This window comes from Nomascus leucogenys, chromosome 25 (assembly GCF_006542625.1).
Source record: "Nomascus leucogenys isolate Asia chromosome 25, Asia_NLE_v1, whole genome shotgun sequence".
Lineage (NCBI taxonomy): Eukaryota > Metazoa > Chordata > Mammalia > Primates > Hylobatidae > Nomascus > Nomascus leucogenys.
In genome coordinates, this window is record NC_044405.1 from 14758956 (window position 1) to 14903134 (window position 144179).

At 40.8% G+C, this 144179-nt stretch overlaps 1 protein-coding gene and 1 pseudogene across 3 annotated transcripts; one reads left to right on the top strand and one right to left on the bottom strand.

The window, feature by feature from the left end:
• The first annotated feature begins 7279 nt into the window (after positions 1-7279).
• Positions 7280-70778, top strand: BACH1 (BTB domain and CNC homolog 1). Of its 3 annotated transcripts, XR_004028573.1 has the most exons (8): positions 13669-13782; positions 29960-30253; positions 34767-36101; positions 39106-39312; positions 60447-60625; positions 61387-61471; positions 69917-70129; positions 70437-70778. XR_004028573.1 is itself a non-coding variant. In XM_003263825.3 (5 exons), exons 2-5 carry the CDS (start codon positions 30020-30022, stop codon positions 51683-51685), a joined length of 2211 nt encoding a protein of 736 aa, XP_003263873.1. In that variant the 5' UTR covers positions 7280-7441; positions 29960-30019; the 3' UTR covers positions 51686-55001. The 3 variants fall into 3 exon arrangements, 2 of the variants coding, with proteins under 2 accessions (XP_003263873.1, XP_030661893.1); XM_003263825.3 differs by lacking the exons at positions 13669-13782; positions 60447-60625; positions 61387-61471; positions 69917-70129; positions 70437-70778 and adding exons at positions 7280-7441; positions 51251-55001; XM_030806033.1 differs by lacking the exons at positions 13669-13782; positions 60447-60625; positions 61387-61471; positions 69917-70129; positions 70437-70778 and adding an exon at positions 51251-55001 and having other exon boundaries at positions 29905-30253.
• Positions 70779-98239: 27461 nt separating this feature from the next.
• Positions 98240-98325, bottom strand: LOC115833200 (annotated as a pseudogene).
• Between the last annotated feature and the right edge of the window lie 45854 nt (positions 98326-144179).

Sequence of the window (144179 nt, forward strand, 5' to 3'; positions counted from 1 at the left end):
AGTGATGTTGCTTTGGCTTTAGCTGTAGGTGAGGGTGGCCTGGCAGGAGCTGGGGACTTTGGTAGAGAAATATAGCCATAGCCAACCCATGGCCTGGCAGGTAGACGCTGAGTTCCTGTAGACATCTGCCATTGTCCGTATCAACCAGAAGTGAGGGAGTGTGGGGAATCCATGAATACCATCCTAAGAGGCCTGCCTCCTAGGGTACAGGGAAGTGTGGAGGAGGCTGGAGAGGGAATCTGGAACAATCAAGGCTGAAAACCCAGCACCCCTAATCAATTGACTGTTCTATCTCTTCATGCTAATATCCATCTCTCTCCTCTGACCCAGTAGTTCTTATTCAAAGATCAATCATTTTCCTCCCTTTCCAAAGTGCTCCCTATGTATGGCACCTCAGTCCAGGGAATAGGCTGTTGTGATGACAACCTGTGTCTACGGTCTCTCTTCTAGGAGTTCAGTACTTCTAACGGTGGCCACTCAGCCCTCAGTTAGCTCATGATTGAATTATCTGGTTTATCTTTTTACTTGGATGCCAGGAAGCTACAGATAAATCTGTAGCTCATCTTTATCAAAGATATTTTATCAAAGATGTTTTGCAATATGTATGTTTTAGCTTCTTTCCTGGTTCCATTTTTTTCTTTCCACTTTGTTCCTTTACTCCTTTACACTTTCTTTTAATGTATACACACATTTCTCATATTGGGGCATGAATATCTTTAGGTCAGGGTTTCTCAGCCTTGGCTCTGTGGAAACTTGGGCCAAATAATTATTTGTTCTGAATGGCAAATAACGTATCCTCATTCACAAAGTATTTTATCCATGGGTACTGTCCTGTGCATTGTAGAATGTTTGGTAGCATCTCTGGCCTCTACCTCCTAGAGGCTAGTACCACCCACCCGGTAACAGTATCTCCTGCTGCAGGGGGTGGGGGTGCAAAATTGACCTCTATTGAGAACCTGATTGAGGATACTGAATGAAGTGGTATATGAAGAGGTGAAGTAAAAACATGAGTCAAAATATGGCACCTCTCTTGGTTGTGCCAGTTTTGCATTAAAAAAAATTGAGAATACATTTATTAAAACAGGTATGTTACAAAGTAGCCTTTACTACTTCCATAACGTTTCAGAATAAAAGATCAAGAGCTGCAGGCTACAATCCTTGGTGTAAACACCAACAAATACATAGAAGAAAGCTATCAGGCTGGATTATTCTGTCCTTTGCAGACATGTGACTATGGCTGAAGGTGCTGTCTCTGATTCAGTACCAAGCATAAGCATCACTGACTCTGCAGGAAGGCACTGGCACCAAACATTTAGTAACTTTTCTGCAGGCTTGAAGGATTCGTTACATGAAGCTTTGGGCAGTCTTCTGTCACCTTTCTGGCTGGAACTCTACTTTCTTCTCCCCTCACTCCTCCTCAGTTGGGTGCAGAGCAATCAGGCTACATCCAAGATTCTGAGGGTCTCACTTTCTATCCCCAAACATTTATATGTATGTATATGTGTGTGTATACATATATTTGTGTGTGTGTATAGATGGTGATAAATGTATAAATATAAATATTATATAAAACACTTAAACATTTAAATATTATAAACTATTATGTTAATATCAAAAATATATGTATGTATATATACATATATATAAGAACACCTTGCAGCATTAGCTTATGAGAGAATAATTTCTCTACTTCCTTATATGTAACAGAATGGGAGAAAATTTGTAGCACAATGAATTCTAATGGAGGACAATTTCAAGTGTCATTTTAGGTCTAGGAGCTTGACACAGGTTTAAAATGAAACGGGCTTTTTCAATATTTTCTGTTTTATTTACTGAACTTTCCTCTAAGTCATGATCATTGGGATTGTGGTTCTTCTTACAAATTTAACTCCATTTTCATGCTCCATTTTAATCATCTGATATTTTATTTAATCTTGATTTTGGCTATCTATTGCTATATGAAAAAAAACACTGCAAAATTTCATGACTTTCAACAATAATCATTTTATTATTTCATAATTCTATGTGTTGGCTGGGCTCAGCTGGAAAGTTCTTTTGTAAAGACTTGACCAAAGAACATCCTAGATGGTTCATTCACATGACTGGCACTTGATGCTCAGTACTGGCTGGTTGCTTTGCTGGGGCTCCTGAGTGAAGAGGCCACACATGCTCCATGCATGGTGGTTTGGTTCTGAGAGAGGGTGTCCCAAGGGAGCTCATTTGAAGAAAGAGGAAGTAGAGGCTGATAGTCTTCTAAAAGACTAGAACCAGAACTGGCAGAGAATCACTTCTGCAGTGTCTTCTTGGTGATGCAGTCACAGGGCCAGATTCAAGATGATGAAAAATAAACTTCCATTCTTGACGGGGAAAATGATAAAAATTTTGTGGCCATCTTTAGTTCACTGCAACCTCCTACTGGTTTTCAGAAGTGCAATTCTTTTTGGATATTTGGGCCACTTTGGTTGTCATTAAATCTGGTATCTGAGCAGCACCTCTTTCACTGATTTGGCCCCTGTCCCACTGAGTTCTTCTGCTTCAAAATTGGCTATTTCCTTTTCATTTTTCTGCCTTTATCTTGATCTTAGACTTTGTAACATTTCAAACCAGAGGCTACACCTCATCTTTGATTTCAGTTATCAGGTAAACACAAGGGTGTGTTTACTCATCTGCTCCAGGAAGTTCTCATTGTCTTCTAATAAAATACGTTCATTTTCCAAAAAACCTTCCAACCTGGGGGCAGGGGTACTATGACTTTAATCCATAGTCACATCTTAGGGTACAGGTGTCAAAGAGCAGTTTTTCAAGTGGGGAGACTTGTGTTTATCTGGGTAATCCCCCACAGTTTAAAGCCTAGTTTTTTTTTTGCCCCGCCCCCCCTCCAATATTTTCTTGACTTAGTGAATTCTTAAAGACAAAAGGAGCTAAGGCAATGAAGATGGAGGGAATGAAGTTCTGGGAAGGCTGGAGGGGTATGCAGATTTGTAGGGGTTATAGACACCATGTTGCATCTGTGGAAATTAGGATTCAAAACCAAAGGTGGGTAGGGAATAAATGTGGATGTGTGGATCTTTCCTGAGGTTAGGGAGGAGGACAGGGGACAAGGGTTACACTGACTACACATCAAAGTTTTTTCAGCATATGTATTATGTCTTATTGTCCAAATATTATGCTATGGTGTTCCTTATAGCCATGAACATGTCACCTATCTGTATGATTTAGCTCCCTCATTTTTGAGTCAGGCAAGGCAACTTGCTATTAGAGGAGAAAATGATGGTGTATACAACTAGGTTTTATTAAAAATCATTCCCTAACTGTGGCTTACAGTTATTTAAATTGTTTTCGAGTTAATTTAATGGTAAGATTTTATTTTGGTAATAAAATCAGTACGATGGCCAGAAAGAAGATATGTATGTTTGTAAAAAGTGGAAATATCATTTTTGAAAGAAATGTGACAATGCACGTATATAACATCTTGCGAACAGTATTGTATATCAACAAACCTGCTCACAGCAGAAAAACTAACCATCATTTCTCACAGTCAATGAGAAGTATAAATCAAGGCCATAGCAGTAAGCTGTGATACCCAAGCTTCATGGATAAATTCTCCTGAAAAATAATACACTAAAAACAAAACTACATGACAAAAAAAAGCACTAATTGCAAATCACTGTGAAACAGTAGCACAAAATCTTTATGTTGTGCTACTAGTGACAGCAACAGAAGACAGTCAAATGCCTAGGCAGATAGAGGCAGGTCCCCGGTGAAACCCCACCTCCAGGCTGAAGATAGTTTAAAGCCTGAAAGCCAAGCTACAAGTTAAATTCTCAGACCAGATTGAGAACTTATCTTCCTGTTTGGCATGCTTTCCTCTGATCCCCACCCTTCACCTATTTTACGTATACCTACCCTTTCTAATTGGTTTTCTACACTGTTGTGCCTGCCTTTGAGTGGTGTCTTTGCTTTAACCTTTTTTCGCAAACTCATAAACCAATCAGTATGCACTCCCCATTCTGAATGCATAAAAACCCCAGGCTCAGCCACATGGGAGGGGATTTTCCCACTTTCAGGTAGGGGAGCTGCTCCCGGCATTCCCTCTTTGCTGAGAGCTTTCCTTTCGCTTAATCAGTTCCACTCCACTCACTCTCCGGTGTCTGTGTGCCTAGTTTTTCCTGGTTGTGAGACAAGAACTTGGACCTAGCTGAGCTGAGGAGCAGAAAGACCGCAAGACTAGGCTTCTTGTCCCAGTTTCAAACTATTACCAATACCAACTGAAAGCAATCAGCTGGGAGCGGTGGCTCATGCCTGTAGTTCCAGCACTCTGGGAGGCCAAGGCAGGTGGATCATTTGAGGTCGGGAGTTTGAGATCAGCCTGGCCAACATGGTGAAACCCTGTCTCTACTAAAAATACAAAAATTAGCTGGGCCTGGTGGTGGGTGCCTGAAATTCCAGCTACTCAGGAGGCTGGGGCAGGAGAATCGCTTGAACCCGGGAGGCAGAGGTTGCACTGCACTCCAGCCTGCATGACAGAGAGAGACACCATCTCAAAAAAAAAAAAGCAATCAATTTTTTTCTTGGTCCCCAAATCTTAACTTTTTTTTTCCAATAGAAATTGGGTCGAAGCACCATGTCTCATTTTAACCTCAAGATAATTTTTAAAAATCTGTTTTAGTAATAGATTTTAATAAATGTATGAGTTAGTGTAAAAGATCTTGAGGCTGATGTTCTTCAAAGTTGACCAATGATGTAGCGACTTTTCTTGATTCTGAGTATAGTAGGATTACTCAAGGTTTTGTTGGCCTGGCAGCTAATAATGTTAATGCTAACTCTGGAAGTCCAGAAGACATAGGTCAGAACATACAGTTGTTTTTGAATATTTACACTGATATTCAGGTTTTAAAAGAAATACATTCTAAGTGGTTTTGGTTCAAAGCAAGAGAAGACTGAAAATAAAAAGTGCCACATCTTTTACTGAACATTTTACTGCATCATCATTCATTCATTCCTTCATTCAACCTACCATCTGTTTCCACTCCCATTCCTTCTCAATACTAGAATTAGCTTTTAAAAACAATCACATGACTTAAAAACCTCTACTCACTTATTGCAGACCACGGGATAAAGTCCAAACTCCCGGTGCTGTGCATGAGGCCCTTCTCATACTGACTTGGTTTCATTTCATTCTCCAGTTTCATTTTTCGTCCTGTCCCTACTACATGCCATAAGCTTGAAGACCACATGCTTCAGTATTAAAAATGCAGGCCCTTAGGTCCTACTCAGATCTATAAAATTAGAATCTTTTGGGGGTGGGACCCAGGAATCTGCATTTTCTTTTTTTTTTTTTTTTTTGAGACGGAGTGTTGCTCTGTCGCCAGGCTGGAGTGCAGTGGCGCGATCTCAGCTCATTGCAACCTCCACAGCCCAGGTTCAAGCGATTCCCCTGTGTCAGCCTCCCCAGCGGCTGGGAGTACAGGCGCGCACCATCATGCCCGGCTATTTTTTGTATTTTAATAGAAACGGGGTTTCACCATGTTGGGGTTTAGTAGAAATGGAGTTTCACCATGTCGATCTCCTGACCTCGTGATCCGCCCGCCTTGGCCTCCGAAAATGCTGGGATGATAGGCATGAGCCACTGCTCCCGGCCGGAATCCGCATTTTAACAAGCAAACCAGATATTCTTACCCATAATGAAGCTTGAGGGTCACTCACTTGCCTTGATACTCTCAGCACATCTGTATACCTTTGTGAGAACTTCTCAAATAATTAAGCATATCAGGGCATACATCATAATTTTCAGGCTAGAAAATGTCACTGCTATTATCTAAAGAAGCAAGAGTTCCTCCCAAAGAGGAGGGTCTGATCTTCCCCTAGAAAAAACTGCATAGGTGTAGAAAAAACTGCATAGGTGTAGAAAAAAGAGACTGCAATTCCACTGGCTCAAGGTGGAAGGAGAATAAAGCCTCGGATACTTCCATGTGTCTGTAAGAACTTCAATCCTTCTTTCATGGGGTATTTCCAAGTGTCCTTGCCTCCTGTTTCACTAAATATCTGCACTCTCACCACGAACTGAGGCAGCCTGGGATGCGAGGTACCTCCTACCTCTGGACCCTATCTAGACTGCTGGGTTCCACTCTTCCCAATTAAGACCCAATGCAAATATCACCTGCTCCAGGAAGCCTCCCTTAATTCTAGGTCATAATGTATCACTTCACCCCTCGCACTCCCATCCAACTTCACTTATGTGATTTTCTCATGTATTTTGGATGTAACTCAAAGGTCCCCAAGTCCCATAGCCTGTGGGTGCAAATGCAGTCATGTTAGTCATAATATCTGAATTATTATCTTGGTATCCTTTTTGCCCCGGAAACTCCAGGGCTGTCTTCTTGTTGCTGGTTCCAAAGCTAACAATAAAATCCCTTCACACAAATCGTCCTTTGGCTTCAGACCTCGAGGTCCGTGCCATCTCCGCAGGAACCCTCGTGGGGTTGGCGTGCACAGTCCCCTCCGCTGCGCCTGCATCCCTCTCCGCTGACAGCTAGTGCTTTGAACTCCAGAGGTGTTAAATGGCTTGGGAACATAATTTCAAAACGGACAGTTGGATAAACACCAGAATAAGCACCAGAAGATGACAGCGGAACCAAGGCTCGAGATGGGTCGGCTGACACCACTGGGCGCTGAACCTGGCTGGAAGCTTCCTGGCAGCGACAGCGAAAAGGGAACACCTGTCGTGGGCGCCCTTGTTTCATTGTCAGTAAGAAGTAGAGCAACTGCTAGACGCGCTCCACAAAACCCTGGACGCACTTGATACACACCCCACCCCAGCAAGCTCAAGTACCCTGTGAACCTGGACGCCCGCCACCCCCAGGGCTGGCAGCGAGGAGCTCTTCAGGGGGCAAAGCGACTCCGGTGGGGCCAGCGCCCGTCCTCTCTCCTGCTGTCCGGACACCCGGGCACGCGGCGACTCGGCTGAATTAGGGCGTCCTGCAGCTCCCGAGGCGAGGAGGCGCTCGGCCTTTCCGTTCTGCCCTCCGAAGGCAGAGAAGAGGTGGTCCTCGAGTGGGAGTCAGTTCAGGCTGCGGGCTGTGCCACGCGCGGAGGTCCGGGGACCCCATCGCCGCCTCCCCGAGGCCCGCCCCGCCCCTTACGACCCGTCCCTGCAACCCCCCCGCGTGGGCTTCCGGCCGCGGCGACCCCTGCCCGCGCTATTGCGCTCGCTCGTTCGCTGACAGAGGCTTCGAGGGCGGCAGGGCGGGGCTTCGGCGCCGGGGGCGGGGCCTCCAGCGGGCGGGCGGGGTTTTGGCGCCGCGAGGTGGCGGCAGCAGAGCGGCGCAGAAGGGAGGGGGCGGCTGGCCGCGCGGAAGGAGTGAGTCACCTGACCGCTGCCCTCGCCGCCCGGCGGGCGCTCTCGCTGCAGTCAGTCGGGCCGCGCCGCGCCTCAGCTCTGGTGAGTAGCTCGGCCGTCCCACCGGCCCTTCTCCGGGAGGGTTGGCGCGGTCAGGGCCGCGGGCCTGTAAGGGGAGGCCCGCGGACAGGTCCGGGGAAGGCGCGGGCGGGCCGGGGGCGGCTCTTTCTGGGCTGGGCTGGGCGGGGCGCGGGGGGCACGTAGCGGGGCCCGCGGGGGGCGCCGGCGGCCGGGATCCTGGTAGTGGCCGCGACGCCGGAAGGGGCGTCCCGTCGGCGGCCGAACCCCCTGCACTCCCGGAGCTGTTGTTTACCCGCGAGCGCCGTACTTTACCCGGGGCGGGCGGGGGCTGGGGGCCGCGGGGTCCCTGCCCCACCCCCTCTCCCCGCCCTCGGGCGCCAGCCCGGCCCCTCGCCCGCGGCCCGCCCGGGCTGTGACACATCAGCACCGCCCTCGCGGCTGGGGCCCCGTATTGTCCTCCGCCGCCTCTCACCGCATGCCCAGCCTCGCGTCTACTCAGCCCGGTGCGTGTCGCGCGTGGAATCGCGTAAGAAAAGCCGAGTTTGTGGCTGGGGAGAGAAGGCCACCGTGCTGAGCTGGATTTAGCGAAGGCTGGTTTTGGGGACTGGAGATCCCAGGACTCCCTTTGTTGGAGTTTTGCCCACGCGTTGTAATTAAGCCTCGCACAATATGGTGAGAGTGGGCGTTGATTCTGGAGACACCAGCTTTGTGCTCGTGTAATGTAACACGCGTGCCGTTGCTTTCTCATTCTTACACGACAGTTTCATGTCATTGAGTAGAATTGTGCGGAATGCTTTTATGGAGTGAGGCTTCTGCGTTAAACTTGTGCTGATTCCAGGTAAAGTGTAGTAGTAATTGTGAGAGAACGTGTATGGGGAAAACGAGCTACAATGTCATGCTTGGAGGAACAAAGAATGTTTTGTAGGATGCTTTGCTTTTTGGAGAATTGTGTAGGGTTAGGGACTGTTACCCATGGAGGATGCTGTGGGAATTTGGTCATATATTTGAACACCCTTTACATCAGAGGGTTTGCATTGAATGCAGTTCAGAAGGATAAAGGGTGGAAATCCCAGATGTGTTAGTGGCAGAGCGCTTGAGCGCTTCACATAGTCAAGCCGAGAAATGGGAAGAGGTCGGCTTGCTTCTTCCTGGTCTTTGGGTAGTGGTGCAAGGGCTGGGCTGGGCTTGAAGGCACTTGCCACTTCTGCCTTTGGACATCTTAAGCCTAGGGAAGAAAGGCTCCCGGTGAGTCAGCTTGGAGTATGGTGACTTTGGTGTAGTGATTCTTGTATTGTTGTTTAACCTATGGTTCTGTCAAGTGGTTTACTATTGTTCAGTATGTTGGTTGGTTAACAAGGTAGGATGACTCTTTAAAAAGTTGGGTTGCTGAGTCATTCGCTCCAGCTTGAGAGGTAATTAGAAACAGCTGGTGCAGATACTCTCATCACATGCCTCCACTATAAAAGGCCAAAGAGCGCTCTAGAGGGGTTGCTTCAGAAGGCTGAAGAGGACCCAGCTGGGGTTGTTTTGATACAGGTTATCAGTGGGTGAAGTGGGAGAGCACTCTTAGGCAGTGGCCAATAGCACTGAGGCAGGTTTGAAGACAGAGCCTCGTGACCTGCTGTCTGAGAATAAATTTGCGCTGGAGAGAGCTAAAACTGGGGAAGAAATTTGCAGCTAGGGGTAACCCAATAAAAAATATTGTAACAAAAATACTACTTTTACTGGACTTAGTTTCCTTTTTGTGGTTTTTGTTATGTGGTCTATTAAGTTTCAAGCAGTGAGCTTAATTTGTGCGTCATAAAAATTTGGTTATGAGTACACGGAGGGGACTTGCTCTGTTTCTCATGGCTCTTGGCTTTTCATGCATACACAAGAAGTTTCAAGAGTCAGAGGGGAGGGTAAGCACAATATGGGTGGAATTAATAGGTCTCACTGGGTCAAGTCTCGAAAGAGCTGTTTAATGAATGGCCAACCATAAATACCTGTCTCATTGTCTTGATTATATAACACTACTGCCTTTACACCTGGTGTCATTGCTTCTTGCTTTACAAAGGAGCATACAACCCAAATATTTATGAGTCCTCATTGCAAACAAAGTTGAGGAGTGGGAAATGTAGAGCTGGGAATTTGGCCCTTTGGTGAAAAAAATGATGATTCCTATTAATGGTAGTTCATTTAAAATATTTTGTATTAGGAAAAACGATTTATTTTGTTCCTTTAAGTCTGGGACAACAGGAGATTAGAAATCATGAATTTTGTAAGTATTAGGGCCTCCAAGGTGGGGTACAAGGAGGTTCTTTTGGAAATAATATATTAAAACTTTTAAAAACTTTAATATAAGAAAGACATTAAGCTTAAAGGTGCAGACTAACAATAGTGCATTCATATTATATAATGCGCATGCATGTCCTCCACCCCTTTGTTGCTGGGGGAACATAGCCTGTTAACCACTGTCAATAACGTTCTTTCAACAACTGGAATGCTTTTTCTTTTAACTTATGGTTTCCTCCTAAGAGTTCTTTCAGACTGTTAATATTCCATGTGAGTTTTATTTTATAGGTAGTTCTATTGTCTGTATATTTTACTTCAGAAGCTTGAGTGTAAATTTCTTGTTACATTGTTGATATTGGGGATGGAAATACAAAAAATACAGAATTTCATTTGATAACCTGTATTTTGAATTTGGAGACAAGCCCATTCGTTGGTTTGTTTAATGTATGTGATCTGAAGTGCAGTGATGTGTAAAAGGGTGCAGTGGAAATACTTGAAGATAATCTACACATTGGAGTTTAATATGTATATCATATTTAAAAATTACTTTGTACTGTTACTCCTTGAAGTCTGTTTTTGTTTGTTTTTTTGCCAAGCTTACATTCTCTTAATGAAGATTAATAATAAGACTATTCAGTGAATCCCTTGGGAAGTGGCATTTATTCAGAATATTAACCTCCTACTAGTGCTGGGGGCATGTGGTGGCGGTGAGGGTGGTTAGTATTTACCATTCAGTTAAATCTCATGTGCCATGTGCCTTCTACACACCTGTACTGTGAGAGATGATGCTCAGAATAACAGTTGCAAAGCCTGTTAAAATTACCACTTGTCAGATTTTCTCTTCATAGCGCTCATCTCTCCATGACTTATGTTTTAGGAATCACCACCTCTCTTCTAATTTTCTGACTAATGTTCTGTTAATGAGAGAATTGTCTTAACCCTAAAACCTGCATTCCCTGAGCATTCTAAACAGAGGGTTTATTTTATGTGGTGAAATGATGATTTTCGAGATTGTTTTGTCATATGTCAAATGAGGTAATGTACCAATGGCAAAGGTATGGGTAATTTGAGTGCAATTCCCCAGAATCCGTGCCCCTTGGAGGGAGTAAACATTTCGGGCCTGCAGATAAAACACTGACTTACACTAGCCTGAAGCCCAGGCACCTGGCTTACACAGTGCACTAACATAACTGAAGTCTGGGTTTGATCACTGTACAGTTGACAAAGAAGCAGTAAGGTTAAAAGTAGATCTGGAGCTAGACTGCTTAAGGTCAGGTTCTGAATGTGTCACCCACTTTAAAGCCTTGGGCAAGCTCTTCTACCTGGTAACTAGTGCCTCATTGTTTCCTCTGTAAAACAGGGGTAGTGATAGTAGAATCTATATCAGAGAGGTTGTTGTGAGGATTATATGCGTTAATACAGGGTAAGTGGTTAGCACAGTGCCAGCTTTATAAGAAACATCAGTAAGTGTTAGGTGTTATTATCTGTTGTTCAGAATCAGGGAAGTACTTAGTTACACAGTGTTTTGTAGCTGTTGAGAGCTGAATCGCCGCCATTGATCACAAGTGAGACTGGAAAAACAACCTGGGGAACACTCTTACGTTAAGTCAGTAGCACTGTCTCAAACATACATCCAACTTCTGAGGGCAAGGAACACAGAACATAGCTTTTTACTTAAAAGAATCTTAGTCTCAGCGGAGTGCTTGAGGTAGTCACTAACCAGTTAATTGAAACTGGCTTTTACGAAATAAAAACACTTGCCATTCTTTGGCTAGTCTTCTCCACTTTGTAGTTGACGTTGTGGCCTGGCAGCTTTAGTAACCTGTCCACCCCTCCCTTCTTGTTAATACCAGAACAGAACTAGTTTCTCAGTACATATTCCTGGGCCCTATCCAGTTTGTTGGAAACATTTAGAATGTAAATTTGTATGCTAATTAGTTTCTTCTAAGTATTATGTTTTCTTTAGGTGATATGCCTATACTAATACAGAAAAATTATCCATGAAATGGGATATGAATACAATGGACGTATTTACCGTATAGCTTTTTGTACCTGTTAGTAATTCAGAAAGGTTGTTATTTTGACCATTCCTTCAGCCAGAGTCTAAGTTTCCTGATGGTGAGAATCTGTGTCTTTCTGTTTTATCTCCTGTGGCACTCTGAATGTGCCTTGGCTGTGTTTCTTTAATAAACTGTTGGTTGCTGAACTGGGTGGTATGATATGCGTTCATTCTAGTTCTGTGGTTTTGAAACTTGGGAATGTTTAACAGATTGAAGGAGAGAACATCGTGTGTGGTACCTTGTAAGTGTGCACTGAGTTGAAATTCTTTTGATTATTTAGCTTTCTACTTTCTGTTTTTATCATTGGTGCGATTATTGAGAAGGCAGCTGGAATTAAGTCTAGTTCATCTCCTAAGATAGACATAAAACTTGTGACTTATTTTTAGCCATGATTGGCTTAGAATTGAATTGAGCAAAATATAATTTGGTTATCTAGATGTTAAATGTCTTATATGTCTAATACTTTGAATATCACTCCTCTAGAACAGATTCTTTGTTTTATTTAGGATCAGGGACAGGTTAGAAAATATTCATAGGATAATAAAAAACTGCCCTGAAGCAAACACGAGGAAGAAGAAATAGTGGTAGCCAGAATCTTGGTTGTTAATGACCAGTGTAGGAGCACAGTAGGCATGCAGTGAAATTGGCTGGCAGCTGGTTCCTTTCTCAGTACTGGCACAATTTAGAAAATGTTACATTAATGCATCTGAAATTTTATGCAGATCATGTTATTTGAAAAATGAATGTAAACGCTTTTTGCAATGCCTTAGGAAAGTCATTGTTCAAACTAATATTTTCGTAATAAACTAATTATTCCCAGTTTTTTTTTTTTTTTTTTTTTTTTTGAGATGGAGTATCACTCTGTTGCCCAGGCTGGAGTGCAGTGGCACAATCTCGGCTCACTGCAACCTCTGCCTCTTGGGTTCAAGCAATTCTTCTGCCTCAGCCTCCGTAGTAGCTGGAATTACGGGGCACCCCCCACCATGCCCAGCTAATTTTTGTGTTTTAGTAGAGATGGGTTTCACCATGTTGGCCAGGCTGGTCTCGAACTCCTGACCTCAAGCAATCCACCCGCCTTGGCCTCCCAAAATGCTGAGATTACAGGCCTGAGCCACTGTGCCTGGCCCCATTTATTCCCAGTTTCTTTCAGGTAAAGTTATTTTCACTTTTTAAATTTATCATTTTTTAGATCAGATCAGTCATAGTGGACAGTTGCAGTCTACTTCCCCATCCCTCATTAAAGTGGAATTACACTAAAAAAGGTTTTCAATTCCTTTGTAGCCTGGACATTCGTAATAGCCTACCTCCAAGGCTATAGAGTAAATAGTATAGTAAGGGAAATATCCCTTCCTCCCCCTACACACCTTTTTTCCTGTTATCTCTTCTTTTTATTGATTTGTCTGCCTCCAGGACCTTAGGGAGGTGTCTTTGTCCTAAGGAGGTGAACTCCTCAGGGTCTTATTGAAGAAATAGGGTGACCTATCCACCCAACTTCCTCTTTACTGATATCTTCATATGCTTAATGCCTTATTCATTTTCTAAAGTGTGCCAGCATCTTTTGGAAGTCAGCTAAATTAGTGCAGTTGCTCATCCATCAGACAGTTTGTTATAAAATATGTGGCTATAAAAGATTGAATAAATTTATTAGGTTGTAATTTCATTAATGCGTATTTTATATAAATATTTTTTAAAATGTACAGTGGTTATCTGATCTTGGCCCAGGCCTCTTCAATTTCCAGTGTACCTGATGTCTCTTTATCGACTGTTTTTCTGAGGTGTATTCTCAGCCTGGCTCTGGATACTCCCCTAGGTAAGAGTCATAATTCGGGTTAAAAGAGGTAAGAAAAAAAAAAAAGCTTTTGGCTCTTGTAATCTTGTTTTTTTTTTTTTTTTTTTTCTTTCACATTAGCAAAAGACTGTTGAAGTAGAAAGCATTTTGCCCAGCTCAGTCGGGTCCTTTGCTGGCATGCCTTCAGTTTCAGTTGTCATCCAGAGAAGTCAAAGGAAATGCTACTTGGGGATGAGCATGTAATTACGATTAACTTTCTCTACTTCGTTGTCTTTTTGTGGTAAAAGACTGTCACAAGTGCTGTTCAAACTATAGGTATTGTTTTTTAGATTTCTAAAAAGTGTATTTTGTCTCTGAGGGCCTCCTGTCTTTGGACTGGTTTGTCCTTTTCCAGACCCTAGAAAGCCTGGGCCACCTTTTCTTCTCTGAGCAGGTTGGCAACAGCGGTCACAAATAGCAGAGGAGCTGAGATTCTAGAGAGCTGTCCTACCACTGCTTCTCAGATGCCAGTGTGGAAACAGCCTCCTTTTTGTTGAATTAGCTTGGAACAGCTCTCTAATCTCTGAAGAGTGAGGAAAAACTGTGTTTTTAAGTTTCAAGGCTAAGGCACTTTGTTCTCTTTTCTCCCTGTTGCTGCTGTTGTTCTCCCCCAACTCACACAAACACATACTTAACTTTCAGTGTATGTGGACAGTAGGGTTGCTAAATTCATTTCAGTATTTTTGGCGTTCCTACATGTTAGGCATTTGGTTTACATTTAACTTATGAAACAAATATTTAGGCTTTTATAAGCCAAGAGCTTTTCCAGATTTTGGCAATAGTGAACTTTTCAGAAGTTACAGTCTAATAGACAGGCAAACCATTCCCATAGCGTGCTATAGTAGCAACAAGTAAAATGTGCTGTGGAACCATAGACTATTAGAAGCCTAAGTTTTGGGAAATCAAGAAAGCCTTAGGGATGTTTAATGATGAATGCATAGGTTAGTGGAGGAAACAACTTGTATCAACTCAATTTGAGAAGCTTAGCTGTGAATAAGAGTAGAGAGAAATAGATTTTAGTAGGGAGAAGTTGGGTCAGGAAGAATGTGTGTGTGTGTGTGTGTGTGTGTGTGTGTGTGTGTGTGTATTTAAAAATCCAGTCAATGGAAAAAGGTTGAAGATGCAGGCAACGTCCTTGTTTTGTCCTTGGCAAGTTCCTCTTATGGTTGCAAGATGGCTGCCACAAGTTCAAGTGTCACAAGAAAATATGACTTAAGTTTCATGGAAGAAGACACACTTTTTTTTTTTTTTTCTAGGTTGTTTCTATCAGTGAGAAAAATTTTTCCCTAAAGCCTCATAGTAGATGCTACCTTGTCCCTCTCTCCTCTCCTTCATAGGTCAGCATTGCACACAAGCCAGTGCCTAAATGAGTCAAGGGCAAGGGGAATAGCACCGCTGTGATTGGCATAAATGGATCATGATTCATCTTAGGTTGTGGCTGGGGTCTACTTCCTTGGGAGTTGATGGCCCCGGGTTGAGGGTAGATATGTGAGCACAATCAGGGTTTGGTTAGAAAGTGAGGGGGTGAATGGTGTTGTGCAGTTAACAGTGACATCCTTGTCTACTAGTTCTGCCACCACTACACTTAGATACAAACTTCAGAGGAGAAAAAGAAAATGTGCTTGTCTTTGGATTTGGAATTTTAGGTGACTTTTTTTCCTTTTATATGCCATTTCCTTCTATGATCAAGTAGCACTTTTACAATCAAATCAATGGTTTATTTAAAAATTATTTAAAAATTGAAAATGCCAATTTTGCCAATAAATATATATAGAAGAAATAAATTTTTTTTTCAATACGTTAAACATTTCAGAAGTTCCCTGCCATTGTCTTATTCCTTTCAGGGAGAGGAGAACATATAATTATATCTTGTAGTTTCTGATTATGTGTATACTAAGAGGACTACTCTGTCCCTCAGTCCATAGTGCACACCCACCTGTGGTCTCTATGGCTTGCACTGAGTGCTGAGGCCAGCCTGGCTCAGATAGAATTGTTAGTTCATTGGCTAGATGGGTCAGGATTCTTTAGAATGCAAATTCTTGAATCAGGAGTAAAAACAGGAACGTCTTCCCTTTTCTACACACTCATTCCCCTCCTCGAAGGGAAAGCTGTCCCGTGGTTAGCTTATTCGTCATTCTTTTCAGACTTTAAAGTTAATGCCACCTTAAGTTTATACAGTATTCTTGTAGTACTCCTAACTTTTCTGTTTTGCTGTATGTGTACATTGTAGAAAGATTAAATCAAGCTAATTAGCATGTCCATTACCTCACTTACCTTTGTGTGTGTGTGTGTGTGTGTGTGTGTGTGTGTGTGGTGAGAACCTTTAAATCTACTCTCTTAGCAATTTTGAAATACATTAGGCTCCCCACCCACTGTTTAACTTTCAGCACTTTGTTACCTGTGGTCAAATGAAGTCCAAAAGTATTAAATACAATAGATATTTTGAAAAAGAGACAAACATCACATTCACATAACTTTTATTACAGTATATGGTTATAATTGTTGTATTTTATTATTGTTAATCTCTTACTGTGCTTGATGAAAAAGCATAGTATATATATAGGGTTTGTTACTATCTGCAGTTTCAGGTATCCACTGGGGTTCTTGGAATGTATCCCCTGTAGATAAGGGGGACACCTGTGTATGTTGTTACAAGTGTGGTCACTGTGTAAAAAGCACGTTTATATTTCATTCTTGTTCCTTCTCAATCCCAGGTTTGGGTGCTTCCTGTGCTGTGAAAGGCAGACAAATAATGTAAATCCTAAACACTTGAGTGTTGTAAATTTACAAAATGAAAAGTAATTGCTAAACGGTTGTTTCTTTTTGAGAGTAACAAATAGACTGTGATAAATGGCCAGAGTAGGCTTCTGAACTGGTATTATTTTTTTGGATAGAATTTAGAAAGACTTGTACTACCAATATAATTTTTGTTTCAGATAAATGCAGTAGTATTTACCTACTCAGTAGTTCCTCAAATGCTATTTAAACTGAGATATATTTCAGCTTTATTTATAGGCTGCAAATTGTTCCTTATTTGGCTGAATCTTGTGCTTATGATGTAATGAAAAGTAGTTACTGAGATCACTGGTGCAAAATCTGTAGCTTGGAAATCCTCGTTTTAGAAATGATTATTTTGACTCCCAAGTTAAATAGTAAAAAATAGACTTATGTTTTTAGTTTTAGCTATGTATATTGAGAAACTGTGGCCCTACGGTGGCTGTTAGGGATTAGTGGATTAGGTTGTTTTTAAATAAGGCATTTCAGTTTAGTATCTCTACTTGAATAAAACAGTTTCAAATTTGTAATTCATATGATATACCGATTGCCGTACGGTAACTTCTGCTTTGTTTAATTAAAATTGTTAACATTCTTTTTATACTCTTAAGCACCTCTCCCCACCCTCACCCCCCTTTTTGACTCAATTTTATTGTGAGTTGGTGTATAGTTAGGAATTTGAAGAGCACTTTTTTTGTTTATTTTATCTTTTCAGTTACTATGCATACTATGTGTGTCAACTCTTAAACCTACAGGGGGTCATTTTGGCCATCAGCTAGTTTTAGGGCTTTCGCCTCCTAAAGAATACGAATTATGGTTATAATTTTTACAGTTTATAAACAAGATGGCATATGAAGAATCTTTATTTCATTATGAACATAGAACATGGATGCTTAATCCTCTATATTGAAAGTAACTTGTAGTGAAATACTTTCTGCCGTTCTTTTCTTCTAGTTTTCCATATGTAGTATGTATAACTATAGACCTTGATGATATAAGTTGAGCACAGTTTAGTGTCAGGTTCCTTTCAGTGATGCATGAGATTGGTTATATAATCTAGTGAGTGTTATTTAGAAATTAATTCACCAGACCCGGGTGTGGTGGCTCATGCCTGTAATCCTAGCACTTTGGGAGGGCGAGGCAGGCAGATCACCTGAGGTCAGGAGTTCGAGACCAGCCTGGCCAACATGGTGAAACCCTGTCTCTACTAAAAATATGAAAATTATCTGGGCATGGTGGTGCTCGCCTGCAATCCCAGCTACTTGGGAGGCTGAGGCATGAGAATCGCTTGAACCTGGGAGGCAGGTGTTACAGTGAGCCAAGATTGTGCCACTGCACTCCAGCCTGGGTGACAGAGTGAGACTCTGTCTCAAAAAAAAAAAAAAAAAAAAAGGAAAAGAAATTCACCAAATATTGATTAATAAGGGGAAATTTGTTGTTCCACAAATGCCCATTTAATCTGTTTGTCTAATAGTGTTCATTCTCATCACACACAGGATACTTGGGGTATTTCTTGTACTCCTTGTTCTTCCATCCTTCGTCAGTTTTACCTTTTCTTCCCCCACATACCACTTGAGTCATGTAACATGAATTGAAATGTAATATTTGGACCTGGGAGCAGAGACTTTTTCAGTCTTTAAATTATTGCCCTTCTCAAGCCTTTAGTTTCCTTATCTGTAACAGAAGCGGGTCATCATCCTGGATGAATGTGCTTTTTAAATTGGAAATTCTTTAGGTCTGTGAAATTAGCCGTTATTTTGGGCAGACTTGTGCAATTTTAATATTTTCATTTTATCTTGAGATCCTTATTAAGCTTAACTGAATTTTTATTATAGGAAGTGTTAAGCCAGGTAATTTACGGACGATCACACAGTTGATGATATCAGTAGAGCGTTAATCTGATTATCCAGGGCTGCTGGTAGCCTTAAAATAACCTAAAACTTGATTTCCTGTTGTCCTTAATAATTCTGTGTGTTTGTTTAACACTTCATATTTTTCAGAGGGCTTTGTGAGACAGATAGGGTGGGAGCTAACTACTTAGGCTATCTGTTGAGTTTCACACATGCACATTTGCCCTTGTTCACATGGCTAGACTTGACTTGATGGGTCTTTCCTCCTCATTTTCTTATAGCAGGGTTCTCTCATTTTTTTTTTAAACACCAAGTCTTCTTTTTATTTTAGGTTTCTATAAAATTTAATTTATTCTTTAGTAATTGATTGTAAAGAATCTGCTAAGTTTTAGAGCCCATCAACTTACCATGTAGTGACAAACCAATTATCTGCTGATGACTGTAGGAAATATCTATTCTAAAGGGGGAAAATGTAATTGGCAATCTTTGGGAGATTTCACGACAATCAAAAATAAATGTGAACTATCTTTTTAACCAAGGCACATTTTTTGTTTGTTTATAGTTATTTATTCCAACATTTTTCTGATTATAAAGTAGTATGTATTTATGGTTAAGAATTTGAATGCAGAAACAAAAATTACCTAGATCTTACCATGGTAATATTTTAATATATAGCCTAACAAGGCATGGTGATGGTGATGAGGGTGGCAACCAAGATTTCTGGACATACTGAATTGGTGATGCCTGTTAGACATACAGGTAGTAATTTGAGTATGCAGTTGGCTATATGAGTATGAAATTCAAGAGAGAAGTCAAGATTGGACCAAATACGAATATGAGAGTGTTCAGCAAGTCAGTGAAGTGATTGTGTCTCCACTCTGGGTCCAGATGTGTTCACCTAGGGAGTGTGTGCAAAGAAGAAACCAGAGGATTGTGGTATCCTGGAAGCCAAGTGAAGATAAGGTTTCAGGAAAGGAATGATCAACTTGTTAAATATTGCTGAGATGCTGTGTAAGAAGACTGAACATTTGCCATTTGGTGATGTGGAAGCTGTTGAGCTTCACTAAATGGTTGCCACGGAGTGGAGGGGAAAAGGCTTGTTTGAGTGGGCTCAAATGAAATTGGGAAGAGAGGGAAGAGACAGTGTGAGTATAAATGGTTCCTTTTGGAAATTCAGTACAGGAGAGCAAAGAATTATAGAGCGAGGGGTATAAGGAGGGTCAATAAATTTTAAGAGAGGATCCATTCATCAGTTCCATTAAAGGCAAATGCAAAATTTTATTATGTGCGTGGTTTTCTGGTGGAAGTTCAATAGATTTCATCAGATTCTGTAAGGCAGAGAACCAGTGCTCTAGTGATCTGGCAGTTCAACAGCCCATTTTTCTGGAGGATACCCTTACATTTTTAACTGATTTAAATTAATATTCACCAGTATTAAATAGTATGTGTAACATCGTACCCAAACAAGATGTCTTTCTGTATTTTTTCTTTCCATCTCTTAGTTTTGTTAAAATCTTTTTAGTTCAAAATTTTCTTTATCAAATGCCTTTTCTATTTGAAGACTCTCCTAAAAAGTTATATTAATACTTGCAACCAAGTTATCAACAATTTACATTTAACTAAGTTTTGCTACTTTTGTTTACTATCTATTTAAACATTTTAAGTTTGTGTTTTTAGTAAAAGTAATACTCGTCGGTTTTTTTTTTTTTTTTTTTTTTAGACGGAGTCTCGCTCTGTCGCCCAGGCTGGAGTGCAGTGGCGCAATCTCGGCTCACTGCAAGCTCCGCCTCCCGGGTTCACGCCATTCTCCTGCCTCGGCCTCTCCGCGTAGCTGGGACTACAGGCGCCCGCCACCATGCCCGGCTAATTTTTTTTTTTTGTATTTTTAGTAGAGACGGGGTTTCACCGTGGTCTTGATCTCCTGACCTTGTGATCTGCCCACCTCGACCTCCCAAAGTGCTGGGATTACAAGCGTGAGCCCCCGCGCCCGACCTTGTTGGTTTTTTTTGTTTGTTTTTTTAAGTACAGAGAACAACTTTATCTGCTGCACCTCACCCCCTAATTCTGCTTCAGAGTTATGTGCAATGTTTACTGATTTCTGCTATTTAATTTTTTTGGTGGATACCTCTGTCTAAAATGTTTATACCTCAGTTTATTTATCAACCTAAGACGTTATCTGTTGACTTGCTATTACTGTGGATGATGATTTCGTTTACTATCCCCCGACATGTATTTATAATCTTATTCCACTTCTACTCTTGATCACCTCTGCAACTCCAGCTCTAAACATTTTTTTTCTATTTCTTTTTCTTGTCTCATTAATCAAAGGCAGTGCCTTTTGACTCTGCAAATTGTAAGTTGTATGGAAATACCATTCCCATTCTCCCTGATTCTATCTCCCAGCCTGCTTTATTTTGTCAAGGTTAATAATATTTACATTCTATGCTATAGTTATAATTGAGAGTCTCATTATTTGTCTATTCTAAAAGTTGAAAAAAGTCACAGAGATGTAAAGTGACATGCTCAACTGACAGTGGAGTCCTCAAGTTATAAAGTGCTATTAATCTTTTGTGCTGTCCACCCATAGGTATCCCTAGAGCAGCTAGCTGCTGTTTAGCAGTTTCTGGAAAAGTCTTTATGTCCTTACTTGTGCTCCTTGATAACAACTCTGTCCTCATCTTCAGCCCCTGGTTGTGGGATTTTAGGGGTATCTGAGGTGTAAGTATTTAGAAAGTGGTGTAAACAAACCGTGGAGGAGGCTGAGTTGGGAAATTTTACGTGTTGGGGGAATTTTCATTCTTTGCTTTTTTTCCCCTCCCCTCTTTCTTGTGGGAGCCTTAACTGGGATAGTAACAGTTGCACCCACCTCTCTGCCCATTAGTTGCTCATCTTAGAAAATCTACAGTTAAATCATATTTAGTGGCAAAATACTTAACACTTTCCTTATATGGGAATGAGATGAGGATACCCACTGTCACCACTCTCACTATTCAGTCATTGCAATAAGGGAAGAAAAAGAAATAAGCATAAAGATGGGAAAGAAGTAAAATTGTCTCTGTTTGCAGATGACATGATTGTGTGCATAGAAAATCCTATGGAATCCACAAAGCAGCTATCCAAACTAGTAAGCAAATTAAGTAAGGTTGCAGAATTCACTGTTGATATTTAAAACGATAATTTTGTTTTTACACAATAGCAACAAAACAAAACAAAAGAGAAAATGAAGTTTAAAAAAACCAACTCTATATGCAGTAACTATAAACATTAAATGCTGAGGAATAAATTTAGCAAAAAAGCTTCACAAGCCCTTTTTACTAAAAAGATCATAGTAATGCTGAGATAAAGAATGCCTAAGTAAATGAAGAGAGATGCCATATTCATATACTGGAGGACTCAGTTTTTTAGATGTTGGTTCTCCCCAAATTGATCTGTATTTTCATTGCAGTCCTTATCAGAATTCAACTAGCTCTTACAGTAGAATTTAATAAGAATTAAAAAGCCCAGAAGAATTAGACATTTCACAAAAGAAGATATACAAATGGCTAATAAGCACATGTAAAGAGGCTCAACATCCATTACTTATCAAGAAATGCAAAGTAAAACCACAGTGAGATACCACCATACATATCAGGATAGGCAGGATTAAAAAGATGACAGTACTAAGGGTTAATGAGAATGTAGAGCATGGCTGTCCAACCTTTTGGCTTCCTTGGGCTGCATTGGAAGAATTGTCTTGGGCCACAAATAAAATATACTAACACTAACGATAGCTGACAAGCTAGAAAAAAAAAAGTTCCATGCATGATTTTCATGCTATCTACCACCACAGATGAAGCAGAACAGTCCTAACATTCAAGGGGATGGACACGTCTTATGTAGAGCATTCTCATTAATTGCCATTCATTGGAATTGTCATACACTGCTGGTAGCAAGATAAAATGATACAGTCACTTTGGAAAACTATTCAGCGATTTCTAAAATGTTAGGCATGTGCCTATAATATGACTCAGCTCTTCTATTCCTAGGTGTTTACCCAAGAAAAACACGAAATATATGTCCATGCAAATGTTCATCAAAGCTTTATTACAATAATCCCAAATTGAGAACAATGCAAGGGTACATCTTTATTATAGTAGTCCATCAGAGTCAAATGGATGAACAAATTGTGGCATATCCATGTAATGGAGTGTTATTCTGTAATACAAAGGAACATCTGATGTATGCAACAACATGAATGAACCTCAGAAACATTAAGTGAAAGAAACCCGAAGAGTACATAATATGTGACTCTGTTTGTATAAAAAGAAAATGCACATTAATCCATAGTGACATAAAGCAAATTATTGGTTACCTGGAATCAGGCACAGGGAAGGGTACATGTCAATGCCCTTGGAGGAAGGGGCGTGTGAAATTTTGAGGACTGATGGAAATTTTTTCTTGGTTGGGGTGGTGGTGGTGGTTTTATGCACATATACTATTGTTAAAGGTATTGTATTGTATGCTTTAAATAGATACGGTTTATTCTATATAAATCATACCTCGAAGTTGTTTAACAAATAGTGACTGACAAATGCATGACAGAAAATATGTATTCAGTAAATAAGCTTTATTGATGTGGACCAATTCTAGTTACTAGTTCACATTTTCATAACAGATAACAATCCTATTCAGAATCAAGTAGCAGCCAAATATGTTAAGCAAATAAAAGACTTCATTGTTTCTTAAACTCTTTGTAGTAAGAAGGTATAACAGTGGAATCTGTTAGTCTTGTTTTGGTTCTGGAGCTTGGATTTCCTGTGTTCCTTCTCATCTTTGTTCCTGTATTTACTTCCAAGCTCTTCTAAGCTTATGATCTGGAATTATCAAAGTTGGATTTGTTCATTTGGGAAGTAAAACACCATTTATTTTTGACCTCTGAGGAGTCTATAACTTTATCAAACTTCTCTAACTGTTCAGACTCTTCTCCTCTAAGCTTAACCTTAGTTTCATAATTTCAAATATGGCTTTAGATCCAGCAACTATAACAAAAGGTCCATGATTTAACCATATAGTTTTTAATATTAGGAAAAGTAAATGAAAAGTCTTGCCTGTATGGGACCTCACATGATGTTGTAATAATCATGAGCTGCAAAAATTGTAGTGATTCCCTCCCACCCCATTTTAAAAAAAGTGGTGGCATCTTTAGTTATATAACAGTTCTAATGTAAATTACTAGATTATTTACCCCTCTAACAATGTCATCATTTTTGGTGTTGCTGTAAGCTCCTCTGCTACTTACCTTAGTTCAAACTTTTTTTTTGTTTCCCATTTTCATTCAGCCTTTTCAAAATATATTTGTCGGTGTACCTTATCCAGTAATAATTAAGGCTTTTCTTAAGGCTGAGAGAAATAACTTTAGAAAATGTGATTATCAAATACAGATGTTTGAACAGTTATGATATTTAAGCCTGTAAACGGTTAAAGAAAATAACAACTTGGTCATGGAGTTACTCTTCCAGGCTCTCCTGGCAGGTGAGTCGGGTCTTAGGACCTTGGGAAGAATGTTGTCTTAAATTACTGTCCTGAATTAAGTTTCCACAGACTTTTTGATGTTAAGTTTTTTTCAGAATTACAGAATGATGAAAAGCCATGTCTTCAGAATTTTTCTTATGGGAATCTCCACCTTAAATTTAAAATCATTTTTAAAATAAAGACCCTTAAAGGAGAGTTAAGGGTGTAGACACAGGATACTGTTGGATCTTTGCCATCCACTTGAAAAATTGAATATAAGGTTCACCTAATTTCAGAAGAACACTCAAACTTTGGGCATCTTAGGTGTATTATAACAGGAACTGACTGGCTTAGGGGATTTTGAAGCTTGGGCTTAGGGAGCTTAGCTTTCTTAGCTTAGGGAGCTAAGAAAGATGTCATAGTAAGAGGAATTTGCCTGTCTTCTGAGCCATTGAAGACCCTTCCCTGAAATTGAGTGAGGTGAAAGTAATTGACAGGTTGATGAAGGTGATGTTAGGCAGAATCAGTGAGGAGGCAAAGGTGGAAATTCCAAATAGCCACTAGAAATGTGAGAAGGCAGGTTTTGAGGAATGGACTGGGCTGCAGATCAGGGCACTGCTTTTATAAAAAGGCTGGCACTTGCCCATATGCACCGTTCCTGATGTCCACTGGCCACCACTTGTGGCCAACCACACACACACACACACATACCCTTGACTAACAGAACTATTTGTGAAATAATTGTTCTCATTAATTGAATATTATGGTTAAATGAAAATTGATCAGGGAAGTAGTTTTTGTTTGAAGACTTACTTCAAATAAATACCTTTCCAGATGTCCACATTCCTGGGTAAATTGATTATAATGATCATTATTATCTTTTTTATCTTGAGGCATCATTCTCATTTTGAACATATCTAAGTTATGTTCTTGAAGGGACAGTCTTTGTGTTTTCATGGCACTTAGTGCATTGTGTGGCACAGCTAACACTTGTAGGAAGAACATTTGTCATTGTTCAGTGAAGATAAAAAATGTATGGTAGCCTTTTTTAAAAAAATAAATTTGAGGTGTTATTTATTGTACCTTTCTACGTTGAGAATTAAAACACAACATAATCCATTGAGACTTGAGATAGATAAAATTCTAGCTCTTTTGCACACAAGGAACTTTATACAAAGTTATCTTCTGACTTTCTGTTACATGAAATATTGTAGACCTGGTTCCGTGATCACATGTTCACCTTAGGTTTTTAAAAGTTTTTTTTTCCTTTAAATAAATTATCTTTAAAATTATATAATTTGATAAAGCCACAGCATCTTGTTTTCTGTATGATTTTGATAGCAAAAATGTCAAGTAGTAACTATATCAAAATTTCAATTATGTGCATTCAGCAGAGAGCAGAAGTTATTTCCAAATTGAGGTGTAGGAAGCTTTAAAATGCTTATTCATCCTTTATCAGCACTAGTGAATGAATTGGCAGTTTCCTAAGGTCAGCAAACTTTTATTTTGAATGATAACAATAGTATTATTTCTAAGAATATAGAAAAATGCAGGCATAACACAGGAGTCTAAATTTAGTATTAAGTTAATAGAATTTTAGATTCTGGAAGGCTGGAGTGTTTTTAGGTTTGAGAAATGTTAGAAGGTGCATGATGGATGTTAGAGGACATGAAGGTGCCGTTCTTGTCTGATGTAGTTGTTACATAGTTATTGGGTAAAAGTGGATTGCTGACCACTTAGATGGTTTCCAGGATTAGGAGAAATGATTTTCAGAACACTTCTGTAGTTAATGAAAGCAAAGGGCAAGGTGTTTTCATTACTGTAGGTCATCTGTATCGGCCATGTTTATAGTTGCCAATCCTTGCTCTTTTTTGGCCTGTTGTTGCAGGTATGTCTTTGACTTCTAGAGGGATGAGCTGGCCTCTTTTTTGTCCCTCAAGTCGCTGGAAAAGCTATCCAAGAAATTTTCTCTGAATGCCTGGCTCAGTGGCATTGTTCCACATATGTTGGAATAGGTGACTGGGCTGTGTTTGGAAGAAGATCTAGATTGGGGTCCCTAACCTCTGGGTTGCACAGCAGGAGGTGAGTGGCTGCCCAGTGAGCATTACTGTTTGAGCTTCACCTCCTGTCAGATCAGCAGTAGCATTAGATTCTCATAGGAGTGTGAACCTTATGGTGAACTGTGCATGCGAGGGATATAGGTTGCGCGGTCCTTATGAGACTCTTAATGCCTGATGGTCTGAAACAGTTTCATCCTAAAACCATTGCGCCTGCCCATCTGGGGAAAATTTGTCTTCCATGAAACCCATCCCTGGTGCCAAAAAGTTGGAGACTGCTGATCTAGATGATCTCTGTTTTGTTTCTGTATTAAAAATAAGAAATTACTCATTCAGCAGCATGTACCTGTGTTGGACCAGGTCCAACAGGTATGCTTGGGTTATGGCAGGGAACAAATCAAACAAAGTTGTGACGTTTAAACAGAGAACTAAAAGGTGAGGCATCAGCAGGCTGAAGAGTAGAAGTCCAGATAGTGGCCACAGTGTATGTGGAGGCCCTGAAATCAGTAGGAGCTTGGGGCCTATGGAGCAGGAAGGAAGAGACAGTGAGGCTAGAGAATAGCAAGAGAGGGGGGCAACGGCTTGAGATAAGTCTGGATTAATGGATGGAAAACCCAACTACATAGGACTTGAAGACATGTTAAGGATTTTGAAGTGATCATAAGCCATTTATTTGGAAGATGATGTAGGGTTTTTGTTATGAAGAGAATACATTGGAGGGGGTCAAGAGGGGCTTTAGGGGTATAAGGCTTTCGTTAATATTAACACCACTAATAACAGCTAATATTATTTGTTGCTGTAGACCAAGCACTGTGCTGTGAACCCTTTTCCCTCATCATCTCATATAAACTTCAGAACATCTCAGTGAGGTGGTGTTTTCTCTACTTTATAGATGAGGGAACCGAGACAGTGAGGTTAAGCAACTTGGCCAAGGTCATATAGCTAGTAGTGGCAGAGCTGGGATTTGAACCCAGACAGTGTAAGATTGTAAATTCTGAGACCCTAAATCCTGTGGTGTTTGCCACTGGGCCTGTATTTTTCATTGCGTAGGTGATGGGCCATTAGTGGGTCTTGAAATTGAGTGGATTACAACTGGGATTTAAAAAAAAATTGAATGGAGTAGAAAGTATCAGACTACTTGCATGTAATAAGCATAAATATTGATATGTGAAACTTTATTTTTATTTTATATAACTAAACTTGTACATTTGTGAGCTTGTGAGTGTTATAGAAGGTTAAACAGCATTTTTCCAGGCAGGAGCTGATGATGGCTTGGATTAGAATTGTGCTGATGCAGATGGAGAGAGGTGGACCCCAGTGTTAAGAGGCAGAGGCAGCAGGACTCAGTAAGAGATTGGATAGAGGTGCCCAGCTGAGGAAAGAATGAGGAGTGAGTCCCAGATTTCTCGTGTGAACAGCATCAGTCACGGTGCATGCTGTGCTCAATCCAGTTTAAGGGAGACTGATCCTTCTTAGAGGGGTCCTCCTGGATGGCTGTTTTACTACCTGAATCTCTAGTTTCTCTCAGCTGCAGCTGACAGGACTTGGGGTTGGCATCTCGTCCAGGGGCAGCAAATCTGTAAGCTGGCTCTCAACCCACGAGATGATGTGTTGCTGAAAACTGCCTAAACAGATGTTGAGCCAATAATTAATTCTCTGGAATTTGAGGCGAATAGTCAGCCAGCTGGTGGCAGGATGAGAAGTGGTGGGCCACAGATGTAGTTGGGCTATTAGCAGCTCTAGGGTGAAGATGTAGGAATTATTTGTGTGGAGTCACCTTGAGATCCAAAGAACCTTTAGATTTCAGTTTCTAAGGCCCAGAGTCATTCTCTTTCTGAAGCTCAGGTCCAGTTTTTTTTCTTGCTCTCTCTGCGGTCCATTTCTGTATTCTCAAGCATAACCTTTTAGTAATATCCAGCTCCCCACATTGCTGCAGTGAATCTCCATACTGTGCGTTCAGCTAGTACTAACTGAAGACAGAATGATGGAGTAGTTAAAAAAATGTCTGATGGCAATTCCCCATCTTTGTCTTATTGGTCTTTTGATGTTGGCCAAGATACTTCTTCCTGAGCCTTGGTTTCCACATCTGTAAAATTGGGATGATAGAGGAGCATCACAGGGCTCTTTTGAGGCATAAATGAGAGAAACTCTATCTAGCACTTAGCTCAGTGCCTGGTGAAGAATTAGAGCTTAATAATCTTGCCATTGATAGTTAACATCTTTAGGATAGTCTCTGGAGAGACTTAAACGTGTTCATTAACAAACACTATGGGAAGGAGCCAGCATAGAGGGAGAGGTTGGATATATATGAGACAGGGTGTTAAGAGAAGGTATTGGATCCCAGAGAAGCAGGGATGGCATGGGATTAAGAGAATACATTACAGATTGTTTTCAACAGAAGAGGGAATGTGGTGGAGGTGGTAGGAGGACTGTTTTTTCTGAGGTTGGGTCCCAGTCATGGTGATTTGCCAGGAGAGATGCTGATATCAGGAGGAGAAAAGTGGCAAGGTAGAAAGCTATTATAGAGAACAGGAGACAGAGACATACCAGAAAACTGGTGAACAGTACCAAGAGCCTGCGACTGCGCATTGTGAATTTATGACACCAGTGCTGTGTTCAAAAGAATGATGAGCTATAAAAGTAAGATTAGTATAGTTTTGAAGGGTGTGCATCCTAGATACCAGGAAAGAATAAGGAGGCTGGGAGCGTGGGTACAGGGACATAGTAGGGCAGGTGGTCAGCCATGGAGTCCGGCTTGGTTGGGAGGGCAGTGTGCTCTGGGCAGGGTATAGTCTTGAAGAAAGAAGAGGGCAGTGGTCTGTGTGTGGTGCCACCCACAAAAGATATATAACTTCTTTGATTGATGGTTTTCCCTATTATTCTTAACACTGATTTCTTGTGTTGATAACTGAAGTATTAAGACTAATTGCTAAAAATAAATTTATATTCTTGTATGGGCCCAAACTGGAGTTAGTTCTAGTGTTTAATTTTGAAGTTACCGGTGATTTTGTGTGGTATGCTGAATCAGTAAATAAGCTGTGATCCTTAACCTTGGGACTGAACTTCAGTAGTCCTTATTTCTCCTTTCATTTTTGTTTGGAGTATGTAGCAAATCTGAAAGCAGTACCATTTACTCATTCACTGACCATTTGAAGGCTTCCCTTGTGTCAGGAGAACAGAAGTGAATGACGCAGGGATGTTACCGTGAGGCATCACACGGATAAAGGCCAATAAGCTCCTCACAGTATCATCCCTTCTGGCCATAGGGTGCTGGAAGAAAATATTAGAACTTCTCTTTTAACCTGTTACTTTGAATTTCTGTGTTTCTCAGAACATATATATCAGAATAGTAGCACATGTCTGAAAAATATAGATAAGCATAGACGTATTGGGGGTACTCTTGTTTTTGCCAGTAGTGTGTATGTGATCAAAAAATATTTGGAGGCTATTATATGTTAGTGTGTATTTTAAAAAATATAAAATTATAACTTTTTGTTAGCATTTTGAGAAAACCTAGTTTCTGCATGTTATTAATGAGGTAGTTTTACTTGCCTGTATTTGTAGTGTGAAATAAATCTTACTGTATAAAAAGACTTACTACCAAGATCTGGCTTGACACATTTCAGTCATTTTCTTCTTTGTGTTGGAGGAACTTTATCTTTTGTAGAACAGTGTCCCTTCTTATAAGACGCTAAATTCACTCGCCATCTATCAGATGTTGAGGAATGGTGCGTGGAGAATGTGGAACAGCACATGCCTGTTTTACTATCAGTCTCATCCCAAGGTGTGACCTCTGGGGACCTTCCTTCTTACCTCTCTGGCTGTCTCTCCTGCCTTCTCTCTCTCTCAACTGTCTCAAAACAATAGGATTGGGATGCCACCAGAAATTCCCTGCTCCCATCTGTTTGCTCAGAGTAGGTGGTTTCTCAGTGTGTAATGTCTCACTTTCAGAGAGCCATGAAATCCTTGGTTCAAAAAGTTCATCCTTCCCTCACTCCAAGAATCTTTTCCGTAAAATTAGTTAGAAAAACTGCATCAAGAACCTATTTTAAATGAAGTATATTGAATAAATGCCTCTAGGTTGTTCCTCTGGAGATTTTTTATTTTCATTTTTGTTTTAATGAGTATGTATCTTAGCCTATATTTGACACTGTCATTTTTTAACAAGATGTTATTTAAGTGAAATCTTGCATGTGTGTTTGCAGGTTGATGATAATTAGAAGCATGCTTTCCACTGAACTTCCCGACAACATTTGTTATGCAGAATGTCTCTGAGTGAGAACTCGGTTTTTGCCTATGAGTCTTCTGTGCATAGCACCAATGTTTTACTCAGCCTTAATGACCAGCGGAAGAAGGATGTGCTGTGCGATGTCACCGTCTTTGTGGAGGGTCAGCGGTTCCGTGCTCACCGGTCCGTGCTGGCGGCATGCAGCAGTTACTTCCACTCGAGAATCGTAGGCCAGGCTGATGGAGAGCTGAACATTACTCTTCCAGAAGAGGTGAGAGATACATGTTTTTTGGCAATTTTAATTTACTTTTACTTAAGTTTTTTATGGTTCATAATGTTAAAAATAAAGCACAGTCTCCTTGTCAGGTGGCTATGGAGCATTTCCCAGGTTCTGCAGCAACCCTTTTTTTTTTTTTTATAGTTTTTTTAATGTAAAATCATTAATTTTGAATGTTGGTTAACAATATTGAGCAGTGGGATATAACATAACACCCACTTTATGTTATTTTTCATGAAATGACCAAATCAGGACATGCCCAGTGGATTATAGGCAATTGGAAAAGTCATGGTTTTGAGAGTCCATGGTGTGTGACATTCTCTTCTAGGGGCCCTTTCCGGTGATCAGCAATTGTAGCCAGGTGTGTTAGTCTGTCCTCATGGTGCTAATAAAGACATGCCTGAAACTGGGTAATTTTTAAAGGAAAGAAGTTTAATTGGCTCACAGTTGCACATGACTGGGGAGACCTCACAATTGTGGTGGAAGATGAAGGAAAAGCAAAGGACTTACGTGGTGATGGGCAAGAGAGAACTTGTGCTGCGAAGCTCCCCCTTATAAAACCATCACATCTCATGAGATTTATTCACTATCATGAGAATAGCACTGGAAAGACCTGCCCCTGTGATTCAGTGACCTCCCATTGGGTCCCTCCCATGACGTGGCAGTTGTGGGAGCTACAATTCCAGATAAGATTTGGGTGGGGATGCAGCCAAACCATATCATTAGGTTTAGGGTTCTATAAAACGTCCGTTCTCCCAAGACATCTCCTATGATAAGGAGGCACTCCATAAGTATTCTGTCTCCCCTTCTTTCTTGACTTTGTCTTTATGTATTGATTAGAAAAAATAAAGTGTTGTGTCATTTTTATAGAGCCTTATTTTTACATACATCTTTTTCTCTGGTCTGTTGTGCAGCTCAGGCCAACAAATATTTGAGTCCTTGTTAATGTCCTGCCTTTCAGAGGAACTCTCTTTTGGGTGGGGATGTGCTGGCTATGCTGACTCTTAGCAGCATCCCTTGCTTTAGTTAGTAACTGCTACTAGCAGAGTATCAAGGCTGTGGCGTTGGGACACAAATAGAAGTCAGGAGGAATATGGAGAAAGAATGTAGAAATCCTTTGTGTATGACAGGTCTGTGTGGGATATTCCCAGTTGGATAAACTGTAAACTAAGTCTGCAGTTTAGCTTGTTGCTGTCCGTGCCTACTTCTGTGAAATTGCAGCTACATTTTTGGGAACAGGTTGTCTGTTAGTTTTGTGGCAGAGGTCAGAGTCAATGGTGCAATATCAAGAAAATGGTAAAAAAAGGCCAACCTATGAACTAGCCATTGTTTTAAAAAAAGAACAACACATTTTATAATGGAGATGTATTAACTATGGTTCATGTTTTCAAATTATTGAATGAGACTTTCCAAGTAAAGCAAAGTTTGATTCATGGATTTAGGAGGAAAGGTATGTGCATACATGCATGTGTGTATGCATTCGTTCATTCTTTCTAATTTAATGTGTAAATCATAAGTTTTCAAATATTTGAAGTGTTTCATTATAGTGACAGTGTCTAAATACCTTATAACTCACTGTCCTAAAGACCTTTTTATTTTAACTTAGTTAAAAATTTTAATTGAAATTTTTATCAAGTGTATTAGGGTTCTCCAGAGGGACAGAACTAATAGGATATATGTATGTATGAAGGGGCGTTTGTTAAGGAGAATTGGCTCACGTGTTCACAAGGTGAAGTCCCATGATAGGCCACCTGTAAGCTGAGGAGGAAGGAAGCTAGTAGTGGCCCAGTCCGAGTCCAAAGGCCTCAAAAGTAGGGAAGCCAACACTGTAGAGCCTTCAGTCTGTGGCCAAAGGCCCAAGAGCCCTCGGCAAACCACCGGTGTAAGTCTGAGAGTCCAAAGGCCAAAGAACCTGGCGTCTGATGTCAAGGGCAGGAGGCATCCAGCAGAAGAGAAAGATGAAAGCTGGAAGACTCAGCAAGTCACCTATCCCACCTTCTTTCTCCTGTTTTGTTCCAGCCTCGCTGGCAGCTGAGTGAATGGTGCCCACCCATATTGAGGGTGGGTCTTCCTCTCCCAGTCCACTGACTCAAATGTTAATCTTCTCTAGCAGCGTCCTCACTGACACACCCAGAAACAAGACTTTACAACCTTCAATCCAATCAAGTTGACATTTAATATTAACTGTCACACTGATGTTTTCATGTACAGATGTAAGAAACAAGGCAGAGTTCCTTTTCACTTTGTCCAGTGTCCACCATTGATAACATTTTGCAAAATTGTAGTATAGTATTACAACCAGTATATTGATACAATCTCCCATAGTGTTCAGATTGCCACAATTTTGCTTATACTAGCATGTGTGTGTGCGCGGGTTAAGTTCTATGTAATTTTATCCCCTGTGAAGGTTTGTGTATCCACCACCATAGTTAAGATACTCAGCCGGGCCCAGTGGCTCACGCCTGTAATCCCAGCACTTTGGGAGGGCGAGGCAGGCAGATCACCTGAGGTCAGGAGTTTGAGACCAGCCTGGCCAACATGGTGAAACCACATCTCTACTAAAAATACAAAAATTAGCCAGGCGTGGTGGCGGGCACCTGTAATCCCAGCTACCTGGGAGACTGAGGCAGGAGAATCACTTGCAGTGAGCCAAGATCACGCCGCTGCACTCTAGCCTGGGTGACAGAGAGAGACTCTACCTCAAAAAGAAAAGAAAAGGTACTGAACTTGCCAACACACAAAGATCCCTTGTGTTGTCCTTTTATAACCACAGACATCTCCTGCCTACACTCCATGCCCTCATCCCCTTGCCCCCTTCCTCTGTGCCTAATCCATGGCAACCACTAATCTTCCTTTTCTAAAGTTTTGTCATTCTAAAAATGTTATATAAATGGAATTATGCACTATATTACCTCTTAGGATTGATGTTGTTTGACTTAGCTGAGATTATCCAGCTTGTGTGTATCAGCAATTTATTCCTTTTTATTGCTGAGTAATATTCTGTAGTACGGATGTACCGTGTGTGTGTGTGTGTGTGTGTGTGTGTGTGTGTGTGTGTGTGTGTGTGTAGCTTTTTACCTATTGAAGGAAATCAGGCTAATTCTGGTTTTTGGCTATCACAAATAAAATTGCTGTAAACATTTGTGTACTGGTTTTTGTGTGAACCTGAGTTTGTATTTCTCTGGGATAAAAGACCAGGAGTGCAGTTGCTGGGTCATATGGTAGTCGCATGTTTAGTTTTGTAAGAAAGTTTTTTTTCAAAGTGTCTGTACCATTTTACATTCCCACTAGCAATATGTGAGTGATTTAGTTTATCTGCATTCTCATTAGCATTTGATGGTATCACTGCTTTTTATTGGAGCCTTTAAAAAGGCTAAACATGGTTTAGCATGTTTATGTTTTTAAGATCGTGGCCGGGCGCGGTGGCTCACGCCTGTAATCCCAGCACTTTGGGAGGCCGAGGTCAGGAGATCGAGACCATCCTGGCTAACATGGTGAAACCCCCGTCTCTACTAAAAATACAGAAAAATTAGCCGGGCATGGTGGCAGGCGCCTGTAGTCCCAGCTGCTCGGGAGGCTGAGGCAGGAGAATGGTGTGAACCCGAGAGGCGGAGCTTGCAGTGAGCCGAGATCGCGCCACTGCACTCCAGCCTGGGCAACAGAGCGAGACTCCGTCTTAGAAAAAAAAAAAAAAATCACAAATATTAATATTATCTTGACCACTCTTATAAGAACTCAGTGGTTTCAAATTAATTTTGTGCTTTTAACCCAGGATGAGGCTTTCTGTGTACTGGAGCTGGTTCCATTTGCCTCTCATTTTAAGAGGCAGGTTTAATGTATATGTGCAAGTTTCTACTTTAAAGTTTTGTTACTTTGAGTCCATGAATTTTTGCTGAAACTACTGAGGCATGATTTTTATAACTTCTCTTAGATCACTTTTAAAAATCTGAATCTTTAAAACTTTTACTGTTAGGAATTTTGGACAGTAAAGTTAATAGTTACCAGTTAGTATGCATTTACCATGGATCAAGACTTTGTAACTGCTTTACAGATACTGTTTTATATCCTTAAAAATTCTGCTTTTGTAGCTTGTAGCAGTTGGAGTTGTTTGGAATATAGTGGCCATGTGGAGCTGGGCTAGCAGTAGACTCACTATGTATGTGTGGCAGGTAGTGTTCATCCTGCTCTAAGTCATAGATGATTTTTTTTTTCACTATCATGGGAAAATTGTGGTAATGTCTTATGTCTTTAACTTATGTGAGTAAACCATAATTCATGTGCAATTAAGAGAGGACTCTATAAAATAGTGTTTGGTCCCTGTGAAAAGCGTGCTTTTCCAGGATCTTTTTCTTTTCTTAGAAGAATATGTTTTCTTCAAATTAAAGTACATATTTTATAATTATCACAAATAAGTTAGATATCTCTCTATTCCTCTTCCACTTATTTTGTTTTTATGTACTAGACAGCTTTCAAATGATGTGTTTGTTTTTATTTTGTGTATCAACAGGTGACAGTTAAAGGATTTGAACCTTTAATTCAGTTTGCCTACACTGCTAAACTGATTTTAAGTAAAGAGAATGTGGATGAAGTGTGCAAATGTGTGGAGTTTTTAAGTGTACACAATATTGAGGAATCCTGCTTTCAGTTTCTGAAATTTAAGTTTTTGGACTCCACTGCAGACCAGCAAGAATGCCCAAGAAAAAAATGCTTTTCATCACACTGTCAGAAAACAGACCTTAAACTTTCACTTTTGGACCAGAGGGATCTAGAAACTGATGAAGTGGAGGAATTTCTGGAAAATAAAAATGTTCAGACTCCTCAGTGTAAACTCCGCAGGTATCAAGGAAATGCAAAAGCCTCACCTCCTCTACAAGACACTGCCAGTCAGACATATGAGTCCATGTGCTTAGGGAAGGATGCTGCTCTGGCCTTGCCTTCTTTATGCCCCAAATACAGAAAATTCCAAAAAGCATTTGGAACTGACAGAGTTCGTACTGGGGAATCTAGTGTCAAAGACATTCATGCTTCTGTTCAGCCAAACGAAACGTCTGAAAATGAATGCCTGGGAGGAGTCCCGGAGTGTAGAGATTTGCAGGTGATGTTAAAATGTGACGAAAGTAAATTAGCAATGGAACCTGAAGAAATGAAGAAAGATCCTGCTTCTCAGTGCCCAACTGAAAAATCAGAAGTGACTCCTTTCCCCCACAATTCTTCCATAGACCCTCATGGACTTTATTCTTTGTCTCTTTTACACACATATGACCAATATGGTGACTTGAATTTTGCTGGTATGCAAAACACAGCAGTGTTAACAGAAAAGCCTTTGTCAGGTACAGACGTCCAAGAAAAAACATTTGGTGAAAGTCAGGATTTACCTTTGAAATCCGACTTGGGCACCAGGGAAGATAGTAGTCTTGCATCTAGTGATAGGAGTAGTGTGGAGCGAGAAGTGGCGGAACACCTAGCAAAAGGCTTCTGGAGTGACATTTGCAACACGGACACTCCTTGCCAAATGCAGTTATCACCTGCTGTGGCCAAAGATGGCTCAGAACAGATCTCACAGAAACGGTCTGAGTGTCCCTGGTTAGGTATCAGGATTAGTGAGAGCCCAGAACCAGGTCAAAGGACTTTCACAACATTAAGTTCTGTCAACTGCCCTTTTATAAGTACTCTGAGTACTGAAGGCTGTTCAAGCAATTTGGAAATTGGAAACGATGATTATGTTTCAGAACCCCAGCAAGAACCTTGCCCTTATGCTTGTGTTATTAGCTTGGGAGACGACTCTGAGACGGACACCGAAGGAGACAGTGAATCCTGTTCAGCCAGAGAACAAGAATGTGAGGTGAGCAGGAGTATGTTCTTAATTCATTGTTTTAATAACCATTAATTGAGATTTACTCTGGATCAGCTCCCTTTGTATCATTAGGGATATAATCAGGTTCAGGGAGTGGGGAGGAAACTCATACAAAGTTAATTGTAAGACTGTGTGATAGGGCTGGGCGCAGTGGCCCATAACTGTAATTCCAGCACTTTGAGAAGCCGAGGTGTGGGTGGATCACCTGAAGTCAGAAGTTTGAGATCAGCCTGGCCAACATGGCGAAACCCCGTCTCTACAAAAATTAGCTGGGCGTGGTGGTGGGTGCCTGTAATCTCAGCTACTCGAGAGGCTGAGGCAGGAGAAGCGCTTGAATGTGGGAGGCGGAGGTTGCAGTGAGCTGAGTTTGCACCACTGCACTCCAGCCTAGGAGACAGAGCAAGACTGTCTCAAAAAAAATTTTAAAAACACTGTGTGATAAATACCAAAAGAGAGAGATGAAGTTTGAAGGACTTCTGTGTTCATTTGTTTCCAGTAGATATATTAACCATAAAGTAGGTTCACACATTGGCTGTGTTCACACATCGGCCATTTAATTGTTTAAATCAAATGCCATGCTACAAGACAAAAAAGAATAATGATTCTATGCTCATTATATGATAGCTCCTGGAAAAATGCAGCATATATTCACTCTTGCTCATTGCCAACAAGAACCTCTAGATCTGGGACATGTCCCTGAGCAATGGTTTAACAGTGATTAGTTGTAGGAATGTGGCTTCTAGTGGAGTAAAGTTTATTGGATCTAGTGTTTCATGGCCATTGATTTTTAAATTTTCCTTTGGCCATTTCAACTATTGATGAATGTCTTAATTTAGCATGAGTTACATGTAGCTGGTATGATATTAAAGCAAGCTTGATTTGTGTATTCTGTTTGTATTCGATAGGTCCTTTCTGTAAAATATTACTTATAAGTCCAATAATGATAAAGGCCTGTTAGTTCCTTCCAAAAATATATTAATTAAAATGTTTTTTCTTTTTTTTGTTTTTATATTTTATGATTTTGTTTGCCTTTCAATAGTTGACTTTTCTCTTCATAATCACAATTTACGTTCTTTTTAAAAAATATTTTTCTATTCATTGCATTTTTTCCCCTTTCTTGGGCTTTATTTGTTTATTGTAAGAATACTTAACATGGGATCTACCCTTATAACAAAACTTTAAGTGTACGATACAGTATTGTTAAGTATAAGCACAATATTGTACAGCAGATCTCTATAACTTATTCTTTTATAACTGAAACTTAACCCATCCAATTGCAATTCCCCATTTTTTCCCTCTGCCTAGCCCCTGGCAACCACCATTCTACTCTCTGTTTCTGTGAGTTTGACTGTTCTGTCTACTTCGTATAAGCGAAATCACGTTGGATTTTCTCTTCTCTGTGTTTGGCTTATTTCACTTAGCATGATGCCTCCCAGGTTCTACATATTGTAGCAAATGGCAGGATTTCCTTCTTTTTATCAGGCTGAATGGTATTCCTTTGTGTATACACACCACATTTTCTTTATCCATTCATCCATCCGTGGACATTTAGGTTGTTTCCATATCGTGGCTATTGTGAATAATGCGGTAATGAATATGGCGGGGAGTGCAGTCTGGGCACAGTGGCTCATGCCTGTAATCCCAACACCTTGGGAGGCTGAGGTGGGTAGATTGCCTGAGCCCAGGAGTTTGAGATCAGCTTGGGCGACATGGTAAAACCCCGTCTCTACAAAAAATACAACAATTAGCCAGGCATGGTGGCATGTGCCAGTAGTCCCAGCTACTTAGGAAGCTGAAGTGAGAGGATCGCTTGAGCCTAGGAGGTTGAGGCTGCAGTAATCCATGATTGTGCCACCGTACTCCTGCATGACAGAGACCCTGTCTCCAAAAAAATATGTGTAGATCAGTGCAGATATCCCTTTGAGATGCTGATTGCAATTCTTTTGGATAAATACCCAGGAGTGAGATTGCTGGGACATACAGTGCTATGATTTTTAATGGTTTGAAGAACCTCCATACCATTTTCATGGCAGCTGCACTGTTTTCCCACAGGTGTACGAGGATTCCAATTTCTCTGCATCCCATTCTTTGGCATTTTCTTTGGTTTCTTAGCTGTTGGGATTACAGGCATGGCTTTGAAAGGAGCTTTCTTTTTTAAAAATAATCTTGGCTTTGGAAGGAGAGGGATTGGTGATTAAGAAGTAGTATGTATGCATGGGTTATATATAGAGTGTTATGACATTATAAATGTAGCATTTGGAATTACTACAAAAAGAATATTAAAATTTTTTTTAATTTAAAACATTTTATGTAACTAATATCTATAAGTTTAAAAGGTAAGTAGGTTGCCAGACTGACCTGTGTTTCATTTACATTTTTGGTAATTAATTAAACCCACACAATTTTGTTTTAAAAAAGTTTCTTTTTCTTTTTCCAAATTTAAGTATGTCGAAATGACTTTAACATATTCATAAGACTTTTCTAACTTTTTTTTATATTGGCAAGTGAAATGTGTATCTTTTAGAGTGATTTATGTGAGGCTAACATTTTCTTGACAGAAAAATTTTCTGAAATGCTGTAGAAATTGCTAGCATAATTATACTAATATCAAACCAATGCTGCATAGTCATTTCATTCAAAAAATAAAATAGATTTTATTTTTGGGTTGAGTAAAAACGTCTGTGTATTAACATGCAATAGTAAAATAAATTCTGTCTGTACATTTTACGTATGTCAGTATTTGTGTTAATATGTTTGATTTGCTGAAAAAAAAACTGCTTAATGTATTTGTCTTTTGAAATAGACCATAAATATAAATTAGATTATCAGTTTTTATTATAATGGATTGTATAGAAATTGGGAATAGAAGCCTATGTTTTCTTTAATGTAAAATAAGTTCTCTGAAAAACCTAGATGTATACCTTCATCTTCCTAGGTTTGAGTATAATTATAAAATACAGCAATAATTAGTAATATTTATTTCATATTCTAGGTAAAACTGCCATTCAATGCACAACGGATAATTTCACTGTCTCGAAATGATTTTCAGTCCTTGTTGAAAATGCACAAGCTTACTCCAGAACAGCTGGATTGTATCCATGATATTCGAAGAAGAAGTAAAAACAGAATTGCTGCACAGCGCTGTCGCAAGAGAAAACTTGACTGTATACAGAATCTTGAATCAGAAATTGAGAAGCTGGTAAGTGTGAAAGTTTCTTGTTACTATTTAAATTCCACCACTTTCTTTTTTGTTAAAGAAATAGTTTTTAAATTTCTAGGTTAGATATAATGCTCAATTACTTATTTTAATATGTATCAATTACCATTTTATCATTTTTACCATGATATGCTATGATATGTAAGTGCTTTTTAAAAAAAAAGGTTTTCAAATTAAGAATGACTTTACTGTCTACCTAATCATTAGTGGTTGTGAATAGATTAAAGAAATTATAAAGCACTTTAGGTTCTCTGTTTTGTGTCTATAAAAGTTAATATTCCGGGTGTTCATTTAAATGAACTGTGGACCTGAATAACTTGTTTTGGTTGATACCAAAACCAGACCAACCAGGATCTTTCATCTAAGGAAAAAAATTCTGATAAGATATGGTGATATGAATTGAAAATATTAATATCTAATGGGATCCTAAGTGAGAACAATGCTTGCTTTTGAATCTTTTCTTTTTCTTTTTTTGAGATGGAGTCTTGCTTTGTCGCCCAGGTTGGAGTGCAGTGGTGTGATCTCGGCTCACTGCAAGCTCCGCCTCCTGGGTTCACACCATTCTCCTGCCTCAGCCTCCGGAGTAGCTGGGACTACAGGCGCCCGCCACTGTGCCTGGCTAATTTTTTTTTTTGGATTTTTAGTAGAGATGGGGTTTCACTGTGTGAGCCAGGATGCTTTCGATCTCCTGACCTTGTGATCTGCCTGTCTCAGCCTCCCAAAGGGATTTCAGGCGTGAGCCACCGTTCCTGGCCTGAATCTTATTTTCTACTCCAGCATCAGGACACAAATTAACTGAAAATTGATTAGTTTACTCCTCTGTTTCTTTTTTCCGTTGGTGGAAGGAAGCATTGTATGAAAGAGGACAACGGGTAGTACAGGCCAACTAAAGCTAAGATATAGTTAAAGATAGCAAGGAAACAGCCTAGAAGTAGTAAAAACATTGCTTGAATATTCAATTTTGTGTCTGTTAATTGTTGAAAGTTTAAGTTGGGACTGTGGCAAGTTTTCAAGCATGAACATTCTAGCTGTGAATGGCAATTAAACAGCAACAATTTAGGGAAAAAAATTGTGCCTCCAAGAGAAGTTGAAAAATAAAAAATTATTATTTATATATGGTACGTATACTTTGTGTAAAAAGATAAAAAATCACAACTATATTAAAGAGATGAAGCATAACTAAATAAAAAATAAAGGAGGAACCAGATGTTTTACAAATAGAGGCATGAGAGATGTTAAAAAAAAAAAAAACAAAAACCCAAACACCGACATGATATTGCTGAATAGTTAAAATTGTTAAAACCAAGGAGGAAAAGTTTTCAATTCTATAGTACTTAGTACTTTTAGAGTGTATATCAGTAATACCTTTAATAAACACTGGTGTTCTTTCTTATTCAGTTTTGAATTATAAACCCTTACCTGCCTTTAGAAGGAGTATAGCATTTTGAGCTTCAGTTTTTATTCTGTGCTGCAGTACAGAGATGCTTTTTACACTGTTCGGTTATGCGAAGCTAGTGGAATGAAATCTACATAAAATTGTACTACTGAAGTTCTTAATTCTGCTTCTTAGTTGTTCTTCTTGCTCTTTCTCGTCTGCCAGAGACGAGATTACAGGTGTGAGCCACCGCACCCGGCCTCCATTTTCCCTTTCTTAATTGACCTTCTTCCTAATGTCTCTGCCTAAACTGTAAACTCTGTGTTTGGTATATTGCTTCTGTCATCATAGTAAGGTTCCTTTCATATGGTCAGTGAATTAACTGCTGGTTAATTTTCAATACAAAGTAATATTTTGTTTCTCAGCAGTTTTTATGAAATCCCAAATCAGAGTGGTCAGTATCCTGTTTAACTATTACATTAATTTGGACTCTGGCTTCAAGAAACAGACTCCTGATTGAAGAATGAATGAATGAATGAATGAATTTGTTGTAGGGAGATAGGTACCTCTCTTTTAGAAGCTAGACAATGGAGCCAGGCCTCATAAATAACAGGGAACAAAAGTGGAAGACTCCTGGGAACCCAGGGACTTCTCTCTGCACCCGCTTCGGTCTCTATCCGAGAGTGGCTTTGTGTGCCGCTAAGTGCACATGGGAGGGGTGGCTGTGGCACAATGCCTGAATAATTTCACTGTCCTCCAGGGACTAATCCAGTCAGAGACTACTGTTTTAGTCAGTTCTGAATTCCCAAGGAGAGCATCTTACTGGCCTAATTCACTCAGGTATCCTCTTCTGTGACTAGAGAGCAAGAACAAAATAGAAGAGTCAAGACCCTCCTTTCTGGGCAGGCACAGCAGACATCTGATAGTGTCTCCTGCACCTAGATAGGCGCCAGTCTGACTTCCAAAACAACCCCAGAGAAGTCGTGTTGGAGTTTTTGTATCAGAGTGACTCATTTGTGTTTCATCTTCCTTGAAGTCTCTACTCAGTCCTTCTTCACACTACTCTCAGTTCTAGTGATTTGTACAGGCAAACTCCAGTTGCAGCGTGAGGGGTACATTACAAATTTCTGTCCTGCGTAGATGTCTTTCTCAGATAAACATAAACAGAAAATGTGCTGCTTATTAGCTAATAAGAATAAGAAAGTTGGCCCGTCTAGAAGTAAAAGAATTTGACGTTTAAGGTATTTATTATGGTAAGAAGTTTACTTGGACCCTGGTTGTTGGGTGATGTTATGGATCTTGTCTTTTGTAAACAGAAAACTAGGAGGGTTACAGCGAGAGGTTTATACTTAGTAGCATGGAGAGTTGAGAATACAGAGGAAGGAATGTGAACAGATATTTGTGTATATTTTAATCTCATTGAGATGTTACTTATTGAAAGTAACATGGCCAATAGACAAGCAGTATTCTTAGTCTTTATAGTCTAAAGATTATAACAAACCTATTTAAGGGAAATTGCTTGTTTAATAATTAAACAGCCATTTGCACATAGTGAATGACTGGTTGGCTTTAACATATAAATAGATTCACAGTATTTATTGCTCTGGTCTAAAAATATTCAGGCAGAAGGCCCTATATCCTAGTCAGTTTGGTCTTTGGCTATTGGCTGTTTGTTTTCCTGGAGAGAAATCTTGGAACTCTTTGCAGTTTGTCCTGAGGGTAATAGCATAATAGACTCTGGATGGATCAGCACATGATAAAAAGGGGTTTGATTACAATAGAATAATTATTCTAAAATGTTTGCAAAGTGGGTTAGTATTATAATTATGTATAAAGGAATAAAGGACACTTTTATAGTCTCAGTGTGTTGGGACAAAGGGAGATGTGAGTTAGCATTCAGTAAATAAGATATTTCTCAACAAGAAGTTCTATCAGAGTCTAATAGAACCTTTGAAGAAAAGGTGTGTATTTATTTGGTGGAAAAATTGATGGTATTGACTTTAGCATTTATTTTGAATTTTATAGTGTGTTAGAGGTTAAGCATTAATTTAGCATTGCTTTTACTATGAGGACTGAATGTGCATAATGCATAAGCCAGTAACATGACTTTGGTTTTGTTGTTGTTGTTGTTGTTGTTGTTGTTTTGAGGCAAAGTCTCGCTCTTTTTGCCCAGGCTGGAGGGCGGTCTTGGCTCACTGTAAGCTCCGCCTCCCGGGTTCACACCATTCTCCTGCCTCGGCCTCCCGAGTAGCTAGGACTACAGGCGCCGGCCACCACGCCTGGGTAATTTTTTATATTTTTAGTGGAGACGGGGTTTCACTGTGTTAGCCAGGGTGGTCTTGATCTCCTGACCTCGTGATCCGCCTGTCTCGGCCTCCTAAAGTGCTGGGATTATAGGCGTGAGCCACCGTGCCGGCGACTTTTAAAACTAACAATTATAAAGTCTTTGGATTCAACTTCTGTTCATGTTTGACTTATGAAGCTCTTGTCTATGTAGCTTTCTTTACAAGATCCAAATTTATTCTTTTCTGGAAGATTAATTCAGAAGCTAGAAAATATACATATCTCTGATAACCATTTTAACCTCAGAGGTAACCCTGAAATGAAGGGAGCCTCGCTTTTTGCAGAAAAATATTTACCAAAATGTATTTCTTTTAGAAAGTATCAAATATTGTTTTTGATATCAACTTGTAAGTGATCAGCAATCAGAATATTCACAAACACTTGTGCTTAGGGTTGAGGTGTTCAGACACCATTTTATTTCATTACTTTTGTCAGTTATGATGGCACAGAAGTAAAACGACCTCATCTGTCCTTAGTGATTTGCATTTTGTGGTGAAGATTATATTTTACTAAAAATAAACCTGTTCTGTTCACAACTAGTCACAATTTACTGGCTGCTCGACCAAAGCGCACCCCAGTGGCCCTTCCGGAACCTGCCCTCTGTCATTCCGTGTTGTCCTTGAGCAGCATTTCTTGAAATGTGGTGTGTGTCCCATTGGCATCATAGTTATCTTGGGGTGCCCCTTAAAGGTGGACATTTCTTAGTCTATACCAGAGCTGTCGTCAAGGCCCTGGACCATGCAATTTACACAAGTCCAAGATGTATGTTATGTGCATTTTGAATTCTGAGAACTCACTGCACGATAGCACTAAGGTCAGACGGAGGCTTTGGAGACAAACGACTGGAAAGCCTGCCTGGCCACTGGGTAGCTTTGTGGCCTGGGGCGATTGCTTAACCTCCAGTACCCACATTCCCCCATTACTAATGTGGGATAAGAGTAACAGCCACAGCAGGGTTGATGCAAGGATCTGATGAGATCAGGGAAGAAAAGCTGTTTGTACTGCCCAGCACGTGCTCAGGGCTCAATATGTATTAGTTGTACTTTAAATAAAAGTGGTTCTCTATTCTTCCTATAAGTATTTGCTGGTCACCCTACATGTTAAATGTTGTGCTTGGTACCAGGACGTCAGAAATGAGTAAGACATAATCCTCGCTTACTTACAGTCTCATAGGGAGCCAAGTTCAAGTGTGTTCATTTTTTCTTGAGCTTCATGTCAGCACCCCCCACCCCATTCTAAAAATTTCAAGCTTTCAGAAAAGTTAAATGAATGGGTGCAGTAAGCAACCCTATACTCTCCATGTAGATTCTTTGATTTTTGACATTTTGCCACATTTGCCTTATTTCTCTCTCTTGATCTTTCCACCTCTGTCTCTCCACCTCAGATCATCTCTGTACCTGTTGGTTTGTCAGTCTTTGCATCTCTATCTCCGTCTATCCGTCTTGGTCCTTTTTTAACCCCACTTGGTTGATCTTGGTCTCTCACCCCTTGGTGTCACTGTCATTTCTGTCCTGCTGTCTTGCTGGCTGTCATTCCTCACTCTGGCTCTCTTCCTCTCCTTTTATTTTCTGAATTGTTTGAAAGCTACCATATTGTGATACTTCATCCTTAAATGTTTAAACATGCATCTTCTAAAAAGAGGCATTCTTAGATATGACTAATATCTTTATTATGCCTGAGAATATCAACACATCCTAAATATTTTTTATTCAAATTTCTATTCTAGTTTTTATTCAAATTACTCTGATTTTCCCATCTTTCATAGATGCTTTTTTTTTCAAACGAGGATACAGTCATCATATGATGCATTTGATTAAACCTGTTTAGTCTCTTAATCTAGAACAAGTACTGTCATTGTTTTAATGACAATAACTTTTTGAAGTATCCAGGCCAGATTTCTCATAAATGTCTTACTTTAAGTATTTGTCTGATTGCTTCCCCATGGCTTTAAGTTATTTCTCCATCCCTTTATTTCCCGTAAACTGGAAATGTTTGAGTTGAGGAGACTGAGTTTAAACATTCACTGGTGTTGTCCTTTATATTGTGTCGCCTAGGGAGGCAGGAGGTCCAGTGTCAGTATTGTCCCACCTGGGTGGGTGGGCACTGCCAGATTGCTCCATTTTAAAAGTAATATTTTTTCACCCTGTGTTGCTTAGTTATCTATGATGTGTTACTTGGGCACTTTATAATTATCCTGTTCCCCAATACTCCTACATCCTTTAGAATATGTTGATGACCTTTACTGTGATTACCATGATTACAAAATCATGATTTTTGTAATTCTTTCATTCTGTTTACATTATTTTAGTCAGTATTCCTCATTAAAAAGGATTGTTCTTCCTTTTTCTCTCTCTTTTATTTTTTTATTTTTTTTGAAACAGAGTCTCACTCTGTTGCCCAGGCTGGAGTGTGGAGTGCAGTGGCGTGATCTCAGCTCACTGCAACCTCTGCTTCCCAGATTCATGTGATTCTGCTGCCTCAGCCTCCTGAGTAGCTAGGACTACAGGTGCCCACCACCACACCTAGCTAATTTTTGTATTTTTAGAAGTGATGGGTTTTCACCATGTTGGCCAGCCTGGTCTCGAACTCCTGACCTCAAGTGATCTGCTTGCCTCAGCCTCCCAAAGTGCTGGGATTACAGACATGAGCCACCATGCCTGGCCTTTTCTTCTTTTCTCTTTTCCCTCCCTCCTACTCTTTGGAATCACTGTGGACTCATGGATTAATTTTTTCTGATTCAATTTGTTAGAATGAGTAATAGTCATTATTCTTTTTGATGTTGACATTTTTCAAATTTGGCCAGGGAGAGCCCGTTCGAGCCAGCTCCTGTCCTGTTGACATAAGCGTCTAGCACCTGCCATAGTCTCACTTTTTAACCTCTGTTATTTCAAGATTTGGAGTCACCCAATTCTTTAAAACTCCTGGTTTCTTTTAACAGTTATATTTGGACTTTGGAAAGCCTACCTGCTGCTGGCGTATTATTCCTTCTGGGCCTTTTTCAGTGGACAGAGCTAGGAAATATTTGCATCTGTGTAGAAAATAAAGAGTTCATTATATCATGAGTTCATATATATCAGGCTTCAGTAAATGAAGGTAAAAAGTACATTAGAAATCCTGAGTTTATGTAGTATTTCCAGTCCAAATTTAGCAGTATAGAGCTTTTGTCTTCACTTCTTTTATATGTTTATGTTTAATCTGTCATCACTTACAGGGAAAATTTTGTCTCCAATTACATTAGTGTATTGTTTCCTTTATTCTATAATATACAGTAAGTTCTCACTTAACATTAAATGATGGATAATGAAACCAGTTTTTTTCCTCATCAACTTTATAATGAAAGGATGTTGAAAAATGAGAACACTTGGACACAGGGTGGGGGAACATCACACACCGGGGCCTGTCGTGGGGTGGGGGAAGGGGGAGGGATAGCATTAGGAGATATACCTAATGTAAATGACAAGTGCCGGGTGCAGTGGCTCATGCCTGTAATCCCAGCAGTTTGGGAGGCCGAGGAGGGTGGATCGCCTGAGGTCAGGAGTTTGAGGCTAGCCTGGCCAACATGGTGAAACCCCGTCTCTACTAAAAATACAAAAAGTAGCTGGGCATGGTGGTGCAAGCCTGTAATCCCAGCTACTCAGGAGGCTGAGGCAGGAGAATTGCTTGAACCTGGGAGGTGGAGGTTGTGGTGCGCCGAGATCATGCCATTGCTCTCCAGCCTGGGCTACAAGAGCGAAACTCCGTCTCAAAAAAAAAAAAAAACCAAAAAAAAAAAACAGTTAATGGATGCAGCATACCAACATGGCACATGTATACATATGTAACTAGCCTGCAAGTTGTCCACATGTACCCTAGAACTTAAAGTATAATAAAAATAAATAAAAAATAAAAAAGAAAGGATGTGGAACAAAATGTTTGTTGAGGACCTGCTGTGTGTTGTTTCTCTTAAAGTCAGTTTCCAAAAACTTGTCGATGATTTTAAGTGAGGGCACACTATATAAAAAGTAAAAAAATTAGTATTACTATTAACAGTAAATAAATTGAGCAGAATTTGAGACTTATTTGCCTTTTTTATGCTTAAATATTTCCCAGTGTGAAGCTTTAAAGTTATTTGAAATATTTGTGTTACCAATTTGATATACAATTTTTTTTTCTATTTATATTACTGGGATTTACTCTACATTTTTTGAGACAGGGTTTCACTCTGTCACCCAGGCTAAAGTGCAGTGGCACAATCATGACTCACTGCAGCCTTGACTTCTTGGGATCAAGTGATCCTCTCACGTCAGCCTTCTGAGTAGCCAGGACTACAGGTGCGCACCACCATGCCCGGGTAAATTTTTTGTTTTTTGTCAAGATGAGGTTTCGCTGTGTTGCCCAGGCTCCTCTCAAAACTCCTGGGCTCAAGCGATCCTCCTGCCTTGGCCTCCCAAGGTGCTGAGATTTTAGGCATGAGCCACCATGCCTGGCCTACATTTTTAATTTGTTTTATTTTTTAATGTAAAACATATGGTTCAAAAGTTAAAACTATATTTTAAAAATTATATACTCCAAATCTTGATCTCATCTTCTCCTTATACCCTATTCATAGCTACTTCCTGTAGGTAACCATTTTCATTAGTTTCTGGATTTTTTTTCCCTGTGTTTCTTCTCTAAAAACGTGTTAACATTTTATGTCTACTGTTATTATCCATCCTGCTGCATAGAAGTATTTTATATACATTTTTCTGTACTTTTTAAACTTAAGAATTGATTTCTAGGACATATTTTTTCTTAGTTCAGAGAGGTTGTCATTCGTTTTCCAGCTCCATAGTACTCAGTTGTGACTGTAACACAATTCAAACCAGTCTTCTGTGGGTGGACAGTTGGGATCCTGCAGTGAATAACTGTATACTGTTTCATGTTTATGGAGCTGTGTCTCTAGGACACATTCCTAGAAGAGGGATTGTTGGATCAAGGGTAAATACATACATAATTTTATTAGATATTAACAGATTCCCCTCCATAGGAATTGTCATATTTGGCCTTCCAGCAGCAGTATATGTGTGTCTGTCTGTCCACACTCTCAGTCAAGATTTGTTGTCAGCTTTTGGGTTTTTTTCCAGTCTGATAGTGAGATACCATGATATCTCATGGTAGCTTTTATTTTTATCTTATGAATGAAAATGAGCATTTTTGCTTATATTTCTCAGTGCCATTTGTAGATTTCTCTGAACTGTCTGTTCAGAGGTTTTACTTAGTAAGGAACTATTAGTGACCGTTTTCTAACAGTGAGTACTCTTTACCCTATCATAAAATTGTCACTTGTTCTTTTGGTGCCAAATTCTTCTATTCTATATCTTTATTGGGTGAGTTATATTTATGATGTTTAAAAAAATTATATTTGAATAAATATTGTCCACTAGCTATTCAAAATAAGGATTTAGATGTAAAGGTTTTTTTTTTTTTTTTTTTGAGACAGTCTTGCGCTGTCATCCAGGCTGGAGTGCAGTGGCGCAATCTCAGCTCACCACAACCTCCGTCTCCCAGGCTCAAGTGATTCCCCTGCCTCAGCCTGCCCTTGTAGCTAGGATTACAGGTGTGTGCCACCATGCCCAGCTAATTTTTTTGTATTTTTATTAGAGACAGGGTTTCACCATGTTGGCCAGGCTGATCTCGAACTCCTGACCTCACATGACTCACCCACCTCAGCCTCCCAAAGTGCTGGGATTACAGGTGTGAGCCACTGTGCCCAGCCTGTAAAGATTTTTTGTTGGTATAAAATCCAGAATGGTACCAGAATGCCAATTTTCTTCCTTTTTAAGAAACAGATCTGTAACTAGAGGTGCAGCACTTCAAACGTGATTTATACAGTTGTTTTTATAGGAAAATGGAAATATATTGTAGGAATAGGTAGCAGGACACCAATAGTGAGTCCTACCCATGACTACAAGTAGTGACTTTGGGAGGTATTTTAAATACTGATGTCGTTAAGTGATTAACTTGAATTACTTATATTTTAGTTATTAAGCTGACTGCTATTATAGTAAATATGTGTCTTAAACTTAGAGTGACATGGAAACATTAGCTAACTGCTTAGAAGCTTAGCTGCGTAGGAGTTAAAGTGCAGGGAACAGATGGGAACATTTAATTTATAGAAATGATTCTGGTGGAGTTCTAGGGTTGTGCCTATTTGTTTTAGTTGTTGTGAAGAAGCAAGCCATCTTGTATACTCAAAAGAATAATGTCATCCCTAATTTAGTGGGGTGGGAGGAGTGAGAGTATTTAAAGATGATGTGGATATTAAGATACAGAAGTCATAAAATATTTGTAATCTTCATAGTATCTATAGGTTAAGTAGTGGTTCTAATTTCTGGGAGGAAGCTCAAGTACTCCTTATTTTGTTTAACCATATTTAATTTAAAAGACCAACCAGCAGTTGAAAATTTTCTATTGCTGTTTAGAGTAGATTCATCCCAACTTTGGTAGAGGAATCCATGGCTGAATATTGCTATGACTGAAGAAAGATTATTTCTCACTTTCTTCCGGAAGCTTTGTTTTCATCCTGCTTTGGATTGGCTTTTGAGAGACCATAAAAAGAAATGGGTGTTGATTGCATTTAATGGTTCCTTCTGTGAACAAGCAGTAGGTGCTGTTCTTGCCCTTTCAGTATCTGCAGACTCATTTTATCAGAAGAGTGTAACTGATAAACTTTGCATAAGAGAAAATGTACTGGCCGAACATTGATTTTGCTTACATACACATACTTAACACACACATTCTTGACCTACATCAATTTTTTTTTTTAAAGAAAAAGAACTTGTATATACAAATCTGAACAGATTGGAGAATACTTTGCCATATAAAAATTTAGTATTTTTATTGTATATTTTCTCAAAATATTACATGGCTTTAAAATATTTTAGAACTAACAATAATTGGATTCATACATAATTTTGTAGTAATACTTTTGTATAAAACCATAACTACTTTTGTATAAAGCAAAATTCATTTTACCCTTTTAGTGACTTTTGTGTCATAAAAGACAAAAGGATGGCACTTCCAGATTAGCACTATGAACTAACTTGTCTCAAGGTTAACTGGCAGCCTCAACTCTCCAGAAACCTCCAATGAGCAGAAAGCAAACAGAACAAGACTGACTTGTTGAGAGTTGTGATAAATTTCACAAGAAAAACCTTTGACTTTCTAGCAAGTGTTTATTTACTCTTTTCTTATAAATACCTTGATTATTTGGTTGCCTGTCTCGTAATACATTAGAAACAATAAAATGTTAGACAAAGAAGGATGAAATGGGACGATAATAGAAAAGACATGCTGTCAGCAGTGATAAGTGACATGGACAGGAAGGCAGGAACCAGAAAAACTTTTGAAAAATTCTAGGGTAGACTTTCTTATAGGGGTAATATCTTAAAATTATAATAATAACAAAAATGGTAATTAGCAAACACAAAATTCCCCCCCCCCCCCCGAATTCTTCACACTTTAGTAACTCACCCACCAGCTGTCTCTAGGCATGTTAAACTCAGTCCCATCCCTTCAGTGGGTTTGATGTTGCTTAAATCAGGAGAGGTGTTATGTGGATTACATAGCTGAGATTGCATGTTGGAAAACATTTAGCACAATATCTGGCACAGAGTATCTGCTCAACAAATGCTGGTCATTAGTTGAATCTTGCAATGCTTTGAGTCTCAGTAATTAAGTTATGCTAACTGTACTTTTACTTTTTTCTTGTATCCCATCCAAAATGCCATCCATACCTGTTATGTACAGTCTGTAAATCCAGAAAGCTCCAAAAACCATATGTCTGTCATAAACTCTTTTGACCGAAAAGCTGCCCCAAATTGACGTTAGACTACATAGTCTTTATCCTACTTTCTTCATTATTTGCTATTTTAATGTTTACTTAGAAATGTAAAGATAGTTGATAGGGAAGTGCCGCCCCAGGCCTGCTAAAGAAATTATGTGTGCACCCATACTATCTTTCTAAAACCTGAAAAATGCTTCATGCCAAAATACATCTGCCCCAAGAGTTTGGGTAGGAGATTCTGGACCTTTAGTATTTAATGTATAATTGAATGGAATTGAAAGGATAAACTCCATGTGATCTTATTTGATGAGAAGACACTGTATATTATTTGATTGCCTTGGAAATGTTGATTGAGCTAATAAACACAAGCCATTGTGTTCTGTTTCCCCACTTCACAGCAAAATGAAAAGGAGAGCTTGTTGAAGGAAAGAGATCACATTTTGTCAACTCTGGGTGAGACAAAGCAGAACCTAACTGGACTTTGCCAGAAAGTTTGTAAAGAAGCAGCTCTGAGTCAAGAACAAATACAGATACTCGCCAAGTACTCAGCTGCAGATTGCCCACTTTCATTTTTAATTTCTGAAAAAGATAAAAGTACTCCTGATGGTGAACTGGCGTTACCATCAATTTTCAGTTTATCTGACCGGCCTCCAGCAGTGCTGCCTCCCTGTGCCAGAGGAAACAGTGAGTCCGGCTACGCGCGAGGGCAGGAGTCCCAGCAGATGTCCACAGCCACCTCTGAGCAAGCCGGGCCTGTGGAACAGTGTCGTCAGAGTGGTGGCATCTCAGATTTCTGTCAGCAGATGACTGATAAATGTACTACTGATGAGTAAACTTGCATTCACTTCCTTCAAACCATCTAATTTTCTACTGAAGTTTTGGCAGTGTCTTGAAAGCCTAATATGACCATCTGTTGCTTAACAATGTTGTTTTTTTCCTTTAGTAGTTTGCCATAAGGGAATTTCCTTTAAGTCAACCATGGTTTCTCCTTGACTTCCACAAGAGACAAAGAAATGATTTTGCCTCCTGGATATCAGCAAAATCCATGTGAAAATGTAGTAAACCTTTAAAACTCATGTTTTAAAGAATAATAACTCTAGTAATAACTCTTCCTGCTATTCAGAATAAGTAGGAGAATGAAAACTGCAGCATGTCAGACAGCAATTTAACAGCTTGAAACATCTACAGATAGTTCCTACTAAAAGAAGTGGCCTGCAGAAGTTTAATAATTTGACTTTTTTCTAATATTTTAGTTTGAAAGAAAATTTTTCCCAAGCAATGCTAATAGAGTTCTGTTCTCAGAAGCAGGGTGTCAGCTACTGGGAATATTTTTGTAGAGCTGCATTGTGAAAAAAAGATGGTCTTACCTGAGTCTTAGGGCTTTGTTCTTCGGCTCCTAAAATGAGGCTTTAAGCTACGTTGGGAAGATTTAGTAAACGGGCAAGTGGTTGGCCTAAGATGGGGGCTGCTGCTTCTCTTTGGTATGGACTCTAGAAAGTCTGGCTGCGTAAACAGATTAAGTGTCACTTTCCCTCTTTCTTCCCCCCCGCTCTTCAGTCTCTACCATACCTGGTCCCATCATGGACTTCCTATTTCCTGGCATTTTTGTCCCTTTGGAAGAAGAAATAGGACTCAGAATACAGTGACATGAGTGATTACACTGGCAGCATTATCTGAGGCTCCCTAGAATCTGGATAGCTTACCAACATGTAAAGCCGTTCACTTTTCCACCATGGGTCACCAATGCCAGAAAACCAGACATCACGGGGAAAGAATATTGCTTACTTTTTACCAGGAGTGCAGTTCATTTTTTTCATCCTGTTTTTGAAGTCGTATGATTCACTTGTAAAAAGGATTGTTACAGATAAAAATGTATCTGCAGCAACTCTGTAGGTTTGTGAAATAGAATGAAACTCAATCTTTTTGTATTGTGGGTTTGCATTTGAAAACCAGGTTTAATCCTTGCTCTCTTCTCCAAATTTGGTGTGGTATAAAGACACACAAATCATTTTAACTTGGGCATTTAAAGATCAGTCTTAGTGTTTGTTCAGTCCTGTTACAAAATAGATAACTGAGCACCTATCACACAACATTTTGCAGTGGCTTTTAGCCATGCTGGAGTTAGATTTGTTTGATCTAAATGAAAGCTATGGATCTTCTCAGCAATTTAAAAAAATGCATATATTCACATTCACAGAAACATTGGCAGAACCCAGTTTTAATGGTACAGAGGAGTAGTTTATAGTGTTGATTTCACCAAAATCAGAGGGCTGAAAGACACTTCTGTAGACTGCATCCTGAGCCTAGTGCAGGGCTTGTCTAGCTAATGTGGGCAACCACCACCCACAGTGTATGAACAAGTCTGAAGCAAGTTGGCCTTGCCCTTGACAGTATATGGGGACCAGTCTTCATGTCTTGGAGTAATGTGTCAAATGTTACCCTTTTTGATCAGGGTGTAGGGGGAGGATATTGCTAGTATGTTTTCAGTGGTTTGTATGTTATCTCTGTTATTGACTTACTTGTAAGAGAAAATTAGTTGGACTTGTTTATTTTCTAGTAGCTTTTATAAGTACACTCAAGAATTTGTCAGGGAGAATAATTCTGATAATGCATCCCATACTGCAAAAGAATTTGTGTGTGTGTGTGTGTGTGTGTGTGTGTGTGTGTGTATGTATGTATACATATATATCTCTCCATATAGGTATTTCTTTGATACTTGTAATGTTAAATTTCAACTTCACAATATAAAATAATATAAGAACTTCTGGTTTACAAAATGTAAAATCTTAAGCCAATGGAACCCTTGATTTCCTACCTCAGTGTACACTCAACTATTGGTCGTATCAGTTTGTGTATGTGCAAATGTCAAATAATCTTTTGCTTTAATTGCTACTGTACTTGCTTTGACAGATTACCTACTATTTTATGATAAAATGTAGTTGTCTCCAGAGCTTAAATATAATTTGTAAAGCACTTGGTTTAAATTTCTCTCTACCTATAAAAAGTTTAGCATTAAGGGTGTCTATTAATGACATAGAATTATTGGCCAAGTGTAATTTCTTAAAATTTAGCATTACTTTAGCCAGCATGTAATACAAGTAACTACACTACCTCATATCTACATGATTTTCAAGTTGTAATGCAGATGGACAGATAAAAAAGATTTTATCTTTGTCTTTTGGCCATAAGTGGGAATGTTTTCTGTATATTGCATAGCATTACACATTTATGCCTATTTTAACATTAACTTCTAAAGAAGTTTTTTCTAAGAAAATGTTTCAAGGCAATATTTTTTTTTTTGAGGCTGCCGAAGACAAATGACAGGATTATGAGTATACAGTGTATGCCTTTTCCTTCATGCAGAATTTTGAAATGTTTTCAGTTTGTATATTGCATATTCACATGATCATTGTTCACTGTTTTATGAACTGGCCTTCTCAATGCTTGATGATTTTTAAAAAGCTGTTATGTTAAATTCAGTAAAATAACATTACCTTTTTTTTTTCTTATTCAAATTCTGGAACTATAGCAAATAATTTGTTAAATTGTCATATTCAAAACAGATGTGGATACAGTCTTGGTTCTCCATCTGTAATTTTTTTTAACAGTTTGCTATAGCTTACTGCTTAACTAATTTTAAATAAGGAATTAAGTATGTTAGATGCAGTAGACGATACAGGTTGCGTGTGGACACTCAGCCACATTAACAACTTGGGAAAAAAAATGGCAATGTTAACAGTGAATTCTCAGGTGAACTTTTTTCAGTTATAAAACATCTATTTTGAATTTGTAAATATTTTAAATGTTTTATTAAGGCATGTAATAAACTATTCTTTGAAACCTGTTGGGTAGAATGAAAATTTAAAGCCATAATGGTAAAAGATGGCATACTGATTATAAAAGAAGCAGAAAAACATTGATTTTTTTTGTATCTTTCATAATATAATTTTCTAACAATGCAATAAAACCACTAAACTTTTGTGTCCATATTTTACTGAGACCATGTTTCATTAAAAGCATACTTTCATAGTATTTAATTTACATTTTCTTCCTAATGTTCTTACCCAAATGTACCTGAACTATAAAATGTTAGATGTTGGTGATAAATTGACAGTTAAATAAAAATCTCTAAAGTTGCTTCTTATTGAATAGAATTGTACATTCCATTTTCATTTTCTCACTTCGTGTGGATTTACTCAATTTAGTCTTTTGATGGGTAATTAGTATATCTGAATTTGTAGGAGAGAATCTTTCCTTAGTTGATAATCATGCCTCAAAAAAAAAAAATTCCAGCACTCAGATGTTTTAGGAAGCACAGATTTTAGCTTTGCTTCTGATTTTACTTAATTTTAGTTTGGATAGAGAAGTATAGGGACTCTTAAGGGGTATTAGCTCTATCAGTAATTAAGTTTTAAAAACTTATCTGCTGCGTCAGCTCTTTGTATCCTATTCAATTTCCAACCAGGCCCTTCTGACCAAGCTTTGGGCAGCTGCTCAGTGGTATTGGCCATCCAGGGCAAAGTCTTCTGGTCTAGTCATAGTGATTCTCAGCTGGAGATGATTTTGCTTGCCTAGGGGACACTTGGCAGTTCCCAGAGACACAAATCTCAGGGGCAGGGTATAGGATATGGCTTCTAGGGGTAGAGGCCAGGACAGCCCTCACAACAATTACCCATCCAGGGTATTGATCTGGCTGGCATTGAGAAACCCTGACTAGACCAACGATGGAATCAAGATGACTTGTAAGAAAGTGCTCAGTTGTGTGAGATAGTGTGGTGGCTGCAAGAGTTCAAAGGAGACAGGGTGAGAAACGTGGGATTTCACCAAGCTTTGAAAGATTGTAGTCTGAATCGGGAGAAGGATGGTCTCTGGGGAGAGGAGGCCACTTGGCACAAATAAGCCTGGCGTGTTAAAGGAACAGAAGGAGGTTGTGTCACAGTGAGAGGGAGAAGGAGGAAGGCCCTCACTTGAGTGTTCACCAGTGGGTGTCCCGGCATCTTGCCCTACCCAGAGTGACTAAGTTTTATCGAAGGTCTGAGGTTAGACTGTAAGGGCTCTAAGAACAACAGAAGTATAAGTAGTAGGTATTGAGGTTTTGGAGGAAGGCCAATAAATAGCACCCTTTCTCTGGCCAGAGTTTTGAACCATTTGAGAAAAAGTAGGTGAAGTCCATATCGCTGATGGAACCCAGCTTGGAACCATGGCTTTCTAGCTGTTTAGCCCAGTGAACCTGCTAGAAGTGCACGCTGGAATTAGGCAGACTTCATCCATCCACAGTCACCTTGGCCCACCCCAAAAGGGGCAGAGCTCTTAGAGGAGCAGAAAAATGTAAACAGGGAGCAAATTCCACAAGTAAGGGGTGGGCCGAGCCAAGTAGACTTAATGACTAAAAATTTACTCATCAGAATCAAAGACTGCTACCTCAGGGCCAGTGGAAGTACAAAGGCCAGAGGGTGTTTCTTGCCCTGGAGATTTAAACTAGGGAAGTCTTAAGGAAGAGTGTTCCCCTTTCACGCTCCCCAGTTTAAGTTCTCTTGAAACATTGGCCCATTGCTCAACCAGGGCTGTGACTGATGGCCTGGAGGAGGAGAGCAGCTGTTCCAGAAGGCAGACCTCCTCTCACCTTTGAGGCCACTTCCCAACACCTTCCTTTGCAGGTGTGACTCCCTTGGGCTGTCAGTGAAGGGTCTCAGAAGACTGGATCCAGCAGTGTACTTACTAGTAAGTAAATGAATTCAAAGACTACTCTGTACCAAAGACTGAACATTTTACTCATCCCTAATTCTCTCCTACCTCATCGTCCCATATAGCATATCAGGTTCTGCATTGAGATAAGATCCCAACAGAACATTCCCGTAAGAAAATGCGTGAAAGTCCAGGAATAAAATGCTAGCAACATAATGATATCCAAATTTGAATGGAAGTTCAACTTCTGTTATTCAACTTTTAGAGAAAAAAATTCAAAGATTAAGTCCCTTTGGATTAAAAAAAAATCTAAAGGCATTAAAGTCTAAAGGAACTAAAGCAAATCAAATTATTTTGTCCACCTGAGTTCAAAGTACAAAACTAAGAAAAATAAATCCCAAGACTATCCCGTCAGATTTCTCATTCAGGTCAGCCTTGGCCAGAGGAGTTCTTGATGCCTAGGTCCAGTTAAGATTCTTTTAAGAGGCTGTAGCTGGAATTGTCTTTAAGAGAGTGATTGTTCCTACTGTGCTCCAGAAGGAACTAGGTTTGAGGCTGAGTCTCTGATGTGCTCACTTTAGAGTCAGAAGAGTTAACCACAAAATTATCATAGCCTTGGCCCCACAAGCACACTTGTTTGGAAACAAGCTAATTCCCAGGCACTGAAGCAGTCATCCCATGCAACACTGCTCCCACAGCTCAGTACCTAGTGCTGCCAAAGACCATAGTAGAACCTCAATAGTATCTGGAAAAAAAAAATCTTGGTTTCAGTTCCTCAAAGATGCCCCAGTGTTCTGTAACTCACAATTCGTGATGCTAATTTCTATTGGAAGGACGCTCAAAAAGGGCTTAATTTTGGCCGTATACACTGATCATTCCTGGGGGAAAGACCACCGTTGCATGACACCTTAATTTACGATTCCCCTTCCAACAAGCTGATTCTGGTACCTGGACTGTTGAGTGAGGGCTCCCTCTAGGGGCTCTGAGCCCACATCCCTGTATACAGGCGTTTTCAGGCCTGAGCCACAATGTATGTTGAGGCCTAAGAAAGTTGCCTCCTAGGGATGGAGGAGGCATCTTAAATCTCTTTACGGCCGGGCACGGTGGCTCACGCCTGTAATCCCAGCACTTTGGGAGGCCGAAGTGGGCGGATCACGAGGTCAGGAGATCGAGACCACCCTGGCTAACACGGTGAAACCCCATCTCTACTAAATACAAAAAATTAGCCGGGCGTGGTGGCGGGCGCTTGTAGTCCCAGCTACTGGGGAGGCTGAGGCAGGAGAATGGCGTCAATTCAGGAGGCGGAGCTTGCGGTGAGCCGAGATAGCGCCACTCCTCTCCAGCCTGGGCAACAGAGCGAGACTCCGTTTCAAAAAGAGAAAAAATGTATCTTTACATAGATTTAAGCAGTCCAGAATCAACTATAGATGAACCACATGGATCCAAGGTCCCTCCTTGCGCCTGAATGCAGAATGGAATTTGGGGTGGCTGATACAGCAAGGGCGACAGTGGCCTGGCACTACCAGTTAGAAGCTAGAACCTTACAAGCACTCTGTAGTACATTGGAACGCAGCTGCCTTGAAAATAGGTGAAAATCAGTACCTGTTATTTTTCCCAGCTACACCTAAAAGGCCTGTGAAGTCTGCTTTTGCCCTGGAAACTGCAGCAGTGGCATCTTGAGGCCGCCTGCCCTGCCAAGCACCTGTGGGCGCTGGGCCTTTCCCTGTGAAACTGCTGTGTTGCTGTTGATGGAGAGGGGCCCACAGGCTGCTGCCCACATTTAATTCATGCCATGTTGCACCCACTTTCTAGGGCCTCTTGCAGTCCGTGAGGGGTGTGGAGGGAATTTCTGCTAGTTGGGTTTAAGATCATGGGTAGTACATTCCAGAAAGTGGGTTTTGACTGACAGGCATCAGGGGGAAGCTAATGTAAGCTTTTTCCCCATCGACTTTCCTTGCCTCAGTTACCACTGAGTACCTTCCACAGCCTTTGGGCGCACCAGGTACCGTGTTCTAAGAACATAATTTTTCTTGGACAGCTGCTCTCATGGGTGGGGATTGGCTTGATTTCAAAACAGGTGGTGCAAATGCTGTGATAATCTTGTGAGTGTCTCATTATTAATGCTGAGCCACTTAGACTCTTGGCATTGAGCCAGTTAAACTCCTGAGTCCCTGAAGGAATTGCACTACGAGAGGCACTCCATATCTCTTCTGAAGTCCTTGTGCCTTTCACTTAAGATGCCCCTCCCCCCCAGCCTCTCCAAAGGCCTAAGGAGACCAGTTAGGCCTCCACAGAAAGTCATTCTCTGAGGAAAAACAGCACAAGCCACAACGATCCTCTAGATTCAATATGCTCACAGCCTGCTTTAGAACCTCTTACCCAGACCAACGTCACTCCTGTAAAAACCCACTTGGCCTAATACAAACCTCCACATACAATCGAAGGTAAAATGTCACGGCCTGTACCGCACCCCATGGTTCACAAGACTCCCAATTACATGCGTCTCTTACTACCCAAACTCTGCTCTTCTGGTTGTGATTTTTCAATGTCTGTATACAATGCCACCCTGCCAAATGTTGGGTTTCCAAAGGAACATTGCATATTCCTTTCCTGAGCTATGAAGAATTTGAGAGAGAAAATAAAGGAATGGTAGATGGGAAACCAAAACAAAACCTAGGTTGCTGATATTGGAGTAGCTTAGCATGAGAGCCTAGTGCAAACTCCAGAATGAGTCAAGTTGACCTTATCAGGTTGTTTCTTGTTAGAGAGAAGTAACTTTTCCACCCTTGGTTTCCATGAAGGGAGATTTTCCTCCGGGCAGCACAGCACCACCTATACTCCGCTAATCAGCATGGTGGTGTGGAGGCACAGAGTGCTAGTGGTGCTATTTGGAGACAGGCACATCCCAAGAGGAAGAATGGCCATGCAGGGCAGAGGACAACCAGTTATTTTCAGATTTATCAATCAGCCAGCGCACTCCATCTCTGCAGGGATGAAGGGAGCAAAGAGGTTGAGAGAAGATCATGTTCCAAGGTCAGAGTGTAGAAGGTGAAGGGAAGAATGTGGAAAGGAATTACGTGGAGGCAGAGTCTGGGGGCTTTGAGAAACTTGCAAGAAGAGAAAGAGAAAGATACCCCAGAAGAGGAGCAGACTCCCATGAAAGCCACGAACTTGCCCTCTCATCTGCACCTCCACTACTAGTGGGAACATACGTTCAGGTTTAAAAGCCAAGCCTGACCTTGTGTTTAACTGCAAACACTTCTTTTTCCTCTTCCTCATCTCTATGATCCACATTATTCTTAAAGTATAAATGCAAAGATCATGGAAAATATTTAAAAATTGAGCACATTACCTTTTCATTTTAAAACAGCCATCTTTTAAAACAGACTCTATTTTCGTTCTGCACTCTTAGTTTATAATTAATCACTGTCCCGAAAGTCAGCCATTTTCTAAACAGTTAATTTCCTTCTTTCAGGAGACTGGACCTAAATAATTTTCCAGATACCATCTTGATATGCAGGTTTCCCATGTGATGTGAATCTCTTGGCAGGAGATCCTGTTAACAATACCCAGCACACTATATGAAAATATCCACTATAACTTAAGCTTTCTAAAGTGATACCTATTTGGTCCACCTCAGAAATTGACAGTAGTTCTGCTTTGAGCTATTAATTTCAGAGAATCTTCCTTTGTGAAATAAGCATGCTTATGTTTTCCTTGCTTTGATTTAAATGATAGCCTTAACTGCTGGACACAGGACTACTATTAAAACCTTAAGAGTAAGATTTTCTGAAGAAAGAACTCTTCTTTTAAGCACCGTGTTTTCATCTCATTTGAGGGTTTACTCTGGGTTTTAGAAGACCTCATCTACTGTGCTCAACATCTGATATTTGAGGGGTTCTGTTTCAGGGTTCTGTGGAAAATCTGATGTGCCAAGAAGTGTTCCATACCATTCTGAGAACTTTGGATACCTGCTGAGACAGCTCTGTTTCAGCTAAATGTAACATCTGGGAGGGAAGCTTAATGTGGAATCAGGGATGAAGTTTAACACAGGAATGAGGAGTAGAGCACATAGCTGCTAAGATAAGGTAGGAGAATTTGGCTAGTAAAAGCACTTAATAGCCTGAACTTGTGTTTGCTAGGGCCTGGGAGAGCAGACAGCTGCCAGCATACTTAAAATAGGGTGAGTATGAAGTATGCACTTAAGGACTAAAAGAATTGCACAAATTTAAGCAATGACTCAGTTACAAATCCAAGCCCCTTCAGAAAGTACAGGAACTATGGGGAGGAATAGAAAGAACATAAACCTGCAGCGAGACAGACCTAGTTTTCTTTTTTTTTTTTTTTGAGATGGAGTCTCACTTTGTTGCCCAGGCTGGAGTGCAGTGGCGCAATCAGAACTCACAGCAACCACTGCCTCCTGGGGTCAAGCCATTCTCCTTCCTCAGCCTCCCAAGTAGCTAGGATTATAGGCGTGCACCACCCCACCTGGCTAATTTTGGTATTTTTGGTAGAGACGGGGTTTCACATGTTGGCCAGGCTGGTCTCGAACTCCTGACCTCAAGTGATCCGCCCACCTCGGCCTCCCAAAGTGCTGGGATTACAGGCGTGAGCCACCGCTCCTGGCCCAGACCTAGTTTTGAAGCCTGGTTTTGATGCTTAGCCACAGTATAGCCAAAGGAAAATTAATGTCTCTCAGATAGAATTTCCTTATATGTATGTCTTTCATGTTGGGACTTCTGGTCCTTGAGATCAAAGTAAGACTGACTCAAACTTCTGCTCACACCTCGTGAAAATTCAAATCAATTCACTGCATTGAATGCCCTCTTTAATTTGCTCTGTTGCCCAGGCTGGAGTCTCAGCTCATTGCAACCTCTGCCTGCCAGGTTCAGGTGATTCTCCTGCCTCAGCTTCCCAAGTAGCTGGGACTACAGGTGCGTGCCACCACACTTGGCTAATATTTGTTTTTGTTGTTGTTGTTTCTTTTCTTTCTTTTTTTTTTTTTTTGAGATGGAGTTTTGCTCTGTTGCCCAGGCTGGAATGCAGTGACGTGATCTCAACTCACTGCAACCTCCACCTTCCAGGTTCAAGCAGTTCTCCTGTCTCAGCCTCCCAGAAGCTGGGACTACAGGTGCCCGCCACCACGCCTGGCTAATTTTTGTATTTCTTAGTAGAGATGGGGTTTCACCATATTGGCCAGGCCAGTCTTGAACTCCTGACCTCAGGTGATCCACCCACCTCAGCCTCCCAAAGTGCTGAGATTGCAGGCGTGAGCCACTGCGTCCAGCCTAATTTTTGTATTTTTAGTAGAGATGGGCTTTCACTATGTTTGCCAGGCTGGTCTTGAACTCCTGACCTCGTGATCTGCCTGCCTTGGCCTCCCAAAGTGTTGGAATTACAGGCATGAGCCACCGTGCCTGGCTGGTTACAGTTTTTTAAGAAATGGCAATGGAAGGCCTCACTGAGAAGATGTAAGAACTGAAGGAGGTGAAGTGAGTTTTAGTGGTTACACATTGCAAATTATTTTTGGCTAAGTTGTAAGTAAAAAATAGAGGAAATAACCAATCTTGTATGGTTGTAATAAGAATCAAATGAAACAATGTATGGAAGAGTGTCTACCAGAAGGCCCCATGACACAGCTAGCATGCAATAAGCTTTCATCGTCTTATATAGCATGGTACCATCCAATTCAGTACCCACTAGCCACATGCCACGTTTCACCCCCTTCTTTTCTTAGTACCTTTTTGTCAGAAGTCCCCTCTCTGTTCCTCTAACTTGCCAAAATTCACCTCCATCTCCTTTGCAGCATTTGAGAAGGAACTGGCCAAGAAGCGTTTTTGGAATTCTTAGCTGACCACCCACCTCCAGCCTACAGAGGTGGTTGAAAAGACTAAGAAGAGTTTTTTGGAGAAGATAGAGAATTTTGTTAGAAAATGTGGTAGTGCTGGGACTCTAACCTTCTTAATCTTAGTGAGGGGGGCTATGAGATGCCCACTAAAAAAGCCTTGACATGAGTCACCTAGAGTTTGGGAGACACAAAGGACTGGCATCTTATGCATAGAAAATATTGCTTGAGTAGATGGATGAAACTTCTGTGGCAGCAGAATAGAGTGGCATTTGGGAAGAAGTAGAATTGGCACTGGTGGGGATAAAAGTTATAGGACTTCAGCCACCAGATGTGGACACTAAATGAGGACTATTCATCTGAGGTCATTTCCAAGGGGATCCTATTCAACAGGGCTTCTGCCAGGGAGGGAGGCTGCTTTGAAAGAGAAAATCTGAGATTTACCCTCAGGTACAGAAGCTGAGGGATTGCTCATGGTCAACCAGTGGAGCTCTAAAAGATAAGCGGGAAGCTGAGTGAAGAGGAAGCATGTTTTGAGCCAAGGCAATTGCATATGCAAAGCCTGAGGGATGAGACAGGGCCTCTCATGGTTTATTTGTAGAGCTGAAAGATGTTTGGTGTGGTTGCATGCTATGTATATGTGGCCAGGGATAATGAGGGCTCCAGGTTGGAGGAGTGACATGTGGTGAGTCTGGAGAGGGGTGAGAAGAGTCCAGACCTTCTCAGGTATATGATGAAGTTTGACATTTATCTTAAGGACAATGGGAAACTTTTGAAAGGTGTGATATGATCAGTCCTGTGTTTCACAGTTTGTTTTGGCTGCAGTGAGGAGAGTGGATTGTGGAGTGGGAAGAGTGGAATGGGAGATACCAGTAAGAAGCCACGGCTATAGTCAGACAAGAAGTTAGGTGGGCTGGACCAGGGATGTGTTTGTGGGAAATCAGAACAGTGGCCAGATTCATTAAACATGGCAGAGGTGACTGACGTGAGATAGAAAAAGAGCTGGTAAAAAAGATAGAACCACAGATGATCCCCAGCTTCCTTTCTTGAACAACAGAGTGGAAGATGTTTCTGTTCAATGTGGTGGTGAACACGAGGTCAGAGCAGTTTTGTGGAACCAGGTGTTAAATTCAGTGATGAGTGTACTGCAGGCAAGGCATGCTGTGTGGCACCCATGTGGTGGTTGACATGTAAGACTTCCTCCTCTGCTCAGGAGGAAGATTTGGGCCAAAGCTTTACATTTATGCCTTTGGCATATGGTCCACTTTTGAAGCTACGTGAGAGGAAAAGCTTGCCTGAAAAGAGTGTGTGTGGTGAACAGAGGAGATAGCCCAGGACAGACCCCAAAGGAATACTGATGATTGGGAAAGAAGAATCCACAACGGAGATAAGGAACACTAGAGGAGAAGGAAGATCAGAAGCAAGCAAGATCTTGCAGCAGCAAGATTTATTGTGAAGAGTGAAAGAACAAAGCTTCTACAGCGTGGAAGGGGACCGGAGCGGGTTGCCCCTGCTGGCTGGGGTGGCCAGCTTTTATTCCCTTATTTGGCCCTGCCACATCCTGCTGAGTGGTCCATTTTACAGAGCACTGATTGGTCCATTTTACAGAGTGCTGATTGGTCTGTTTTTACAGAGTGCTGATTGGTGCGTTTACAAACCTTTAGCTAGACACAGAGCGCTGACTGGTCCGTTTTTAGAGTACTGTTTGGTGCGTTTACAAACCTACAAACCCTTAGCTAGACACAGAGTGCTGATTGGTGCGTTTTTACAGAGTGCTGATTGGTGCATTTACAAACACTTAGCTAGACACAGGGCGCTGATTGGTGCGTTTTTACAGAGTGCTGATTGGTGCGTTTACAAACCTTTAGCTAGACACAGAGTGCTGATTTGTGCGTTTTTACAGTGATGATTGGTGCGTTTACAAACCTTTAGCTAGACACAGAGTGCTGATTGATGTGTTTACAATCCTTTAGCTAGACGGAAAGTTCTCCAAGTCCCCACCCAACCCAGAAGCCCAGGTGGCTTCACCTCTCAATCCCCCCTCTAAACAGGACACCCCAACTGCTGCTGGGAATTGGGCGATGACTGCTCTAGCTACTTCCTGCCGGATAGGGGCAAAGAAGGGTCCTTGCGGTTGCAGTGTCCTCCAGAGGGGAACTCTCTAGGCCAGTGAAAGGGCCAGCGGGTCAGTCCAGGGGTCCTCGGTAGAAGTTGTTAGTTGAGCTCATTTGGGGTTCCATTTGTAAGACCATCTGTAGCTTGATGGCCTCGATTCTAGAGGAAACAGATTTGACAAGGAGGTTAAAAATAAGGGTCCGAAGGCGAGTAATAGGAAGATGGCTGCCACAGGACCTAGAAAGGGGAGAAGCCATGTTGCCCAACTCCAGAGGTTGGTATAAGAGTTTTGAAAGGCGTTGTCTGATTTCAGAAGCCTTTTCCTGTAAATGCCAGGCAGCATCTCGTACTATCCCTGACTGGTTAGTGTAAAAACAACACTCTTCCCCCAAGAAGATGCAGAGTCCTCCTTTCTCAGCAGTGAGGAGGTCTAGGCCTTGGCGGTTTTGGAGAGTCACTGCTCCCAAAGAGTCTATTTGGGATTGTAGAGTAAGGATAGATTTCGTTATTTCTTGCAAACTATCTGAGAAATCCTTTGAGAGTGTGTGGTAGTAGGATAATGAAGCAGATAAACAGGCTATTCCGGTTCCTGTAGCAGTAGCCATTCCTAACCCTATAAGTAGGGGTATTAGTTGTATGGCTCTGTGCTGAATAACTTAAGCTTTGAGGGGCACAGATAGGGTCTGATTTCCATAAGATTAGAAGTTAGTATAATACATGTTACACTGTTAACTTTTAGCAAACTTTTGTTGAAAACCTTGTAAGTTTGGGATTTTAATTTTTCTTTGCTATTAATAAAACCTCATTCAGTCCATATTAACTTAGAATTAGTATAGATGGCTCCTTCCTGATTCTGTAAGTACTTTAAGGTTTGGCTGAGTGCAAACAGCTGCATGTTTGAACAGACCAATTATTAGGCAATTTTCTTAACTGCTTCTACAAGAATTTCCTTATCACTTACTGAATACCCATTGTGTCTTTTTTCCTTAGTCGTTGGGGAGGAACCATCTATCATCCAGTCCTGAAGGGAGTTCCTCCTAGATCTGGTCAGACCTTTGTATGGTAATTAATTAAGATTTAGATCCCCTGTTAGGAAACCTGCTGGGTTAAGGATTTTTGATATGAAGGCTATGGGTTGTCAGTGGCTTCAGTGCTTTCGGGCTACGCCCTTGTTTACACTGACAACAAGGTGATATTGGAGTGTTATAGGATTACAGAGAAGACCTTCAATGATCAATTATAGGTTTTAAATTTACCCTGGCTTTTAATGGAATAGGGTACACTGTTTTTCCTTTACTACTTCTGTCTCTGTCTCTGTCTTTCTCTCCCTTTGACTTCTTCTTTGTCTCTTTCTTTCTCTCTTTCCTTTCTGTTGCCTCTGCCAGCTGCTTATGCTGCTGTTTTCCCCTCTCCTTCCCCTTTTGATGGCTTTGGCAGTGTAAGACTGCCACCTCCTTGGGTTTTTGCACTGCATGCAATAACTCCATGGTTTGTTTGTGATATTTAATGGGGGTTCCCCCAGAGGTTAGTAACTCCCTTTCTTTCCATATTGCAGCATGGACATGTAGGATTAGATAAGCATACTTGCTATCTGTATACACATTTATTCTTCTTCCCTTTCCCAGTTCTAAGGCTCGGGTCAGTGCCACTAGTTCTGCTAACGGGGCACTGGTCCCTAGGGGAAGAGGCTTACTTTCAAGTACTGTTACTATGGCATAACCTGCCCTTTGTATCCCATTCTCTACAAATGAACTTCCATTGGTATATAGATTAAGGTCAGGATTAGCTACGGGGACTTCTAAAGAGATCATGTCAGGCGGCATAAAGACTGGACTATAATTTGTTGGCAGTCATGCTCGATTGGTTCCCCATCCTCTGGGAGAAAAGTGGCAGGGTTGAGGGCCACTCATGTACGTATTTGAAGCACCAGTCCCTCAATGAGCAGCGCCTGGTATCTGAGTAGGTGGTTGTCTGATAGCCATAAACTTCCTTTGGCACCTAGTATGCCATTTACATCATGAGTAGTCCAGACAGTGAGATCCTTTCCTTGTATTATTTTGATAGCCTCTGACACTAAGACGGACACCGCCACAACTACCCGCAAACAGTGAAGCCAGCCTTTCGCTACTACATCAATTTCCTTACTTAGGTATGCCACTGGTTGTGGGGTTGCCCCATGAGTCTGAGTAAGGACTCCGAGAGCCATCCCTGCTCTCTCTGTGATGCATAAAGAAAAGTTTTGTCCTGTGGGAAGGCTTAAGGCTGGAGCTTGAGTTTGTTCCTTCCAATGCCCTGACTTCAGGGTCGATTCCCTCCTCAAGTAGGGCACAACAAATGGATAACTCGCTCCCCATATTCATGTAGATAATAGCTCCAGCTTTGGCTACTCCTACTGGATCTAGTGGAGTCAGCTTCTCCCACTCACCTAGTCCCCACACGCCCTGAGAGTTAGTCCCTGTGCTCTGGTGTCCACCCCTCACTTCTTCTGCCCTTTCCTTGTACTTCCCTCCTGGAGTGACTGGGAAGTGGGGATACTCTTCCCTGGACACAGGGGAGAGGGAGGGCCCCTGGGGTTGTCACTTCCTCTGCCCTTTCCTTCGTGAGTGGGGCAGGAAGGGCACATTTGATGTTAGCAATTCAGCGTCAAAGTGAAAACTAATTTGGCCTCAAGATTTAAGAGTCATCCAAACAACAGCTACAGGGCTAATATCTTTAATCTTCACACATTTGACAATATCCAATAAAAAGAACACCAAACTACAGCAAGACAAAGGAGCAACAGATGTGGGCCTGCAGAGGACAAAAGAGAAAACAGGAGCACTCAGTAACCAGGAACTCAGGGACTTTGGAGGCAACCTGTGTGGGTTAAACATGCTCTTGAAGATTTTTATCATTATTTCTCATTAGAAATAAAAAAGTGGGCCGGGCACCATGGCTCATGCCTGTAATCCCAGCACTTTGGGAGGCCGAGGCAAGTGGATCACGAGATCAGGAGTTCAAGACCAGCCTGGCCAACATGGTGAAACCCCATCTCTACTAAAAATCCGAAAATTAGCCGGGTGTGGTGGAGGGCGCCTGTAATCCCAGCTACTGGGGAGGCTGAGGCAGGAGGATTGCTTGACCTCAGGAGGCAGAGGTCAGTAAGCTGAGATCACACCACTGCACTCCAGCCTGGGTGACAGAGTGAGACTCTGTCTCAGGAAAAAAAAAAAAAAAAAAAAAAGAAAGTAAAAAGTGCTAAATAGAAAGAAGTAAAAAATATATCAAATTAGAAAACAAAAAATGAGGGGGAATGAAACTGGCATTCTAACACAAGGGGAGTAGTATTTAAAATAGCTTTTATGCTTTGGGGAAGCAATTTGATATTTTATTTAAAACATTTTAAACTAGCCATAACATTTGACCCAGTAATTGTATGCCAAGGAATCCATCCTGAAAAACAATAATCTTAAATTTCGGGACTATTATTAATCCATAATAATAATAATAAAAATTTCTTCTTATATCAAGATGTCCATCATAGCATTTATCATAGTAAGTAATTTTGAATAAACTTTTAGAAATGGAAAAAAGCAAAGCACTGCATTGTATCTCTACTCAAACTAAGATTTGACACTCTACTCGGCTCTTTTTATAATTTTTTCACTTAATCCTCACAGTAAAATCAAACGTTTGACACAATGATTGTCCCTTTATGAGTTTTTAGCTAACAAAATGTTTATGGTAAACATGGAATAAAATGAAAAATACACATGACAGATGCTAAACATGAAAGCAAGTGATTTACGTATCCAGTATGATTATAACCAGGTATATCGAAATCTCTCTGTGAATAAAAAAATATTGAAGTCCATCTGGAGTGAACAGTTGTTATTTATTAAAATTTGCTTTTGCGAGTGCTCATGAATCTTGAGACAATAGCCACCACCACGATCGTAAAACTATCAAACATGATTTTAAGCAAAGAAAGAAATGGGAAAAACTGTGAAAGGAAAATAAATCTCAAGACTCCAGAATCACTAAGCCAAAGAGAAAAGTCAAGCTGGGAACTGCATCAGACAAACCTGCCTCCTATTTTATTCCTAAATAAAATAACTACAAAGAAAAAAATAAAATTAAAAAGCTACATACCTCCCTCTCAATTTGCCCACAAGGAAATTCCTTGTGAGCCTCAAGATCTTTACCCTAAAACAGTTCTGTTGAACTTCATCCTGGCCATATTAATTGATACCTTATCTTCACAGGCCCAGGACAGAGGACAGACAGAACTCTCGATCATCGCTCTGCTCACCTGTGACAAATGCATTTCTCATTGCTTCCTCTGACCTATTGTTTATGTAAAAATGCAGATTCACTGAGTCAGACTAAGGCATCAGTGACTATTCCTCTATCCATCCTACCTCACATGTATTCAGTGAAAGGCTGATCGAAGACCCCAAAGAATGAAACCTTTTGTCCCTTATCTACCTCTGACCTGGAAGCCCTTACTTCGAGTTGTCCCACCTTTCTGGACCAAACCAATGTACATCTTATGCATGTTGATTGAGGTCTCATCAATGTATAAAATCAAGCTAAAATGTATAAAACCAAGCTGTGCCCTGACCACTTGGGTACATATCATCATGTACCCAAGACTTCCTGACGCTGTCACAGGCATGTCCTTAGCCTTGGCAGATAAACTTTCTAAATTAATTGAGACCTGTCTCAAATACTTTGGGTTCACAAAACTTAGCTGTCCATCAGGCAGATATCTAAAAGCAAGAAGTGATATTTTACTCAGCTAGAAGCTGCTATCTTGTTGGCGGCCTCAGAGGCCTTCTACAATGAACTCCCTCCCCAACCCTCTGGCCTCATTCCCAGGCCCCTGTCCTCTCCTGGGAACTCTTGGGAATGTCATGTTTGCCCCATTGTCATCTTGTCAGTGAGGCTCCCCTGACTGCCCTCATTAAGACCGCATCTGGCCAGGCGCAGTGGCTCACGCCTGTAATCCCGGCATTTTGGGAGGCTGAGGTGGGTGGATCACCTGAGGTCAGGAGTTCAAGACCAGCCTGGCCAACATGGCGAAACCCTGTCTCTACTAAAAATACAAAAATTACCCGGGTGTGGGGGCACACACCTGTAATCCCAGCTACTCGGGAGGCTGAGACAGGAGAATCACTTGAACCCACGAGTTGGAGGTTGCAGTGAGCTGAGATGGCACCACTGCACTCCAGCCTGGGGCAACAGAGCAAGACCCTGTTTCAAAAAAAAAAAAAACCGCATGCTTCCTCCTTCCTACCACTCTACCTCCAAACCCCATCCCCATCCCCATATCCTGCCCTCCTGTTTTCTCTCTTTGTAATGCCTGCCAGCTCCCAACATAGTCTAGAATGAGCTCATTTACTTAGTCTACTGTTTAATGTCTGTCTCACTCCACTAGAATGTAAGCATCGCAAGGCCAGGAGATGCGTTTGGTCTGTGCTGCATCTCAAGCAGGGCAATGGCTGGAACATAGTAGGGTCTCCAAAAATGTTTGTTGAATGTTGCTGATGGGGGCATCCTGGAGTAGAAAAAAGACTGAAGAGTGGAAAAAGAAATCCTGACATGAATTCTGGGCAAAGGCAAGCAGTAGCTGACTTGGAAAATGATTACAGTAGGTCTTGTGCCATTTGAGTTATCAGTATTGCAGGTGTTTTTGCACCTGCTCCACCAACAATAATTGGGTTAAGGCTTTGCAGCTGGGATATTATACAGCTTGCTTTATCTAGGTTTTGTTTTGCTTGCAAATCAATCAATACCTTACAATGATTTTAACAAGGGGAAAGAGCCATAGTTGTAGACCTTGAAGTGTATTTTTTTTGTCTAGCTTTAAAAAAAATTGTTAATGTTTTGACACTGTAACTTTTTAATAGTTGTGGCTTTGCAGACCTTGCTGCACTTTGATCTTTTTCTCGTTCCAGCTATAGATGGCAGCACACCACTACCTACGATCCGATCAACAGCCTGGGTTTGTAAGTCAGAGCTGTTGGTCAGGAGAGAGCAGCTAATGAGTAATCAGTCCAAACTGAATGGTAAATTAATGTCTTCATTAAGTGAACAAACCAGCTTCCTCCATAAACAAGGTCAGAGTATTTATAACCCAGTGTATTTCATAAAAGCAAAAACGCATCTCCATTTACATAACTTCACTATGGAGCTCATGATTTATCTGCACGAAGCGTATGCAAAATCTCACTTGTATACCATCTTTAATAAGGACCCGTGCCATTCCGATGTAATTATTAATAAAGTCACGCTTGATACGGAGCCTTGTTTTTCTCATACAAGGTAAATGAAAAGGTGATTGCTTTAAACAAAAGCCACTCTTAAAAGATGATATTGGGTGGCCTGTTCCAGATTGAGTTCTTAGTAATAAAAATGAAGTGTGATCCTTATTGATCAAATATATCTGCCACTTAGGTTCTATGAGAACTTACTTAAAATTTAGAGTTGGTTACACAGATATCAAGTTTGATATTTACCATATACTATATGTCACTTCAATTCAGTGAACTGAATGCTTAATTTTACCATCCTTGTCAGAGAACAATGTAGAAATTTCAGAAACTCTTTTCACAAAATGACCAGGTGTCAAAGACTCTGAATTTCTGTTTCTAGATCAGTGTCATCCAGTAGAAATATAAAGTGAGCCAAATGCAAGTTGCATGTGAAGTTTTAAATTTTCTAGAAACCACATTTTAAACGGTAAAAAAAGAGGTGAAATTAATTTGAATACTGTACTATATTTTATTTAACCAGATATACCCAAAATATTATTTTAGCAGGTAATCTATATAAAAATTATGGCAATATTGCGCATTCATTTTTTTTAATCTGGTGTGTATTTTACACTCACAGCTCATTTCGATTTAGATTAGCCAGATTTTAAGTGCTCAGTAGCCACGTGGCTAGTTGGCCACATCACGTTCCGCTCGGCTCTAAAGACTTAGTGCCTGTCATGAGGGAAATTGTGTGCCCCCCAAATTCATGTGTTAGAATCCTAACCCCCTCTACCTCAGAATGTGACCTTATTTGGAGATAAGGTTGTCACCAAATAAAAATGAGGTCATTTTAGGGTGGACCTTTAGGGTGGATCCTAATCCAGTATGACTGATGTCCTTCTAAAATGCGGAGACCTGGAGACAGGCTCACACACAGGGAGAACTCCATGTGAAGAGGAAGGCAGAGACTGGGTGATGCATCTCCAAGCCAAGGACCATCAAAGATCACCTTCATCCCCAGAAGCTAGGAGGGAGCCATGGAACAGAGTCTCCCTCACAGCCTCAGAAGGAACCAACCCTGCTGAAGTCTTGATTTTGGACATCCAGCCTCCAGAACTGTGAGAGAATACATTTCTGTTGTTTAAGGCACCCGGCCTGTGGTGCATTGTTACGGCAGCCCTAGCCAACCACTACAGAACCTTTGGTTGGTGGCTGCCATTGTTCCAAAGCTTTCCTCTCCTTGCCTTGAATCTCCTCTTCTCTTCCTTCTGTGCTTTCTCTTCTGGCCTGTCTGTCACTCAACTTTCCTGCTGTCTCATTGTTTTCCATAGGATCTCCCTCTCATAGCACAGAGGTAAGCAGGGAGTTTCTGTTGTAGTAAGCGGGAGATGGGTTCCACCTGAGCAGGGAGATGCCTGACTTGCTTCACGTCTCCAGTGGGGATAATATTATCCACCAGCTGTCCCCTGGAGCTACTGTTGTGTAGGTGAAGGGCTGACTCAGAAAATGCTTTGAAACCCATAAATAATGACATGGATGAGAATAAGTATTTTGTGTGTTTTACTTTCACGTTAGGACTCAAAGGTGGAATGAAGCATTTTCTAAGTTACTTTGGTTTCGTGTCTCCGTAATTATCTAGGGTTCCTACTTCATGGTAGGGAATGTGTGAAAGGGCATAGGCCCTGCCAATTTCTTGCCATCTGTCAGGAGTGGGCTTCTACTGGCTGCCTCCCAAGCATGTTTTATATCCTCTCCACCCAGCGCAGAACGGCCTCCCTAACTCACAAACCACGTGTTAAGGTCATACGGATCCCACTCCCATCTCTAGAAGTGGGTCCCAAATAGGGTCACTGCATCAGATAATTCCAAGGGGTATCATTTTGATATTGTTTGGCTTTGTGTCCCCACCCAAATCTCATCTTGAATTGTACTCCCATAATCCCCACGTGTCATGGGAGGGACCCGGTGGGAGATAATTGAATCAGGCTGGCTGTTTCCCTCACGCTGTTCTCGTGATAGTGAGTGAGTTCTCAGGAGATCTGATTGTTTTATAAGCGTCTGGCATTTCCCCTGCTGGCACTCATTCTCTCTCCTGCTGCCGTGAGAAGAGGTGCCTTCCACCATGATTTAAGTTTACTGAGGCCTCCCTAGCCATGCAGAACTGTAAGTCAATTAAATCTCTTTTCTTTATAAATTACCCAATCTCGAGTATTCCTTCATAGCAGCATGAGAACGGACCACTACACATCTGCATTGTCATAAACGTGTATAGTGAACTTGAAGTTGTGCAGTGCACAACCTGCACAGTCATATCTGATAGCCCCAGTCCTGTACAATTAAATCGTTCAGGCAATCCCATCTCTCTGACCATAGTCGTAGGTACAGAATGGGTACTAAAATCCCTTAAAGCTGTGGGGAGAGATTGTCCAGGGTTACTGAGAAAAAAAAAAAACAAACTCTTGCCTTCTCCAGGGACCTGCTGATAGACAGCATTCTGAGTGTGATATAAACATATAAGGCTGGCAGCTGTGCTCATGAGAGAAGTGCCGGTACCTTTTGAGAAGTCACTAGGTGAGCTTGAGGAATAAGAGAACAGAGATCTGAGAGAGCCAGGGCTTCTGCTTATGCCTCTGGATCAAGCCTTGCCTGAAGCACCTGTGCAGTTTGTTACATGAGCCCATGTATTTGCTTTATAGAGTTGGTTTGAGTTGGATTTTCTGTCCCTTGCTACCCGAAGAATTCTAAATGCTACGGTGGAGATGGAAGTAAAGAAAGGGGGAGATAGAGATGTGTTTCTGGTTGATAGTGCAACAACTATCAAAAACAAAAACAAAACTTTTTCAAGCATCCACAACCATTGCCACAGCAATTTGAATTACATTTTCTAATGAAAACCAGGCCAAATGATCTTTAGCATTCTCAGCTAACTCACAGCAATGTTCTTAAGTCTATTTGTGATTGTCCAATGCTAAAAATGTATACCAGTTGGCATTAAAAACCTAAACTATTTCTACCACTGTGTGGCTTTTAACTAGAGGTTTGTGGTCTAGCCTGAAAACTTAATCTACTATGCATATCTTTATTTCTAAACTAATACGTTCTTTTGAGTTCAGCCTACCTAAAAACATACTTCTGATGTACTACCTATTTGTAAATTGAAACTTGTCATAAGTATAATAACATTGCCCCCATTGTTTGTATTGATTCATAGCAAGGGAGAACACTACTGTATAGATGTTATAAATGCTTAGGCAAGGGAGACCATTTAGCTCTTAACCCAGTTTCCTACTGCAAATATCAAAAGTTGGATCAACATATGCCCCTAGTTACAAACATAAAACATCATTTCTAAAGTCTTTAGCAGCAGAATCCTAAAGGTCCCCTAAATTTCAGTCTTAACTTTGTTCTAGCCACATCCCAGCTGTTTCTCTCAAGTACTTCATCATCTGCAGGCTGTTTTCAGTTCATTCTGGGACCAAGGAGAAGCCACTGGGACAGTATATCAATAGAACAATCCTTGCCAAATAATGAAATTTGGAAATAGGCTGGGCACGGTGGCTCGTACCTATAATCCTAGCACTTTAGGAGGCTGAGGCAGGAGGATTGCTTGAGCCTAGGAGTTGAAGGCTGCAGTCGGCTATGATTGCACCACTGCAGTCCAGCTTGGGTGACAGAGTGAGACCCTGTCTCTTAAAAAAAAAATAGTTTTTGGCTACTTTGTAACTGAAAGAGATCAATCCCTAGAATGTCCTTCCCAGGGAGGCCAGGCCTAGCCTCTTTCTGCCTGCCTCTCTTTGGTGCGTGGGTTTTTCTGTTGTGCCCCTTCCCAAGGCAGGAGCTGGCGTCTCCTTCCCTCCTGTAAACTTCAGTCCCATGGATCCTCTTCTCGTTGTTTTCTGCACTGATTTTGTATCGATTCCTGTGGAGCAAACATTGGAAGCTGCTGTCGGATATGCCAGGGCTCTCTGCCCTGTTGTGTTCTGTGTTGCTAGCTAAAGATTACTCCCGGGTTTGTTTCAGGACCCTTGGAACCAGAATAGAGGTGACACTCTCCTGTTTGTACTCTCTCTGGCTGTGATTTTTAAATCCTTGTTCTGAGCCTACTGTTTTTTTTTTTTCCTCCTCTGCCTCACTTTTCTAGCTCATCTCCTTCTATATCTTCCACTGGCTCAGTTTGCCTGAGCCCTCTGCATTTGGCACTAAATTGTAGTTTATTCTAATCCTTTGCCTGGAAGCTGATGCTGGTAACCAGATGGCAATAAAAAGACACTGAATGCAACATTTATATCTGTGAGTTGAGAGACAATACTTGTTACTTCCTGGGAAAACAGTTGGTGTTTTTCTCAGTTGGGGTAAAATGATATTTCCAAAAAGCCTATTGTTTTCTTACTTGGATAAATGTTAAAATATGTTTATTAGAAAGTATGCTTTTAAATATTTTTTAGTCTAAAGAAATATTGCTGCTTCTCAGAGTTTTGGCAAATACTGCTTTTCATTTGTTCTTCTTTTCCTGTGTCTTGTTTCTTTTCACTCTCTTACCACCTATAGATTTAAATTACATGTCATTTTATTATTATTTACTGTATTAACTAAACTCACTTTTTATTTAGTTCAAAAAGATGGATGTGTGGAGTATTTTAAATTTGGCTCTTAAAACCACAGTGTATTGCAGATTAGAAAGCTATTATTTTTTCTGACATCCAGCAGGCACCATTTCTGTTTTTTAGCTATCTGACAGCTAGGGGACAGATACGGGCTTTTGTTACAAACTGGGCCACAGTATTCTTTCCTGAGACTTTTCAAACTAGAGCTAGAAGAGAGGTGCCCCCTGTATTAGTCAGCTACTGCTGCATAACAAAGAACCATAAAATCAGAGTCACTTAAAACAGTGAGCATTTATTTACTTCACATCTCTTCAGGTCTGATGAGTGGGCTCCACTGATCTCAGCGGGCCTGCTCATGTGTCTTTAGGCTGGCAGTGGGTGGTTTGATTTAAGGATGTCTCTAGTCCACACTGCATGTTTGCGTATCTGTTGCCTATGTCTTTGCTATGGTTTGGATATTTGAGCCCTCCAAGTATCATGTTGAAATTTGATTCTCGATGTTGGAGGCAGGGCCTGGTGGGAGGTGTTTGGGTCCTGAGGGAGGATCCCTCATAAATGGCTTCGTGCCATTCTTGTGGGGATGAGTGAGTTCTCATGAGAGCTGGGTTTTGAAAAGAGCTTGGCACCTCCTCCTCTTTCTGTCTCTTGCTTCGTCTCTCACCACCTGGCTCCCCTTCACCTTCCAACATGAGTGGACGCAGCCTGAAGCCCTCACCAAAATCAGATAGATACCAGTGCCATGCCTGTACAACTTGCAGAACTGTGACCCAAATAAACTTTTTTTCTTTATAAACTGCCCAGCCACAGGCATTTTTTTTTTTTTTTTTTTTTTTTTTTTTTTGTAGCAACGTCAAAACAGATTAAGTCAGTCTTTAACCTTTTAGCAGACTAGTTGGGGAATATTCCACAAGAGAGCAAGCGAGAACCTGCAAGGTCACATAGACCTAGGCTGTGAAGGGTCATATTATGACTTATACTCTTATGCCATTGGCCAAAGTAAGTCAAACGAGCAAGCACAAACTCAAGGCACAGGCATACACCACCCGCTAGGAGGCCATGCCAAGGGTGTGGATACATGGAAGGGTGAAGAACCGGACTAGTCTTTCAATACCATAGCCCCTTTCTTCTCTGGGCATGGAGCTGCCAGGATTGAGCCCCACATGCAGACGTCTGTCTCTGGTAGGAGAAGACAAAGTCAAGATCTAGAGAGATGCAATGGAAGACAGGGTGGGAGAGGGTCCCGATCATTTTCTAGTTATTAATAACATCTTTGGCTGTGCTTAGATTGCTGCACTTGGGAGGTTTGGTTAATCATCATTTTTTTTTTTTAAACTATGAGGTAGGCTACTCCACAATCCCTCCAAACTCTTCTTTCTTGCATTAATTAGTATAAACTGCATTTCTGTTACTTGCAACCAAAGGGTTATGACCCATCTATACTATTTTTTCTAGATCAGAGGGTTTTTATATCAAAAGTTGCTGTCCCTATCCCAATGCAAAGCTTTTTAGGTTGATTTTTAGGGGGATAAAATCTTTCATTTTGGAAATAAACATTATCACCTATATTTCACAGGTTATTAGTTTATTAAGTTAAACTGAACCACATAAGTTTCAAATAAAAGTGTTACTGAATTTGCAGTAAAAATTACACATAATTAGTGTAAATTAGGAAAGATATAAAACAGTTGGCACAAAGCAATAGCGTCCATACTTTTAACCCATGAATTTTATCCCTAGGAATTTACCCCAATAAAATAATCTAACAGAAGCAAATGTTCATATACATGACACAATTTATCACAACTGTCATAATAATAAATTAAAGGGACATGTCTAAATTAAGAGAATGTGTTAACAAATTATGTTAGTTTATCAGGATGAATATTATGTAGTCTTTAACTATGTTAATTAAGAAAATTATGTAAAATTTCAAAATCCATTTGTGACGCAGTACGTGAAAAAGTGAAACAAAATGCAAAATTACAGTGACATCCAGACTATGTATATAATTTTCTTTTTGTGTGCAGCACAACCATTTTCTTTTTGTGCGCAGTAGAAAAAAAAATTTCAAATCTACCTGTAATTTTCTCTTGTTCAGCTAGGAGACATGCATCATCTTTGATTAAAATTATTATTCACTGGGACCTTTATTTATGCAAAGCCATAATTCTATTCTAGACTCAAGAAGCTTCAGCCAGACATCCTAAACATTTCTGAATAAAATTATCAAAGGCTGAATTTGTCATGTGCAGAATTGCGTCTTTGTAGGAATATGATGCTGTTGCCTGTGGGTGAGGATGTGGTGGATAACGCCCTTCTTGCAGTGAGGATAAGGGGGGTTGGAGAAGGTACCCTGGGGACTGGTGGCTCATGGTAATTGATGGACTAGGGGAGGCCACGTAGAGAGGAAGCCAGTGGAGAGGCATGGCTGATGGACAGAACTCCAGGAGCAGTGATAGTTCATATCCAGCACTGTATTTTTCTTTTTCTCCATTTTAATTCTCCTCATTATTCTCAAGCCTACAGGAAATTGTCTTAAATGTTTATCCAGATATTTGCTGTACTTTTGGAAATCAAGGGAGGAGCCTGTAACTCTCCTTGCATAAAACAAGAGCCTGTCTTGCGTGAAAAAGTGCTAAGATATTCAGTAGAGATCTGAGGGGAAGTCTCAGAGCAGAGGTCCAGAATAAGTTAAGTGTGGACTGTGTAAGAATTCCATCGGTATGGTAGACTGTATTTCTGTTTGCCAAATATTTTACTTTTCCTCCATCTTTTGCCATGGAAGGAGTTTACTCTTCAACTCTGCCGTACTCAAGAGAGGCCATTCGATTTGCTGTGGCCGATGACATGGGAGCAGCAAAAACATGTATCATTTCTGGGAACCAGAGCACTGTTCTTCGTGTCTCCCTTCTCTCACCCTGGGCCTGATAATATTCCAGCTGGTTGCTGCTCCATCATCCTGGAACCTAGAGTGAAGTTTGGGGAGGGCGTCAAAGCCAGAGCCAACTTTCATTCAACATGTTATGTGAGTGTGATAGTTAATTTTATGTGTCAACTTGACTGGATCATGCAGTGGCCAGATATTTCGCTAAGCTTTTCTGGGTTTCTGTGATGATGTTTCCAGATGAAATTTGCCTTTGAGTCAGTGGACTCCATAAGATAGATTGCCCTTCCCTGAATGGAAGTGTATTAGCCAATTTGCTGAGAGCCTGAACAGAACAAAAGGTGGAGGAAGGAGAATTCACCCCTGCCTGACTGATTGAGCTGGGATATCAGTCTCCTTCTCCCCTCAAACTGAGACTTAAACCATCAGCTCCATTGGTTCTCAGGCCTTGGGTCTGAAACCAAACTACACCACCAGCTTTCCTGGGTCTGCAGCTTGCAGATGGCAGAGCATGAGACTTCTTAGCCTTCATAATCAAGTGAGCTAATTCCTCATAATTAATCCATCTGTGTTAGTCCGTTCTCACACTGCTATGAAGAAATACCCGAGACTAGGTAATTTATAAAGGAAAGTGGTTTAATTGACTGACAGTTCTGTATTGCTAGGGAGGCCACAGGAAACTTATAATCATGGCAGACAGTAAAGGAGAAGCAGGCACCTTCTTCACAAGGGCGGCAGGATAGAGTGAGTGCAAGCTGGGGAAAATGCCAGATGCTTATAAAACCATGAGATATCGTGAGAATTCACTATCACAAGAACAGCATGGGGGAACCGCAGCCATGATCCAATTACCTCCACCTGGTCCTGACCTTGACCCATGGGGATTATGGGGATTACAGTTCCAGGTGGGATTTGGGCGGGGACACAGAGCCAAACCATATCACTATCTCTCTGCCTCATCCCCTCTCTCTCTATTAAATCCCTTATCACTTCCGTTTCTCTGGAAAACCCTAAATACAGTGGGAAAGAAGTAAACCTTTGGGATTGTAAGCCACTGAGACTTTGGGGTTATTTGTTACTGTAGCATAATCTGGCCTATTCTAATTTGTACAATGGGATTTTTTTTTCTACAAACACTAAGGGAGTAGCCTGTGGAAGGCTGGACCTTATGTTGCCATCAGTAGGGGGGTTTCTGTAGTCTGAGGACCTATGAGCCTCTTGGGTTACTCTTTGACTTGGGCTTTTATGTGGATGCCAAGCAGTATATTTATACTCCTCTAAAATGTATTTTTCTCTATATAAATGGTGTTTTATATACACCGGCTCCAATCTCAACTTTTGCCTCTAATTTTTCCCATAATATTCACTATCTCTAGTGATAGCTGTCTATGCGCATTGTACTGAGACTCATTCAGAGGGTGGGTTGGATGAACTTTGGTTTGATTCGTACGTAATTGTCAAAAACTATATTTGAGAAAACAGTTGCACCCTTGGCAAAACCTGGAAGTCTCTATGTTAACAATTTTCCCAGTTTTTATTTTAGGAAGCCATTCTGCATATTATGTTTTTAAATAAAAGGATTTGACTTTGGGCTGACAATTTAGTATTTGACCGCTGTCTCCGTGCCAATTCCACAAGAGCAGGGATTTAGATGAATTAGAAAAACCTCATTGGTTTCTGATGGAGGGGGCATTCATAGAAACAACCCACTGACAACTAAGGAGCTACTGCGATGGGATGGGCAGCCTGCAGCTTCACTCGGCGGGCAGCCTCCGCAGGTACTTTAATTCCTCGCTCTTCTGGCCAGGTGTCTCTTGGTAAAGGCAGGTAGAGGAAGCAAAGCAATTACGTAGATAATTAAGGAAAAACAAACCTGTATGTGGCAGGTAACTTGGGGAGCTGCTTCTGATTTTCTAGGCAACTATTTCCATTCTTCGCTTCTCTGGTGTCAGCAGGAATCTGATCTAGATCCCAAGAGCAACTTGAACAATTACAATGCTCTCAGTTGGCAAATCCGGCTTCATAGCAACTTCCCTCCTCATTGATCTAGAGTTTGAAATAGCTTTGTCAGATCTCAGGGGTGTGTTCCTGCTGATTTATGGCAAAATCCCAGTAACGGCTGTGAAAATGTTTGTCCATTTGTGAAACTTCAGAAAGCGGGTCTAGCAAATCATTCTCACCTGGTGATTCTGGGGCAAGGTGAGAACTGTACCTTCACAGGCTGGGTGAGTAAGATTCTAGTTGCGGTGGAGGCCAAGGAAGAAGACTCACTATGAGTCAATCTCTCTATGAGGCGTTTGCTGAACCTTCCCCTCCTACACCTTCCTACAAGGCAGGTCCAACAACTTTACAGATGAGAAGATGGAGCCTCCACAAGGCACATAGCTGGTGAGTGACAAAACCAGAATTCAAACCCAGATCCATTTAATTGTGACATTTGTTTCCACTACCCTAGAGGCTCTGGGGGAAGCCAGGACACCTGTATTTTTGTAAAGTCCCATAGTTGTTTCTAGTGTCATCCGGGTTGGAAACTGCATGTTAAATCAGTGGTTCTCAAACTATAGCATGCATTAGTATCCCCTGTTAGGCTTGTAAAAACACAGATTGCAGGCCCCACACTTAGATTTCTGACTTGGCAGGTGGGTCTGAGTTGGGACCCAGGAATTGGCATTTCTAACAAGTTCCCAAGTGATGTTGATGAGGGGGCCTGGGCACTACACTATGGGAACCACCACTGCATTAAGCTGAACTCAGAGCTGAATCTGACGTGAAAATCTGCACTAAGGGAGATGACGTCAGATATCTGCAAAGTCACTTAACAGAGAAAGGTTGAGACTAAGTCTTGACTAACATTAAAACTAACATATCTAAAAAGACTTATGTCCATCATAGGTGGATGGTCAGAATAGAAACATTACATAATGGGGCAGAAAATGTAGCTGATGCTAGTCATCGAGAAGGAAGAAGTGACGTAAGGGTCAGTTTCCACTTTTGCTTTGAATTCCCTGGACAGCAAGCAATCATATGAGCATTAATTCGATTTATTTTTTCAGTTATCGTATCTGATTTCAGATACATATAATGGTCTCGAGTGTGTTTTTTACCACCACCACTTTGTAGTCCTGTTGATGCCACTGCTGTTGAAGTCTATGTGAATGGTGCCCCCTGGTGGAATGAAAAAGGTAGTTTATTACAGTCCGTTGTAAATGAATGACCTAGCGTTGTTATCATGCTCTGCTCCTAGAAACCACTCCACTCACCTTAAACTAGCGAGCTAGTTATTTATTTTTTTTGAGACAGAATTTTTTTTTTTTTTTTTTTTAGAAAAAAATTTTTTTTTTTTTTTTTGAGACAGAATCTTGCTCTGTCGCCAGGCCGGAGTGCAGTGGCATGATCTCGGCTCACTGCAACCTTTGCCTCCTGGGTTCAAGCAATTCCCTTGTCTCAGCCTCCCAAGTAGCTGGGACTACAAGTGCACACCACCACACCTGGCTAATTTTTTGTATTTTAGTAGAGATGGGGGTTTCACCATGTTGGCCAGGATGGTTTCGATCTCCTGACCTCGTGATCCGCCAGCCTCAGCCTCCCAAAGTCCTGGGATTACAGGCGTGAGCCACTGCGCATGGCCCTAAAATTCTTAAAATGTGAAAATGGGGGAAGATGGCTAACAAATCCATATGCTGTCATGATATATATCTCTCTTCTTAGTTGTATGGGATGAAATGATGCCAAGATTTGACTTACAGAGTAGGGATTGTGACTGAAGGCTTTGGACAGGTATTTAGTCCCTTATGAGTGTCCCCTCTTGTCTAGAGCATGGGACGCCAGGAATGTCAGATGCTTTTTAGCGTCTCCCCTGCTCTCACGCCTAGAAACAAGAGCCGCACAAAGGTCTGTCATTCCTCAAGGCTGACGAAAAGCCCAGTGGCTCAATGGCCAGAAGCATGTCTTTGTGAGAAAGCAAGAAGTCTCTCGGTTTGAACTCTTCAGTCTAGAGACAGATTCTTCTACCAGTGGTGTAAAACCCTAAAGAGGCTCTGCATAAGACCTACCACTGCTCTGTGTCTCATGATACCCTGCCCCCACCACTGGAAGGCCACACTTATTCTTTGTGTTCATGCTTCTCTATGATCTGCAAGTTTCCCAAGAACACCTGGATTCGAAGCTCAAGTCCACCACTTAATAGCTAGGTGACCTAATGTGTCAGATGATTGTAAGGATTACAGAGAAAGAGGTCTAGATAGAGCTGGTAGCAGTGAAAGACACATCTTTACATTATATAATTCTGACATGCATTATTATTGTAGTTTTCTGTTATTCAGACATACTTGTTAAGAAGGTGCTGGGGACAATTTGTACATGCTGGGTATGAAAGGGCTTGGAAAGTATTTCATGAATGGAGTTGGCATTGAGGAGTCCAATCCATGCACAATAGGCAGAATTAGAAAGGCATTGAGGATAGTATATTAGTCTGTTTTCAAACTGCTGATAAAAACATACCTGAGAATGCGTAATTTATAAAGAAAGAAGAGGTTTAATGGACTCACAGTTCCATGAGGCTGGGGAGGCGTCACGATCATGGCAGAAGGTGAAAGGCACATCTTACATGGCAGCAGGCAAGACAGAATGAGAGCCAAGGAAAGGGGGAAACCCCTTACGAAACTATCAGATCTCGTGAGACTTATTCACTACCATGAGAACTGTATGGGGGAAACCGTTTCTATGATTCAATTGTCTTTCACCGGGTCCCTCCCTCAACACATGGGAATTATAGGAGCTACAATTCAAGATGAGATTTGGGTGGGGACACAGCAAAACCATATCAGGTGCTTACATAAGAGAGCCAGTAGAGCGGTATGAGCTCCAGAGGAGATAACTTACCTGGAAAGTAGGCAATCAGGAATATAGGATCCCAGTATGATGAAAAAAAGGGGCTGTGGGTATGGGAGGCCTATCTCAGAGAGAAGAAACACTGCTGTTCATGCCTGTGCAACCCAAGGTTTCCCCTTCCTCTTAAGAGTTCTCTCTCTCTAATGAGAGTTGTTTACACTGCTGATTAGAGACTATTAAGGTCTAGAAATCAATTTGTGTGGGTTGTGGCCAGCATTTAAAAAACAGAACAGAATATGAAATATCAGTGTGCATTGCACATAGTGAGTAAATATTACTTTATGAAACTTTAATCAGTTACGCATGTGCATGTTTATAGGGGTATGACGTAAAGTGTATTATTCCTATGGGTCTTGGTACGAGGAGTCGAGAGCTGCGTCTCTAGTGAATCCACTGGGGTGGGGAGTTTTCTCATGTCTGCTCTTGCAAGGTCCTCTTGACTATTTACTTTTCAGGATGGTTTTTCCCCATCAGCCTTTTCTGAGGGTCTGAGTCAGTTTGGGCTGCGATAACAAAGTACTATAGATTGTGTGGCTTAGAAATTACAGAAATTTATTTCTCATAATTCCAAGATTAGGATGTGAGCATGGTCGGATGCTGATGAGGACCCTCTTCCGGGTCATAGCCTGCCGTCTTCTTGTTGTATCCTCAGAAAGAGAGAAGAGCCGGGCACGGTGGCTCACACCTGTAATCCCAGCACTTTGAGAGGCCGAGGCTGGTGGATCACTTGAGGTCAGGAGTTCAAGACCAGTCTGGCCAACTTGGTTAAACCCCGTCTCTACTAAAAAATACAAAAAATTTGCTGGGCCTGGTGGTGTGTGCCTGTAATCCCAATTACTTGGGAGGCTGAGGCAGGAGAATTGTTTGAACCAGGAGGTGGAGGTTGTGGTGAGCCAAGATCATGCCACTGCACTCCAGCCTGGGCAACAGAGTGAGACTTGGTCTCAACAAAAGAGAGAAAGAAAGGAAGGAAGGAAAGAAGAAGGAAGGGAGGAAGGAAGGAAGGAGAGAACTCTTCGGGGACTCCTTTATAAGGTCACTAATCCCATCATAAGGGATCCACCTTCATGACCCAATTACCTATCAAGGCTCCTCCTCCAAATACCATTGCATTGGAGGTTAGGATTTCAACATATGATTTTTGGGGGGACATAAACATTTAGTCCATAACACTGAGTTAAAGCAGGTACCTATTCACTCTCCTTCTAGTGCCCCAGGCCACCTTCTGATGCACTGTTGCTACCTCTGCAAAGTCTGAGCAGTGAGGACTGGGTGGAGGGAGGTTGAACATGGGGAAGCTGCCCTTTCTCTCTTTTATTTTATGACCCAGCCTGTTACTCATTTTGAACTCGATATTAAAGCTGTACCAAATTTTATTACAGTGTTTGAGAAACTATAAGAGAAAGAAGTTTTTTTTTTTTTGAGACTGAGTCTCACTCTATCACCCAGGCTGGAGTGCAGTGGCATGATCTCGGCTTGCTGCAACCTCCACCTCCTGGGCTCAAGTGATCCTTGTGTCTCAGCCTCCCGAGTAGCTGGGACTACAGGCGTGCACCACCACACCCGGCTAATTTTTGTATTTTCAGTAGAGGTGGGGTTTCACCATGTTGGTCAGGCTGGTCTCGAACTCCTGACCTCAAGTGATTCACCCACATTGGCCTCTCAAAGTTCTGGGATTACAGGTGTGAGCCATTGTGCCCAGCCTAGAGAAAGAATGTAAACCCATCTGCTTCATTCTACTTTTCCAGAAGTCCAAGGAAAGAGTGTCCTGGAATTTAAACCCTCGGCATGGGTCACTTCCTAGATGCTCCTAGTTCATCATTGTGCTTCCCTGACCCCAGGGCCACATCCTTTGCTGCAGAAGGACACTTTTTCCAACTCAAGCCCTGCAAACATTTACTTATTTTGGGGGGAAATTCTACTCTGTACCCACAGAGTTTCATAAATTTTTAAATCCACTTCTGAGTATTTATAAAAAGCCAGTGAAGTTTTAAAAATCCATTTCAGATCCAATAGATTCCCCGTTATCTCCTCCTACCTCTGCAGAGCCCTGATCATGCATCTCCATGGGGACTTAGAGTTGGGAGAAGGCTTGGTCTGCTGTTTCTTTCCTTACCCCCCTCTCTCGGGACACTCTTCTCTTTGAGTGGGGAAGGGAGATGGAAAGGGATGAAGCTGTCATTCCGGGTGATAGCTTTCCCTTGCTTGTTGCTTCTTTGGCTGAGAAAGACCCAGTGGGGGTGCTCACTGATGGTGAGCATTCCAGGCTGCTTCCTTCTTGGGGTACATATGTGGGTTCTATATAGGCCATTCAGGGCTAGGGAAGGGCTCCTCCCTAGGTTTTGGCCCAATTCTCTAACGTGAGAGATCAGCTCTACTCAGTCTTCTGAGTCCCGCGCCAGCTTTTGCCAGCAGTAATACGCCCTGCCATTTCCTGTTGCTGGGACTGCCACCATGTTGGTGACCTTCTAGTTTCCGGTACAACAGGACAGCTTAAGCTCAGCTGCCTCCTGCAGTGTCCCCCTGGGCCACAGGAAACTCAGGCTTCCTTGTAACACTGAATAGCAGAAGGGCTTGCTTCCCATTGCTGGCCCCTCTCTGTCATCTAAGTTTTTGTCTCCCCTGCCCATAAGCAGATATCCCACTGTAGATCAAGACAAATCCTCTTATTCCTGACACCTGCGATGGCTATGAGTGCTTCCCTTCCTTTCTTCTCTTCCTTCCTGGAAAACGTCAAGGCTGTCTGTACTGATGACCCACAAAAAGCAACCCCTTTTCTCCCCCCTCTTCCCAATCTTCTGCTTGCATGGGGTAGGGGAATGAGAGGGGCCTGGGGATAGTTGGCAGCAGCAGAGCTGATTATGTCTAACCTAATAAAAAGTCTTCGGGGAGTATGCGGCCTCCAGCTGTTGGCAGCTCTCTTCAGAATGAGAGACTCTGGATCTTGGTCACCAATTCTGCAACAATGAAAATAGTCCCATCAACACCACTGTATGCAGGACAAAAGATCCATATTATCTACCTGTCCACTTTGAAGACTTAAGTTGAAAGTCTCTGGAACTGAAGTTTTGAAATGGCCACGGACATGCCAAAGCACCCTGCCAGGAGATGGTGTGTCAAGAGAAGCCTGTCCGATTGCACAAAGGCCTGTGGCCTTGAGGGTGACCTGGCCCACAGTACAGCAGCATCACTGTCCCCTAGCAGATATTTTCGAGTTAAGAGCAGCAATTAAAAACACACAAAGTTAGGAGAGGAACACTTGTTTTCCAGAACCAGGCAAGGCATTTTGGTATATAATGCATTTCCATTAAGTAGAAGTAACTTGAAAAAAAATTCATATTACATTTACTGTAAGAGTTTAGTTGCAGAAACCCCAGAATTTATTGGATTTCTAACTTTTTTTTAAAAAAAAGTATTTTAAAACTGTGTCTATATTATTTGGCTATTTTAGTAAATAACTCACCATACTTGGGTGTAAGTGCAAATTATTGAAGTTTTTTTTTTTTTCAAATGGAATCTATTAATTTATCATCATAGAAATAGGATTACCTGTTGTAAAAAATTCAGCTGGTAAAAACATGTACATTAAATGCACCTTCAGGTTATTTTTTTTTTTTTAACCTGAAGTAGAAGTTACCATGGAAGGCCAGGCATGGGCAGATCATTTGAGCTCAGGAGTTTGAGACCAGCCTGGCCAACATGGCGAAACCCCGTCTCTACTAAAAATACAAAAAAATTAGCCAGATATGGTAGTGTGCGCCTGTAATCCTGGCTACTCAGGAGGCTGAGGTGGGAGAATCACTTGAGCCCAGGAGGTGGAGGTTGCAGTGAGCAGAGATCACGCCACTGCACTCCAGCCTAGATGACAGAGTGAGACTCTGTCTCAAAAAAAAAAAAAAAAAAAAAAAATAGAAGTTATCGTGGAAGGGTGTGGGGGCCTGTTACCATATGAAGTGGTAAAGACAGTGTCTCTGCCCTAAGCACCATCCAGAAACACCCCCTAAAGCTCCATCGCCATGATGTTTTTGAACGGGCCATGGGGGTAACGTTCATATTATCAGTGGGGATGGCAGGCCTCTTGTTGAAGTCACCAGAATCAATGCCCTCCTTTATTCTCTCCATCCTGTTCTCTGCACAGCATTCCTTTCCTGATGCTCCCCAAGCATCCCTGATGCTCTGACCACTGCGTTGATGTATCTCTTTCATGGCTAAAGGCCCCAGTGATTCTCCCTGTAGTCCACTTAGGTGACTAACATGGAGGTGTGACTATGAGATTCATAGCTCCCTTGTGGCTCTAACTTATCAGGAAAAGAGTAGCCCTTTCTCATCAGGGCTACTTTTGCTTTGATTCCATCTTTCAGGTTCTCATGACTTCCCAATTCACATAAAGCTTGACACAAATTACCCAGTGCCTAGACAGGAAGAAAACATCAGCCTACCTGGAAAACTACATCCCAAATCATGTATTCTTGACAAACACCAGTTTTGGGTGATTGCCCTGACTCTCTCACTTTAGAGTGAGGTGCCATTCAAAATGCAGATTTAATAACCAGTTGTCTTGGGTGCCTGATCAAATCAGTAACTGACCAATCAGTATGGCCAAACCATTGCGTACTGGCTGAATACCAGATTGGGCGGGAGCCCAAACAGACAGGCCTCTGGGCCATGTTTCCAATACGTTAGTTTTGTTTGGTATACAGAGTGATTTTGAAATATGGTATGTGTTTGAGTGCCGTTAGGCTAAGCAGGCATTCTTCAATTCCCAGTCTCTCCTCTTGTTCCCTGTCCTAGAGTTGGCTGGCTTTATTCATTTATGTTACCCTGGGTTGCTGAAAAGTATCTGCTTGTGCTAGGCTGCTCTAAACCTTTCCTTGTGGCCTGGTCTCTATCCGGCAGCTGATAGGTGCAATTTGTTTCTTACCGTGTCCTCTCAGCTTGTCTCCATGTGCGTAGGCCTTCATACAAGAGGAATTATGTGAAGCCCCCCATTCATGGGGCCTAAATTTCCATAGAGGTAGGCTTCCCATTCTGGATCTGAATTATGCCAATATTTCTGTGGCACATTAAATGATAATTTATTTGGAAATGAGAGACTGCATATACAAAGACAATGGCCAGACCGTATATGGAAATAGGACAGCTTACAGCTACCTGCCCAGAAAACCAACTCCTTGTTTCTAACAAACAGCCCAGGAAACCAGCCTGCTTTAAGTCAGACTTGGAGGGGCTCAGATGCTATCTAGGGCAACAGTCTAGGAACTTAACAATCACTTCTGGAACAATTGGTCTAAAACGGCCAGGACTTGAAGAATGACTGACAGCTTCCCTAATTCTCGTCCCCACTTCCAACTTAGGACCAACCAGAGAAACGCAAATATGCAACAGGATGCCAGTTTCTAGCTAGGCGGCCCGCAGCTTCCCCATGTCAGCTGCCTGCAATCAGGGCACATGAGAAGGCTTCCCCTTTTTCCACTGTAAGGCTTTTCCACTCTGCCTGCCTTTGAGTTCTTGGCCAAAATGCAACTGATGGTGGCCGACTCCCTTGTTATAGCAAGCCCTGAATAAGTAGACTTTTCTTTTCTCCTTTGGTTTGTATTCATTTAGTTTCGTCGTAAATACATTCAATTATATTTAGATAATCAAAATAATAGTAAAGGCCATTAGCAAAATGGCAAAATAGAGAGGAAAAATAAGAATCTTGTATTCCGTAAAAGTTTAAGAGGAGTTTGTTTTTCAGGATGCTTTGAATCTCCTCCATAGATCACTTCTCCAATTTTTCCTGTCACCACAGAAATTTACAATATTAATAAAACAACTCATGTTCAAATTTTGAACTTTGCTACTTCCAAACTGAAAACTTTTTGAAGCTTAAGGCAGTTATTTCTGCAAAAGATGGCTTCAGGTTTATTAATTTAAAAGAATGCAGGCAGTATTTGAAATATTATCATCTGGGTGACTTTTTTCTACATTTATAAATACTCTACTGTCTCACCATAATTAAAATAATATGAAAAGAGTTTGAAATATACTTATAGCTTAAAACATGGAAATAATTCTTTTTAACATGAATAATTATCCCACCAGTTTTTATAATCTAATAAAAATCTAAGTAAAAGAAAAATGCTAGGCATTTTAATTATGAGAAATCATATGTATTCTGGGAACTTAGAAATGTTACCCACATATTTGTACTCCAGAATCCTCATTCCAGAAATTCTTTTCTCAAAGATGTTGCAAAGAAGTGGAGTGCGTGTGTGTTTTTGTCAACATGACCTAAAACTCATAAAGCTCTATATGAAGCATACCTGTTTTGAATCCAAATTTAACAATAATTTACTTCACATTTGAACTGGGATGCAGACTAGAAATCCATAGTCTTTGCGTATGCTTTTCTTATTTATTCCTCTGAAATTACAGGAATAAGACCTTTATTTATTTATTTATTTTTATTTTATTTACTTATTTATTTATTTTTTTGAGATGGAGTCTTGCTCTTGTCGCCCAAGCTGGAGTGCAATGGCACAATCTCAGCTCACTGCAACCTCCACCTCCCAGGTTCAAGCAATTCTCCTGCCTCGGCCTCCTGAGTAGCTGGGATTACAGGCACCTGCCACCACACCTGGCTAATTTTTGTATTTTTAGTAGAGACGGGGTTTCATCATGTTGGTCAGGCTGGTCTCGAACTCCTGACCTTGTGATCCACCCACCTCGGCCTCCCAAAGTGCTAGGATTACAGGCGTGAGCCACCACACCCTGCCCCGACCTTTATTATTCTTAACTCTAGGCAGAGAGAGGTAGAGGAGAGAATACTGTAGAAACTGTGTTGTGTTTTCTAACTTTTCAGGAATCACTTTAGAGTTGTCTATAGTATCCTTCGTACATATGCATATTACTCATATTATGATTTTTAAATTGTAAATCCTTCAGAGAATTCCCCAGATACTCCCTTTCTGAGTGTCTCCATTGGCTGGTGTATTTTGAAGAAATAGACATCAAAGGTGTTCAATGAATACTTTTTGGCAAATTGATTAAATGCAAACCGATTTTATATTAGACTCAATTTGGAAGATGAGTGTGCCGAAACAATAAGTCACTTAACACTTATTTTGTATTATTTTATTTGCTCCTCCCTACTCTTTTCTAGAGTTAATTCACATTGACTGTATATCTTTTGATTTATTAATTATTCCCCTGCCTCTTGCGTAAAATGAGAATATCTTATATTCACCTGATCTTAGGTTTTTGTGGATTGAAAGGAGCTGGAGGGCTGGTTATAACTTGGAGTGCTAGGCCCTGCCCCTAGAGTTTCTGATTCTGTGGGCCTGGCATGGGGCCCAAGAATTTATTGCATATATAATAAGTCCTCAGGGGATGCCGATGCTGCCAGTCTCAGGACCACACTTTCAGATCAGCTGCTATTGTGCCATCTACAAGTTAATATGAATTTCACAGCACACTTGTATGTGTGTGCCTGTGTGTGTGTGCATAGGCAGTGTCGGTGGTGGTAGGAACAGGGGTAGGGTTTGACCAGGCAGGACCTGGACGTAGAAAAGGTTGCAGGTATAGATCATTGTGAGAAAGACACGGAGGTCCTGGAAGGATCCCACGTCCCAAAGGCATAAGGACGAAGGGAAGAGAGAAAGAAAAACTGACATGTTCCTGACAGCTGGATGCTTCTCCCATTTAGATTTCTCTGAACTGAAATCTAGATGGTTTAAGCACTCCATAAGGTTTGCTAAATTGCCACGTCTCAGCCTCACATACAATGCTGGTATCTACATTCTGTGCTCTCAGACTATGTATTAAAACTGTGCACTGGTGGAGTAAGCTAGCTAAATATTTGTACATTTGACTGCACACTGCTACTGCTTATGTTTTCTTGTTCTTCTGCTCTATCTTAAGGAATCTGTGTGAGTCAGCCAGTTAAAATGCTGGCTGGGAGGTAATTAGCTGGGAATTTTAATCCCATCATAGTCATTCACCTGCTTAAAGAATGAAGTGGATGGGCACTTTAGTGAGTCTAGCAACCTGTTTCTTTCGCTGCCAAATGCAAGAAGTTCTTCGTGAGTTGCTGGATGGCTCAAATTATCGTATTCTGGAGCTTATCCTGAAAACAGGCAAATGTCAGTCCAATAGAACATCAGCGCACATTGATATATAAAACTGCAGGTGATGAAAGGCTCCGAAAGAACTCTGTGAGTCTCTGGTCTTAACGCTCTCTTAGATTTTGATGGTACGTTGTCTTTTTCATTTCAACTCTGTTTTAAATTTTTTATTATGTAAATTTTTAGACATATCCAGAATTAGAATAGCATAATAAAACTTGATGGTACCATTAATTCAGTCTCAATAATTGTCAATATTTTGTCAATTGTGTTTAGTCAGTCCCCACTCTCGGTTTCCTTGTGGCCTGATCTCTATCTGGCAGCTATTAACTCCAATTTGTTTCTTACCACGATTTCTCAGCTCGTCGCCATGCATGTAGACCTTCATCCAAGTGGAATTGTGTGAAGCCTCCCCTGGCTGTGGGGCCTACATTTCCATAGAAGTAGCCTCCCTATTCTGGATCTGAATTATACTAAGAGTTCAGTGGCACATTAAATGATAATTGATTTAGAAATGAGAGGCACATATACAAAGACAATGGCCAGAGCATATATAAAAATAGAATAGCTTACACCTGCCCACCCAGAAAACCAACCCCTTGTTTCCAACAAACAGCCCAGGAAACCAGCCTGCTTTAAGTCAGAGTTGGAGGGGGTCAGATGCTATCACTGGCAACAGCCTAGGAAGTTAACAATCACTTCTGGAACAATTGGTCTAAAATGGCCAGGACTTCACTAATTTTATTGGTAAATACTTCAGTATGAATCTCTAGCAGATAAGGGCTTTAAGACAAGATAAACCACAATAGTATCACCATACTTAACAAAATTATTATTTTAAATATCATCAGTCTATGTTCCAATTGCATTGTCTCAAATTCTTTTTTTTTTTCTTGAGACGGAGCCTTGCTCTGTCGCCCAGGCTGGAGTGCAGTGGCGTGATCTTGGCTCACTGCAAGCTCTGCCTCCCGGGTTCATGCCATTCTCCTGCCTCAGCCTCCTGAGTAGCTGGGACTACAGGCGCCCGCCACTACGCCCGGCTAATTTTTTTGTATTTTTAGTAGAGACGGGGTTTCATCGTGTTAGCCAGTGTTAGCCAGGATGGTCTTGATCGCCTGACCTCGTGATCCACCCAGCTTGGCCTCCCAAAGTGTTGGGATTACAGGTGTGAGCCACCATGCTTGGCCTCAAAAAAATTTTTAATAGTACATTTGTTCAAATCAGGACCCGTAGGAGTTCCTTTGTTGATTTTGGTTGATATATCTCTTAATCCTCTACTATTATTTAACACTTTCTCCTCCCTCTTTTTTTCAAGCCATTTATTTGTTGAAAATATGTCATTTTTCCTGTCGAATTTCCCACATCCTGGTCTTATGTGATTGTATCCTGTGGTATTGTTTATATACTTTCTATATACCCCATATTTCTTGTTAACTGGTAGTTAAGTCAAGAAACACAATTAAATTTAGGTTTATTTTTTTCAGGGGGCAAAAATATTTTATGGGCAATGTTTAAATCAACAGGCACCCAATGTCCACTTGTCCCACTTTTCATGATGCTAAGTTTGATGGGTTTAGATGTCATCATTCACCCATTATCAATTTTCCCATCAACTACCATTTATGATTCTTGCCAAAATCCATTGTCTCAGTAGGGGTTGCAAAATGACGTTTTTTGAATTATTTTTCTAATAATCATTCTTTTTTAGTTAGAATTCTTCTATGGAGAAGAACTTTCCCTCACATCTGTTTGGTTAACCTGAAGCACAGTTCATAAATGAGAGGCAAGATAAATGCTGCATTCTGTACCTTTATTTATCCAATTTCAGAGTAATGAGTCCAGCAACAGCCAAAAATGATTAGTGTGGTTTTTATTTTTCAAAATATCATTTTGAACTTACACATTTAATATATATATTTATATGTTATTTATTAATATACTAAAAGATTTGATATGTTGTATATATCTAAAATATTTAATATATTTCAATCAATGAGTTTCAGTTGACAATCCATTGTAGTGAATGCTAAATTTGTCTCCACGTTATTTAATAGGATTGCTCTTAAACTCAGTATAAAACTGCTTTCCTACTATCCTGTTTATTTTTGAAATACAACTGTACTTAGAATTAAAATATTCCTATTGTAGAAAATTTAGAGAATAAAGCCCCACATAAAGAGGAAAATGAAAATCACCTGTATTCTTCCCACTCAAAAAATTCCCCTTTATAAATGTCAAATTTCCCTCTATTGTTTTGCTATTATATATATATCATTAAATACTCTTCAACCTGTCATTGTAGTCACTCCATCAGAAGTGCTTTCAACTACCCCTCATCTTAGCCTCACTGCACATGTCTAGCCAAACCTCAACCCTCTTCACCTCTGCACCTGTGTCTGTTACTGGAGACTATTAACTGAACCGTTTCCTTCATTTGATGATCTAAAGCCTCCACAGGCACGCACTGTGACCCAGAAACCTTCTTGTGTTTCCCAGAACTATTCATATATTCTCCTCAAACCCTCCCCCAACCCCTCCCTTTTTAGTCCTCACTGGGCTATTGACCTTGTTCCACACTTTAGTGAAGTAAAAACCTTCACATGATGACTCTAGCGTTCCCGATGAAAACTTAACAAAAACTCCTCTGCAGCTAATGCTCCCTTCTTTCCTCCTGGCACAATGGAGGGCATTTTCTTTCTCCTAACAAAGTCCAGTCCCTCCCCTTCTCTGCATCCAATGCTCTTTGACCTTTTAAAACACTTCACTCTGGTTATCTCTCTCCTTTATCAACTTGCCCTTATCATCTACTGGATCATTTCTGTAACCATATTCTAATTTACCAACCCTATCATAAAAACAACACCAACAACAGACACAGTCACTTCCTTGGTTCCCTGTGTCCCCGAAGGTACCATCCATTTCTGTATTATTCTGCATTGCCAGACTTCTCAAGAGTTGTTAACTATGTGATTTCCACTTTTGTAACTCATTTTTTTTTTTATTCCAGTCTGGTTCATCTCCAGCACCATCACTGTATTAAAATTTCTTGCCTCAGGGTCACTGGAAATCCACATAGCCACATGCAGTGTACACTTCTCTGTCTTCATCTTACCCTTTCAGCAGCATTGGGTGGAGTGGGCCATTTGTTTCTTGAAATACTCTTCTCTTGGTTATCCTCAGGCCATTGGTCCTCTGCTTTCCAAACTCACTGGTTTCTCCCAACTAGCTTTTCCAGCCAGCTCCTATTTCTCCTTTTAAGTGTTGACAGTATTGGGTCCTCTTCTCTTCTCCTGTTATCATTTTTCACTGGGTGATTCCATTAATTTGCAGCTTTAAAAATCTCATTAGGATCAAGACTCTAAAGTTTATATCTTCAACCCATTTTTTTCTGAGCACCGTATTCAGCTCTGCTTACTTGACAGTTCAACCTGGATGTCTTACAAACATCTCAAATTAAACATGTCCAAGATAGAACTTGTCATTTCCCCTCCATGAATCAATTCCTCTTCTATCTGTCCTATGCCCATAAATGGCAGGATTATCCGTCGGTTGCCCAATTCAGAAATCTGAGTCAGTCCCGATTTTCCCTTTCCCATAACCCCTATATAGCAGGTGCAGCAACTTCATTTGATTGCTCCCCCTAAAATATCTTGACTGTCAACTTTTCTCTGTCTCCGTGGTGAACACCCTGGCCATGGCTGATCCTTCACCTGCACTATGTCAGCACCTCGTTGATGGGTCTCTCAATTCATACTTCTTCCTCTACAATCCATTTTCCACATTATGAGCAAGAATATAAACCTTACATTAAAACCTTCAGTGGCTTTCATTACATGTGTAATAAATCCAAACTCTGTACAAGGCTGGATGGCTCTACAGATCCTGTCTCCTGATATCTCTCCAGCCTCGGGTTAAGCTACTCCCTACACCAGAGTCACTCTTATTCAAACACACTTAAATCTTCCTGCCTCAGGCTGTTTGTATTTGCTGTACCGTCTGCTTAAAATGCTTTTCTCCCCACTGTTGCCGTGTGTGACTTCTTATCCATTGGAAATCAGCTTAAATATTGCCATGTTGAAGCTTTATCTTTTCTTTTTTTTTTTTTTTGTTTTGAGACAGAGTCTCGCTCTGTCGCCCAGGCTGGAGTGCCGTGGCATAATCTTGGCTCACTGCAACCTCTGCCTCCCAGGTTCAAGCGATTCTCCTGCCTCAGCCTCCCGAGTAGGTGGGATTACAAGTGCAAGCCACCATGCCTAGCTAACTTTTGTATTTTCAGTAGAGAGAGGGTTTCGCCAGTTTGGCCAGGCCGGTCTCGAACCTCTGACCTCAAGTGATCTGCCCGCCTCGGCCTCCTAAAGTGCTGGGATTATAGGTGTGAGCCCGGCCCATGTTGAAGCTTTTTCTGACTGGTGTAATTAAAGTGTGTCTCCCTCAGTTATTTTCTATTTTATCTTCTTGATGATTATATTCATAGCCATTTTCACACTATATAAATATTTATGATAATCATGTGCTGCTTAATAACAGGGATACGTTCTGAGAAATGCATCTTTGTCATTGTGCGAACATCACAAGTGTATTTACACAAACACAGATGGTATAGCCTGCTACATACCTAGCCTGTGTGGTATAGCCTATTGCTCCTGGGCTGCGAACCTGTACAGCATGTTACTGCCCTGAATACTGTAAGCAACTGTAACACAATGGCATTTATGTATCTAAACATAGGAAAGGTACAGTGAAAACATGGTATTATAATCTCAGGGGACCACCATTGTATAAGTGGCCTGTCTGGAATGTCATTGTGTCATTATGTGATGTGTGGCTGTATTTGTTTTTTTTTTTTTTTCTGTTTTCCATACTGAATGTGATACAGGAAAGGGGTCCGGATCCAGACCCCAAGAGAGGGTTCTTGGATCTCACACAAGAAAGAATTCAGGGTGAGTCCGCAGTGCAAAGTGAAAGCAAGTTTAAGAAAGTAAAGGAATAAAAGAATGGCTACTCCATAGACAGAGCAGCCCTGAGGGCTGATGGTTGCTCATTTTTATGGTTATTTCTTGATGATACGCTAAACAAGGGGTGGATTATTCATGCCTCCCCTTTTTAGACCATATAGGGTAACTTCCTGATATTGCCATGGCATTCGTAAACTGTCATGGTGCTGGCAGGGGTGTAGCAGTGAAGATGACCAGAGGTCAGTCTCGTCGCCATTTTGGTTTTGGTGGGTTTTGGCCGTTTCCTTTACTACAACCTGTTTTATCAGCACAGTCTTTCTGACCTGTACTTTGTGCTGACCTTCTATCTCATCCTGTGACTTAGAATGCCTTAGCCATCTGGGAATGCAGCCCAGTAGGTTTCAGCCTCATTTTACCCAGCTCCTGTTTAAGATGGAGCTGCTCTGGTTCACACGCTTCTGACAAATACAATCTTCGTGAGAGTCAAGAATACATTGTTCACTTTCAAATCTTAGTGTTTAGCTTAGTGTCGGGCACATGGTGCACTGTAATCATTTGCTGTATTAATAAAATAATTCTACATTATTGTTTTTAGTGGCAAACGTTTTCTGAATTCTTAGTTTACAGACCCAAGCCTGGTTCTTGAGAGCACACTGTTGAATAAGACAACATGGTCCTGTTTTCAAGGTGCTCCCATCTACCAGAGGGTACAATTGTGTACCCAGGCAGATACCAAATAAGCATGCTTTTGTACAAGTAGATTCAAAATCATATAATGCAATTAATCTCATAGGAGAAGTATAGGGAACTTTTGGATGAAATAAAAAGGACACCTTTGGGGGCACATTTATTTTAATAAAACTCTCATTTGACACAGGCTGTTTCCAATTTTTCACTGTTTTATATATCTTTATGATGTATATTATGTATAATCTATACGTAGTCCCTAGAATGGAATCTTAGGACTTACTGGGTCAATGGTCATTAAATAATTTTTAAACTTGGGATTTCACCGCCAAGTTTTGCTTTTCTAATATTAAGTGGTATATTTCCTGTTTCAAAGTGTTTTTGCCATCATTGGCATCATCGTATTTTAAAATTTGACAATTTGTATGAGAACAATAGGGTCTCATTATTTTAATTTTAACTACAATGATTATTAGTGAAGTAAAACTTTTCTTGAAACTGTATTTGCCATTTTGTATTTGTTTCTCAGATTGCTTCATGTTCTTAACTTATCTTTATATTAAGGTGTTCATCTTTTCCTTGATTTATAACATTTCTTTATATGTTATAGAAACAATGACATTATGATATATGACTTTATTATATCATTATATACGATAATGCTAACTTCATTATCGTATATGGTCTAAGTGTGTTTTCCCAGCTCTTCATTTACTTTTAATTTTTGTTATCTTTATGTTTTTGATGTTGAAGGATTACACATTTAATCTTTTAAATATGAAAGTTTTAATTTAGAACTTCTTAGACTTTTTCTGCCTAAGATTATGAAAATAATCATCCATCATTTACTTCTAGCACTTACCTGTTTTCATTTTTTCATGGTTGAAAATTGATTTTGGTGTAAAAAATGAAGTGGGAATGGAGGTCAATTGGTTTTTCCAAAGAACATTGCTCTTTACACACTTTTTCTCCCTAATTTGATCTACTAAAATTATTTGAATATAGATGGGAATCCTCAATTTTTAGCTGCGCAAAGACCAGAGGCCCTCCTGAATGGTCGTTATTCATTTTCCATGCTCTTTTGTGGAATGTTTGGCATATGACTGAGTTACAAATAATGGATGAAGGCTGAAGTCATAGGTATAACTTCCAGAAAGTATAACTTGGAGGGTAGGGATTATGCATCTTTCTCCTTTTTCCTTTCTGCAGGGTAAATTCCAGACATCATATTTTTAGCTGGAGAATCCATGTTGGCAAAGGACCACACACGCTAGGATGGCAATGCAGGAAGCTCAGCATATCTGGGGTCCCCAGTGACTCCGTGGAACTTTTACGTCCACCCAGACTGCCTGCTTCTGACTTCCCCCCCCTTTTTTTATGTCAGATGTTTAATGTGCCAATGACGTAACATCTCACACATGAGCATGAAAACCCAATCATCACACTTACGAACCAAAAAATGGTCTAATTCTGGATTTTTTTTAATAAGAAATCAAAACCACATGTTTTAAAGCCACTATTAATTTAGTTTATCTTAGCTATTTGAATATCATGTTATTTAATAGTTTGTATTTTTACTCTACTGCGCAGTTTTTATTGTCTTATATTTTCTGATTTTGAGCCATATTTTGTTTGTTTCAGTTTCTCATGATGTGGAAGTTACATGTCCTCCTCAGAGTCTTCTAGTAATTGACTTTAAACTTTAAAGATACATTCTTTAACACATTTTTCTTCAGTTATCAAGGAATTTGATCATTTGTCCTCATTCGAAATAGCATGATAAATTTATTGCACTTTTATATTTGTCTTCTACCATGCCAGACTTTGCTAATACAGCCCGTGTAATTACTCTTACATTATTTATAAGAATTTCATGTATTTTTTCGAATTGGAAAAAACTACTTTAAAGTTCATATGGAACCAAAAAAGAGCCCGCATCGCCAAGTCAATCCTAAGCCAAAAGAACAAAGCTGGAGGCATCACGCTACCTGACTTTAAACTATACTACAAGGCTACAGTAACCAAAACAGCATGGTACTGGTACCACAACAGAGACATAGATCAATGGAACAGAACAGAGCCCTCAGAAATGATGCCGCATAGCTACAACTATCTGATCTTTGACAAACCTGACAAAAACAAGAAATGGGGAAAGGATTCCCTATTTAATAAATGGTGCTGGGAAAACTGGCTAGCCATATGTAGAAAGCTGCAACTGGATCCCTTCCTTACACCTTATACAAAAATTAATTCAAGATGGATTAAAGACTTATATGTTAGACCTAAAACCATTAAAATCCTACAAGAAAACCTAGGCAATACCATTCAGGACATAGGCGTGGGCAAGGACTTCATGTCTAAAACACCAAAAGCAATGGCAACAAAAGCCAAAATCGACAAATGGGATCTCATTAAACTAAAGAGCTTCTGCACAGCAAAAGAAACTATCATCAGAATGAACAGGCAACCTACAGAATGGGAGAAAATTTTTGCAACCTACTCATCTGACAAAGGGCTAATATCCAGAATCTATAACGAACTCAAACAAATTTACAAGAAAAAAACAAACAACCCCATCAAAAAGTGGGCAGAGGACATGAACAGACACTTCTCAAAAGAAGACATTTATGCAGCCAGAAAACACATGAAGAAATGCTCATCATCACTGGCCATCAGAGAAATGCAAATCAAAACCACAGTGAGATACCATCTCACACCAGTTAGAATGGCCATCATTAAAAAATCAGGAAACAACAGGTGCTGGAGAGGTTGTGGAGAAATAGGAACAATTTTACACTGTTGGTGGGACTGTAAACTAGTTCAACCATTGTGGAAGTCAGTGTGGCGATTCCTCAGGGATCTCGAACTAGAAATACCATTTGACCCAGCCATCCCATTACTGGGTATATACCCAAAGGACTATAAATCATGCTGCTATAAAGACACATGCACATGTATGTTTATTGCGGCACTATTCACAATAGCAAAGAGTTGGAACCAACCCAAATGTCCAACAACGATAGACTGGATTAAGAAAATGTGGCACATATACACCATGGAATACTATGCAGCCATAAAAAATGATGAGTTCGTGTCCTTTGTAGGGACATGGATGAAACTGGAAAACATCATTCTCAGTAAACTATCGCAAGGACAAAAAACCAAACACCGCATGTTCTCACTCATAGGTGGGAATTGAACAATGAGAACTCACGGACACAGGAAGGGGAACATCACACTCCGGGGACTGTTGTGGGGTGGGGGGAGGGGGGAGGGACAGCATTAGGAGATACACCTAATGCTAAATGACGAGTTAATGGGTGCAGGAAATCAACATGGCACATGGATACATATGTAACAAACCTGCACATTGTGCACATGTACCCTAAAACCTAAAGTATAATAATAAAAAAAAAAAAAAAAAAAAGAATTTCATGTATTTTTTCTTTTTAAGTTTACTTTGTATCATTTGTATTTGTGTTTGTACTAATGCTTATTTAGATTAAATTCACCACAGGAATAATTTCAGTTCTTGATACTATTTATTTTCTAATACAATGCTCTCAGGCTTGTGATCTTAATTTTTCTTTCTGTCTTTTTTTTTTTCTCTCTGAGACAGGGTTTTACTCTGTTACTCAGGCTGGAGTGCAGTGGCGCAGTCTGGGCTCACTGCAACCTCCACCTCCCGGTTCAAGTGATTCTCAGGCTTCAGCCTTTGGAATAGCTGGGATTACAGGCATGCACCACCACGCCAAGCTAATTTTTGTATTTTTAGTAGAGGGGATTTCGCCATGTTGGCCAGACTGGTCTCAAATTCCTGCCCTTAAATGATCTGCCCGCCTCGGTCTCCCAAAGTGTTGGGATTACAGGCATGAGCTACCGCACCTGGCCTCTTTCTTTCTTTTCTTAAAGACATTTTTAGGATTTTTTTTCCAAGAAAGGTATTATTATAAGGCCTTACATAAGATCTTAGATGTTTAAAAATATTTTTCCTGTTGTCTGAATTGAAAATTCTTAGGTTCCACATTTTTTCCTTAAAACTCTGTAAACATTTCATGTGTGCGTATGTTTGAAACTTAATGCTATATAGAAGTACAAGATCATCTTGACTTCGTTTTCTCTTAGTGACCAGGTTTTTTCCAAGTGAATGTTTACAAGATGTCTTTCTGTTTTGTAGTTGTAAAATAGTTTCAGAATGCTTTATGTGTAATTTATATATTCATCTATTTATTTTGTGGATCATGGGGAGCAAGTCTTTTTGCTTGCACAGTTAAGGCTCTTTCAGCTCAAATACATTTTCTTTGTTCATGATTTTGGTTATTGCTTTGCTTGTAAGTATCTTGGTATTCTCCTAAGAAATACACTAAATTATTTAGTTGGCTCTCCAAACTCGCCTTCAAGATCATCATCTTGCTCATCACTTGTATCTTTGTTTTTCCCTTTTCTTTTAAAAGGTTCTGAAATTTGCCCTCCACTAGATGCCTTTGATTTGTCATGGTGACATCTGCTTTTCATGTGCTCTTTTTCCCTGCTATTAGCCTTTCAGTTTCTCTCCTCTGGCCCTTCCTGTGCACATCATCTGCCTCCTTTTAGTAAGTAGTGTGTTATTATTGTGATTTTAAAATCTCAGCTTGAGATTTAATTTAATTTCATCTTTTCATCTCTTCTTGAGTTCATGTCAACCTGTTCACTTTTTGTGACTCTTTGAAGAAGCCAGACTGTCTTGTGGCTCGTTGAAAGCACCTAGTTTCCTAGAGCTTAATTCTGGTTCTTTCAGTAGATAATTTTCAGATTGGCTCTATCTCTGAGTCTATAGTTGTTGTTCCCTTTTTCCTAGTCTCATATTGTTTGCAAGGCCCCAAGCTCTCTTTTAAAATTTTTAATTTAATTTTATTTTAAGTTCCAGGATACACGTGCAGGACATTCAGGTTTGTTACATAGGTATACATGTGCTGTGGTGGTTTGCTGCACCTATTAACCCATCACCTAGATACTAAGCCCCTCACGCATTAGCTGTTTATCCTGATGCTCTCCCTCCCCTCCCCCACTCCCCAGACAGGCCCCAATGTGTGTTGTTCCCCTCCTTGTGCCCATGTGTTCTCATTGTTCAGCTCCCACTTATAAGTGAGAACATGGAGTGTTTGGTTTTCTGTTCCTGTGTTAGTTTGCTGAGGATAATGGCTTCCAGCTCTATTCATGTCCCTGCAAAGGACATGATCTCTTTTCTTTTTATGGTTGCATAGTATTCCATGGTGTATATGTACCACATTTTCTTTATCCAGCCTATCATTGATGGGCATTTGGATTAATTCTATGTTTTGCGGTTGTGAATAGTGCTGCAATGAACATACACATGCATGTATCTTTATGATAGAATGATTTATATTCCTTTGCGTAGATATCTAATAATGGGACTGCTGAGTCACATAGTATTTCTGGTTCTAGGTCTTTGAGGAATTGTCACACTGCATTCCACAATGGTTGAACTAATTTACATTCCCACCAACAGTGTAAAAGCGTTCCTATTTCTCCACAGCTTCACCAGCACCTGTTGTTTCTTGACTTTGAGAATCGTTATTCTGACTGGTGTGAGATGCTATCTCATTGTGGTTTTGATTTGCAAGTGACGTTGAGCTTTTTTCATGTGTTTGTTGGCTGCATAAATGTCCTCTTTTGAGAAATGTCTGTTCATGTCCTTTGCCCAGTTTTTAATGCTTTTTTTTTTTGTAAATTCGTTTAAGTTCTTTGTAGATTCTGGATATTAGACCTTTGTCAGATGGTTAGATTGTAAGAATCTTCTCCCATTCTGTAGGTTTTCTGTTTACTCTGACAGTTTTTTTTTTCTGTGCAGAAGTTCTTTAGTTTAATTAGATGCCATTTATCAATTTTAGCTTTTGTTGCAATTGCTTTTGACGTTTTCATCATGAAATCTTTGCCTGTGCCTATGCCCTGAATGGTATTGCCTAGATTTTCTTCTAGGGTTTTTATAGTTTGGGGTGTTAAATTTAAGTCTTTAATCCATCTTCAGTTAATTTTTGTATGAGGTACAAGGAATGAGTCCAGTTTCAGTTTTCTGCATATGGCTAGTCAGTTTTCCCAGCACCATTTATTAAATAGAGAATCCTTTCTCCATTGCTTATTTTTGTCAGATTTTTCAAAGATCAGATGGTTGTAGATGTACAGTCTTACTTCTGAGATCTCTATTCTGTTCCGTTGGTCTATGTATCCGTTTTCATACCACTACCATGCTGTTTAGGTAATTGTAACCTTGTAGTATAGTTTGAAGTCAGATAGTGTGATGCCTCCAACTTTGTTCTTTTTGCTTAGAATTATCGTGGTTATATGGGCTATTTTTTGGTTCCGTATGAATTTTAAAGTAGTTTTTTTTTTCTAATTTTGTGAACAATGGCAATGGTAGTTAAATGGGAATAGTACTGAATTTACAAGTTACTTTGGGCAGTATGACCATTTTCGTGATATTGATTCTTCCTATCCATGAGCATGGAATGTTTTTCCATTTGTTTGTGTCCTCTCTGATTTCCTTAGAAGTAGTTTGTAGTTCTCCTTAAATAGGTCCTTCACTTCCCTTGTTAGCTGTATTCCTAGATATTTTATTCTCTTTGTAGCAATTGTGAATGAGAGTTCATTCATGAGTTGGCTCTCTGCTTGTCTATTGTTGGTGTATAGAAATGCTTGTGATTTTTGCACATCGATTTTTTATCCTGACACTTTGCTGAAGTTGCTTATCAACTTAAGAAGCTTTTGGGCTGCACAAGCCCTTTTATTTCCTCCTTAGTCATAAAGGAAAAAATGATCTACATTTGTCATCTTCCATAGAAAAGAAGAATAGGTATGTTTGCCTTTCTCACATGGACAGTTGAAGGCAAGTCTTTGTGAGTAGTCCCATCTACAGTGTCTAGGAAGCTCCTGTGGACATGGTGCTGGCATACTGAAGTGGGATCTTCTACTCCTGCTTGATTTTCTGACCTTCTGAGAGTGAGATGCTAAAAACTGAAATCTCCAGCATGGCCTGCCACTAGAACCTTCATTCTTGCCCTGCCTGCCCTACAGTGCTTAAAATATTAGAATAATATTTCTACTGCTCAAGAAAGAACCACTTCTGCTAGTGCCAGTGACTCGCTGTTTCTTGAAGGAGTTACAAGCTTTGAAAACATGCACAAAAATGATAAGGTAGAAACATTCTGATCACCTCAAAACAGTACCTGTTCAGTAGTGAAGCCACAGCTTTTATTTTTTTTTTTATTTTTTGGTTATTAGCTAGGGCTGACTGATATGGACATTCAAGATGCCATTCAGCTTATTTGGACAAAGCTGTGTGGACTACAGATTGATTTTCACAATTCCACTTCACCTAATTCATGATGAGAAATTCTAAAGCCAGGCATGGTGGCTCACACCTGTAATCCCAGCACTTTAGGAGGCTGAGGCAGGAGAACCACTTAAGCCCAGGAGTTTGAGACCAGTCTGTGCAATATAGCACGACCTAGACTCTACCAAAAAATCAAAAAATTAGCCAGGTATGGTGGTGTGTGCCTGTGGTCTTAGCTACTTGGGAGGCTAAGGCAGGAGGATCCTTTGAGCCCAGAAGGTTGAGGCTGCAGTGAGCCCTGATCATGCCACTGCAGTCCAGCCTCAGTGACAGAGCAAGACCTTGTCTCAAAAAAAAAGTTTTTTTTAAGTAATTAGAGTGTTAATCTTTGTCTTTGTAAAGTGTTTTAGCAAGACTTTGGAGGGGGTGCTGCAGGGGGTGTTAACTGGGTACCCTTTAAACAGGAAAGTCCCTGTGATGTCACTTCTGGATTAAAAGATATGCATATGTAATTGACATTTCTTGAAAGTTCATAATTTGCCAAGTACCATGCCCACTGCTTGATAAATATTATCTAACTTAATCTTTATAATGACCCTTTGAAGTCAACGTTATATGGTTTCTATCTGCAGATGAGACACTGGGTTTGGAGGGTCAAGTAACCTTCCCAAGGTCATTGAATTAAGGATAGGAGGCCACATGGTGAGGGTTCTCATGAATGCCTTCTGGCTCCAAGTACATGGCCTTATACAAAAGTCTTCCTCAAACCCAGGTACCTGGAAGATAGAAAGGACTTTCTTTTTTCTTTTTCTTTTCTTTTTTTTTTTTTTTTTTGAATGGAGTTTCACTTTTATTGCCCAGGCTGGAGTGCAGTGTCGTGATCTTGGCTCACCGCAACCTCCGCCTCCCAGGTTCAAGCAATTCTCTTGCCTCAGTCTCCAGAGTAGCTGGGATTATAGGCATGTGCCACCACATCCGGCTAATTTTGTATTTTTAGTAGAGATGGGGCTTCTCCGTGTTGGTCAGGCTTGTCTTGAACTCCTGACCTCAGGTGATCCGCCCATCTCAGCCTCCCAAAATGCTGGGATTACAGGCATGAGCCACCATGCCTGGCAGAAAGGACTTTCTGATAACTTTCTATTGTCTTTAATTTTGGAGGAGTGGCTCTTCCTCATTACAATAATTTAAATGCATTTGTTACAGAGCAAGTTTTCTACTCATAGGCTGCCTCTTTTAAGGGAGGCAAAGGGAGCTTTCTTTAATCATCCCATTATGAGCCAATTCTTTTGACTTAAAATTTGCTGCAGCCTGTGACCTGGGAAGAGACCATCTAGGCACCACTGTTTATCTTCTACCATCTCATTTCTATTCCGGCCACCCGGGAGTGAAGTGATTTGAATCTCTCAAATGCCAGTTGCTTCTTTTTAATCTTGTCTTCTAGGAAAACTGTTTATCCTCCTATTAGCAATATAAATTCCAGTGATCTATTCTTGGAAAAGCCTATTCAAACATAAAAATACTGACTTTGATCTGATAACAACTTCATAAGTATACACTAGGATTCCAATTTAAATTTTGGCTTGTGATTTTTTGAATCAGCTCTTTCCTCCTCTATTTCTTAATTAGTAGACCCATGAGAAATCAAAATGAATGAAAGAAAGGGGAGATATGTACAGTTGCTGAATGATAGGATAACTTAATAGTTCTTCTTGCATTTAGGGGCAGCAGAGCTGTGAAAGAGAAGGGCACACTTTCCTTAAATGCCTACTCTGTGTCAGGTACTATATTAGATATAACTAGTTGGTTCCACTTCAGAACACTGCTAGACCTGAGCCAGGGCCTACTGACTCATAAAAGTTTAGAGTTGGAAAGAATCTCAAAGGTCATTTAGTCCAGCCCTCACCCATTCGATGAGTCCTCCAGCAATATGTTATTTTGTGCTTTCTAGTCCCCTTTTGAACTCTGTATTCCCCACTGCAGCTTATTCCATGGTTAATAATTCTAATTATCAGAAAGTTTTAGCATACATTGTATATAACTCTGTCTCCAGGTAATGTCCACCCAGGATTCCTTTTTCTATCCTCTATAGCCCAGGCAGTATGATGCCTCCCCGTGGCAATCTTCCAGGTATTGAAAGTTGGACATTAAGTGGCCCACAGGGCTCCTCCAGGCCAAATGTTATCAAGATGAGTTCAGACTTAGGGTTAGTGTGACCTGAGACTCACCGGCCACCTTCAGGGTTCCTGCAGCCCTCCACATTTCATTTTTCCCTGTGGTTCTGGGCTAAATGTGCATAGTTGAGATCATTCCATAGCCCCTTCCCTCTAAATAAATACTTCTTTAGGCATCAAGATGTATTATTATCTATATATTCACTACCATTTAAGTGTCTACAAAGTACACATGCTTTATGTATATTAACTTTATCCCATAGAAAATCCTTGGATGATAGATATTAGAACTATATGAGACTGTCATCTTTATGGGTCAGAAATGGTTGAATATTAGCAATTTCAAATGGCTTAATTATTACAAATCAGATTTGACAGATGAGAAAAATGGAGACTTGGAAATGTTGCACATATCATTCAAGCCCACAAAGCCAGCAAGAGGAGGCTGAGGTCTACACTCAATCTGTCTAGCTCTAAAGTGGGCTCGTCCTGCTGCATGTGCTGTTTCCATATGCATTATCTTGCAGTTGCATATGCAACATTCAAAGTAAAGACGAAGGGGTCACAGTCTTTTGGAAAGGAAAGAGGAATTTGAGACATTTACATATTTGCCAAGTAAATCTTTATTCCCCGTGATGTGGTTTGGCTCTGGGTCCACACCAAAATCTCATCTTAAATTGTAATCCCCATGTGTCAAAGGAGGGACCTGTAATCCTCATGGGTTGAGGGAGGGAGATGATTGGATCATGAGGACAGTTTCCTCCATGCTGTTCTCATAATAGTGAGTGAGTTCTTGTGAGACCTGATGGTTTTATGAGTGTTTGGAAGTTCCTCTTTTGTGCTTCTCTCTCCTGCTGCCTTGTGAAGAAGATGACTGCTTCCCCTTCCACCATGACTGTAAGTTTTCTGAGGCCTCCTCAGCCATGTGGAACTGTGAGTCAATTAAACTGGGAAAGAGTGTAAATTACCCAGTCTCAGGTATTTCTTGTGTAAATTACCCAGTGTCAGGTATTTCTTTATAGTAGTGTGAAAACAGACTAATACACCCCACTTACTATGTGTATGACCTCGAGGAATTTATTGAATCTCCCTGAGAAACGATTAGCTCATCTAAAATTGAGTTATTAATATTTAACTTGTAGTACTCGTGTGAGGAGGAAGTAGACTGATATTCTGTCAAGCTCCTGCCCAGTGGTCTTCGGATGCCTGGCATGTCGTGCTGTATATAGAGTCTTAGCCCATTCACTCACTCACTCCTCTGTCAAAGGTAGCCCATTTTTTTTTCCTGTAAAGGGCCAGTACTAATAATGTAGGCTTTGTGGGCCAAGAGGAAATGTCCTCAACTCTTTGAGCATGTGTTCTCTCTGAAAAGCTAATAGTCCTTTTTATGTTTTACTTTTAAAAATGTAAAAACTATTCTTAGCCTACAGCCCATACAAAAATAGATGTCTCCAATTGCTTCCCACTCATCTCTCTCTCAGTATTCCTTCCTCATTCATCCAGAAAACAGGAGGTATCAGAGAGGACAGGCTCCCTCTGCCATGCCTCCCTTCATGCTGCCCACATTCTCTTTCCTGTCTCTGTTTTTAATTTTAATTTTTAATTTTACTGTTTTGGGACAGGGTCTCTTTCTGTCACCCAGGCTGGAGTGCAGTTGTGTGATCTTGGCTCACTGAAGCCTTGACCCTCCGAACTCAAGAGATCCTCCCACCTCAGTGTCCCAAGTAGCTGGAATTACAGGCGCCCACCACCGCACCTGGCTAATTTGAAAATTTTTGTAGAGATGGGGCCTCACCATGTTACCCAGGCTGGTCTCAAACTTATGTGCTTAAGTGATCCTCCCACCTTGGCCTCCCAAGTGCTGGGATTACAGGCGTGAGTCACCACTCCTGGCCTCTTTTCATCTCTGGTCACAGTGAAGGAGCTCTCTGGTCTCCTGACCCAGCCAGCCCCTTCAGTTGTACATTATGTCCTGTTGCCTCCCACTTATTCAGGAATATTGTTCCATCCATCCTCCCCTATCTCCTTTAAAGCACTAACATTTCATCACTGGATCTTCCCTATCAGCATGCAAACATGCTATGATTTGTCGCATTCTAAAAAATTCCCTTGACTCCACTTTCTCCTCCACCTGCCACTTCACATTTCTCTCAGCAAAACTCCATGAATGAATTAACTACATAGGCTAACTTCAATTTCACTCTTTCCATTCTTTCTTCACCATTACTCTATCAAGGTCAGTAATGACCTTCAGGTACTCCAATGAGCAGTTCTCAGTCCCCCAGGACTGACTTTGCCACAGATGGCCACAGGGTCATTCCCTTCTTTCTCAGTGAGCCCTTCACTTGCCTTCTGGGATACCAGGCTCTACTGCCTTTCCTCCTTAGTCGCTGCTGATTGCTTCTCAGCTTCATGGTCTCTTGATTTTGGAGTCCCAAAGATTAGTCCTTGCAAATCTTCTATTTTTTAAAATCTACATTCACTCTCATAGTGATTTTGTACAACCTCATGACTTTAAGGACCATCCGTATGTTGATGATTCCTATATGTATATCTCCAGCCTGACCTGTTTCCTGAACTCCAGATTTATAGACCTGACTGTCCATTCAACGTCTCCCTACTAGGCATGTCAAACTTAGCATAAGTTTGCTCAGCTCCTTATGTTCTATTTCACCACCAACAAAATTGGCTCCTCTCACAATCTTTCTCATCACAACTCTATTCTTCCAATTACTCAGGCTAAAACCCTGGCTTTATTCTTTATAAAAATTGTTAAAATCAACTTTATGACATATATGTCCAGTAAACTGTAACATTTAAAGTGTACAGCTCAATGAGTTTGGGTATACACCCATAATGCCATTGTCACAATTAATTTACAGAACATTTCTATCTCCCTTTGTCACCCATTCCTCCCTTCAAGTCTGTCCCCAAGAGACCACTGATTCACTTTTCATCATGACTAGTTTATGTTTTCCAGAATTTTATATAGATGGAGTTATATAATAGGTACTCTTGTTATGTCTCTTTTACTTAGAGTGAATATTTTGATATTTATTCATGTTGTGTGAAATGGTAGTTTACTTTTTGTGTGATTAATATTTCATTATATAGACACACCACGACTTGCTTATGCATTCTTCATGTGATGAGCGTTTGACTTGCTCCCAGTTTTTGGCTATTATGAATAAAGTTGCCATGAACATTCCATAGTGGTCTTTGTGTAGATATTTGATTTCATTTTTCTTGAGTAAATCACCTAACAGTGGCATGTTTGGGTGGGTAGGTGCATTGTGTAGCTTTTTAAGAAACTGCCAAATGATTTTCCAAGATGGCTGTATCATCTTGCATTTCCATGAACAGTGGATTATAGTTCCATTTCCTCCACATTCTTGCTTGACTATATCTTTGCTCTTTTTCTCATGTTCAGCATCCCATTCATTAGGAAGTTCTGTTACCCAAACCTTCAAAATATACCTAGAATCTTATCCCTTTTCATCCTATTACTGTGACCATTTGGGTCCGAGACAGTCTCATCTCTCATTGGTGTTTTTGCTATAGCTTCCCGCTTGTACCCTTGTTTTCTTCAGTGTTCTAACACAGCAGTTGAAATAAACCTGTTAAAATGAAAGCAGCTTCTATCATTCCACTGTTTTATTTTGTTTGAGAGAAGGTCTTGCTCTTTCACCCAGGCTGTCATAACCATAGTTCACTGCAGCCTTGAACTCTTGGGCTCAAGTGATTCTCCTGCCTTGGCCTCCCAAGTAGCTAGGACTACAAGCACATGCCACCACACCCAGTTAATTTTTAAGTTTTTGTTGTAGAGAGGTGGGTCTTGCTATGTTGCCCAGGCTGGTCTTGAATTCCTGGCTTCAAGGGATCCTCTTGCCTCAGCTTCACTCCACTGTTTATAACTCTCAGTGCCTTCCCATCTCAGAGCAAATGCCAAGATATCCCAGTGCACATCTGGCCATCCCTCACACTCCTTACCTTTCCACCCTCCTACTTCTCTTCCCCTCTTTTCTTTCTCTCTATGCTGTTCTTTGAACACACAAATATGCTCCTATCTCAGTGCCTTTGCTGATGCTGTTCTAAGGCTCCCTTCTTTCCCAGATATATGTACATGACTTGCATTCTCATTTCCTTCAGAACTTTACTCCAATGACACTTTTCCTATGAAGCTTTCCCTGATTCTTCCATTTAAAATTGCACCCTCCCCACACTCTTTGTTTCATTTCCCTACTTTAATTTTTGCCATTACACTTATCACCATTTGGTATTCAATATATATTTGTTGATCCTCTACTATGTGCTAAGGATCATTCTAGGTCCCAGGGATGAAAATTAAATGAAACAGTCAAAAATCTCCATCATGATAGAATTTGCACATATATTACTAATTTATCTTGCTTCTCAATTGTTTCCCATCCACTAGAATAAAAGTGTTGTGATAACGGGGATGCTGTTGGTTTTGTTCAGTGCTGCATTGCTAGTGCCTAGAATGCCTGGCAGATAGTAGGCTCTTAACAAACACCAAGCTGTTGTCTTTTTTTTTTCCAAATAAAAAAAAAACCAATCCTTGCTCCAAGTGTGGAATAGATTCCTGCAGTGTCATACTTTAGACCTTGAGGGAATCTGCAGCCTGTGAAAACTGAAGACACAATTGAATTGCTAATTAAACATTGGAACCCGTTCAATTCTATGATCCTCTAAGGAAAGGATTTTAAGTGGTGAAGTAGTATTAATCTCACTTTCCAGACTACTTATCATGGCAGAGCAAAGTTCTCCTTAGCCCCTTACAAGACCTTTAGACCAGCCTGAGAGCTGAGTGGTGAGGCTGGCTGCTCCACAAATTGCCCCTTCCTTAGGGGACATGTCTTTTAACACTTCTTTCTAGACGAGTGCTTCCCAAACTATAGTCTCTTGACTACCTGTATTAGCACTGATCAAGTTAACCACAGAATGAGAATCTCTGGAGGTAGGCTTCTAAAAATCTTCAGTTTTTACAAACTCTGGAGGTAGTTGGTTAGAATTTGAAGCTTGCAATTATTTGTTTTAAAATCTGAGTTAGTGCATCTGGATCCAGGAGGATTAAATTACTGTACTTGATGGCAGTATGGCAGGAAGCATCCGGGGGTAAATTACAATGTCCAGGAGAGGATTAGAAGCCTTCATTAAAGCTCAACGTTAGTATTTTTTTGGCTATGCCCTTGTTACAAGTTGAATTTTGTATTCCCCCCAAATGAAGTTCCAACTCACAGCGCCTCAGAATGTGGCTTTCATTGGAAATACGGACGTGTGATTTGCTAAGACAAGGTCACACTGAAGTAGAGTGGCCCTAATCGGACTGATGTCCTTATGAAAAGATCTCCATGTGAAGAGAAGAGACACAGGGAGAATGTCATGTGAAAATAAGGGATTGGGGCCGGGCGCGGTGGCTCAAGCCTGTAATCCCAGCACTTTGGGAGGCTGAGGCAGGCGGATCATGAGGTCAGGAGATCGAGACCATCCTGGCTAACATGGTGAAACCCCGTCTCTACTAACAATACAAACAATTAGCCGGGCGTGTTGGCAGGCACCTGTAGTCCCAGCTACTTGGGAGGCTGAGGCAGGAGAATGGCGTGAACCCGGGAGGCGGAGCTTGCAGTGAGCCCAGATCGTGCCACTGCACTCCAGCCTGGGGGACAGAGAAAGACTCCGTCTCAAAAGTAAAATAAAATAAATAAGAAAATAAGGGATTGGAGGGAGGTATCTGTAAGCCAGGGAACACCAAAGATTGTTGACAGCAAATCCCCAGAAGTTAGGAAGAGGCAAGGGTTTTCCCTACAGATTTCAGAGGGAGCGTGGTCCTGCTGACACCTTGATTTTGGACTTCTAGCCTCCAGAACTGTGAACATTTCTGAACAACACATTTGAAAAATACATTTCTGTTGTCTTAAGTCACCAATTTTGTGGTACTTTGTTATGGCAGCCCCAGGAAACTCACAGGAAACCTTTATGTTTCACTAACAGCTACAAAGATGTTGTTGAGACGGGACTGTAGATGAAAGAAGAAGCAGGAATGATAACTTCAGGGATTTTTAGAACTCAGGGAATTTTAAATGGAGGCTTGAGATTTCCCTAAAGGATAGACAGATAGACCAATGGAAGACGAGAAAAATGTCAACACCTACATGAAAGCTGATGTATGATGTAAGTGGCATTGTTAAATCAGTGAGAAAGCGATGGACTAGATAAAACATGTAGGAGTGGGAAAATTGGCTATCCACATGCAAAAATAAAACTAGAGCTCATATAATAATAGAGTAATCCCTTCCACTGCACTCAGTAGGTGCTGTTCTAAAAGGTTTTATATATTCTAATTGAAACTTTACTCTTACCTATGAGTAATATTATATATTCTAATTGCAACTTTACTGATACCTATGAGTAGGTACCCATTTACAGATTAAGAAACTGGAGTACGTGGAAGTTAAATGACAGGCTAAAAAGTGGCAGAACTGAGAAGTGAACCCAGGTAGTCTGCCTCCGGACTCCATGTTCTCAATCACGATGCCATGCTGCTTTGTGCCTCCTAGGGATGTGAACTCAAGGTTCATTCAAAACCTGACTGTGAAAATAAAAACTCTAGAAATTTAGAAGAAAATAAAGGACAATATCTTCAAGACTTTAGGGTAGGGAATAAAGAAAACAGAAAACATACAAATTATAGAGATAAATATTGACAACACAAACTACATAAAACATCTTTGTTCATCAAAAGATATCATAATAAGAATGAAAAAGAGAAAGATATTTGCAGCATGTATAATCAACAGAGGATTAATATCCAGTTTATATAAGAAATTCTCTACATCAATAAGAAAAGGACAACAAACAACATTAACAAAAAATGGTCGCCCCCCAGAAAAGAACATGGAATCTCACAGATGAGAAATAATGAATTACAAATACTGATTGAAGAGATTAACTCCATTAGTAATGTGGATAATGGTAAAAGAAATCACTGTGAGATATAATTTCACACTCATCATATTGGCAGAAAATTTAAAGTCTGACAATACCAAATGGTTACGAGGATATAAGGCAATAACAATTCCTATGCACAGCAAGGGGGAATTTAGATTTGTGTAACCACTTTGGAGATCAATTTTGCAATATTTAGTAAAGTCGGAAATTAATTTCCTCTGTGACTCAGCAGCTTTTACTCTAGAAATATGCCCTAGGACATCTTGCCCATATTCCCAGGGAGACAGAGCCAAATGGTTTATTGTAGCAAACACTTAGAAACAACTTCAGTAGCCATCAACAGAAATGTGGATTAACACATGGTGGAGTGTTCATATGGTAGATACTATGTAATACTGAAAATTAATGAACTAGAGCCAAATACATTCATGAAAGAACCTCATAAACATAATGTTGCTTGAAAAACCAAATTGAATAAAAATATATAAAAATTTAAAACATACAAATAAGACTAAAAGTTAAAAAATAAAAGAAGAACATATAAAGGTTCAAAATATACAATACAAATACATGTACCTACTATGTACCCACTGATATGGTTTGGCTGTGTCCCCACCTAAATCTCATCTTGAATTGTAGTTCCTGTAATCCCCACGTGTAATGGGAGGGACCTGGGGGGAAGTAATCAAATCATGGGGGTGGTTAGCCCCATGCTGTTGTCCTCATGATAGTGAGTTCTTATGAGATCTGATGGTTTTATAAGGGGCTTTTCCCCCTTTTGCTTGGTGCTTCTCCTTGCTGCCACCATGTGAAGAAGGACGTGTTTGCTTCCCCTTCTGCCATGATTGTAAATTTCCTGAGGCATCCCCAGACATGCTGAACTGTGAGTCAATTAAACCTCTTTCCTTTATAAATTACCCAGTCTCAGGTATGTCTTTATTAGCAGCATGAGAATGGACTAATACAGTAAATTGGTACCAGGTAGTGGGATGGTGCTGTAAAGTGCCCGAAAATGTGGAAGTAATTTTGGAACTGGGTAACAGGCAGAGGTTGTAAAACAGGAGAGTTCCCTGACCTCCTTCACAGGACATGTGACAAGGGTGTGGCTCTCTGTTCGGCGGCTGTGAGCTCAAACCCCTTATGGGAGGGGGAGCACACAGAGGGGCAGGTGCAGGAACTAGGGTGAGCACTTTTGGGCTCTAGCCCCATGGCATTGTCTAGGGGTGGTTGTCTGTGACTCCCAAAGACCAGTGGACACATGTTACAGTGTATTCTTTTAGCCTTGCTCTCCACCGGTAGCTTAAATGTTAACCAGCTCAGTGGACTCTCTGCCTTTTTGCAAGGGCGGAGGGCCAGTGTGATAGCCTTCTCTATCCCGAGCTCTTGTCCAGCATCCTAGAGGAATTGGGTCACACATAGACTTGAAGGATGAATGTGGGGGTTTTATTGAGTGGTACAGGTGGCTCTCAGTGGAATGTATGGGGAGCTGGACAGGGGATGGAGTGGGAAGATGATGTTCCCCTGGAGTTTGGCTGTCCAGTGGCCGATCTCCTCTCTGACCAACCCCAGCTGAACTCCTCTTGATGTTCAGATATTCCTTATCTTCTCTCCTTCTCTGCTGTGCTATTCTGCCACTCTTCTGCTCCTCTGTTCATCTGGTCATGGAGTCTGGGGTTTGGGATTTACATGGGTACCGGATATGGGGACGTGGTGAGCCAAAAGGCAACTTTTTGAGCGTGAAAACAGAAATACCTGTTCTCACTTAGGGCTGTGGGTATCAAGGCTTGAGGGTGGGAACTGCCCTCTTCTATCCAGTAGTTTCCTGTCTCCTGTCCCTATCATTTGGAACAGTTTGCAGAAGACAGGAAAATGTGGGAAAATTTGGATCTTCCTAGAGATTTGTTGAATGGCTTTGACCAAAATGCTGATAGTGATATGTATAATAAAGTCAAGGCTGAGGTGGTCTCAGTTGGAGATGAGGAACTTGTTGGGAACTGGTGTAAAGGTCACACTTCCTGTGCAAAGAGACTGGTGGCATTTTCTCCCTGTCCTAGAGATCTGTGGAACTTTGAATATGAGAGAGATGGTTTAGGGTATCTGGCAGAAGAAATTTCTAAGTGGCAAAGTGTTCAAGGGGAAGCAGAGCATAAAAGTTTAGAAAGTTTGCAGCCAACAATGTGATAGAAAAGAAAACCTCATTTTCTGGGGAGAAATTCAAGATGGCTACAGAAATTTGCATAAGTAACAAGAAGCCAAATGTTAATCACCAGGACAATGGGGAAAATATCTCCAGGGCATGTCAGAAACCTTTATGGCAGACCCTCCCATCACAGTCCCAGAGGCCTAGGAGGGAAAAATGGTTTCCTGCGCCCTGTCCAGGACTCCACTGCTCTATACAGCCAGCCTCCCTGCTTTCCTTCTTTCTTTCTTTTTTCTTTTCTTTTCTTTTCTTTCTTTCTTTTTTCTTTTCTTTTCTTTTCTTCTTTCTTTCTTTCTTTCTTTCTTTTTCTTTCTTTTTCTTTCTTTCTCTTTGTCTCTCTCCCTCTCTTTCTCTGTCTCCCTTTCTCTTTCTTTTCTTTTCTTTCCTTTTCTTTTTTGAGACAGGGTCTTGCTCTGTTGCCCAGGCACAATCACAGTGGCATGATCAGAGCTCACTGATCCTTGACCTCCTGGGCCCAAGCAATCCACCTCTCTCAGTCTCCTGAGTATCTGGGACCACTGGTGGGAGCCATCATGCCTGGCTTTTAAAATTTTTTGTAGAGATGGGGTCTCCCTATGTTGGCCAGGCTGGTCTCAAATTCCTGAAATCAAGCAATCTTCCTGCCTCAGCCTCCCAAAGTACTGGAATTCAGGTGTGAGCCACCACTCCTGGCCCTGGGGATTACCTTTCAACATGACATTTGGAGGAGACAGACATCCAAACCATATCACTAGTTGATAGGTACATAGGTACTTATATTATTCTTCATTTCCTTTTCTATGTCTCAAATGTTGCAAAATAAATTTTTATAAAGAAAAGAGATTGGGAGCCACTCAGTTGGGTGGAGAAAGTGAATAATTTGAATGTCAAATATGGGGACTATAGGTCAGAAGGGGCTGGAAGTGCCATAGTGTTTGCTCCTTCTGACTTCACTTCTCTTTTCCTATTCCAGAATAATGTTGGGAAAGAAAAAATGTTATAGGAACCTCTTCCTTTTCTTCTAAGATCCAGAATCCTTACAGTTCTCTCCTACAGTTTCTCTCCTTCTTGGTTTGGATAGGCTACTGTTAGGGAAGTCAAGTTCAGAGTGAGTACTTGTTTTTGTAAAGTCACTGTGGTTTCTTATCTTTTGTGTTTTCCAAGCTGTTTTTGATTTAATATTTTCTAGTGCTCCCTTTATGCACATGTTTAGTGTACAAATTCTCTCACAAATAAAGCGTGACTGATATACAGCTAATATTCCTCCTCCACACAAACAAAAGGTCTTCTAGACAAGCAATAAATAAGAATCAATGTGCTTGGTGTCTGGTGCTCCAGAGTGGCTTACTGCATATCTCTCTCTTTGGTCAGCTGAAAAGAGGGAGGTGGTTTTAACTCAAGTTAATAAACAGTCCTGCTATTCCTTATGCTCTAACATACACCTGTGTCAACAGAAAATATCATGTTGCTTGTGTATATTTTCACTTAATACTTTGCTGCAGTGAGTTTTGCTCAAATGTCTTATTATGGTGGCTAGAGTAAATCTGAGTGTAGAATATTACTCTTTTTGTGTTATTTCAATGATTCTGTCCTCTTACCAGTATTATAGGACCAACAGGTTTGTATGTCCACTGTGCAGTAACATACCAATTACACGAAGACAACAGTGTTTGCAGCAGAGAAAGAGTCTAATGATGGCAGGGCAGTGAGCAAGGAGATGGGAGGAGACCCTCATATCCATCTCCCCGAGGAGTCCTGGGTGGGGGCTTTTAAGGGGATCATGAAGTATGAAGGGCTGGAAAATTGGGGCCATTGATTGGTCAGTGTAAGAGATATGAAACCATCAAGATGTGGAAACTCAGAATCATATAGGCCTCAGAATCACATAGGCTTCTTCAGGGAGTCAGCATCTTGTGGGGTCCTTCAGACCAGCTCACATCAGTAGTTTCATTGATACAAAGGACCTGAAAGAATATCTCAGATGGAAAACTTAACATCTTATAATGTTCACTTGTTTTTATCGATAGAGCAGGTAAGGGGAAATATAATCTTGTAATGGGTTGTAACCACCCAATGGGTTTACCTTGCCCATTGCCTAGACAGAGCCAATTTATTCAGAGGAATTGCAAGAATGAAAGAGTAATTCATGCAGAGCTGGCTGTACAGGAGACCAGAGTTTTATTATTACTCAAATCATTCTCCCTGAGCATTCGGGGATTGGTGTTTTTAAAGATAATTTGATGGGTAGGGGCTTGGGAAGTGGGGAATGTGGATTGGTCAGGTTGGAGATGGAATCATAGGGGGTGGAAGTGAGGATTTTTTTGCTGCCTTTTTTACTGGGTGGGATGGCAGAACTGGTTGAGCCAGATTACTGGTCTGCGTGGTGTTACCTGATCCATCCACTGCAGGGTCTGCAAAATATCTCAAGCATTGATCTTAGGTTTTACAATAGTGATGCTATCCCTAGGAACAATTTGGGGAGGTTCAAACTCTTGGAGCCAGAGGCTCCATGACCCCTCAACCTTAATTTCTAATCTTGTAGCTAATTTGTTAGTCCTGCAAAGGCAGACTTGTCTCCAGGCAAGAAGGGTGTCTTCTTGTGGAAAGGCTGTTATCAATTTTGTTTCGGAGTCAAACCATGAACTGAATTCCTTCCCAAAGTTAGTTTGGCCTGTGCCCAGGAATGAACAAGGACAGCTAAATGGTTAGAAGCAAGATGGAGTTTGTTAGGTCTGATCTCTTTCCCTGTCATAATTTCCTCAGTTGTAAGTTTTGCAAAGGCACTTTCAGGGTCTATGTGATTCTGAGGCAGTCATCACCGAACAACCAGGAGGAAGGAGGTCAGAGAGCAGCTGGCCTAGTGATGAACGCTGAGCCTGCTGCAAGCCTGGTTTAGTTTCCTTGCTCTTCCTCCCTTCTTCCCTGATTAATTTTATAAAGTATATAGGGACGATTTTTACCAGCATCCTGTGTATCAGACTCATTAATTCATGAAGAAGGACCAAGGTAGGGGTTTGGGGGGAAGGCAAAGGAGCCTATCACTCTTTTGTTTATGATTCAACCTAGAAAACTCGTTCGAAAACTGAAAGTATGCCTTCTCATCCCTGAAAATCTCTTTTTTATAGAAATCATTATTTTAGTTATAGTGACAGAGTAATGCTTTCTCAGGAATTTAGTATTTTTCATTGTTGTGGATTTTTTGGGTTGTTTTTGTCAGTTGTTGGTCATTGAAATCTGATCCCTCTATTGAAATTGAATTTGGAAGCTGAAGAACAGAAAGATTTTAATAATATTCTTAAAAATAAAAAGCTTTTTAAAGTGGCAATAAGGCTGGGTGCAGTGGCTCATACCTGTAATCCCAGCATTTTGGGAGACCAAGGTGGACTGATCACTTGGGGTCAGGAGTTCAAGACCAGCATGGCCAACATGGTGAAACCACGTCTCTAGTAAAAATACAAAACTTAGCTGGCCATGGTGGCACATACCAGTAATCCCAGCTACTCCAGAGGCTGAGGTAGAAGAATTGCTCAGACCCTGGAGGCAGAGGTTGCAGTGAGCCGAGATAATGCCACTGCACTCCAGCCTGGGCGACAGAGTGAGACTGTCACAAAAAAAAAGAAAAAAAAAAGAGTGGTAATAGTAGTGAAGTATTACCTGGATATGCTAGGATTTCGATCAAGGGAAAAGGTTTCCCCTAGGGACATTTCTCTATAAAGGTCTTGCTTAGGATGTGGTGTGGGTCGGGGGAGTTGGCCCTGGAGTCCTATTTATTGTGCATTAAAAAAACACATCAGGCACGATTCAAAGCCTTTGTCAGGTCATCAAAATCCTGTGATGCTGGAATGATGCATTTTATCACCTTGTTCTCAATCTTCTAACAGAATCCAAACACTTGACCAGCTATATGGTGAATTTCTTCAGTAAACAATTTGCACCTTGCAGTCATCTGAAACAGAAGAATTTTTCTACAGAATTATTTACTCCTTAAAAGCATATTTATTTTCCTGAATCACTTGCATTTGCTTACTTAGCCAAGAAATGGTGAAAAAGTCCTGGTTAGATTCTAAAATGCAGTCTGTAAAAATAGATATGTTGGTCTTGTTCATGCTCTATATTAATATGTAAAACAATGCCTGCCACATAATAGACGCCCATTAACCACCAAAAGAAAAAATGAATGAATGAATATGTTCTTCATATTTATTCTCCTACAATTTCAGGATACTGTTTTTTCTATTAATGTAACTCCGGCTAGTGGGAGATATGAAGAGCCTAGGAAATAGAAAAGAAGGAAACAGCTGGAACTCACAGGCAGGTCAGGGGACTCTAATCATCTTTCATTTTATACACACAAGATTAAAGATTCCCTCTGAGTTTTGATTAAGGATGCACAGTTATAAGATTAAATACCGGTGAGCCACATTAGAAAAGCTTTAACTCCAATCTCAGGATTCATCAAAACTCTTCCTGCTACCCGCTCCCTCACATTAAGCCGTCTTTACAACATGGGATTAGAGCAAACTATTTAAGACTTCATGTCCCCAGGCTCTTTATCACTTTTGCTGTACAGCTGTCCTCATTCTGATCACAAACTACTCTCTCATCAAGAATCAAAGCTCATTTCCCCTTGAAATTTCTGTTTATATCCGTGACTGAATTCATTCCAGCACCTCTACACATATTTATTTATTTTGGCGACCTGCAGGGTCCTATATCAGCTACAACATGCACTTTTGTCTTATGCGTTGTCATGAAACATATTAAAACTTAGTATGCTTGTCTGTTTTAGAAAAGACCTCTTTAATCATTCCAGTAATTATGCAAACACTCCCACAGGGCCAACAATAAACATGTCCTTCCCTTCCCGAGAAGCCTTCTGATTGTCTCCTTGGAAGCCACACCAAAGGGATTGGACAGAACGTGCAATTAATAACTCAAATGAGGAGAGGTTAATATGCTCATCAGGCGTCTGAGAAATAAAAGTGTCATTGCTTTATTAAAAGCTGTAATTCAGGTACAAGCTTAAATAGTAAAGATAAGACAATTTTAAAGAAATAAACGAAAGGACCAGAACAAAAAAAATATGTTGATCTTAACTCTAGATGAGATTTTAGATTCTGCAAACATATTTTCTTGGTTGATAAAGAATGAGATCCATTGACCTTTAAATGTATTATTTATTGCAAGAAAATGTAGAAGTCCAAGGAAACTCTACAGGGACTTTGCTACTTGAGGTTTGATAACCTGTCCATGAGTTTCCTAAGTACAGTGAATTTTTGAGGGTCCATTTTTATGTGGCCTCAGGAGATCAAATTTAATCATTTAGGTTTTCCTTTCTCCTATGTGGGAAGGGTGTAGGGGCTTGAGAAGCTCAGGGCTATTTAAAAAGACCTACATGGGTCAGACATGGTGGCTCATGCCTGTAATCTCAGCACTTTGGGAGGATGAGTGGGGAGGATCACTTGAGCCCAGGAATTGCAGGCTTCATTGAGCCTTGATCAAGCCACTGCCCCGGTCTGGGGAATAGAACAAGACCCTGTCTCAATAAAGTAAAGTAAAATGGCCTATACTATCTTTTTGTTGTTGTTGTTGCCTCACTTAGTATCAAAGAAGACTAAGAGAAATGTAAAGAGCTAGACTTTGAGCTCCTACGTAATAAGGTCCAGGTATATGAAAGAGAATAATGATGAGACCCTGATGTACATCCCATAACGTGAGAAATGACAGATAGAAGAACAGGGGGACTCTGTTTAGTGGTAACGTGAACTCTTTAAGGAAGCTGGGACAAGGGAGAGCCATCAATTTCTCATACACAGAAGGCAATATGGGCTGTTTATGGTTGAATGAGGAGGTGGATGGTTTGGGTTCCTTAACCTATGTCACTGAGGTACAATCTTTATTTCAAACCCTCCCAGGCCACGATGAAAAGACTCCTGGAAAACCATGGCCCTCCCAAACCCTAAGATTGGAATGTGGTTTTCCCTGAGAAAGAAGAATCATCAGCTGTCTGGAGGCGAGCATTGCTGGGGAAGGTCTTTAGGAGCAAGAAGAAAACTGTGGGCTTTATCCTTTAGGCCACGGAGTCATTGGAGAATTTTGGACAGAGCAGTAATGAGATAGAAGTAGTGTCTAGAGAATATTAATTTGATAACAGGGTACAAAATAATTTAGGAGATTTCTGGGAAGGAGGCCAGTTCAGAATCTTCTTCCCCCCGTAATCTGTACATGAGAACATGAAGTGCTGTTGGTTTATTGAGTGAGCTAAACTGAGCGGGGGTAGAACTAGGGAACGATTTAATTTTTCATTGTCTATTGCATTTAAATGTGGTCTGTTTGATCTCTTTTCCTTATCCCTGAATGAGATCTGAGGAAAATCACATAGCTTTCTTGTCCTTTTGACTTGTTGGACAAGTCCTATTTTGTTAAGAGTCACTGTGTCTGGTATTAAACAGCCCAGTCTAAATAAAAACTTCAGGCTCAGATCCAGTTCTGAGCTTCTCGCCCTCCCTCAGCTCAGGTCTGATCTAGGCTAGGAAAGAGGTGTGGTCTTTTCTTATGCAACTCCTTTCTCCTTTGCTTCTCTTCCCAACTTCTGCTGCTGGCTCCTCCAGAACTGGGAAGCAGGGGTTAGCATGAAAGGGGGAAAGGCATTTTTACTCAGTTCATGATATTTATGGGTTTCTCTCAGCTGGTGATAATATGTGTGCTGGGCCTCCAAATGCTTGCTCATTTGTGCGGTGCAGGTGGTCTATGTGTGCTCCACGTGGGCTCTGCACAGGGTGTCAAGAGATGCAATATCCAGTTGGCCTTTTCCAAGCCTCCGGTGGTACCGCCTAGTGTGCTGCATCCCGTCAAGATGGCTCAAGCTTGGCTCCCTTCTGGAGTTCACTGAACCCACCGGAAATGCATGGTTCCTTGCCGTTCCAAATGCGGGCTGCTTCTGGTGCTCCTTTCCTTCCTCCTACCAGCCTCTCACTGTCTACATTCTCTGGCAGGAGGCAGGCACCAGCCTCTATGTTCACATAAACCCCTAAATTCTGCTTATCTATGTCATGCTCTCCAGAAAGCAATTCCACCGTATCCTTCTTGAGGGACTTAAGAATTTCTGCAACTGCTTAGCAAGCACCCAGCTGAGCGTGAGATACTGTTATGGGTTGAAATGTGTTTCCCCAAAATTCGTATGTTGAATTCCTAACCCTTAGTGCCTCAGCAGGTGACTGTATTTGGAGATAGGGTCTGTTAAAAAAACAGTGATTAAATTAAAATGAGCTTATTAGGGTAGGACCTAATCCATATGATTGGTACGTCTCTAAGAACAGGATATTGGGTCCCTGGGAAGACCAAGTGAAGACACACGGAGAAGAGGGATACCTGCCAGGCAAGGAGAGAGGTCTCAGGAGAAACAAACCCTGCTACTCTCCCGATCTTGGACTTCCAGCCTCCAGAATTGTGAGAAAATATATTTCTGTTGTTTAAACCACCTAGTTTGTGCTATTTTGTTATGGTATCCCTGGTAAACTGATACAGATACTCTTTTCTATTCTGTATGGGCACCCTCATTTCTACAAATCGGGAAGTGTCTGCTGGTTTCTTGATTTCATGCTTTGTGAGCTTATTGTACTCAGCTTGGAGCTTCACCTGAAAATCCGAGACCACAGGAGACATTCTACTCCATCATTTCTTCTTTTTCTTCCTTTTTTTTTTTTTTTTTTTTTTGAGATGGAATCTTGCTCTGTCGCCCAGGCTGGAGTGCGGTGGCGTGATCTTGGCTCACTGTAACCTCCACCTCCCTGATTCAAGTGATTCTCCTGCCTCAGCCTCCCGAGTAGCTGGGATTACAGGTGCACACCACCATCCTGGCTAATTTTTGTATTTTTAGTAGAGACGGGGTTTCACCATGTTGGCCAGGCTGGTCTCGAACCCCCGGCCTCAGGTGATCCGCCCACCTCAGCCCCGCAAAGTGTTGGGATTACAGGCGTGAGCCACTGCACCTGGCTCCATAGTTTCTTTTAACCAGCTTACATAAAGATGCTAGTGCAAAAACTTGTGATTTACCATGACTGTTGCCATATGTCCTCAGTCTCTGCATTCCAGGACAGCTGCCCCACAAGCCACTGCCAGGGTCTTTCACCAAGTTTGTGCCAGGGCGTCTCTCTAAGTTGCTTTCTCCAAAACTGCAGGAGCCTGCTTAATGCTTTTCATGCATGACACAGAATTTCAGGGGAGTTAACACCCTCAGAAGCAACCCTCAACTAAGGTGAGTAATACCTCCACCCCCCCATCACCTGGTGTGACAGTTCTAAGGAGTGTTCTGCACAGCTTCTCACCGTGTTAATCCAGTTCACTAAGACACCAATTATTGATGTTTTCTCTTTTTTGTCTCACTGTTTCCATTCCATTCTTCTGTTTTCAAGGTTAACTCCTGAATAAACTATTTGCACCAAGACTTCATCTCAGAGTTTGCTTCTTAGGGAACCTAAACTAAAACAAGCTGTGCTTTATAACTTTTGCAGTGAGGTTTGATCAGCGTCTACTTCTGAGTTTTTCTTTGTTCTATGTGTAGTTTGTTGCTCATTGATTTTTTTTCCCCTGATTTAATCAAATCTGTATATGATGCACAGCTAAGTAAGACATGGCCCCTACTCTCAAAGTGTTTGCAGTCTGAGGAGTTTATAACCCATAGAAATGTATTGTCACAGACACCGAAAGGTTCTTTGAGATTCTTCTGTAACTCTTGAAATGTGAAGAAGGAAAGAAGACAACGGTAGTACAGGGTTCTTTGAACAGTGGGATTGTGGGTAATTTGGCATTGCCTTCTCCCCTTCAGCTCTGACACTGCAAACACACAACTCCTGTACATCCCTCTTTCTGCTGTTTTCACCATGTGCTGAATGCCACCAGCCATTCAAATTAACTATTGCATGGCAGCTAGGATCTCTGAGGCAATGTCCTCATAGTTATCACACTGGATATAATTTCAGCTGGAATCTCTGAGGAAATATCCTAATGGTTATTGCGTTGGATAGAATGTCATGATTTCATGATTGCTTTGCTTTGAAAACAAGAACTTTTAATCTGCATGAGAGCAGGCTCAGAGAGGCAACAAAGCTGTTGCCTAATATGCAGAGAGTGATGTATGGTTGAGAGTGGAGAGTTCAAATTTTGGCCCTGCTACTCACTGGGTTTGTGGTCTTAGGCTGAAGACCTAGTTTGTGGTCTTAGGCTGAAGACTTCTGTGAACTTGAATTTATCCTGTAAAATGGAACAAAATATTAGTACCTGCTGATTGAGGCTGTTAGGTGGATCAAATGAGGAGTGCCTATAGAGTTTTTAGCAGAGTGTCCAGTACATGAATAAAGGACCAAGACATTAATAAGCATGAGGATGATAATGATGATGCAAAGAAATTTAGCTTTTTCTGTGTGGTCTCAGAAGGTGGAGACAGACCTGGTGTTTGGGTGAATAGAACTAGCTGAGATTGGAATACTTCCCATGTGGTGGGTCCCCAGCAGAGCTTGGCATCACTTCTCTCTCTTAGTCAGGATATTAGAAGGGATTTAAGAGAGGGGCGGGATTTTCAAAAGAAGACATTTATGCAGCTAAAAAGCATATAAAAAAAGATCAGCATCACTGGTCATTAGAGAAATGCAAATCAAAACTGCAATGAGATACCATGTCATGCCAGTTAGAATGGTGATCATTAAAAAGCCAGGAAACATGCTGGAGAGGATGTAGAGAAATGGAAACACTTTTACGCTGTTGGTGGGAGTGTAAATTAGTTCAACCATTGTGGAAGACAGAGTGGTGATTCCTCAAGGATCTAGAACTAGAAATACCATTTGACCCAGCCATCCCATTACTGGGTATATACCCAAAGGATTATAAATCATGCTACTATAAAGACACATGCACACATATGTTTACTGCAGCACTATTCACAATAACAAAGACTTGGAGCCAACCCAAATGCCCATCAATGTTAGACTGGATAAAGAAAATGTGGCACATATACACCATGCAATACTATGCAACCATAAAAAAGAATGAGTTCGTGTCCTTTGCAGGGACATGGATGAAGCTGGAAACCATCATTCTCAGCAAACTAACACAGGAACAGAAAACCAAACACCTCATGTTCTCACTCATAAGTGGGAGTTGAACAATGAGAACATATGGGCACAGGGAGGGGAATATCATACACTGGGGCCTGTTGGGCAGGGGGCAAGGGGAGGGATAGCATTAGGAGACATACCTAATGTAGATGATGGGTTGATGGGTGCAGCAAACCACCATGGCACATGTATACCTATGTAATAAACATGCACATTCTACACATGTATCTTAGAACTTAAAGTATTATAATAATAATAATAATAATAAAGAAATTGTGGTATATATATACCATGGAATACTACTCAGCCATAAAAAGGAAAAAACTAACGGCATTTGCAGCAGCCTGCATGGAACTGAAGACTATTCTTCTGAGGGAAGTCACTCAGTAATGGAAAACCAAATATTGTATATTCTCACTCATAAGTGGGAGCTAAGCTATGAGGATACAAAGGCATAAGAATGATAAAAATGACTTGGGGACCCAGGGGAAAGGCCGGGAGGGGCGTGAGGGATAAAAGACTCCAAATTGGGTTCAGTATATACTGTCTGTTGATGGGTGCACTAAAATCTCACCAATTACCGCTGAAGAACTTATTCACGTAACCAAAGACCACCTGTTCCCCAAAAACCTATGGAAATAAAAAAATTTTTAAAAAGAAATTCCAACTCGTTTCCCTGCCCTCAAAATCCTCTGAACTCTCCCTTTTCATGTTTCCCTCTCCAATAACCTATGCCAATCTCTGATCTTTGTCTCCATATTTGCTTTTCAGAATGTCATGTGGTTGGAATGTCATATGGTAAGTCATCTTTTCAGACTGGCTTCTTTCAGTTAGTCACATGCATTTGAGATTCCTCTTTGTCTTTTCATGTCACAATAGCTCATTTCTTATTGGTGTTGAATCTTATTCTACTGTTTGTATGTACCAAAGTGTAATAACTCCTGCACCTACTAAAGGGCTTCTCAGTTGCTTCCCAGTTTTGACAACTTTCCATCAAGCTGCTATGAATATCTATGTCCACATTTTTTATGGAAATAAAATTTTAACTAATTTAGGTCCATGTCAAGGAGCACACTTACTGGAATTTATAGTGACAATATGCTCACTTTAGTAATAACCTGCCATACTGTCTTCCAAATTGTTGTACCATTGACATTCCCAGCAGTCAATGAATGAGAATTCCTATTGCTCCTCAACTTGCCAGCATTTGGAGTTGTCAGTATAGGATCTTTTTTTAAAAGGAAAAGAAGAAAAAAAAGAAATGAATGAAATGAAGGAGCTAGTGTGAGATGTGTTTTGCAGGTATGGACATACAAACTGAAAAAAAAAAAAGAGAGGGGTAGGAAGAGAGGACCCTTAAGATGACTACAAGCCACAGGGTCTACCACTTCACTCCAGGGATGATGAGAGGCATTAAGTGAAGAAGGGATATGACTCAGTAGCTTTGAAAAATTCAGAACACTCAGTTTAACTCTGATGGCAAGGGTGTAGCACTGGCCTAAATGGCACCAAGAACTTGGGTGTCTCTGAGATGTAGCAGTGCTGGCCAGAGGAGTTCAGCTCTAAAATAACCTGACATGGAAAGGTTTCCTGGTATGACCCTGAACTTGACCATTGCTCAACTATGAGCACTCCAGGAGCAGGATTCAAGTCTGTGTCTGTCTGTCCTTTTTCTCTACACCATGCTGCCTGTAACTATGTGTATATTTGTTTTATCCTTCCAACTAAGGTATTCATATTTACATCTGTTTCTATTTCTATGATGCAACAATGGGCAGAATTTTCTTTTTTTTTTTTTTGAGACGGAGTCTCACTCTGTTGCCCAGGCTGGAGTGCAGTGGCCTGATCTCGGCTCACTGCAAGCTCCACTGCCCGGGTTCACCCCATTCTCCTTCCTCAGCCTCCCTAGTAGCTGGGACTACAGGCGCCCGCCACCACGCCTGGCTAAGTTTTTGTATTTGTAGTAGAGATGGGGTTTCACCGAGTTAGTCAGGATGGTCTCAATCTCCTGACCTCATGATCCGCCCGCCTCGGCCTCCCAAAGTGCTGGGATTACAGGCATGAGCCACTGCGCCCGGCCCAGAATTTTCTTTTGAATGTCAGTTGGTTTTAGGGAATTTTTCCTTATTTATACTTTTTTGTGTATTTTTCTCTTTTGCATTCTTGTTACTCAAGTTTAAAATAAATGAGATGAAACTAAACATTTATTTGAATTTCAACTCTGTATTATATTTCTTTTAATTGTTTAGCCTATCTTGAAATTATAATTGGGATGGCGTTTGTTTTATGACTTAAAACAATTCAGGATTATTTCAGTCAAAAATATGAATCAATGCCTTTTTGATGAATAGAGGCTTTATATCTGAATAATAAATAGGCTGTTCTTTGTTTTCACAAATAGCTGGGGAAAATTATAAACCCAGTTATCTCCTGTCATTAAACTCATCCTGGAGATGTGGGAAGTCTACTTTAGAAATATTTACAAAAAGTAAGTTCACAAATGCAGATTATCCAAAGAGAAAACATTAAGCGTTAAATAAAGGGTAGGAATAACTTGTTATATATGAACAGCAAGGATGTTCATAGGGAAAGAATAGATAGATAGCCAGGAACACAGCTTCATAATGAAGAAACATATGGCACTTCAATAAAGACCTGGACATTTATGTTTATCTCAGGTGAATTTGCCAGTTAGCCCATGGTCAGTCTTCTAGCAGCATTAATGGATGATTTACATTAGCACAATGAGGAGCACGTGCTTTCTGACTGTTACCTTGTTGAGGTAGGGAAATACATCCCAAGCAAGTCAACACCATTGCTTTGGTAGCTATAAAATTAGTCTATCTGATTTAAACGTTATAGTCATGGTATTTGGTGGTCTTGTTAATTTTGGACTTGTATTAGCTAAGAAAAAATATGCCTCACACAAGTAGAGCCCTTATAAACAAAGTAAGATTCCCCCTGGTTTTTTTTTTTTTTTTTTTTTTGAGACGGAGTCTCGCTCTGTCGCCCAGGCTGGAGTGCAGTGGCGCGATCTCGGCTCACTGCAAGCTGCGCCTCCCGGGTTCACGCGATTCTCCTGCCTCAACCTCTCCGAGTAGCTGGGACTACAGGCGCCCGCCACCACGCCCGGCTAATTTTTTCTATTTTTAGTAGAGATGGGGTTTCACCGTGGTCTTGATCTCCTGACCTCGTGATCCGCCCGCCTCGGCCTCCCAAAATGCTGGGATTACAAGCGTGAGCCACAGCGCCCGGCCTCTCCCTGGTTTTTATGTGAAGGAACTAGTTGATTCTCTTGGGTGATTACTTTCACTTCTGCGATTTCCTTTCAGAAATGAGATCTAGTTCATTGATTTTTAGCAGAGCATATATAACTTACTGTTTTTAAAAGGACTATCCTTCTAGTGGAGCACAAGGAAACAGAATTTTAAGGGCTGATTATAAAATTAATATATACTCATTGTAGACGTTACGTAAAGCACAGACAAGAAACAGAAAGTTTAAATTCTGCTCTCTAGGTACAATCACTAATACACCAGTGGGGGTGTTTTTCTTTCTAGCACTTTTTGGGGGTGGTATATAAGTATGCATAGTTTTTCTGCATATATTGTCAATATATTGCTTAGGTTTAAAACATTATAATTTTTTTCAACATTTTCTTATGTTATTAAATATTCTTTTTAAAGTTTTTATACTTGAAATAATTATTTATTCACAAATAGTGAAGTTTCATGTCTCTCCCAGTTGTAACATCTTACATAACTGTAGTACAGTGTCACCCATTTTCTCCCAGTGGTAACATCTTATATAACTGTAGCACAATACCAAAGCCAGGAAATTGCCATCAGTACAATATGTGTCATTTTATTACATATACAGATTTGTGTGACCACATCATAGTCAAGACACAGAACTATTCCATTACCATAAACATCTCATGCATGCTAACTCTTTATACCCTTTTGGTTACTCTATCCACCACCACTCCTGGTAACCACTAATTTTGTTCTCCATCTCTCTATTATTGCTTTGAGAATGTTACATAAATGCAATCATACAGTACTTGACCTTTAGAGATTGGATTTTTTACTCAGCATAATACCTGTGACAGCCATCAATATTCTATGACATGTACCATGGTTTGTTTCACCATTCCCCCATTGGAGGACATCTCAGTGGTTTCTGGATCTTTGCTATTACAAAATAAAGCTGCTGTAAACATTGTGTACAGGTGTTTTTGTGGACAGAAGTTTTCATTTCTCTGGGACACATTCTCAGAAATGTGATTTTTGGTTCATATGGTAAATATGTGTTTAGTTGTTTATTTTTTAAAGAATAAGAAACTGACAAGTCTAAAAAACTGTCCAGTTATATGGTTTAAAAGTAGCTCTCTCATTTTGCATTCCTGCCATCAAGGTATGACAGATCCAGTTTCTCCACATCCTTACCAGCATTTGGTGGTGTTACTATTTATTTTTGCTGTTCTGATAGGGGTGTATTGACATCTCTCTTGGCCTTATAAATATTCTTTGAAAATGTTTTTTTAATAGCTGGTGCTATCTACTACTAGACTTTATTTGAAACCTAAATAGGTGAGTTTTTAAACTACCACCATAACCAATAACACTTATTACCTGTTGAATGACCTTTCAACAATTCTGTTTTCACTGTACTCACTTACTGAGCTTTATGAACTGGCCAGGGAAAATAGCTTACAGTTGTCTCTTTATTTAAAATAAGTCATTCATATTTTGTCCTTGTCTTATCCACTCTCTTATAGGCTTGCAGAGAGGAGAGAGAGAGAGAGAGAGAGACAGAGAGGGATTTAATTAAAAATGAGTACATCTGAGGCTCCTGCTCAGAGATCCCAGCTGAAGTGGCTGTGTTGATTTTTCCTGGCGTATGTCATCGGAAGGCATTTTAAAGCCCAGGTATTGTATCAACATAAATGTTCTTCATTGCCTTGCACAATGAGTTCTTGTAATCATTCATCAGAGGGTGACTGAGGAGTCTGCCTCTGCCCTTCAAGAAGCCACAGCTCCTTGTCTGCACTTCCTCTCATTGCCAACTTGGGAGAGCTTCAGAAAGGAGGAACACAAGCACAGGGATGCACGAGGAGGTGGGTTTATGTGGGTGATTAATGCAGTTCAGTAAAAAGAGCTTCTCTAAGAGAACAAAGTGCTACTTCATTTGTGGGAAGACAAGATTGAAGAAGAGCTCTCTTTAATGCACTAGTCAGGAGCAGGTCAATAGACATATTGCAAAACTCCCTTACTAGGAAGAAACAAGTCCCCCCAAACCTGAGAGATAATGGCATGTCAGTCAATTTTAAAATGGACATTAGACTTGAAGAGAATGTGAAACCCATTAAGCTGTAGGGGTTGCAAAAGGGGGGCACATAATTAGAGCATAAGTCTCCTGGCTGCGACAGCATGAGGTCTCGGGAAGATGGATTCACCTGCCTGGTGCTGAACTCCACAGCTGGACTGAGCAGGTTCACCTCCTGTTGCTGTCACCACAGATAATCCTCCTGGGGTACAAGGTCTTAAGGTATGCCTTCACCAAGACTACCTTCTAGACTTAATAACCCCATAAATCCCTGGGAGATGTTCATTCTAATTGACTACTTAGGAACAGCATTTATTGATGATAAGCTAAATTTTCAGAAATCAATTGCTAATTAGTGACACAGCCAAGATAATGATATAAAGAATGCCTAGGTTGCAGGAAAAGCTATGAAAAAAAGATAAAAGCTAACAGATGATGAAAAAAAGATAAAAGCTAACAGATGATGAAAAAAAAAAAAACAACTAAAAGTTAAATAAGACCAGAATGAAAAGCAAGTCAGCTATAGGAAAAGTCCTTAGGCAGGAAAGTAGCAGGCCTGATATCTGGTTCTAATGTCAGCATGAGCTGTGTGACCCTATCTAGCTGTCTTTACCTGCTCCAAGTTAAAAGTTTACTTACACAAAACCAAGTGACCTAGGAGAGACTAATGGGGGCTCATTCATTTTTTACGAATTAATAGACTTTACTTTTCAGAGAGGTTTTAGGCTTACAAAAATTGAGCATATAGTATAGAATTACCACATGCTTCCTCTATCCCTGCCTCAGTTTCCCCTATTATTAGCATCTGGCTTTGGAGTGCTACATTTGTTACAATTGATAAACCAATAATAATACATGATTATTAACTAAAACCCATACTTTACATTAGGGTTCACTCCTTGTACAATTCTATAGGTTTTGTCAAATATATCATCATATGTATCCACCATATCCACCAGAATAGTTTCACTGCTCTAAAGAGCCCCTGTACCCCATCTATTCTTCCCTTCCTGTCTCTCCCCAAGTTCCTGGCAACCATTGATCTTTTTACCGTCTCCATAGTTTTGTCATTTTCAGTGTCATACAGTGGAAATCAAACAGTAGTAGGTAGCCTTTTTGGACTGGCTTCTTTCACTTAGCAAAATACATTTGTTTCCTTCAGGGTTTTTCATCTAGCATGATAGATACATTTTTATAATTAATTTATTCAATCATTAGTTATTAGATGCATATCTGCTTCAAGTACTGGCTGGGCCCAGAGACATAAAGACAAGTAAGAAATTGCTTTACTTGTATGAAGTTCACATGGGAACCAGTGGAGAGACAGACGATTGAACAGTGGCAGTGCCCTGCAGAGAGGAAGAAATGAGAGTAGAAGGTGAAGACAGTGCACTATGTTAGATGATGTCTCAGGGAAGCCGGACGGGGGGTCCTAGTATGTGTAGAGGAGGAGGCAAACTCTGAACTGAACCAGCTTCCCATTTTACCAGCCAGGAAAAAGGAAGAGAGCATGGGAAGAAACTCCATCATTGTAAAAATTAATACATTAAAGGAAGTGAGAAAGTTCAAATAGAAGATAATAAGGAAGAACATATTTTTAGTTGTAATGGTTCTGAATGAATACCTGATATGAGTGTTTTCTATTATTTCCTCTTACAAAATAGAAGAATCTTTGCTGGTGCCTGAAACAAAATTAATTCATTTTCCTTGAATAACCTAAGTTTAAATATGAGTCTTTTTTTTCCATTGAGAATCATAGCATTTTACAACAGGAAGGAACCTTAATGGAAATGTAGCTTAACTTATTTATTTTACAGATGAGGAGACTAATGGCTAAAAATTGTTTTTCCCAGCTATTTAAGAAACAGAAGTATTTTTAGTAGAGACGGGGTTTTGCCATGTTGGCCAGGGTGATCCACCCGCCTCGGCCGACAGAGCAAGACTCATCTCAAAAAAAAAAAAAAAGAAAGAAAAAAAGAAAAGAAAAAAAAGAAAGAAGAAACAGAAGTGTGGGGGTGGAAAGCAGGGCTCTTTATTCTGATTCCAATGGTCTTAATCTTACAGACTTTCTAAAGACACAGAATAAACTGCAATTATCCAATAGCAGGTTCTAAAACATGGGTAAAAAGAAGAGAGAATGATAGGTGATCCTGTTTCTTACCCAAATTAGACGCCAGTCCAGAAAGTTTGAATATCCCAGACGTGGCTGACCTAAGGAACTGTGAATAAAAGGATAGATAAGAACATTTGAAGTGGGGAGGGAAGAAAAAAATGGAAAGAAGGTAAGAAAAAAGCAGAGGGGAGGCAAAGAGAGAATAATCTAAAGACACTTGTGGCATTAGATATGTCATTTTATTTTGTTTTATTTTATTTTATTTTATCTTATTTTATTTTATTTTATTTTATTTTTTGAGATGGAGTTTTGCTCTTGTCACCCAGACTGGAGTGCAATGGCGCTATCTTGGCTCACTGCAACCTCTACCTCCCAGGTTCAAGCAATTCTCCTGCCTCAGCCACTTGAGTAGTGGGATTATAGGCATGTGCCACCACCCCCAGCTAATTTTTGTATTTTTAGTAGAGACGTGGTTTTGCCATATTGGCCAGTTTGGTCTCGAACTCCTGACCTCAGGTGATCTGCCTACCTTGGCCTCCCAAAGCTCTGGGATTACAGGTGTGAGCCGCCGCACCTGGCCTGGATATGCCACTTTGAAGAGAATGTTGCCAAGTCTGTGGGATTAAAAAAAAAAGAATAACAACAAATGACTGCTGGTCAACTTGGAAGTTCCAGACATCTAGAAATAACATCAATTCAAGGAGAGAAATCAAATTCCTGTCATTATCTTCTGAGAATATCTCAAGTAGGAGGACCTGATTCTGAGGCCAACAAACTCTTACAGATTTCCCCAGTTTGGTTCCTGTTTCTCCAATTTTCCATGTTGCTTTTCTTTGTTGTTCAAGGGTGTTTGGATGTTTTACTGGGAGAGTTGCTGGCAAGCTTACTTGCTTCGCCAGGCCTGCTATGCATCCTGTGGGATAGCTCTCCTGGGAGGCTGTGTGTGAGCACAAACAAGGGCTGGAGGGGTTAAAATCTGTTGTTCTTTTACTTCTCTTCCCTCTCCTCTCCTCTCCTCTCCTCTCCTCTCCTCTCCTCTCCTCTCCTCTCCTCTCCTCTCCTCTCCTCTCCTCTCCTCTCCTCCCCTCCCCTCCCCTCCCCTGCTCTCCTCTCCTCTGCTCTCTCTCCCCTCCCCTCCCCTCCCCTCCTCTCATCTTCTCTTTCCTCCTTCCATTTCTGCTTCCCTTTCTTCTCTCTTTCTCTTTTAACCATGGAATAAGATTTTCTGCGTCCCTCTCACACTGCCTCATATGACTAAAACTCTTTCTTGATTAATTGTTTAAATTGCTTTCTATCTTTCACCCTTCTCCCTTCCAGACAAAGAGGTTTTTGTCGATTCTGGGGATGGGAAATGGTGGAGTGTAGGTGATGATAACAGAAAAAAGAACTTTTATTTATTTTTTTGAGACAGGATCTCACTCTGTCACCCAGACTGGAGTACAGTGGCACACTCTCAGCTCACTGCAGCCACCTCCTCCTGGGCTCAATCAATCCTCCCACCTCAGCCTCCTGAGTAGCTGGGATGTGCACCACCAAACCTGGCTAATTTTTATTATTTTTGAAGACACGGAGTTTTGCCATGTTGCCTAGGTTGGTCTTGAACTCCTGGGCTCAAGCAACTGCCCACCGCATTCTCCCAAAGTACTGGGATTACAGGAGTGAGCTTCCATCCTCAGCCAGAAAACTTTTTTTTCTTTTTGAGATGGAGTCTTGCTCTGTGGCCCAGGCTGGAGTGCAATGGTGGGATATCAGCTCACTGCAACCTCCGCCTCCTGGGTTCAAGTGATTCTCCTGCCTCAGCCTTCTGAGTAGCTGGGATTACAGGCACCTGGCATCATGCCTGGCTAATTTTTGTATTTTTGTGGAGACAGGGTTTCACCATGTTGGCCAGGCTGGTCTTGAACTCCTGACCTCAGGGGATCTGCCCACCTCAGCCTCTCAAAGTGCTACAATTATAGGCATGCGCCACCACACCTAGTCTCGGCCAAGAAACTTTTAAGAAGCTAAAATGTGATCCCCTAGTTCTCTGTGTTTGTTGGGATGACAACATGGAACATGGTTCAGGCAACACTCCTGCTCAGCAGCCTGAATGAGGAGAGGTATGAGGGGCAGTTTTAGGGAGAATTACAAGTTAACACTTCACAATATCGTCTCAGTATATACACATCATTCTCAGTTTCTGAAGAAAAGGGTAACTTTTCAGAGCTGCACTTCACACTTTTTTTCCAAATACATTGCCGATTCCAATTTTGTCCAGAGATTAGAACTCTTTTGTCTACTGAGTTTACTAATGTGCTCAAGCCTTTTCGTTTGAACGTACTGAAATCTCCTTTTTTTCTCACCTTAAATTCTAAAGATATTTATATTTGTTAGAAACTCTCAAGCAGATTCTGATAGAATGATATGGCAAGGGAATGGAGGCAAAGGCAGGGTCTGAAGAAAATAAAAGCGGATGTGAACTCCCCATCAGTGCTATAAGGGCATGAGAAATTGTGGCCAGCCCAGACTGAAAGGGTCATGGCCGGCGGAGATGACATTTTAAATGATCCAGGAAAGATGAATGGGAGTAGCATAATCTGGTGTCATGCTGAGGAAGCACAGCCACCTGTAGTATGCAGCATAGGAGCATCAAGGTAAGTTTAGGATGGCTCCAGGTAGTTATAGTTTTGGGTGGCTGATTAGCTTACAGGCTTTCTTCCTCTTTAGGGTGAAAGGTGAATGGTATCTGAGTTACTGGCGACGAATCTGTACGTGTCTACAGCGAGCTCAATACTTGCCTTCTCAGAAGAAAGAATTCAACTGAGGGGCATAAGAGAGAAAAAGAGACTGGGGCAAGTTTCAGAGCAGGAGTGGAAGTTTATGTAAAAAGGCTTTAGAACAGGAAAGAAAGGAAAGTACTTTAGGAAGAGACCCAAGTGGGCAGTATTTAACCTTGATCTTAGGACTTTGTGCAGTGTTTAACCTTGATCTTAGGACTTTGTGCAGTGCCCCCATGTGCAGTGCCTTCCTTATGCTCAGAGGTGAGCACGCGGTAGTGTGTTTAGGAAGTTGTGTGCATGCCATCTGAGGCTTTCTTCCCTTTTCCGATGGAGTGTCCCCGGAAGGTCATACTCCGCCATTTTATCTCTTAATATGCATGCCCGGGCTTGCTTGCCCGATACCTGAGATTTTATTGGAAGCCCCTTTTTGCTTCTCCCTGGCACCTGCATTCAACTTTAATGCAACAGGTGTAGACCATCAGGAAATGGCCTTTTCCTGGCGCTGGCTGCCAATTTATCACTTTTAGAGAGGCAATGTGATAATTGCCCAACCATCATCTGACATTCCCAGTGGGTGGGGGAGAGCCCTCTCTTGCCCCGCTCATGCCTGTCTAACTCCCTGTAACAGTTTTGACCCATGGTTGAAAAGTTTTCATGGTTGTGTTCCTACTCTGTGACCCTGTCAAGTTATAGTGATGAATCCCTGACTTAGGCTAAGCCCTTCTAGTTTCAAATATCTGAAATTTCATAGTTTGAGTTGAGACGAAGTAACTGTTGGGAGATAAGAACTGAGTTGCTAGTGGCTGTGCTCTAGAAGGAAGTTTTATAAACATTGGGGCTGGTGCTGGGGCTGCCTGTTCACCTACATTCCAACGTGTTAAACTTGCTAAGTTGGTGGTAGATGCCAGTATTCTCCTAATTAATTCATTTTTGATGTTTGTTTTTACAAACAATTTCCACGTTTTTTAAAAATACCTTAACTCATTAACTGTCCACAAATCTGTCATTCAAAATTAGCCCATGTGTTCCCAGTATTGTGATTTTCTCAGATTAAGAAAGTGGTTCTCAAACTTTAGATGACATCAGACTTGCCTGGAGGGTTTGTTAAAACACAGATTGCTGGAACCCCTGCCCCTCACCCCCTGCAGAGATTCATCTGATTCATCAAGTCTTGGATAGGGCATGAAAATTTAAATTTTTATCTTTAATAAGTTTTTAATGCTTATGTTGCTGGTCAGAGAACTACAATATCAGAAACACCGATTTTTGAAGTAATAACTTTTGAAGAATTCTGTAAAAATAAAAATACATTATGAGATGTATTACACTTAAGTGTTTATGTTTGTATGGCATAAAACTACAACGTCAAGACCTTTAACACCTTAGCATAAATGGGATAATATTCATTTCTAATAGGAAGTTTATTGATTTGGGTACAGTTGTGGTGATCATATGCCCCAAATTATTCTGGGTATACCAATTTCAAGTAATTTTTTCCTTCCAATAAATTTGGGCCATCATATGCATAAACAGAATTTAATATCTATACTCTGATAAGATAGTTCATTTAAACATGTTCACAGAACAATAAAAAAAAAATCTGTCCTTAGGTCACAGGTCCTAGCTTTTTGTTTACCAAGGAATATCATCACTGTGGCATACAAAGAAAATTTGAGTGAAGGAAGAGAGAAAGGGAAGTTCAAAGTAGGGGTCACCAGAAAGATATTCCCAGCGGGCTTGTGTGTGGTATAGTATGAAGGTGTGTCACTTAGCATTTGCCCAGAGAAGTAGGACCAGTAGGGAGTAATGACCTCCACCACACAGGACAAAATTGTTGTCTGCAGGTGGAATTCCTTCTTCTCTCCAGGAAGGCTCGGGCCTGCTTTCCGGCTGATTAAGCCAGGCCCACCCAGGTTATCCAGGATAATCTCCCTTAATTAAAGTCAACTGAACAGGGACTTTAAATCTGCAAAATCCTTTCAAAGCAACAACTAGATTAGTGCTTGAATACCTGGGGACTACAGCTTAGCCGGGTTGACATCAAAAAAGCCATTACAGAGGATATGAACTATACTCAGAGGGAGGGTGCCAAAAAGGGTAAAAGAATGGTTCTGAGGGCCAGGAGCACCAATCTTCTCTTATTTTCAGTTTTGGAAACTGGATATATGCTGTATTCAGCAATTGCCTTGTAACTTCAAGAGTGAGAAAAGAAATCCCTTAATAATAGTTTCTGCAAATGTGTGAAAGCTGAGTGTGAGGAGAAAAAGTTGTTTTCAGGAACTAGGAGCTGGTTCACCTTTAAAAAGAAAATCAGCTGCCTCTGGCAAAATGGAATTGCAGCATTGTCCTGGATGGTAATTTGCACTAGTAAATTTATCACCAACCTGGCAGGGGAGATGCTGAAGACAAAAGCTTTTATCTCTCAGTAAGTCAGTAATGAAGCCTCAGACAGGCAGCTGAGGAATGTGTGTGCTTGGATGGCAAAGTCGTCTGCCCTTTGGTTTCTGAGCACATGGCAAGAGTTGGACAGGTGGATCGCAGTTAATTTTAGCATATCGTAAAAATGACTGTGGGTCCCAGGGAGGTTCCATGGGCTATTAATTAAAAATTCAGCCTTAATGTAAAATTCCATGATTGCCAAGGAATCAGTCGCTTAGCAATATCAGGTAAATTCCTGTGCAAGGAAAATAAGATCTCAGGACTCCCAATTCACTAAGCCAAAAGGGAAAAGTTAAGTTGAGTCATGCAAAACACACACACACACACACAAACAACAACAACAACAGCAAACTACCTTTGCTTGAGTTCCTAAACAAATAGTTATAGGGTAGAAGGCCACATGTCTCTTCAGGGGGCCTCTCTCACTCTGACAATGTAAGTGAACAGCTTATCTTCACAGTATGGTACAAGAGGAGACTGGAAATCATTCCTGTCCACCCTGAGATGAATGCATATTTGACTTCCTCCTCTACTCTATGTTTACTTTATCTTATGTAAAGTGCAGATTTACTGAATGTGAGATGAATACATAATTGAGTATTCCGTCTACCCCTTCGTTTCCATATGAGTATTCAGTGAGCCTAATCAAAGCATCACAAGAATGTGACCGTATCCTCCCTCTTTCATTTTTCTCTCCGCTTTTCCCACTGCCCACTTTTTTCCCTTTAAATATTGAAGCTCTCAAAGTCCTCTTTGGAAAAAATATGGGCCACAGATCCTACTGGGACTGGTGTCTGTCTTTCCTGGACACATCCTTAACTTTGGCAAAATAAACCTCTAAATTGATTGAGACTCACTTCAGTTATTTTGTTCAGTGTTACAATCCTAAGAACTTGGAACACAATCTAATTTTCATCTCAGAGAGTCAGAAATTAATGCCACATTCACGGCAGCTGGAGTGGATAATTGTGTGTTCAATGAGATCCCACTGTGACAGCCTACCACGGAGCTGAGTGGTTAACAGATAAATACTATTATTGAAGGACAGGAGAAATGCTGTTTACATAAAGTATACCTTTCAGATGAAAACTACCTGAGAAGGGGTGGAGTCCACATGAAGACCTCAAATTATAGCACACATGAAAGAAAATAATCCAGCAGTTAGAGGAATGGAAAAGTAGCACTGCCTTAGCTCCTCTTTCAAAGACTTTCCCTTTTTGGTCCCTTATATTATCATCTCCTAACACTATTTTGATGCCCTATGGATATCCAAAGGTTTCTCTCCAAATCTTACCTCTCTGGTTTTTGGTCTGCCGTTGATCCTTTCCCTGCCAACCTTATTCTTTTAAAATTTACCTCTCCTAGGAATAATACTCTTGGAAATCTATTTCCAGTTCTCTGATTTCTGAGAGATACTCTGATAACCATGTTGATGCTGACTGTGGAATTCACTCAGTGGTAGATCCTAGACTATAGTATCACTGTAATCCCAGCACTTTGGGAGGCCAAGTTGGGTAGATCATCTGAGGTCAGGAGTTTAAGTCAGCCTGACCAATACGGTGAAACCTCGTCTCTATTAAAAATATAAAAATTAACCAGGCATGGTGGCAGGTGCCTGTAATCCCAGCTACTTGGGAGGCTGAGGCAGGAGAATTGCTTGAACCTGGGAGGCGGAGGTTGCAGTGAGCTGAGATCACGCCACTGCACTCTAGCCTGGGTGACGGAGAGAATCAGTCTCAAAAAAAAAAAAAAAAAAGGAATATAATATCAAGTTCCTCCTGGTTTGATATGGAAATTTAGCTGTCCTTCTTTCCTGCAGAAGAAGGATGGGATGCAGATACCTTGCTCCATTTCCTGGAAAAGAGAACTGATTGTTTGGCTGCTTGTGATGGCCTTTGATGGGCATCCTAGAATGGATGAATAGTCATTGTTGTTGTTATTTTTGCCTATCTGAGCATCATTCCCATTGCATTTATAACTGGGGGGTAGCTTAAAAGTCTATTTTCCAATATTGTAAAAAATAGTATTAAAACCAATGCTCGAGGAAGTTATGTGAGTTTCCCAGTAGCAGACAATCTTGAGGGTTTTAATATGTATCACTCAGAAGTATGAAAAATCAACAGAAATGAATAGCTCCTTGTGGGCTTCCAGGCATTGGGGCACATGACTAGGGATTTTTAACAGCTGTGGGTCCTTTCTGTTACACTGTAAATCCATAAACATGAAACTACCTATCTGTGCCTCAATAAATTTGTTATTTTGGTCATTACAAAGAGGCATTACACCAATGCAGGAATAGAAAAATAGAATGCATGTAGTTCAACATATGGCATCTCTGAATTTTATCACTTTTTGAATTAACCAAGTGTTAAGCATTTAATTGATGCCCTAGGTCAATGGAATTCTACTGAACTGTATGATCTTGGATAAGTCACTTAATTTCTCTTCCGAGTGTTGGGTTAGTTATACAATTGACAGGTTAAATTAGATCATCTTTTAGCACTAAGGTTTTGTGATCTTCCATCTATATCCTATAGATGATATGAGATCTATGGGAAATAAGATCTAAGTTAGATGGTTCATCATTGCTGGAGAAATACAAAACCAACAATGATTCTGACAGAATGATTAGCATCCCTGAAAGATCGATTATACCAAGACTTATTTATCCACAAGCGAGGGATTGTTTAGTTACTCTGGACAATTATGGTTGTTATCTTCGAGTGGTCTTATCACAGACAGAATTGCAGTTTTGGTCTTTTCTAAGAGATTTAGATCATTTTAATGGGGCTTATAATTCCACATCAAATCATGACTAACAATAAGATAAAGTTCAGAGGCTTAAAAATTGCCATAAGAGCAGAGAAATAATCTGTAGCAAATCCACAAGTTAATGAGATGCCTGATGTGGGAGTGTGCATTTTCTAAGAAAAACCGTTCCTCTGAAAGATACCGATCCCAAACTTCAGAGAAATGATGAGGGCCTTGGAACTTTCCTGCAGGCTAATCTGCCAGAGAACCAGTTTGCCAATCCCTCAGATATTTGCTCCTGCTTATTTCTTTTCCAATTGCAGTTGTTTACATTCCTCTGCCCAGCTACCGCCTCACATTCCTCTTATGTATATATTTTTCTTAGCTTCCTCCTTCCCTGCTGTATTTGAGGCATGCCTAACAACTCTCTTTCATTGTTATTTATTTATATTGCTAAGAACTATGGGAAAACACGTAGATTGACAAAAGTAACAGATCTCAGAGAATGAATCTCAAAATATACTCAAGTAATTGATACGGTTTGGCTGTGTCCCCATCCAAATCTCACCTTTAATTGTAGCTCCCGTAATTCCCACGTGTTGTGGGAGGAACCTGATCAGAGTTAATTGAATCATAGGGGTGATTTCCCCCATGCTGTTCTTGAAGTAGTGAGTAAGTCTCACGAGATCTGAATGTTTTATAAGGGGAAATCCCTTTCACTTGGTTTTTTCATTCTCTCTTGTCTGCCACCATGAGGGATGTGTGTTTCACGTTCCACTATGATTGTGAGGCCTCCCCAGCTGCATGGAACTGTGAGTCCATTAAACCTTTTTTTCTTTATAAATTAGCCAGTCTTGGGTATGTCTTTATCAGCAGTGTGGAAACAGACTAATACAGCAATTGTCTCTAGAATTCTCTGAATTGTAAACAAGGCTACATATACATTCTGGTAGCTTCCTTTCTAGATTCCTTCCATGGCTGTTCCCTACTTCTTTTGTTAGTGTTTTCTGTTTTTTTCCGTCTAGTCCTCTCTATGTTGGGCACTTGCTGGGGATGCTCAGAAGTCAGCCTAAGGTCCAGTAGGTCTGGTCCTGTTGTCTCTGGACTGTGCTGGACTTGTCTTCCTGTTTTTTATTTTTCTAGCACCCCTTTACTAACCTTTAGGCTAATTTTTTAATTGACCTTAGTCTAAATGGCATGTTCAAAGGCGAAGTGGCCTTTATGATGTGATCATCCTTGGATTAATTTTTAGGTTATTATTTCCTCTCTCAGCCTTGATCCTTGGGGATGCTAATTTTATTTGCTGGTTCTGTTACTGGTGGAGGGTGTCCAGGTTCTTGGTGTCTTGAACATAGAATTGGACAAAACGTACAAAGAAAGAAAGAATGAAGCAACAAAAGCAGAAATTTATTGACATCAGAAACATACTCCCTCCACAAGGTAGGAGTGGGCCAAGCAAATGGCTCAACGGCCTGGTTACAGAATTTTCTGGAGTTTAAATTCTCTCTAGAGGTTTCCATTGGTTACTTGGTGTACGTCCTATGCAGATGAAGAGGCTAAAGTGAAGTTACAAAGTTATTTACTTGGTGTACACTCTATGCAAAGTGGATGTGTACACCCTATGCAAAGAAGAGGATGTTTCTTGTCATAGCTGAAGTAGAGTTACAAAGTTATTTACTTGGACTTAGAAGGTTGGGTTGGGGTTTTTCCATTTAATTTAGTTCTAGGAAGTCCTTAGGTTCCCTGCCTCCAGCCCCTATTTCCTGCCTCAGTTCCTAGTTCTAATCCTTGGTTCTGGTTAAAAGTTTTCTACAGGCCACCTGAATTTTAGACGAAAGGCTCTTTCCAGTGATGTGGTGGTAAATGTTTAACAACTTGCTCTTAGAAGAAAAAGAAAAACCTGATTTGTAGCATTTGCCAATTTCTATGGTGTAAATACTACCACTGTGGTCAATTTCAAACCCCCAATGTGATGCCATGGAACTCAGAATTGGAATGAACGTAACTGACTCTCACTAGCTAACTCTATCACCCCCTTAATCAGTTTTCTAACTCATTTATGGAATGGAGAAAGCAACTTAATACTTTCTTAATTTTTGCATTTTGTCATTCCCCACCCCTCCCTCCACCATCCCTGGAAGACGCACCAGGCTGATCTCATAGTTCTTCTGGCGATTTTTAGTATTAAAATATTCACTAAAGTCTAATACAATTGCTTATTCAGGTTAAAACTTCTTCCCTATTCCAGCTTGTACTTGACCTCATCTGTAAACCTATTGTTGAGCAGAACAACATGTATCAGTTACCAATGCCAGGTGAAGATTCCATCTGGAGGATAGACAAGGTGATCCTAATGCCAGCCACCTGTGATAGAAATCCAAACACTTCTGCCCACTGTATCTTAGTATTGGAGTCGCTAAGGAAAAAGCAGTGCTGTCAAGCACTGGCTGGAGCAACGCTTTTACCCACATAGAGAAGAGACAGGGTGAGATCAGCTCCAACAATGTGCATGAGTCTTGCATGGCTAGTGGGCCCCTCTGGCAGCCAATGCAGGGCAAGAGGCCTTCACATACCCATCCTGTACTGCAGTAGGAGGACGCTGACCTTTCCCCTGTGGGGCCTGAAATACTGAAAGCTGGGGGTGTGCTTGAGGGCCATTGACACACATGCTTAAGACTAACAAAGGAGCACACACGGAGCCTGGAACTTGGCAAGGAAGTGTTCCAGGCACAAGGCCCATTCTTATGGGGCAGAGCTTGGGGACTGCTTTTTTTGTCTTGTTCTTTTACTCCTCCCACACCCCCACCCTTGCTGCTTCCTGCTTCTCCGGGCTTAAAGACTGTAGTGGTGAAGCATATTGGCGAGTGGGAGAGAAGGCCTTATTTCTCTGTTAGACTTGGTGGGGCTGGGGGTGGCAGATGTCCCTAGCTGCCTCTTTCTCTTATAGTACACTATTATGGCTTCCTTGGAGAGTCCTCCCTGAGGATCTCCAATTCTGGTTTTCTGGCAAGGAGCTTCCTCTTCCAGCTGGCTGTTTCCTGTTTCCCCTCAGATCCTGGATCTGGCTGTCTACATCTAGCCTCTTTATTCACTTTTGTCCTCTTCAACTCTAGACATACATCTGACACCGATTAAACCCTGCCATTTGGCTGTGTCTCAGGGAGGCT

Excerpts from the sequence above, each read along its gene's own strand:
- BACH1 (XM_003263825.3), top strand. The coding sequence starts at position 30,020 with ATGTCTCTGAGTGAGAACTCGGTTTTTGCCTATGAGTCTTCTGTGCAT. Across the intron at positions 36,102-39,105 it reads CCAGAGAACAAGAATGTGAG|GTAAAACTGCCATTCAATGC; the intron begins GTGAGCAGGAGT and ends TTCATATTCTAG. Across the intron at positions 39,313-51,250 it reads AATCAGAAATTGAGAAGCTG|CAAAATGAAAAGGAGAGCTT; the intron begins GTAAGTGTGAAA and ends CCCACTTCACAG.